At 45.3% G+C, this 106,186-nt stretch overlaps 2 protein-coding genes across 9 annotated transcripts; one reads left to right on the top strand and one right to left on the bottom strand.

Moving 5' to 3' along the window:
* Nucleotides 1-16,974: 16,974 nt before the first annotated feature.
* PRDX6 (peroxiredoxin 6) lies at nt 16,975-41,117 on the bottom strand. The gene is made up of 5 exons (XM_005312969.5): nt 40,789-41,117; nt 32,461-32,617; nt 21,576-21,722; nt 20,464-20,610; nt 16,975-17,965 (listed from the first exon to the last, which is right to left on the bottom strand). Exons 1-5 carry the CDS (start codon nt 40,965-40,967, stop codon nt 17,837-17,839), a joined length of 759 nt encoding a protein of 252 aa, XP_005313026.2. The 5' UTR covers nt 40,968-41,117; the 3' UTR covers nt 16,975-17,836.
* A 2,569-nt stretch (nt 41,118-43,686) lies between these two features.
* TADA1 (transcriptional adaptor 1) lies at nt 43,687-80,403 on the top strand. Of its 8 annotated transcripts, none has more exons than XR_010589801.1 (10): nt 43,687-43,900; nt 55,962-56,053; nt 56,495-56,559; nt 66,202-66,299; nt 66,655-66,802; nt 71,637-71,846; nt 72,412-72,616; nt 73,451-73,602; nt 76,789-76,951; nt 77,787-80,403. XR_010589801.1 is itself a non-coding variant. In XM_065554686.1 (10 exons), exons 4-10 carry the CDS (start codon nt 56,507-56,509, stop codon nt 77,937-77,939), a joined length of 978 nt encoding a protein of 325 aa, XP_065410758.1. In that variant the 5' UTR covers nt 43,770-43,900; nt 44,588-44,703; nt 55,962-56,053; nt 56,495-56,506; the 3' UTR covers nt 77,940-80,403. The 8 variants fall into 8 exon arrangements, 7 of the variants coding, with proteins under 7 accessions (XP_065410761.1, XP_065410755.1, XP_065410756.1 ...); XM_065554686.1 differs by lacking the exon at nt 72,412-72,616 and adding an exon at nt 44,588-44,703 and having other exon boundaries at nt 43,770-43,900; nt 56,495-56,557; nt 66,199-66,299; XM_065554689.1 differs by lacking the exon at nt 72,412-72,616 and having other exon boundaries at nt 43,687-43,705; nt 56,495-56,557; nt 66,199-66,299.
* The last annotated feature ends 25,783 nt before the right edge of the window (nt 80,404-106,186 follow it).

Raw genomic sequence — 106,186 nt, 5'->3', positions numbered from 1 at the left:
GAAAATGAACATGCATTGGTCTGCACCGCTTTGGATCGCTATTGAGCAGAACCTGTTATCAGCATGGACACATGTCCTCTGGAATGGTGGTTGAAGCATGAATGGACATATGAATCTTTAGCGCATCTGGCAGGTAAATATCTGGCTACAACAGTGACATGAGAATGCCTGTTCTCTCTTTCAGGTGACATTGTAAATAAGAAGTGGGCGGCATTATCTCCTGTAAATGTAAACAAACTTTTTTGAGTGATTGACTGAACAAGAAGTAGGACTGAGTGGACTTGTAGGCTCTAAAGTTTTACATTGTTCTATTTTTGAATGCAGTTATTTTTTGTACATAATTCTACATTTGTAAGTTCAACTTTCATGATAAAAAATTGCATTACAGTACTTGTATAAGATGAATTGAAAAATACTACAGGTCTGTCTCATCTTATGCTGGGGTTACGTTCCGCAGTCAGCACCTAAAGAGAAAATCACGTATAGTCAAAATTACATTGAGTGTAATGGCGGGCGGAATTGCCCGCACTACAGAAACAGTATTTAAATTGTTATTTTTCTCTTTTTTTTGTTTTGTTTTGTTTTGTTTTTGCCGACCGCATAAATCTGAAATTGCACATGTTAAATGCGCCTAAGATGTGACAGACCTGTATTTCTTTTGTTTTTTAAAGTGCAAATATTCGTAATCAAAAATAAATATAAAGTGATCACTGTACACTTTGTATTCTGTGTTGTAATTGAAATCAAAATATTTGAAAATGTAGAAAACATACAAAAATATTTAAATAAATGGTATTCTATTATTGTTTAACAGTGCGATTAATCATGTGATTACTCGCGATTAATGTTTTTTAATCGCTTGACAGCCCTAGTATTCACCATTGTGGGCAGGATCCACACCAGACCACGGGCAATGGGGAGTTCTTATCTCTAATGACTGTGCTGTGACCACGTAATAGTTACGCTAAGGAGGGTGCCTGCATTGGGAAACCAGTCTGGCCAAGTTGATCTGCTGGGCTTTAGGGGAGTGGAAATTCCCCAAGCAGGACAAAGAGAGAGGGGTGACTAAGCTGGGGGTTATAAATAGACTCCTGGGGGTGGTCGGAGAGGCACACGTAGGGACTTTGGACAGCAGAGGGGAAGGGGATGGGTCAGCCCTAGGGGATGAGCTGGAGGAGAGATGGATCCATGTTTCAGAACCCAAGCCACACCCTGCAGCAGAAGGAGGCTGGAGGAGCCCAGACCACCCTGAGCCCAGCCCAGAGCACCCTCTGGAGAGCCGAGGGAACCAAGTGGGGACATGCAAGCCAGATTTCAGAGTTTGGTAGAGAACGGTGTATTTTGCATGCTGGTAAGTAAGGAGCAGTGCTGCATTTGAGTCCTGCACCGAGTGCGTGTGTGTTATGGGCTCCCCCTGCTCACAGGCCCTCCCGAGAGAGGTCAGCTCACACCTTCAGTGGGATCCTGGGAGAGGGTGTGTTTAAGTTCTAGGGCAGCCTGAGGGGTCAGCACAGGTTCTAGGGCAGAGGTCCCCAAATTGCGGGGCGCACCCCTCTAGGGGGGCATGGAGGAACGTTTGGGGAGGTGCAGCGGGCCAGGCAAGCCCCCTTCGGGGGGCAGGAGGGAGCGCCACCCAGCCCTGACCGCTCCACCCCCAGCTCTACTCCGGCCCCGCCCCCAACCGCAGACCCAGCTCCCAGCCCTGCACTGCACCTAACCCTGTCCCCAGCCTTGGCCCCTGGCTCCGGACCCAGACCCAGCCCTATCCCCAGCTGCAGCCCCAGCCCTCTTACACTTGTCTGCATCCGTTTCTCTCCCCACCCCCCTCCCCCAAAGCCTTGGCCACGCTCCTGGCTTCTGGTGGGGGCACGAACACAGAGACGGAGGGCATGACTGTCAAATGTTTGGGGACCACTGTTCTAGGGGCTGGGCAAGGGACTGCATGGTCAGAGCTCTCAGGTTGAGGTGCTGAATAGAGGCTATGTGCCCCAAGCGTGTGGCCAGGGATTGCAGTGTCTGAGCTCTGTTCAGACTCTGCAAGCTCAAAAGACCTGGCACAGCAGTCTAGGGAGAGGCCGTGAGGGGCGGGAGGTGGGTGCTTGTGTGACCAGCCCCACAGATGGATGCGCTGCCAGGAGATGGAACTGATTGCAGATCAAACTTCTCCCGCCTCACCCTCTGCCAATGCCCCTCACCAGCCTGCCCTAGGGGACCTGCTCCGGGCAGAGAGGGGAAGGCCTGACTGTGCCGCTCTGCTGAGGCTGCCAAGGATGGGCGATTAGCACAGGTGGGGTTGGAGCTTTTGAGATGGGGACCCCTGTCCGGCAGGAGCTGGGCTGGGACCCACCCAGTGGGACCAACTCCTGGCTTCTCCAAGGGCGGTGACAGCACCATTTGCTCCCCTGCCTAAGATGACACCCCGCTCATTAAACTCCTCTAGGTGGTGCTGTGTCCCCGCTGCCCCAACCCAGGGTCTAACAGCAACTTGGGCTCAGTCTCGCTCTCTCTGCAGGTTTCCAGGAGCTGGACCAGGCCCAGAAGCTCTGCAGCATCGCCCAGGTGGCTGCAGGACAGGGTGGGATGGGGTGGGTGTGTTCTGCTCTGTGCTCTCCCCTGTTGGCAGAAGCAGGACAGGAGAGCTAGAAACAAGGTGTCAGCTCAGGGGCAGCAGGTGCTCTTTGCCCAGGAAGGTGAAGGTGTCTGGCCTAGTACTGCTCAGAGCAGGATAATCTTTCTTTGCATAGGAACCTGCAGGATCGCCACACCTGGATGAGACGCAGCCAACTTGGGGAGGGAGGGCAACAGCCAGTAAGTGCATGTGGTACATCTTTGGGGAACAGGAGATTGAGCCAATGCCACCATGGGAAACACTGTAGTCCTACAAACTCATCCCCCCAGGGCTGGATTACCCAATAGGCAGACTAAGTACGTGCTTAGGGCACCAGCAAAGCAGGGGGCACCAAAAAAATTAGATTTTTTTGGAAAAAAATTAATATTTGATATTTTAAAAAAAGCATCAAAGTAGTCACCATGGAAAAAATCAGAACTTTGTTAGACTTCTTTACACTCCACTACACACTCTTCCCCCATTTTTCTGTTCTCTTTTTATTACTTATCCCCACTTAAACCAGGGGGGTGTCATACTAATGTAGATCGAAATAATGCGAGGAAATCAGAGACTGTAACTGATCATCCTACTCCTGGTGGTAAAACAGACATTGTTCTAGAAGATGTGGATGTCAGAGACTGAACCTGCTCATGCTGTAAATAATAGGAGAAAAGATCCTGGTATGTGTGTTGATTTCAGTACTGATGATGTAGCTTACTGGATTGATTGTGGACCAAATGACTGTCAGCACCACCCTGGTCCATTTGAGAAATCATGTTGGACTTTTACCAATGGCAAACAAACAAGATATTGTCCACAAAAAATATTTTTCGGCATGAATGGTGAGAAACACACTCGAGAATGGCTACTGTATTCACCATCAACAGGATCTGTGTACTGTTTTGTTTACAAACTTTTTGCATATAAACCTTCAAAATCCCAGTTTGCTGCAGATGGATTTAGTTACTGGCGGAATACTGTTTTAATTGAACAACATGAAAATACCACTACTCACAGAGATTCAATGTTGACATATTTAAATCGAAGACAGGGCTTTGGATTGACACAAAAATTGGAAGAACAAATTAAAGGGGAGCGTGAATACTGGCAACATGTCTTGAAGCATATTATAGCTGTTATTCAAACATTAGCTGAACATGGTCTGCCTTTCCGGGGATCAAATGACACATTTGGATCATTGCAGAATGGAAATTTCTTGGGATTGTTGGAGCTTGTGGCTCAGTTTGACCCATTTTTAGCAGGCCATATCTCAAAATATGGGAATGCTGGCAAAGGTAACCCATCATACTTATTCAAGACAATATATGATGAACTCATTGGTCTAATGAGTGACAAAGTTCGTTCAGCTATTGTGGATGAAATAAGTACTGCTGGGTACTTCAGTTTATCTGTTGACTCTACACCTGATCTTTCACATATTGATCAATTGAGTATTGTACTAAGATATGTGTCTCCCACAGATGGAAAACCAGTTGAACGATTGGTAACATTCCTCAATTTGAAAAGCCACACTGGTGAAGAAATGGCAAATCAAGTACTGCATTATCTGTGCCAAGTTTGCAAAATAGATTTCTCAAAGTGCAGAGGTCAATCTTATGACAATGCTGCCAACATGTCAGGGCGTTATCAAGGAATAAGAAGAAGCTTTTAGAACAGAATAAATATGCCATATTCATACCATGCGCTGCACACTCTCTCAATCTTGTTGGCCGCAGTGCTGTTGATTGTTGTCCGGTGGCAGTAAGGTTTTTCTCAACAGTCCAGTTACTTTATACATTTTTCTCTGCCTCAACATACTGATGGGCAGTTCTTAAAACATATTTGGGCATATGGATGCATTAGAAAGTATAGCTGAAGACCAATCAGAAAAGGGAGAAACTATACGAGAGGCAGAAAACACTGCAAACAAGATGCAAGAATCAGAGTTTGTATTCATGTTGACCATGTGGAATGAAATTTTACAACCCTTTTACCACACAAGTCAAGCTCTCCAAGAAAAAGAATTGGATTTGAAAACATGTGCAGACCTCTGTCAATCATTAGCAGACCACTTACACACTTTGAGGAATGATTTCGAAAGATGTGAAGACATGTCAAAAGATATCTTGCCTGATACTAACTACAAAGAAGCCCAGTCCCCAAGCGCATCAGGAAAAAACAAGCAAATGATAGCAGTGCAACAGAAACAGCATTGAATCCTAGAGACAAATTTCACGTATCTACTTACTATGCTATAATTGATACACTTGAAGCTCATATGAAGAGGAGAGGTGAAGTGTACAAAGAAGTATCAAGTAGATTTTCTTTTCTAAACAATATGGACTTATCTAATGAACAATATTCACAAGGTTCCCAAAAGCTAGTTGACTCATACCCTGTTGACTTGAACATGAATCTCTGTGGAGAAGTACGGCAGTTCTACTGTTATATGCGTGCAAAGTTTAATGAAATAGGAAAAATGAAATTCAGTCACATTGATCTCCATGACACAAAATTGAAAGACGGAATACAATGTGTATTTCCAAATGTAGAAATTGCACTACGTATTTTTCTAACATTGATGATTACTAACTGCTCCGGAGAATGCTCTTTTTCTCAGCTGAAAAGAATAAAAAAACCCCAGAGAACAACAATGTGTCAGGACAGACTTGATTCACTTTCCCTATTGTGTATGGAAGCGGACATGCTTCCGCGAGTCAGCTTCGATGAACTTATCCAGAATTTTGCAATCAGAAAATCTAAAAAGAAGCTATTTTAATTTCAGCATACATGTAAGTTTTGTGTCATTTCGAAGAATAAAATTTTATTTTACGGTATAGTATTGTTTTTATTTTGAATTACATATGGGGGGGGCACCATAATCTTTTCAGTGTTTAGGGCCTCTAAAGGTCTTAATCCAGCCCTGCATCCCCCATAGGAAGCAGATGCCAACCCTGGTTTGTAAGGAGCATGTCTGCCTAGGGAAGGGATTGGGCTAATTGTGCCCAAAGGGCTGAGTGTCTCTTTCTGTGTTTCTGAATCTCCTTCCCCCGGTCACAGATATTAACAGGCCAAATTAATACTGACTCCACTTGACAGCATTTCTCTGTTGCTTTGCCAGCCTGGATGGAACTGTGACGAAGCGAGGATTTTCTGGAATATTTTTATGACTCCAATGTATGCCTCAGTTTCCCACTGTACTTTCCCCCAGCGGGGGGAGAAGGGTTACGTTTGCTTTGGGCTGGCGCAGGAGACACGAGGTGTGGGGGCTACCTAGCAGTCTGGGGCAGAATGGATCGGCCGCTAAGGAACTGGCTGGAACCTGCTGAAAGCGACTTCGTATCAGCATCCCAGAACATTCACACCCAGCAACCAGCCACGGGGAGGAAGGAGGTTTCCCTTCCTGCCACCTCTCAGCAGGGAAGCTGCGCAGAGACTCCAGCAAGAGTGAATGTCTGGAGAGGCTGGCTGCTCCCACCTGGGACTGTCAGAGAGGGACACAGCCTAAAGATGGAGCTGCTCCCGCTTGGCTGTGGCCTGCTGTGGCTTGGCCAGCTGGAGGATACTTTAAGCGTCATTTCTCCAGGCTAAGCTCAGGACTCCCCGTGCTTGGTTCCAGCAGCCCTTCGATCAATCGGTGAGCGGTCTCTGCGTGGTGCCGGTGAACGGTACCGGGATCGAGAACGGTGCCGATATGCATGTCGGTACCGGGATCCGGATCTGGATCTGGACGACGAAGACCGTCTGTAACATCGGTGCCGGGAGCGGCCTCAGGAATGGGAGCGGCGCTCATACTGGTGCCGAGAGCTGCGCCTTGACTCCGACCGGTACCGATGCTCGGGTTGGTGCCGAGAAGAAGACCGGTGCCAGGAGGTAGATCTGTGCCGCGAGTACGACCGGCGCCGAGATGGAGATCGGTGCCGGGACTGCAAGCGGCGTCGAGACCTGCTCCAAGATCGGGAGCGGTGCCGCGAGTCCACGCCCGGAGATGGCGGCCGTATCAGGGTAGGCTTGCCCCTGGACTGTACCGTACGAAGGGCATGCGGTGCCGTGGGTTGAGAAGGCGCCGGATCCATGAGGGCGATGAGGTCTCTCATCGTGGCAAATGTCTCCGGTGTAGAAGGGAGACAGGGCTCCACCACCTGACGAGGCAGTGAGCCAGTCTGCACCGGACTCAATGGCTCTACACCCAGCGCCGGAGTTAACGGTGCTGATGATACTTGCACCCTCTGATGTTCGGAAGCTGGGCGCGGCTCTACCACCGGTGTGGGGGGAGCCGGTGCCTGTTGGACGGCAGCGTCCTGAGTCTTACGGGGCCTTTTATGTCCCGGAGACAGGGACCGGTGCCGAGGGGCTTGCGGCGGACGCGGTGCGAAGGGAGGACGGTGCCGTGGCGCCTTTTCCGTGTCTGCCCGCAGTGCAGTACCGGAAGGAGCTGCTGGGGCACTACGCACCGAGGCACTCGGTGCCGGAACCTGGCGCGCTGAAGGAGGATCCGGGCTAAGTGTCGCTTCCATGAGGAGCTGCTTAAGCCTGAAGTCCCGCTCCTTTTTCGTCCTTGGCCTGAAAGCCTTGCAAATCTTGCACTTGTTCGTTTGGTGAGATTCCCCTAAGCACTTCAGACAAGAGTCATGGGGGTCTCCCGTTGGCATAGGCCTAGCACATGTCGTGCACAGCTTAAAGACGGGAGCCTTGGGCATGAGCCCGGCTGTGCGCCGGGGGGGAAAAGGGGGGAATAAAGGCCTCCTTAACCCCCGCTAACTACGAAAAACTATTTATAACTATTAACAACAACTACTAATCTAAAAAACACAATTAACAACTATCTACAAGAAGCAACGGGTAAAGCTAGGGAGAGTGGAGAACAGCTATGCCGCGCTCCACAGTTCCAACAACCATCACGGGCAGTAAGAAGGAACTGAGGGAGCGCTGGCTTGGCTGGGTATATATCCAGCGCCATGAAGGCGCCACTCCAGGGGGCTCCACAGCCAACCCACCGGGTGTTGCTAGGGTAGAAAATTTCTCCGACGATCGTGCATGCGGCGCGCAAACACCTAATTGGAATCGATATGAGCAAGCACTCGAAGAAGAACTGGCAGTGCCCGGGGCTTGGAAATGTATCGATTCCAGCTGCAGCATGACGGGGGCGGATCCTATGGCATTGCCTATCTGCCATTAAATGTGGCAGCTGGGAAGCACTGCCAGGCCCTGGAACTCTTCAGTGGCTGTGCAAGGCATGGTGTGGGTTATAATGAAAGAATAAGATGCCACCTGTTTCCCACCCACACTCTAAAAATGCCAGGATGGTAATAGGTCAATCCGGGGGCTGCCTGCAAATGCCCAGCGCTTCAATCAGGGGTGAGCAGAGAAGGGTTCAGCTCATCCACACCCTGCCATTACAGCCAGTGTTCTCAAGCTGGGGGTCAAGAAGAGGCGTCGGGGTTGGGATCACTCCACCATTCCCAAAGGGCCACGTGGGGAGTGACTAGACCCCAGCTGGATAGCAGGAGGGCCTCCCGGGATGTGTGTTGGTATGGATATGCTGGGAGCCCCGGCTGCACAGAAATGGGGACAGCATGAGCAACCAGCTGCTGACCATGAAAGCTCGTGTCAATCTTGAGACAGTCTTGTTCAAAAGTAAATGAACCCAAAAGCACAGGCAGGGGCAAGGGCTTGGAGAGTAGCACGGATCCCTTTGGGCAGAGTGGGGTAAGGGGACTAATGTCCAGCACCGGAGACAGCTCCTCAATGAGGCCTGGACTTGCCAGAACTTAGGACAGCTACCTGGGTTCTAGGCCTGCACCCTTGCAGGCCATGCTTTCGGGTCCCCAGGCCCTCCTGCTAGCTTTCCTAATGCAGCCTCTGCATTGCAACCAGAAACAGGGTCACATTACCCCTGGTCTTAAGCTGTTAGTCACACGAGTGCGGGCGGGTCTTGCAACATACGTGAACAAAACCAAGAAGAGCCCTACGTGGGGAAAGGCTTCATCTTCATTGGGTGCAAGCCCAGGGAGTCATCTGTGACATGACATCTAATGTCACCAGAGCCTGAGCGATGGGGCTGAACAGATACCAAATAGACAGTGTTCTCAGTAATGTAAAGAGCAGCTTGGGGTCTAAGTGCAGTGCCTCCTGCTGGGCCCACTGGGATATTGCACAGCTCATCCAAGCATCCTAGCAATGAGAGATGGAAAAGACCTGCTGGGTCAGAGCTCATGCCTGTGATGACAGAAGGTCCAGCAAGCTGGAAAAATTATGCAAATCTCTTAATATCCTGATTTGCATATGGATGAATATGCATTATATGTCTGGCTTTTCAAATGCCTCCCCACCACTCACTTTCAGAGTCAACTGCCAAACCCATCATTCTTCCTTGTCTGCCCTTCGCTCATGCACTATTGCTCCCATGTTCCCTGCTGTGCTCCAGGCCCTGAATCCAGGCCACTCTCCTTTCAGCAAGTGGCTCATTGACTCCTGGAACCAACATCTTGACCTCCCCAGAAAAGAGCTTGTTTTGGCCTCTGAGATCTGCTGTTGGCCTGACTAGGGAGAGGCAGGGAGGAAATGATTCACTTCTAGTGACGTGTAATGTTAGTCTGCAATAAACCAGGCAAGGCAATGAAATACACGAGAGACTGAAACAGCCCAAGGAGCTGTGTACAAATGGGAGAATGGTTCCTAGTAGGAAGCAGCTGGGATTACCCCACCTAGTTTTTCTACCAGAACTAACCCAAGCTACTTGTCCATCCACTCGGACTTAGATCTTAGATATCTGTGTCTCTCTGGCCCTTTAGATCTACCCCTGCTTGACATAATCTCTCACTTGGAGGAGGCTCATCCTGTAAAGAAGGCTGGTCTCGTGGGTGAGATGGTAACCTGGGGCTTGGTTCAATTGCGATGATGATGGATGGATCTGCTGTATTTGTCATTTCTTCCAAGCACTTGTCTGCAATGCAAATACAAACATGTCTTTCCTGGTTAATATGTCATGCCTGCTTCTCAAATGCTCTTCAATGAGAGAGCAGTGAACATGTGTCTTGTGCTGACTGTGCTTTGGGGATGTGCGACCTCTGTATATCACTTTGGCCGCTGGTCAGTTTCAGAGAGGATGCCTCATGGCTGTTTACAAATTACTTTCCATGGGAAATCGAAGGGCGTTCAACATCAGATCTTTTGATGCAGGGAGATGCATGTAGACGAGGGCTTTAGCAGTTTGCTGGCTCTTTTTCCTGACAAACATCAGTTTGGATGTGCAAAGGAAAGGTGTCTTTCAAATTCCATTTGCATCCTCTGTGATTTCTAGGTACCTTTCAATGCTACCCACACGAAACCCCAAAATGTCATGCTGGTCTCATGACATTTTATGCTTTGAATTTGAGTTCCTGCATTGCCGTGCCCACCCAGCACTCCAGTTGCTTGTGAAAACAAAGGTCTTGCACACTCTGAAATAACCCCCTGGTGTGTGATTCACAATTCCTTTCTGATGGGGGAGGGGAAGAAGCAGTATGGCCCTGGGACGAATGGCCTGAATTTCTGGATTTGGGCATAAGAGGTTCTAGGCAGTGGTTGTGACTGTTTTTGCATTGTTGCAGTTCTGAGATAATTGTCCACGTCTAACTGACAAACCCCTGGCCAGGAGACAGAAAAGGTCAACAGTTCAGGCACAAAATAACCTTGAAGCCTGCCTTGTGGTGAAAACATGGAGAGGGGGTGGGAAGAATATGAGCGACACCCTTGTGTCTTTCCTCTAATAATCTGGGACAAAAACAAAGTAATTTTCATAATCAGAAATGTATGGTTATTGCATGGTGTCACTACAGGACACAGTTAAGACTATTGGGTCCTAACTTCATTTCTAGTAGAGCTAGTTGGGATAAAACACTTTTTCTTCAGAAAAATGCAGATTATTCAAAACCAAAACAGTTCACAGGAACAGGTCAGTTTTATTGGCACTCTAGATTTGATAAGTGAGGGTGGAAGCTTAGATATGTTAAATTATCCTAGTTTAGCACTTTTCAAACTAAAATACGAAAACATTTTGAAATTTTAGTTACTTTAAGTATAAATTAACCATTCCTTCCCCGCCCCACAAAAGGTCAAAATAAAGCCAAAACATCTCAAAATTACCAAAACAAAATGTTTCAATTGACCCCCATCCAAATTTGGTTTGGGCTTATCAGTTTGCAAAAATTTGAGATGGTGACTTTATGACCCAATTCGGGATGGATACATTTTTCAAAATCTCAAATTCTGAAACTGCTCCCTGCCCGACTTTAAATTCCAGACCTTCACATGTTTGGATTTCTTTTAAGTGTAATCTTAATTCTGAATGTTCTGGGTTTGTAATGCTGTGGTTTTGTGGTAATTGCAGCACTCCTGTCATTTTTTATCTTTATGTAACTGCTGTGTTCTCTGAACTGTATTCCATCTAAACATGGTCTTTTTATGGGATTTGATCAGTGTTTTGGAACAGGAGTTGGTAAAGGGAGTGCAATTCCAGAGCAGACTGTGAGAAACTCTGCAGCCAGGGACTGGGCAGCATGATGGGAGATGGAATTTGACTTGAGTAAGTGCTAGGCGATGCCCACTGTCAGGACTAGGCTAACTTCCTGAGCTTGTGGGCTACTTTAAAGATTCCATTTCGAAGCTAGGCCCAAAGGGTTGACTTTACAGGCCCTATTCCCAGCTGAAAGGGCTCTCAGGGGGCCAGTAATACACTTCAAATGGGCACCTATTCTGTACTGGGCCTTTAAGTGATGGTGTAGGTGTGTTCCCACTATGGGGAGGAATGGAACTGGGAGCTCAGCCAGCAGAAAGGGCCTGTTATGGAACCTGCTTGGCTCACTCACCCCCTGAGACTGATCTTCTGCTTGCCAGACTCCCCGCTGGACCTACCCAGAGGTTTTGGTCTCCCCCTAGTGGAACTCTGAGAACCTGCAGGAGTGCGGGAGGATGAGCAGTGCCTTAGAACCGGGGATTGTGGATACAGAATTTGGGTTCTGATCCCACTGCTGGCACTGATGTGGCTAGGGAACACACCTAATATCTGTGTCTCAGATGGAGGGGGACATCAGGGCATGTGATTAACCCCCCCAGCACAGACTCACTGCCCCCTACCACAAATAAATGACCTTTTCCCTCTCCCCCACACCTAACCCACCGGCATTCCCCATTTCCCCCGTGGCAGCCCCTAGTGATGACCCTTTACTTCTCCAGCTAAAGGGCCTGCATGTTCTTCTAGCCTGGTCTTGGGCTCAATTCCTGCCACAGACCATTTAGCCATGAGAATACTCTGACTAACTATGCTTTGATTTAATTTTTTCTTTGCCGCTATTTCTCTAGTGGCCTTTCAAAGCTCTAACCCAGGGGTGGCCAACCTGAGCCAGAGAAGGAGCCAGAATTTACCAATGTACATTGCCAAAGAGCCACAGTAATACATCAGCAGCCCCCCACCAGCTCCCTGCTCCCAGCGCCTCCCACCCACCAGCTGCCCCTCCTCATCAGCTATTTCATGGTGTGCAGGAGGCGCTGCGGGGGAGAGGTGGGGGAGCAAGGGCACTGCAGGCTCAGGGGAGGGGGCGGGAAGGGGTGGAGTGGGGGCAGGGCCTGTGACAGAGCCAGGGGTTGAGCAGTGGAAAGTTGGCACCTGTAGCTCCAGCCCCGGAGTCGCTGCCTATACAAGGAGCCACATATTAACTTCTGAAGAGCTGCATGTGGCTCCAGAGCCACAGGTTGGCCACCCCTGCTCTAACCAGTTAACACCAAGAAGCAAGATCCTCCCCCACCCTTTTGCCACTAGAAGTGACTCTCCTTTATCTTTCCTCTGCTCCCCTCCTTTATGGCACATATACAGTCCATTTAACTTTATATTGACTGGAAGCAAAAATTTGTAAGCAGCCCAGCTTCATCCCACTAAGATATATCCTCTCCGACTGCAGGTGCCCTTGAAAATAAATGTGAAATCTTCTACACCTAGTTTTGAAGCAGTTCTCTTGCTCTGGAATTTTCTGGTGGGCAGATAACTCTGAATTCTGGGGAATTTTAACATAGTCTCTGTTTGCTTGCATTGCACTGAAAAAGTCACCTAGAAAACCTAGATCACTCAGATATCAAAGGCTGGATCCTCAGCTGCTGTAAATTGGCAGGGCTCCACTGCAATCCATTAAGGTATGGTGGCTAACACCGGCTTTGAATCTGGGCCATAGGTCTCTTGATTTCAAAGGGCAAGGTGCCTCTCAAGTTTGATCCAGAAAAGAAATTACACCGTAAAAATTGTAGGCCTCAGTCCGGAAACAGATTTACACAAGTAGCTTTAAGTACATGAGTTTTTCAGTCACAGTCAATGGGACTCACTGCTCATGGGCTTCAAGTGAAGCATGTACATATCCTGCATTTTGGCAGAGGGTTAGACTAGATAACCCTTGTGGTCCCTTCTAACCCTCTGGTTCTATGATTCTGTGTATGTTCCGGTTAGTTGGTTTTCCTCACTGTTCTGCAAATGTCACAGCGAGGCATGAAAGGAACTTAAAACACTGCAAAGGAGCCTTTCCAAAAGGATTGAAGCAACCTTTGTGTTTTATTAAGGGCTTGGCTAAAAAGGACAATCAACTGGTTCAAAATGGTCCACCCTTTATGGACCAGTGCTTTGAACTACGTATCCTAGGCCTGTCACACAAATGTTTGTAATAGGTCTGAGTTCCCCTTCCCCCAAAAATCTTTCTCTACTCTGGCGCAAGGATCAGGGTCTTGCAGCTATTTCTCTGTAACTGGGAAATGGATCTACCAAAGCCAGATCTGAAGGATTTACATCTCATAGCATATGGACATATAAAGAGAGAATTCAAGTTCAGATACTGTAGTTGGATTAAACAGTGGCCCAACCCTGATGAACACCAAGAAATTATTGTTGTATTATTTTTTGTAATACAAACTCCATTTAAAAATAGGTGGAACATCATAACAGGCAAATGTTAGCAATACACAAGAGGAAAAGGAGGAACTCTGAAATGCTTTTTAGCTAAGTAGGGGAACACGGTAAAAGCAACAGAATTTTAAAAGCAATCTAGTCCCACCTCCCAACTAAACCTGGCCTAGGCAGCATCTGTGCTACGCTGGTGCCATCGCCTGGATACTGCCGGGAATGCAGTGTAGGAGTTTGAGACCTGAAGCTGTTCCCCTGATAAATGGGTAATACCGCCGGGACAGCAGCAGCTGCCTTTGGGATACAGCTCTGAAAAGCCCAAGGAGCCCCCAGAATGATGCTTTCCAGAATATTGCCTGGCCGGCATATTCAAATTTAGGTGGTGTTGATCCAATATAAGGTTAAGGGAGGCAGTGTGGCCTAGCGGAAAGAGCCCTGAACCCTCACGATCCATACGTTCTAGTTCCAGCTCTGCCCCTGGTCTGCTGGGTGACTTTGGGCAAGTCACTTCCCTGCTCTGTGCCTCAGTTTCCCCACTGGTGAAACACTCACCTCCTTTTTAAGGCAGCAATGAAGAGAACCAGATAAGTTCATTATTATCCAGCTTGGGCCAATTCTCTTTATTCCCTGATGAGACTCCAACCTTGCTACCCCTAGGCAGTTCAAGGGAGTTGCAGGCTCAGGCTCTGTCTTGTAGGTGAACTAATTTAGTTTTCTTGTTTTCCTCTGATGATCTGAAGATAGAAGTGCTCCGGGCCAGCTCTAAAGATGAGAGGCAGCTCAGCAAGAGCCTTCCCCCACCTCATCTCTAACCTGGTCAGCAAGGGCCAAACACCAGTCCTTGGAGAGAGAGGGCTGGGCCCGCTGGCAGCAGGACTGCCCCGGGAGGGCAGATAGGGAGCCAGGCTGTAGGGGACGGCCACAATGCTTAATGAGTGTGTATCTCCTTTCGTCAGACACCTGGGGCCAGATCCTGGCACAAAAGCTTTAAGCTGCTCTGGCGGCACAAAGGGGGACTTACATGGGCCTGAAAAGGGCAGCTGGAGATGCTCTGGTGCAGGAGTCCCTGGGTCTGTACCACCCCTTCTCACACAGGGGCACGGCTAGAACATGCTGCATGGCCTGGTGAGCCTGGCTGGTTTGACAGCCCCTTGCAAGCAGAGGCCAGGCTGGAACCCCATTTTCAATCAGTAATAAATGGGTCATTTTTTTAAAACACTGGAAAAGGTGTCAAAAATTGACATCAACAATTATGGTAAAAAAAATCTCATTTTTGGGGGGAAATAACTTGAAAAAGTTTCAATCAGCTCTTGGAATAGCTCCCTCATAATACTGCTAGGGATGCCCTAGAGGACACTTGGGAGCAGGCAGTGGCTTTGGAGCTGTGTTGGTCCCATATGAGACAGGCAAGGGGGAGTGAGGTAATAAGATAGCCCCTCACGCACCGTCTCACTTTCTAGCCAGGCCTTGCTAAACTTGCTCAAGAGCTGTTAAGCTACACACTAGACCTGCCCGCCTCCGGGTGAGCTGTAGAGGGCAGGTGGCCTGGCCTGGAGAAACGGGCTGCATTCAACAGCCCTGGCCTACTCTCCGGGGAGAGTCAAAGTACTGTTCTAAAGCAGGGGCCAGGATGACAAAGTTAGAGTATTACCCATTCTCCACAGCACATTTCCCACTGCTGATAGGAGCTCTGCCCGAAGAGGAGGGGAGATTGTGGCCTCCACATAGCAAAGCAACGTCTGGTTAGTAATGTTAGTTGCATTCAGCATCCTGCAGTGAGGACAGAGGCAGGACATGTAGACCCAGTGCTATTTCTGCCCTCTGTGCATGCACAATTACTGGATAGCAATTGGGCCACAAATTTACCCTAATTGTGAGCTTAACTGCAGGGAAAGTGGAGCCAGGTTACCAGTGTTCCAATCACATGATAAACATGGATGGGAAAGGTAACAAGGCAAACGCAGCCTGTTCTATAAAATGGTGTAAAAGTGAAGAATAGACTGAGTTCCTCTCCTCACAAGGGGCTCTGTCATACAACTCAAAGATTGCGTTGAGCAATCAAAAAATGTGGGCCTGGAAGTTAACAGACCGAACTCAGCATGTCAGCAGTTAGGCCTAATTGGTAAGAAAAAAAGAGGCTGGACTATTCTGCCCATCACCCCTTTAGTGGGGCCCTCTAAAAGAGGCTTTAGGGGGGCAATTCAACCAACTAAGGGATGCCTGGAAGAGGGGAAAGGCCATCAGGCTCCCACACCAGGACTCTTGTCCTTTGCCCAGGGATGCCGAGTCATTGCATCATGATGCACCCGTACTGTGATCTGAGCTACCTGACCATCATGGCCACATGAATGGAAACTCCTGCTGGAGACCCCAGATCCAACTTCATCTTCCCGACCCTCGTGGGTCCCTGTCTGCCCCTCTGTTTTCCCTCCTATCCTCTCTCTGCTTTCCATGTGATCCTAAGTTTAGATCCTGGCATTAGCATAGTGTGATATCATGAGATAGCGTATCCAGCTTTGCCCCAGCTTGAGACCAGTAGAAAGGGACCAGACCAGCCAGATGTCCCAGACCAGAAGATGAGCCAGGGTAACTGCTGTCATGACTGACCTGCCAGACCAGAGCATCTGGCTGTAGCTGACCTGCTGCCTGAAGCCCTGGGAACATCAACAAAGCTGTATTTCCTGCATCTTTACTACCCTGCCTCTCCCCTTTGTGCCTCTCTCTCTGTCAATTAGGAAAGGTGACCATTCTTAACATCTTGCAACTGAGCAACAAAACAAGCCCGTCCCCCCTCTCTCCCTGCCCTCAAGAAGGGATGTCTGATTAAATAAGACTACCTGGTATCATCTCTCTTTAAATGGGAATTTGATAACCAAAACCTAACTTTCTTTTTCAGACTCTTTTCCAGGTAAGTGCCTTATGACTTGTTTTAGCTTCTTTTCTCTTGTGTATCCCAGTCAACGACTCTCCAGGCTTTAGCATTTGTTTCTATTGTTTGCCATTCCGCAGGCTGAAGTCTCTGGTTTCCAAACCCTGCCCCCTCTGTTTAAAACTTATTAATGTTTGTCAGCTTCAGGGTCATGTTAACAACTTTGGCTCTTTGGGCTCATATACTCCATGGAAAGGAATACAACACCTCTCCAGGGCAAACAAGAGGGTGGGTTCAGCCAGATTCAGAAAGTAAGGGTACAAAGGTACAATGTGTAAAGATAATCCTATTAGTTGCTTTTGTTGAGTCTCCTGTATTTTGAGATAATTGCTTCATTTACTAAGTGATTAGGATGGCAAATACTACCATGCTGGCCTGAATCCAGAGCTCTGGTTACCTGTGTAAGTCTCCATTGCACAACTCCACCATGCAAGGCCATGTTACAAATCTATTTTGAGCCTAATGGTGCATGTTGGAATGCTGAGGTAAGGGGGAGATAAAACACACTACACACACTTCTGATAAATGCGGCTTTATTTGTTGAATTCCCCCCTCCAAGAAAGCAAAAATTAGGCAACTATCTAAGCAAAAAAAAACCCATGAAAAATACAGATCTGTAATAAAGCCATGTAACTACAGAGGAGCCTACAGCTCCTCTAATGCAGCATCGGCTTTGGTAACAAACTTATCAAAGTAAGTAAGTTAGAGTAATTTTAGTTCTAAAGGCACATGGCAGCTTGGACAATTCATGACCTACCACCCCTTCCAATTTTGGCTGCTTATTCAGCAATTCTCACAGTCCAGCTGCAGCTACTTTGATAATCTTTGTCACATTGTGAATCATTACTTGCAGGGGTGCATCTCATTGTAGGATGGGATCTTCCTTTTGAAGCCTGAAGTGTTTCCACCCTACCCCAGCACCAATATTAAACAGGAGAGACCCAAGAGAACAAGCATTCAGCACTATTACAAATCCATCATCCTCTTCCACATGTTTAGCAGTTCCCAGTGGAGTAGACACATTTCAGTTTTCTAGCTAAAGGTATGTGGGGTGAGTACCAAATGAATGAATGATCAAGAATTTCATATTGTACTGCTGCAGCCCAGCTGGTTTCAAGCAGACAATACGAGGCTGCTGATCACATGGCTTATCAGAACCAGCATCTGCCATGACACTAATCAACTCTGAGTCAGCCCCAGGAAGGCTCCCTGAGAAGCTAACACCAGGCACAGCAGCTGTCAGTTTAACTGTTCTGACAACTACTCCCTGGAGCAGCCTCTGTCTGTGTTCCCCATCCCACCCAGGCCACCGCAAGGCGAATGGCTCTGCTAAAACCACATGATCAGCAGTCTAGTATCTCTGCGGCAGCGACGTGCTCTAAGGCTGCGGGGTGTAGCGGAGATACTTCTTGCCCGACGGGAGTTCCTTGGTGAAGATTCCTTCAGGAAACAGCTTTTTGGCCTCATCATCTGGCATGCTGGGAATAACCATGACACGGTCTCCACGCTGGTAAGAAACGGGGAATATTTTAGTGAAGCAGAGAAATCGAGGGACTCTACAAGGTGTCTGCGCTAAGAAGCGAGACTTTAACCACCCCCCCTTTTTTATTAAGGCCGTAGTCACTGTATACACTGATGTGCACATGCCACCCTCAACACCAGTGTTAAACTTCACCAGCTACAAAAGAGGTGTTACCCCCACCGAGGCAGAAGTGGAAAATGAATCTACTCTTGAGCCCACTGTGCCATATTCAGATGTGCAACAAGACATCCGGCTGCCATTAAGCCTCTGGGACATATTCAGCAGTGACTTGAATGGAGATGGGGTATGTGCGAGACAGGCATCAGTAATGTAACTTGGACCAATTCGGCAGTCAGGACAAGTAACACTGCAGCAGCAAAGGAGGGAGGTGCAGCCAGATAAGTAACTTACAGAAGGGTGTAAAGGGAAAATAGGGGGGCTTCATTTTTACACCTTTGCCTGCCACCAGTCTTCCAACCAGGGAACACGTTACACCGGCTTGCTGATCAGTTCCTATGCAACAATACAACTCACGTGGTCATCACCACTGATCTGCTCACAAGGAGGAAGCTGACCCCTGGGCTAGAAGAGTGGAGCTGCAGCGATGCAGTTGCGCCACTGTAAGCTCTCTAATGCAACCTCTCCAAGCAGATGGGAGGGAGCTCTGTCGACTTAACTACTCCACCCCCGTGAGCGTGGCAGCTGGGTTAGCAGGAGAAGCTCTCCCACAGACACTGCGCTGCCCACACGGGTGCTTAGGTCCATGTTACTTATGTTGCTCAAGGGGGTGACTTTTTCACACCCAAGTGACATAGTTATACTGCAGTGAGTGCCTGTGTAGACATCACCTAAATCTCCCCAAAGAGGGTAGAATTTCCATTAAGCCCCCCAGCTTTTGTGAATTCCCTTCTTAAAATAAAACTTTCACAAATCCACACACACCTCAGGCCCAGAGAAGCAGCAAAGAAAACCTTTGCCTTTGGTCCTTTATGGACACCCCAGCAATAGGAGCAGTATAAAAACATGCGCTTTGCATGAATACACAGGGAACTCCTGCATCACCAATGCAAAGCTGAAGAGTCGGGAGATGGAAGCTCAGTCAAAGTCATGAGTCCTTTTTGGAAGCTTAGCTGATGCTGTAACACCATGTAACAAACCCAGTGTCTACTGAGACTTTTACCACACTCCCCAGCTACAGGGCATTTCAGAGCAGCTGTGAGGACTGAAGCAGGAGGATCAGAGTCCTAAGACGTCAGCCTCTATTAAAGCTAAAAGTAACACTCCATGAGCAGTACAGCTCTGTTACCCTTAAGCAGTCCCGAGTCCAAGGCCAGTGATGAACTCTAGCTAGTTCATTAAGATGGTAACAAGTCAGAAGGATGCCCACAGCCAGACAGTGGATTTTACCTGCACCAGAAGATCTCACTTTAATAAGGCAGCAGTTACCCAGCTGAGTACCATTATAGGTTTTAAAGAGTGCTTCATAATTAGGATAAAAAAAAAAAAAAAAAAAAAGAGTCTTCCCAGTGTTATGCAGATCAGGAGAGAGCTGTTTAGTTTAATCATGAAAAGCTATGAAGACTTTTCCATTAGGTAAAGTGACCTAGATGGGTCTATAAGATACCATGGATCAAACGAGACTTCTCTTTGATGCAGATAACATAAGCAAGCATCAGAAAGGTCTACTTCTTTAGGACAACATGGGTCTCCCTCCTCAGATTAAGAAAGACAAAACCCCTTCGTGGGGTGTCACAGTGATGGGCTCTGGAGGATTCCAGATGGTTTGTTTGCAAGAGAGGTTTTTCTGAAACCAGGGCAGCACTGGGCTCTGCAACTGGCAGAACAATTCTGCTTATCATGCACAAGCAGGAGCAGAATCCAGCTCACTCTGCCCTTGCCTTGCAAAGCCCACACTGATAACAGGGGGAGAGACAGTCATTTATTATCTCTAAACCAGCCACATGCAACTCTTAACAAGCGCAATGCGGGCAGTGCTGTTGTTACCGTTATTTTTCCACTGTTACTACACCTCTCAGCGGTGCTGTGTGGAGAAAGATAATTCTGTTTCATGGAGGATTGTGCTATTTTGAGATCTGTTTTGCTCTGGTTAGGAATTAAAACTCAAGTTTTCCACCCCAGGGAATGGAGTCCCAGCCCTGGGGCAATCTGCATGCCTGGATTCCATTGCAACGTCGATGAAATTGGACTGTTGCAACAAAAGTCTGATTTTGCCAAATCAGCAAATTCCGATGAAACACTCGTCCGAATTCTCCCAGCCAGCTTCTTCTCAGCCTCATGGTGTGCTCTCAGCATGTCCCAGGATTGCAGGGATTCTCACGATCCATGTCTCTTAGCACATCCTCTGTGTGATAACTACCTAACTTCACCTTGTCCTGAGAATGGGCACACAGGCTCTAGGAACTGTCCTTCTCTACACCCGGAGCTGCCCTACAGCACTGGGTTGTAGCTCTACAGATATTTACCTTCCAGTCCACTGGGGTAGCAACCTTGTTCTTTGCAGTCAGCTGCAGGGAATCCACTACTCTTAGGATCTCATCAAAATTTCTGCCAGTGGTTGCTGGGTAGAGGATTGACAGTTTCAGCTTCTTATCTGGGCCGAAAACAAACACCTGAACAGCAGAGACACATAAGGAGACACTCTGGGAATCTGAATAGAAGAGTAACCTGAATTTACATCAGCTACAAGCATTTAACAGTGTCAGGTAAGCCACATTTCAGTGAGACAGGTACTCTAGTACTGATAGTCTCCCTCATCCATCAATGACCCCACTGCCTCCTTCAAAGCAATCCCAGCTCCATCCTTCCTACCCATAATCCCCATGCTCTCCCTCTTCTGAAAGGCAGTCCTGGGTCCTGTCCGTTTTAGACTAAGCATTTAGGGCAGAACAAGTGCTATTTACATTGATGACACTAGGTTTATTATAAAACAGTCTCATCTCTTTTAGAGGAAAGATGCAGCCACATACAAAGGAAGTAGCCATCTGCTCTTATGCAGTATCTAATATTTCAGGTGTGTGGTTTATTTTACTGTGTGGAACATTACTGCCACCTCCCTCTGCGGGTCCCTACCTTGAAAGGGGACAATAACAGTCTTTTAATACTAGTGCTGGAGGGGAGAAGGAACATCACAAAACTGTTTAGTTCTACTCCTTGCCCATTTGAGATCCCAGACAAGGAGTGTTACCGATCTCGTCATGCTCTCAGCAGGACAAAGCAGTGCAGGATCAGCAAGCTAACATGCTTCTGCCTCCCAGCTACAACTGGCTCTGGACCAGCATCATGGCTGGGCTCCAACGGAGGGTAGCTGCAGCTAGGAGAGGGATCACCCACCCAACCCCCCACTGGCAAACCTCAGCAGGACAGGAGTCACTGAACTGCTTTGACGATCTGCCCCATTCTCCAGCCAGGCAGTTACTCTAGTCACTAGTATGCAATGGACCAGTTATTTAGACTGCTGCACCGGGGTAGTGTGCTAGTACAGACAAGGCACCAGGGGCTTAGGCACAGTGTTGACCAACCTTATTCATGCCCACACCTGGTCTACACTAGTGCCCCACATGCAGCCTGTACTCACCACACGCGCTGTCAGCGGCATGCCCTCCTTGTCCCGCTCGTCTGGGTCCAACATGCCCAACTGGATTGAAAGTTCCCGCTTTGCATCAGCAATTATGGGAAAGGGGAGCTTCTCTGTGGGCTCATCACCGTTGTAAGCATTGATGTCCTGTAGCAGGAGGGGAGAGAAAGCACAGGCATGATTAGCGCTTTCTGAAGACTCAGATGAAGGGGGGAGGGGGGGAAAAATCCCATCCAATTTTACTAGCAACCCCTCCAGATTTCAATGTACGGATTAATGTGCTACACCTGGGCAGAGGCAATGAGGATTCTTGGCTCAGGCTACCTTAGATTTCTGGAATGGGGGATTATTTTCTAAACAAGATTTTGAATTTGAGTCCCATTGCTATGGTTACCCATTGGGAGTGACATTAGCAGAGAACGAGGGCAGATGTGTGGAGGAACAGGGCTACAGTGTAGAGAGAAAACTTCTCTTTAACTTTTACAGTTACAGGTATTTGCTCCCTCTCCCATCACTCGCCACCACCTACAAGTCCACTCAGTCCTACTTCTTATTCTGCCAATCGCTAAGACAAACAAGTTTGTTTACACTGATGGGAGATAATGCTGCCTGCTTCTTGTTTACAATGTCACCTGAAAGTGAGAACGGGTGTTTGAATGGCACTGTTGTAGCTGGCATTGCAAGGCATTTACATGCCACATATGCTAAACATTTGTATGCCCCTTCATGCTTCAGCCACCATTCCAGAAGACATGCTTCCATGCTGATGATGCTCATTAAAATAAATAAATAAATAAAATAATGCGTCAATTAAATTTGTGACTGTACTCCTTGGGAGGAGACTTGTATGTCTCCTGCTTTGTTTTACCTGCATTCTGCATGTATTTCATGTTATAGCAGTCTTGGATGATGACCTAGCACATGTTCATTTTAAGAACACTTTCACAGCAGATTTGACAAAACGCAAAGAAGGTACCAATGTGAGATTTCTAAAAATAGCTACAGCACTCGACCGAAGACTTAAGAATCTGAAGTTGCTGTCCAAAATCTGAGAGGGTGGAGCATGCTTTTAGAAGTCTTAAAAGAGCAACACTGATGCAGAAACTACAGAACCCAAACCACCGAAAAAGAAAATCAACCTTCTGCTGGTGGCATCTGACTCAGATGATGAAAATGAACATGCGTCAGTCAGCACTGCTTTGGATCATTATCAAACAGAACCCGTCATCAGCATAGGAATGGTGGTTGAAGCATGAAGGGGCATACAAATGTTTAGCACATGTGGCATGTAAATGCCTTGCAATACCAGCTACAAAAGTGCCACTCAAACACCTGTTCTCACTTTCAGGTGACACTGTATACAAGAAGCAGGCAGCATTATCTCCTGCAAATTGTAACCAACCTGGTTTGTCTGAGCGATTGGCCGAATAAGTAGTAGGACTTAGTGGACTTGTCGGCGCTAAAGTTTTACATTGTTTTATTTTTGAATGCAGGGGGTTTTTTTGTACATAATTCTACATTTGTAAGTTCAACTTTCATAGTAAAGAGATTGCACCACAGTACTTGAAGGAGGTGAATTGAACATTTGTTTTTGTTTTTTACAGTGCAAATATTTCTAATCAAAACTAAATATAAAGTGAAGACTGTGTTGTAACTGAAAATATATTTGAAAGTGTAGTAAACATCCAATTTAAAAAAAAAAAAGGTATTCTACTATTGTTTAACAGCATGACTCATCTTTTTAATCGCTTGACAGCCCTAGTTTTAAGTAGTACAATGCAATATTAATCACTTACAATATGTGCTGAAAGAGCCCATATTTGGGGCAGAGTTTTTGTACTGGAGCTCAGATAAAGGAGGCTCACTGATTATGGATGTGAATCATTCTGTACATGTGATTCCCTGGGCCTCACCTCTGATAATTAAAAAGGCCCCATTACACACAGCTAGAGTCAAATTTAGACCTGGGGTAAGCAGGTACAACATATGCCGACGTCAGTAACAGTTGCACCACTTAGATCAAAGGTATGTTCGGCCCCTGTTCTTTAGTGGGTGGAACTTTGCTCTCTAGCCAAGGTCTAGATTCAGCAATGAGACCCAGAACAAGTTACCTGACTATCCTCAATACTGGCTGGCTAGGGTAAAAACCACCAAAGAGAGTACAGGCTATGTCAGATTCAAATGAAAAATGCAATGCACATTTACTGGGGAAAAATTTACACCGTATCCACCCCACCCAGCATTAACCAAGTGGTCTACCCCATCACACTGGCAGAGAAACACACAATTTGATATGCTGTGGTTTTGGAACAGTGAAGAGATTATCTACAACCAGAAACGGTGAGATTGCACCACAACTGTCCAGTACTAATGTAGGACAAACCGGTTCCATGCCCTAATCCAAACCTGGCCTAGTTAAAGAGTCTGTTTTCTGAGCAGAAACACATTTTCTCAAGGGTTGAGTTTGGATCTGACCAGACTGTTAGTCTGTCAAGTCCTTTCCAAGTCCAATTTAAAAATGTATTTATACAGTTTGTGGTGACTTGCTTAGTATTTACACAGTATAGTAAGAGCAGAGCCACTGTACCAATTAGAGTTTGTAGAACTGCAAAAAGTCTGAGGCAAACAGACCAGGTTTTCCCAGAACAGCAGCTCTCTTGCTACCAGCACTGAACTACTTCTCCTGTTGACATAGGAGTCTCCCACACAATATCATGATGTACCATCAGCATAGCAGGCCATTTATACCCTAGTCTTTCTGCCCTGCCGCTTACTAAGGGCAGGACAGTCTGGCTTGGGAGGAACAGGAAGGGGTGAGATGCCACTTGTTAATAGTAGTGACTGCTGGGCAAAGCTTTTCTAGTGAAGTAGGCATTTGTTTCTCAGTGGCCAGTGCACTGGTCCCTATGTGAACGCTGATCCTTTGGTTATGTGTCACAGCCAACTCTTTATAGCCATAAACCTAATGTGGTGATAATTTCTCAAGGATACTTTAAATTTGTTTGTTGTTACCACTCAACTCCTAATGTGTCAAAGAAAGTCTCTGTATAGTCTCTTTATGCTACTCTCTAAGACTTCTACAATTCCCATAGCATGCCAAAATATTTTATACCAGATATTGGCAACCTTTGGCACGCGGTCCGCCAGGGTAAGCACGCTGGCGGGCCGGGCCGGTTTGTTTACCTGCTACATCCGCAGGTTCGGCCAATTGTGGCTCCCATTGGCCGCGGTTCGCCACTCCAGGCCAATGGGGGCTGCAGGAAGTGGCGCCAGCCAAGGGATGTGCTGGCCGGCGCTTCCCGCCAGCCCCATTGGCCTGGAGTGGCGAACCACGGCCAGTGGGAGCCACGATCAGCCGAACCTGTGGATGCTGCAGGTAAACAAACCAGCCCGGCCCGCCAGGGTGCTTACGATTAGACAGATGTCTTGTTACTACTATTTATATCTTGTATAGAACTAAGCTGTGAGCTTTTGGGGGCTGAAATAGTCTTTATCTCCCCTCCAGCCTCCTTGCTAGAGCTGTGTGAATAAATTGGGTTTGGGTTTTTTTGGTTTGGTGGCCCAACAAGGTGGAGAACTGTTTTGGTTTCACCCAAAACAAAATACAAGTTAAAAAAAATCAAGTTTGACCAGAATCTAACATTTTGTTTCACACACACTGTTCCATTTGACATTTTTATTTTTAAATATAAACTAAAATTAAAACAAACAAACAAAAACACAACAACTTTTCCCTCCAACAGAAACAACTCAGCAAATTAAACACCAATTTGTGAAATGTTTCTGTTGACCTGAATCTGTGTTTTTTGTCTGAAGGATTTCACCCAGCTCTACTCCTAGCACATTTCTGTTTTACTGCACCCACAACAACTGTTCAGTGGTCCTTACCTAAAAGGTCTGCATAGGCTCAGTTTCAGTTTACCCTGAACTCCTCCTGCTGCATATCGATGGAGATGATCGGAGCACCAAGGTGACTAACCCAGCTGACTTGCTTGTTGGGTGTAAGATCCGTTTTGATAGCCAGGCAGGAGGCGAGAGTGCAACCCAGGAGCCCACACCGCCTTCCTGGAGATTTCAGGAGGTGGTGCAGGGCACAGCATTGGGAGTCTGAGACCTGGGCTCTATTCCCAGGTCTCACACAAGTCACTTAACCTCTCTGGGCTTCAGTTTCCCCAGGTATGAAATAGGTATGTTTGCCCAACACTCCACAGCTTGAGAGCTATTGGTGAAGTAGGTGGTCTACACTAACACCAGTTTCATAGAGGGTGAGTGCACGGTCTCTGCTCAGGGCTAATCTCCAGCCAAAACCTTTCAGATAAACTCATGAGGAATGACTGAGCTGTTTTCTAGGCTGAGGCAGTGATGTATGCCACAGTCCATGGCTGGCTCTTTGAACTCCACCACTGGTGTGCATCTACTGAATGGGATTTGTGATTTATACCCATGACATTTCAGTGAGGTTCCTGCCTGTCACCGGGCTCCAACAGATTAAGATATAAGCAGGTCATAAGATTTCCTTATGATCTCTAGCAAGTCAGAGCTCAGAATACGAAAGCAGCCAACATGCTAGGTTTCTGAATCCACACTAAGGGCTGTATGAGCCTCCGGATGTTAGAAGAAGTTAGTCTTTGTAAATAAACCTGGATGTATTTGGCAGCTCACAGTCATCCTGTGATTAACAATGTGATGCGGCTATAAAAAAGGCTAATGCAGTCCTAGGATGCATCAGGCGAGCTATTTCCACTAGAGACAGGGAAATGTTAGTATCATTATACAAAGCACTGTTAATACCTCATCTGGAATACTGTGTGTAGTTCTGGTCTCCCATGTTTAAGAAAGATGAATTCAAACTTGAACAGGTGCAGAGAAGTACTACTAACATGATCTGAGGAATGGAAAACCTATCTTGTGAGAGGAGACTCAAAGAGCTTGGCTTATTCAGCCTAACCAAACAAAGGGTGAGGGGAGATACGATTGCTCTCTATAAATACATCAGAGGGATAAATACCAGGGAGGGAGAGGAGTTATTTAAGTTAAGCACCAATGTGGACACAAGAACAGATGGACATAAATGATCTTTCAAAAAGTTAAAGGCTTGAATCAGACAAAGGTTTCTAACCATCAGAGAAGGGAAGTTCTAGAAGAGCCTTCCAAGGGAAGCAGTGGGGGCAGAAAACCTTTAGTCTTTTCTTTGATAAGCAAAGTAGATTGAACTTCAAAGCTCATTAAAAAGCACGTTTTCCAGACCTGAAATCACTCCTGGCTCTTTTCTAAACCCTGTCCAATATTTCCACATCTTTTTTGAAGTGTTGATACTGGCACTGTGCACAATATTCCAGTAATGGTCTCACTATAGTCCAATACAGACTTAATACCACATCCCTACTTACACGCTTTTTCCAACTTGCACAGCTAAGGATAATGTCAGCTTTCTTGACCAGGCACCACATTGGGAGTGCACGTTCAGGTAGTTATCAAGTCACCTGGTTGAGACAGTCTACAATGGCATGTGGCCCATCTGCAGCTGCTAGTAGCAAATATCCCCAACAGCCAGTGATGGGACACTAGATGGAGAGAGCTCTGAGTTACTACGGAGAATTCTTTCCTAGGTGGCTGGCTGGTGCCCACATGCTCAGGGTCTAACAAATTGCCATATTTGGGGTCAGAAAGGAATTTCCCCCAGGTCAGATTGGCAGAGATCCTGGGGTTTTTTCGCCTTCCTCTGCAGCATGGGGCACAGGTCACTTGCAGGTTTAAACTAGAGTAAATTGTGGATTCTTTGTAACTTGAAGTCTTTAAACCATGATTTGAGAACTTCAGTAACTCAGCCAGAGATTAGGGGTCTGTTACAGGAGTGGGTGAGGTGCTGTGGCCTGCAATGTGCAGGAGGTCAGATTAGATGATCATGATGATCCCTTCTGACCTTCAAGCCTATCAGTCTAATCAGAGTGCTGCTCTATAAAGGGATCTAGAAAGCTCACTGAACAGACTGTTCAATCCAGAGCAAGAGTCTCTGGATTTGGAGACTGGCTGGGTGCCTAAACCAAGTCCTAACTTTCCTCTTTCATACCCACTCATCACGAGAGTCATCAGGAAGGTACTGGCTGTGCTAGTCCCTGTTTGGTGTTGTGCTGTCAGTCACTTTTAGGACTGGATTATTCTCTTTTAATTAAAGGATTGTGCTTTTCTGAACCATTGTAAATCCCCAGCCACCTCATGAAATTCTGTACGAAAAAGTGAACTGGCTCCATGGGAAGTCTCGAGGGTAAAGTGCACAACTGCCAGTTTCTCCAGTTTATTTTTAGCAGCAAAGTCCTGAGATCCAAGGAGACTCCATAGCACGGTGTCATGTGCAGTGAGCAGTTTAGTGGATAAAGACATGGCTGTCTGGACTTTCATCTAAGTCTACAAGGCACTTGTCAGGAGTCCAGAAAAAGCTTCAAGAAAATGATTTGATGGCTGCAGTCCAGTCTAGCAGGGGCAACCTCCTGCATTACAACTTTCACTGTGTTAGTCATTCAGAGAGCAAGGGCTAATTTGACAATAAATGCACCGGCTCGCCTGGAAAGACGTCTCTCCCATTTCTAGATCTGGGCAGCCCATCACTAACGTAGTGAACCAATAAAGGAAGCTGCTAGATGGATTCATAGGCATGCAGCATTATCCTGCATCATTCCACAAAGCTTCAAAGCACAATAGTCTCTCCATCAAAACTAAAAACCAAAATTAAACTCCACTACAGCCATCTCTACCCTTTTGATATAGGTAAATATTCTTGTTTCTATTACAGCCCCTGAAATGCATCCTGTTTAGAGCTGCTGACATTTCCCAGAAATAATTCTACTGTGATATTTTCCTTTCCTCACCTGTTTATTGAAAAAGATTATTAGCATGATGATTTGTTTTGAGAGATCTGCTCCAGAAGGAGTCAGTCTTTTTCATGCAAATACCCCTAAATGAGAGTAAAACAAACAGGAAAAGCAGCACAGAAGCAGCAATATCCAAGTCAGAACCATCTCTAAACAGTTCACAGAGGTTCCAAATTCTTTTAAGTGACCCATGAGATACATAACTCTGGATCAACCATGTATCTTCATTCAGAAAAGCTGGGCCCAGAGGAAGAATCCACAGGATTTAGTTATGACTTCTGAGAAGTCAAGTCATTCCAGTCTCTCCCCTACTTCCACAGAGCTTCATAAAAAGTAACTGCAATCTGCACCCTTCAATGCAGTGCAACAATCCAAGACTCTTTCAGCTCCCCTATAAACTGGTATTTCCCTGTGTCCAAGTTAAAATAAGCAGGTGTCACTGAAGTGACTGGCAGTAGGCTTTTCTCACCTGAAGAATCTGAGGATAGTTAGGCTGAGACAGCAATGAAAAAGACCATAGATGCCTGCTAAGGTAATAGTAGCATCAGATGTTGGTGATCACTGCAGTGATCATTTAGCTTGGGGAGTCGGGGGGGGGGGGGGGGGGAGAGAAATGAAGATCTCACTTTCTGAAAGCTATTTGTCACTTGCTTATATCAGCAGAATATTAAATACTGAAATTTTCCTTCTGATCTCTTAATTGAAAGACGAAAATATTTTTTCACTCTGACTGCATATAAAGATTACAGCAGCTTGTGAGGAGGCAGGCAAGTTATAACGTGACTGATGCCACTGACATTATAATACTAGCAGAACTAGCTCCGTTGGTACAAGAGGGAAACTTCACTTCTGCATATATAAAAAAAGGACACTTCCTGTATAGCAATTTGAACCATAATTTGTATACCTTCAGCGCCTCTTCTCCAGTTATCACAAAGCTCTTCATAAGCATTAATGAATTCACATGGGGCTGGACAGGACCTCGAAAAGTCATCAAGTCCAGCCCTGTGTGCTGTGGCAAGACCAAGTAAACCTAGACCATCCCTGATAGGTGTTTGTCCAACCAGTTCTTAAAAGCCTCCAATGATGGGGATTCCACTGCCTCCCTTGGAAGCCTATTTCAGAGCTTAACTTAAGGGCTGTTATAAAGAGGATGGTGAGCAATTGTCCTCCAAATCCACTGAAGGTAGGACAAGCAGTAATGGGCTTAATCTGCAGCAAGGGAGATTTCGGTCAGATATCAGGAAACACTTCCTAACTCTAAGGATAACTCAGTATTGGAACAGGTTACCAAGGGAGGTTGTGGAATCCCCATCGATGGAGGTTCTTAAGAACAGGTTGGACAAACACCTGTCAGGGAGTCTCTAGGTTTACTTGGTCCTGCCTCAGTGCAGGGGGGCTGGAATAAATGACTTCTTGAGGCCCCATGCAGCCCGACATGTCTATGGTTAATCCAAAGAGAAGTTTGCTGGACAACAGTGGCAAAGATTGAGAAAATTTACTCTTTAGAAAAGTTATGCTCCTTCTCTAATCCCCTTTTTGTTTGATCCAGTTATGAAAGAAGCTGCAATTTAAAGGGCAATCCTTACTTCATAGGCCTCAGTCTAGGATTTCATGCAGAATGCCTTTGTCCAGATGGACAATGACCAGCTTGCATCCGCACATCAGGGTTTGCTATCTCTTGCCATTAAAGCTCTCTGCTGTGTTCAACAACTGAGCAGGGGGTCTCTTGGGGCTTTGCTCCTGGCTTGTTGCTTACAGAAGAGTTTAATTGTGATCACCCCAGTTCAGTGCTCTGGGTCTCCAGCATTACCCTAATCACTTCTCTAGTTCTCCTGGGATCTATCCTGGCATTTCAACAGTTTAATGACTAGAGGGACATAGACCTGTGGATTGTCTCCAGTATCAAATGTACAAAGATGATTCCAAAACAATCAATCAGTTGTCTTTGCTTCTGGTAAGAACAGCCTTCCATACTTTGTACGTTAGATGCTGATAAAGAGCTGTAACGCACTGATAAAACACCACTGGGGTGTTCCATCATCTCTCCCTCTCTAATACTGCAGCAGGATTCTCTTCAACTTGCTTCAAAAGCTCACAGTCCCAGTGTGACCCTGTACTCTCAAACTCATATTAACTAACTGGTGAAGGTGTCATGCCATTGTCAGAGTCAGCTGCTGTTTATGATTCACACCATCCCTACCAGGATGCTGAGACTGAGCAGTCGGATTCAAATCCTAGTTCATTTTCCTTTTAGGAACCATTTTGAAGCCTAATCTCTAGTTTCCAGTGGAAACTTGTGCACATTAAACAGACATTTCAAAGTTTTCTATAATGCTGTACGCCTATAGGGCACTTCAACAGTGAGACTATCTCCCAGTTCACGACAATTGGCAATGTTTGCTAGAGCCACCCATGAATAGAACAGCAGTAATTGCTGGAGACCAATATTCAGTTGTATTGGTAGAACTCTGTGGGGACAGAGGACTGGAAGAGCTGGGGTTATTGCAAGTCAGGATTGAAATGCATTCACAAGAGCTCAGAGGAGAAGTTATTCATAGATTTTAAGGCAAGGATTATGATCTTAGTCTGACCCTCCTGCATAACAGGCCATAGACTTTCACATAGTAATTCCTGCCTCAGGCATGTAACTTCTGATTGAACTAGAACAGATCTCTCAGAAAGGAGACATCCAATCTTGATTTAAGATTTCAAGTGATACAGAAGCTACCACATCCCTCGGTAAGTTGTTCCAATAGTTCACTAGCCTCACTCAAACATTTGCACTTTATTTCTAGTCTGAACTTGTCTGGCTTCCCACTTCCAGATACAGAATTGTGTTCTGCCTTGTCTTGTGGATTAGAGTCCTCTCTTATATAAACCTTCTCTGCTTGTAGGGACTTCCAGAAGATGACCAAAGCACCTTTAGTCTTCTCTTTGATAAGCTAAGTAGATTGAACTTCAAAGCTCACTAAAAAGCACGTTTTCCAGACCTGAAATCACTCCTGGCTCTTTTCTAAACCCTGTCCAATATTTCCACATCTTTTTTGAAGTGTTGATACTAGCACTGTGCACAATATTCCAGTAATGGTCTCACTATAGTCCAATACAGACTTAATACCACATCCCTACTCACACTCATTTTCCAACTTGCACAGCTAAGGATAATGTCAGCTCTCTTGACCAGGCACCACATTGGGAGTGCATGGTCGTGGTTGATAACCACCTGAACCTTTTCTCAGTCTATCCCGCAGGTCTCAGTGATTGCCGACTGCTCTCTGAGGGCATTATTTGGTTCCCATATACATTAGGAAACTCCCTCCTGTCTAACTCCTAGTTTGAAGTAATTTTATGCCGTAAGAATGATTAGGATGCCATGAATACTGGACTATGCCAAGACTGATTAAGGCAGCATTAAGGAAGTGACTAATATAAAGCCATACTCCAGACTCATTTCCATATGGTGGAGGCAGAGCCTTGGCTTCAAAGTATAACAATCAACCATTTGAAGAACGAAAAGAAAACGTGAGGGATAGACAGGGCAGAGCTGAGCCAGCCGTGTCATATCCGCTAATAAAATTACAAATATCTGCACTCAGATCAAAATACTGAGCCCACTGATCAGGTGTGGGAGAGAGTCAAAACCAACCAACCAAACAAAAAACTACAAGCAGCAAAGATTTCTGAGACCCAGAACCTGGGGTGGAGATAGAGTAGTGATGAAAAGGTGTAGCCTGGCCAATTGTTTAACTACACTGACAGTTTGTTCTTAATGTTCAAGAGACCAAATTTAGCCACATTTATTGTATTGTATACACATACCTATTAATGTGGTGTATACTACACCTACCATATGTATTGGCGAACGAGAGTATGTCTGTCAGTCAATGGCTTTATTCCATTAGTGTGCTTATGTTACAAAGCAAGACCAAACCTTCTGCATGCTAATAATACAAGCAGTTATCTGGAGCTCCCTCACAGAGTTCCCTGTTGCCACCTCTTCATCCCCAGCATACCTTACTCCAGGCGAGATGGTCACTGACATCATCAATAGAGAGGGCTATCATTTTAACATTGCGCTTTCTGAACTCAGGGGCCAGCTTTGCTGCTCGACCCAGCTCAGTGGTGCAGACTGGAGTGAAGTCACGGGGATGAGAGAAGAGGATGCCCCATCTGAAAGGGAACAGAATGGAAGACAACAACAGAATGAGCCCAGATTCTGATTAGGAATCTGTTATACGCACAGAGAAATACCCAGCTGCAGATGGTATTTTAAGCTTGCTAGCCTCAGGAATTAAATGCGCTGTTCATCTCCTCATCAAATGAGCACGGAATTCTTTTAAGAGATCCTCCTTGTGTCTCCGTCATTGTAAGAGGCTGAGGTGAAGCAAATCTTGCAGAATGAGCCTTCAGGCTTTTAGAACTCTTCTCCCCAATCCTCACTATTCATTCTCATCTCCCTGTTTTGCCTCTCCGCATTACCTTAATGATGCCCACAGTTCACATGTCACCGTATCAAAAGATAATACGGTAACTAAAAAACTTTAAAGTGATTTGTCTCCAGTGGCTGCCACCTCCGCTCCCATCCTCCAGGACAAATACTGCTGCATTTCTTTGTCAATTAGAATCACCATAGAGTTAATGCCAGTGTATACAGTATATACTAGCCCTTTTTAGTGCCACTGGAACAAGACTCTGCTACTAAGTCATCTGAATTAACATCCTGAAAGGGTCACTGATATTTTACAACCTCAATTACCACCTTATATGCAGTTTTCATCTAGGTCATCACCTCTAGATGGGGACACCCCTTCAAAATAAGGTGATGGGTCTTGTCCTGGCCTGCCCTGGTTTGTTATATTGAACCTCAGAATATTAGTAGTTAGCAGCTGATGTGCTGTAATAGCTCTAGGTTCTGGTGTGATAAATAATACCTAGCTCTTATATAGTGCTTTTTATCAATAGATATTAAAGTGCTTTATAAAGGTTGTCAGTATTCCTGAACCTCTTTTATAGATGGGTAAACTGAGACATGAAGAGGGGACAGGTGAGCATGGACAAGTCATATCAGGTCAGTGGCAGAGTTGGAGGGGAGTGGGGAATCTCCTGCATCACAGTCCAGTGCTCTATCCACCAGGCCATATCACCTCTCCATTGATGAGCTGGGGAAGGACCATTTTAAAAAAATGGGGAAACAGCCCACATAAGCACAATTACAAAGAGTCTTCACAGATGAAGAAATTTCTATAAGTATGACTCAATACTTAAAAACGAAGAAGTGAACATTTCTTAGAACACTTTTAGCTAGGTAACTGGTATCTCAATAACAGCTAAAAGTGACAGGAGCTCATGCCGTGAGCTCATTAGTAATCCCAACACCAAGTATATCTCAGAAAAATCCTGACCCAAAATACGTACAGTACTTGCCACACAGCCTTTTTTTTTTTTTTTTACTTGACCCACAGTAGACATGAAACATATTAGTCCACACTAGCCTGTGCAGCCTCCATCTTATTTGATCTGCAACAGCAGTGTTTACCGAGGGACAAAACAAGTTACAATTTAGCTCATGTAGATCTGAATTAGTGTATTTAACATGGTTGTTAATGGGTTGGCACCTTTTTATTACAGTATATTATCTAGTGAAAACTATGCAGCTAACTTGTAACACCACTGAAATATAAAAACTCAAACTGTTGAGTAGAGATCAGGCAGAACATCTGCCAAGTTTGGCTACTATAGACTTGTCAATTTTCAAAATACACCATGGGGAGCAACATAAAATTGGAAGGTTTCAGAGTAGCAGCCGTGTTAGTCTGTATCCGCAAAAAGAACAGGAGTACTTGTGGCACCTTAGAGACTAACAAATTTGTTATAAAATTTATAAAATTGGAAGTAACTCCCAATTGCACTTCTTTTTAGGGCTGTCTCATGATTAATCACACTGTTAAACAATCATAGAATACCATCTATCACTATTTTTGGATGTTTTCTATATTTTCAAATATGTTGATTTCAATTACAACACAGAATACAAAGTGTACAGTGCTCACTTTATATTTATTTTTGATTAAAAGTATTTGCACTGTAAAAAAAATAGTATTTTTCAATTCACCTAATACAAGTACTGTAGTGCAATAACTTTATCATGAAAGTGCAACTTACAAATGTAGAATTATGTACAAAAAACTGCACTCAAACAATGTAAAATTTTAGAGCCTACAAGTCCACTCAGTCCTACTTCTTTTTCAGCCAATCACTCAGACAAACAAGTTTGTTTACATTTGCAGGAGATAATGCTGCCTGCTTCTTATTTACGTCACTTGAAAGTGAGAATAGGTGTACTCATGGTACTGTTGTAGCCAGCGTTGCAAGATATTTACGTGCCAGATGCGCTAAAGATTCATATGTCCCTTCATGCTTCAACCACAATTCCAGGTGACATGCGTCCATGCAGATGAGGGGTTCTGCTCAATAACAATCCAGAGCAATGCTGACTGACGCATGTTCATTTTCATCATCATGAGTCAGATGCCACTAGCAGAAGGTTGATTTTCTTTTTTGGTGGTTTGGGTTCTGTAGTTTCCGCATCAGAGTGTTTCTCTTTTAAGACTTCTGAAAGCATGTTCCACGCCTCGTCCCTCTCAGATTCTTAAATCTTGGGTTGAGTGCTGTAGCTATCTTTAGAAATTTCACATTGCTACTTTCTTTGTGTTTTGTCAAATCTGCAGTGAAAGTGTTCTTAAAATGAACACCATGTGCTGGGTCATCATCCGAGACTACTATAACATGAAATATATGGCAGAATGCAGGTAAAACACAGAACAGGGGACACTGAACTCCTTGGGGGAGAATTGTGTTATAAATTTAATTAATACATTTTTTTAAGGAGCATCATCAGCATGGAAGCATGTCCTCTGGAATGGTGGCCAAAGCATGAAGGGACATACAAATGTTTAGCCTATTTGGCACGTAAATATCTTGCAATGCCAGCTACAAAAGTGCCATTCAAATGCCTGTTCTCACTTTCTGGTGACACTGTAAATAAGGAGAGGGGCAGCATTATCTTCTGTAAATGTAAACAAACTTGTTTATCTTAGCAATTGTCTGAACAAGAAGTAAGACTGAGTGGACTTGTAGGCTCTGAAGTTTTACATTGTTTTGTTTTTGAGTTTTTATGTAACAAAAATAAATCTACATTTGTAAGTTGCACTTTCATGACAAAGATTGCACTACAGTTCCTGTATGAGGTGAACTGAAAAATACTATTTCTTGTTTATCATTTTACAGTGCAAATATTTATAATAAAAATATATACATTTTGATTTCAATTACAACACAGAATACAATATACATGAAAATGTAGAAAAACAGCCAAATTAATTTTTGAGTTAATCGCGTGAGTTAACTGCAATTAATCGACAGCCCTACTTCCTTTGCTTATTTAGCTGACTGAGTGGTGCAGAGTGAACTACGCTCAAATAGTTTGTAGTTCAGTACAGATACTTGCAAAGGTCAAATGCTGAACTGGGTGTACAGAGCGTAACAGGCTGAGGATTATGAAAATCCATGCCTGTGCCTAGAAACCTAGCAATGGATTTTGAAGAGTGGTGCACTTACAGGAATCTGATTTTATGGGCATTCCCTTCTCTGGCACACACACAGACAAGCTGGGGCTCCTGGCCAGTGTCTTGACCCTCAATAACTAATTTTTTTTTTTTAAATAGAGGGATTTTTAGATTCAACTGCATCCAAAAGTCACCATCCTAAACAGCCAGATGAGGCCAGTATACTTATTGCTTCTGCTGCCACAGCAAACCTCAGTCTGTTCCATCCCCAAGTTCAGACAAAGGCCAGGTAAATTATTCTGATATGTAAATGTGAACCCTAGTCCCAGAGTGATCTGGATTTTTTTAAATTAACTCCCCCCACTACTTTGTGCATAAACTTTGTGTGCTTCATTTCCACCAGCACCGCCTACCTATAACATGGGATAATGGTCTTATCCCTCCCTTGTAGAGTGCTTTGAAATATACTAAGCATTGCTAAGATAAGTATAATTTATAGATTGGGCTTGGAATGGAATCAATTCACTCCACCATTGCTAATCTTGGCATAAAAACTGCAACCCGAGTTTACAGAAACTTTGCACCTCAACGATGCCTTCCATGCAAGGATCTCAAAGCGCTTGTCTACACTTGAAATGCTACATCAATACAGCTGTGCTGCTGTAGCACTTCAGTGTAGACACTACCTCTGTAGACGTAGGTAATCCACCTCCCCAAGAGGCAGTAGCTAGGTCAACAGAAGAATTCTTTCAACAACCTAGTGCTGTCTACCTGGGGATTTCGGTCGGTGTAACACCACCGCTCAGGGGTGTAGATTTCTCACACTGTTGACCGATGTAGTTAAACCAACCTAATATTCTAGTGTAGACTAGGCCAAAATACTGCAAATACAATAATGAACTGAGATCATATCGCTAAGAGGGAGCACCCATGTCACAGATAAGGAAACTGAGGCTCTGGGAAGTCAAGTCACAGGAAGGGTACGATAGAAGAGAACCCAGTTTGATTCCCAGTATCCTGTTATGAGTGCTAGAGCAGTGGTGCCTAGTCTGTGACCCTGTAGGGCAACTGTGATAAGCAGAACGTGTGTTTAATTATGAATGGAAAGCAAATACCCTTAGCTGTGCCCTGAGGCCTCTGCAACATCAGTCCTGCTGCTACCTGAGGGAAATAGGTGCAGGAGCAGTGCCAGGAATATTCCCATAATCCTGTCCCTCCCCTTGGCTGTCTGCTGCCCTTTTGAAATAATATATTTGGCCCTCAGGTGGCAAGCTTTGGGCACTATGGTGACAGACTGTTTCCTCATGGCATACATGAACACAGACCATTTCAAAACCATCCCCTTCTGCAGGGCTTAGTTTTGTGCTGCCATCAGACTCCACTAAGGGCCCAGCAGCAGTCCAGTGACACTCATGACCACAGTGGCTTCTCCAGCTCAAATCAAGTCACGTAATGGTGGCACTGCCCCAGCATGGAGATTTCAGCTTTTTACTATCCTTACTTCCTTCACTACCAAATCTAACACGTTTCCTTCTATTCCCCCATTCAGTGCTCCTGACAGCCAGCACCATGTGAACTGCCTCCAGCAGCATACATCCTCTATTTATGCTCTTAAATCTTCCTTAATTTCATGCCACCAGATTATCTTAGAAAATTATTGCCTTTTAATGCCCTACGAGGAAACTGCTGTCATCCCAGACCTATAAAACGCATTTGAAATGACTGTTACTATAATTTCAGATGAACAAACATTGGACAATGGATATTGAACAAACTGGCACAGCAACTTTTTTTTTATTTCAGTCACATTGCTTTGGGGGCTGAGATTGTTCTATACATAGTGTGAAAGTTAATATTCTTTTATACTTCCCCCTTGGGGAAATAGGGTATAAAAATGCAGATTTGTTTCCAAGTTCCACTGTCTGATCTGTTTGCCTTTTTTGTTATTTAATGAGTAATCTGACATGAAATAATAGAGCTTGTTTACACAAGGTCAGAAATGACTCAGCTGTTTCAAAGCCTAAAGGGGATCCTGTTCTTTCCAAATCCCACTCTGGTTCATACCAGTAAGTGTTATCCTCGGGTACTGAGCGACTGGCCTGATAACACATATTCTGGCAATGTGGGCTGAGCACTTTGTATTTCACATTACAGCATGCTCCCTGTTAGTGTTACAGAAGATGTATGATCTTTAGATTGAATAGTAACTATTGTTATCTAAATCCTCAGTCCCCTTTTAACTACTGTGCTTGCTGTGTTGCATTGGTGAGCAACAGACAGTCTAGATCAGGGGTGGGCAAACTTTTTGGCCAGAGGGCCACATTGGGGTTGCAAAACTGTATGGAGGGCTGGGTAGGGAAGGCTGTGCCTCCCCAAACAGCCTGGCTCCCACCACTATCTGCCCCCTCCGACTTCCCGCCCCCTGACTGCCCCCCTCAGAACCGTCGACCTATCCAACCCCCCCCCGCTCCTTATCCCCTAACCACCCCCCAGGACCCCACCCACTATCCAATCCCTGACTGCCCCGACCCCTATCCAAACCCCCACCAAATTCCCCGGGACTCCCACACTTATGCAACCTCCGTTCCCCGCCCCCTGACCCATCCAACTGCCCCCTGCTCCCCTGACTGCCCTCTGGGACCCCCTGCCCCTTATCCAACCCCCCCCCCCGGCCCCCTTATCATGCCACTCAGAGCAGCATGTCTGGCAGCCACGTCCCCTGGCCGGAGCTAGACATGCTGCCGCTCTGCTCTGAAGGAGCACGCCACTCTGCTGCCCAGAGTGCTGCCCGCACAGCAGCGTGGCTGCAGAGGAGGGCGGACAGCAGGGGAAGGGCCGGGGGCTAGCCTCCCTAGCCGGGAGCTCAAGAGCCGGGCAGGACGGTCCCGCGGGCTGTAGTTTGCCCACCCCTGGTCTAGATCCTATGCAGACTTACCAGGACTGAAGCTGCTAGTCTCAGAATCTCTGCATTGCTGCTCACCTATATAATGTATGTAGCTTATCTCCAAAAGATGTGGTGAAGTCAGAGCATCACTCCAAAAACTGGGGTGAAACCCTGCCCCATTAAACTAAATGGTAAGATTCCCATTGACTTCAAGTGAAACACGAAGAAAAACCCAACATTGCTCTGAGTTGTTCAATGTAACAGTTATAGAGGAGAATCAGACTCATTTGTGACACTGGGGTGCAACAAATTTACCTACACCATGAACTCAAGGAGAAAAGCCTACACAGAAATAGAATGAAAAGCCAGGTCATGAGTCAAATGTTGCTCTCAGTGACCCTTCTTTAAATCTGGAATGACACCATTGAATCAGTTATTCTAGATCGGGGTAGGCAAACTACAGCCCAGGGATCTGGCCTGCAGGACTGCCACCCCTGTGGCGCCATGGGGCTAAGGCAGGCTCCCTGCCTGCCCTGGCCCTGTGCCACTCCCGGAAGCAGCTAGCACCACGTCCCCATGTCACCTAGGGGAGTGTGGGGGCAGAGGGCTCCACATGTTGCCCTTGCCTGCAGGCACTGCCCCCATTGGCCGGGAACAGGGGACCATGGCCAATGGGAGCTTTGGGGAAAGTACCTGCAGGTGAGGGCAGCGTACGGAGCCCCCTGCCTCCTCCCACCCCCAGGGGCCGCAGGGATGTTGTGCCAGCTGCTTCGGAGAGCAGCACAGGACCAGGGCAGGCAGGGAGCCTGCCTTGGTCCCGCGGCGCAGCGCTGCCACCCTGGAGCTGCTCAAGGTAAGTGGTGCCAGGCCAGAGCTCACACCCCATCCCCCGCCACACCCCTCCTGCACCCCAACTTTGAGCCCCCTCCTGCACCTCAACTCCCTGCCTTGAGCTCCCTCCCACACTCTGCACCCCTCCCTACACCCCAAGCCCCTGCTCTGAGCCCCTCTGCACTCCCTCCTGCACCCTAACCCCCTGCCCTGAGCCCCTTCATAAACCCCGCACCCCTCCTGTGTCCCAACACCTTGCCCTGAGCCTCTTCCTGCGCACCGCACCCCCTCCCACAGCCCTACTTTCATGGCCCTGCATGCGATTTTCCTACCCAGATGTGGTCCTTGGGCCAACAAGTTTGCCCACCCCTATTCTAGATCAACACTGGTATAAGCAAGAACAGAACTGGGCCCAAGGCATGTGGAATTTTGGTTGATACTTTAAAGGTTATGCCAGCAATAGCCCAACTGTAGACACAGGGACACTAGTATAAGCTATACTGGCATACTCCCCTTTCTGGTGTAGGCAAGGCCTGTGTGTGGGTGTGGGGAGACAACACTGCGAGGAATGCATGGGGGGGGGGGAGGGAGAGGGGAAGAGAGCTGGGCAAAGAGAGAACAGGTTTGGGGGATATGGAGTCAGCAATACAATTATTCCAAGTTTCTTAATGTGCCTGATATCATTTGTGCAGAGGACAAAACCCAGCCCTCCAGCTAACCCTACTGTCAGCCATTATCCCCTACCCTCCATTGAGGAAAAGAACCCAGCCACTTCTCCCCCCTCACTTCCTAGTCCTATAGCCCAACCGAGAGAAGGAACGAGGAATCCCCCAGTCCCCTTAACCCTATAGCTCCACCCAGAGAGAGAAGGAAGAGAATCCCCCACGCCTATAGCCCTCTGAGAGAAAGAAGAGAAGCCAGCCGCCCCCCGCGCCAAGAGCTGGCAACCCAGCCCTCCCCCGCAGACGCGAACTCCGCCCCCCAACGGTGGGGGTCCCTGTCCCCTACCCCGGGCCCGCGGGCGGGCAGGAGCCCGGGGTCCCCCAGCCTGCGCTACTCACGAGTCTCCTAGGAAATCGTGGAAGCGGATGCGGCCGTGCGTGGTGTCTGCCTCGAAGTTGGGGGCCTCGTCCCCCAGCAGCAGTCCCGGCATGGCTAATGGCCTGACTCCTCGCGGGCGACGTGCAGGAACGGCGGCGACAGCGACTGATACAACCTCCGCAGGGGGCGGGGCTGCCATGATTTGTGCCTGGCCAATCAGGAGAAAGGCACGGATAGCGCCCTGCAGGGTGCGCAGCTAGTGGCTAGAGCAGCGGCCTGGGAGCCAGGACGACTGGGTTCCAGTCCTGGCTTGGCCCCTGGCGTGACCTCAGCCAAGTCACTTCACTCTGTGTGTTTAGAGTGCAAGCCCTCGAAACAGGGGCTGTCTCTTGTCATGTGTTGGGGTAGCATCTAGCCCAGTGGTCCCCAACATTTTCTATCACGCCCCCCCACCATAATGGAACCTGTCCGCACCCCCCCACCCTGGAACCTCAACTGGGAGCTTGGAGCTGAGGCCGAGGGTTGGGAGAGAGCCACGGCTGGAGCCCAAGCTGCAGCTGGGAGGGGCAGGGCCGGGGGCAGAGTGGCACCCAGAGTGCTGGATAGCACTCCTTCCCGCCCTCCGTGGTGGCTGGTCTGGACCCTTCTGTGCGCCCCCCGATTTTCCTCCACACCTTCCAGTTTGGGAACCACTGAACTAGCCCTTGGTTAGAGCTTCTAGGTCACTACCCATAATACAAATAGGAATCACACCAATAACATGCAAACATCACTTCCATAACCCAGTTCTCACACATTAAGGAAATAATTTAACACTATTTTAAAGATAGAACAATTAATTATTGGAGAAAATAGCAACTAACCTTTATTAAGACAGTATGAGGATAAGCAAGCAACATAAAAAAGAATAATAAAAAAGCAGCATTTTATAAAAACGTACTCTGTTAATACAACTTTTTGTATCAGCTTCTCTGAGAAAAGTTCTTAGGACAGTATTATTGTCCAGAGGTGTGGCTGTCTGCACAAGGAAAAATGTTGCCCCTTAAACGTATAATGTACTGGTGGCTAGAAAAGTATTTGCAGGATCAGAGCCCAAGCATGTGTGTAATTTTACTCATATGAGCAGGCCATTGCAGAAAAGTGTGTAAAGTTATGTGTGTGTCTTTAGAACATAAGAATAGCCACAGGAGTGGATCAGACCAGTGAATAGCCCAGTATACAGTTGCTGATAGTGGCCAGTGCCAGATGCTTCAGAGGAAATGAAAAGAATAGTGCAATTTCAAGTGATACATCTCCTGTCATTCAGTCCCAGCTTCTGGTAGCTGGAAGTTTAGGGACCCCCAGAGGATAGAGTTATCTCCCTGACAATCTTGGATAACAGCCATTGATGGCCCTATCCTCCAGGAACTTATCTAATTCTTTTTTTGAATCCAGTTATACTTTTGGCCTTCACAACACCCCATGGCAATGAGTTCCACAGGTTGACTGTGCATTGTGTGAACTATTTCCTTTTATTTTAAACCTGCTGCCTATTGATTTCATTGAGTGACCCCTAGTTCTTGTGTTATGTAGGAGATAAATAACACTTCCTTATTCACTTTCTCCTCACCATTCATGATTTTATAGATTTCTCTCATATCCCCTCTTAGGTCTCTCTTGTAAACTGAACAGCCTGGTCTTTTTAATCTCTCCTCATATGGAAGCTCGTACATACCTCTAATCACTTTTGTTGCCCTTCTCTGTACCTTTCCCAATTCTAATATATCTTTTTTCAGCTGGGGTGACCAGAACTTCATGCACTATTCAACGTATGGCCATACCATGCATTTATATAGTGGCATAATGATATTTTCTGTTTTATTAGCTATCCCTTTCCTAATGGTTCTTAATACTGTTAGCTTTTTTAGCTGCTGCAGAACATTGAGCAGATGTTTGCAGAGAACTATCCACAATGACTCCCAAAATCTTTCTTGAGTGTTACAGCTAATTTAGACCCCATCCTATCATATATATAGTGAGGATTATTTGCAGGATTGGGGCCAAAATTTAGAAAAATACAGACTTTAGATTGAAGAGAATTTATGTAAAACGACAAAGGGCTAAATCTAGCCAGCTGCTGAGCACTGAAATCCGGATTTGGGCCCAAGACTGTTTAAGTATACCCTGGATCATTGTAACAATTGTCTTTTAAACCATATCTTGCATTCTGCAGCTTCTGAATCTGCACTGGGATTCAAATAAATACCTCATGTGGGCTAAATCCATCCTATGTGGTGGATGATTTACTCTGACCTAAAATGAAGATTTCTGGGAAGGACTATTTCACACACGGTGAATCCATGAGCCTACTCAGGGCACCCATGTGGGTGTCCAATAAGCCTGTAGTGCACACCAGCCGCACCTTCTGTGCCCATGAGGCTGTGCTGTGAGAGACCTCCTCAACCTTCTCTCCACAAGCAGTGCACATGGTCCCTCTCTCCCGAAGCACTGGGGTGTGTGTGTGTGTATAACCCTGACCCCTCAAATTTTCCCTTGTGATTTTATAGGGACAGTCCCGATATTTGAGGCTTTTTCTTATATAGGCACCTATTATCCCCCACCCCCATCCTGATTTTTCACACTTGCTATCTGATCACCCTACCCACCCCCTGGTTGCTGCTTCTTGACTCACACAAAGCTGATCCCCTGTGACCACCTCTATCTTGGCCTGCCAGGGCAAGCCCTGCATGATACTGATCCCCCTGGCCCACCCCGCAGCGCTGATTGCTGGCGCGCCCCCACCTCTCCCTCCTGGCGCCTGGGGAACGGAAGCACCTGACAGTGACACACTACTCCTCCCACTCGACCACCACTGGAGAGTGACGTCATGTGACCGGCCCTGGGCTCCACTAGAAGAAGCGGCGCGGCCGGGAGTTGTGAAACAAACAAGCAGCGGAGGTGGGCGGGGAAAAAAGAGACAAGACACGCACTAGTGCACAAGTTAGTTGATGCTGTGGTTGCCGCGTACGGCTGGGCGCGCAAACGGCGCGGGAGGGCGGCCAGGCGCCGGGAGGGAGCTATGGCGACGTACGTGAGCGAGCTGGAGGTGGCCAAGAAGAACCTGAGCGAGGCGCTGGGCGAGAACGTGAAGCAGTGAGTGCGCCCCGCACGCCCAGTCCGGCTAGGCCCGTCGAGCCCCGGCCTCGATTTCTGCCCGGTCCCGGGGCCTGCCGGCTGGTAGAGGCCGCTCCTGGGCCGAGGGGCTCAGCCAGGAGCGTGTCCCAGTCGCTGGGCGCCCCGTGGCCTCGACTTTCCCTAGGGCACCAGGCAGCGCCCGGCCCCCAGGGGCTGAGTTCCTGGCCTGGTGGGGACCCCTGGGGCTCGGCCTAGGCCGCGGGAGGAGGGAGCGGAGAGCCTGGTCAGGTAATGGGTGTCCGCGGCTCCCCGCGCGGCCTGTGGGCCGGCGTTTAAGGGGAGCGGCGCCTGACAGGAGAACTAACCACGGGAACCAGCGTCACGGGGCCTGGTGGCGTCTCCGTCGCGGGCCATTTTGAAATCCCGACTGGCCGTTCGGGCTGTCAGAGCTGCCTGGGCACTGGCGTGGGGACGCTCTGCGGCCTGCGCTGGCGGGGGCTCGGGCTGGGGGATCACAGCGCTGCCTCGCAGGCTATGACTCTATTTATCTAAGCAGCGTGTTTTCGTGCGTTGACAGGAAGCGTGAGCTTTGCAGGCCCAGCTTAATAACCGTTCGTGTCCGTTTCACCCCGTGCTCGGGCCACTGGGGGCAGTAAGAGATCTGGGGAAGTGATGAAGTAGCTGCCTGTGTCTCTTCTCCCACAGCCTATCCAATTAAAACTCCGGATTTAGCAAGAAGCTGGCAAATGTAGCCGGAAGGGACCTGCTGACTCCTGCTGCATTCTGGTTTACTTTATATGAGCTGGTCTTCATGCAGAGAGGCAAGCTTTTTTCACCCTCTAGGTTTGCACTAAAACATCCTGTTCCACCATGAGAAATTGTAGGCCCTCATTTTTAACACACATGGGGCTTAACTAGGTCATTTAAGGTCTGCCTGTTTAATTAACGATGCCTCCTTTCCCCTCTGCTTAAACTAAACAGCTAGTAAGCAAAATGAGAACTGGTTGTTCTCTCTTGGTCTTTTACTTACAGTAAATTTACAGATCTGCAAGGATTCTGTCTGAGTACAATGGACCAGTTAGTTCATGTGCCTTTGTCTATGCTAAACTTAGTTTTATATAATTGTTTCCCCATTCCCCTGTAATAAACTTAAATAACAAATTAGAGACTTCTGTTTATAAGCAGTATAATAGAAATTGAATTGGTCCAAATGGGTTCTCTCTCTGGTTCTTCCGCTGGGTTATTTTGACTCTGGTCAAGTCACTTCACATCTTTGTGCCTTTATTTTCCCATCACCAAAATGGTGAAAATGATATTTCCATCCCTTGTAAAGCACTCTGTGGGAGCTAGGTAGTAATGGCAGGCATAAACTCTGGATGTTAGTGCTGCAGTTTGCTTCTAACACATTTTTTATTAGATCACGGTGGTAGATAAGAATTTGTTGTAATAGTGCTTCAATGCTTTTACTACAGGGAAATACTGTCACTCAGAATGAATGACCATAATTACTAGTCTTCAGTTCAGTGACTTTCTGGTTCATGTTTGGTCTCAGAAGCTGGTGTTGCTTTAGTGCATGAAAGCTTGGACTATCAAAGGCGGAGCATATCGCAGATGAAGGACGTGTCTGATGGAGATTTTGGGAGAAAGTGTTAAACTTTCAAAGCTATAGTATGACCATTAACACCAGTATTAACCAGAAGCTGGCATGAGGTGTAGGTGTACCTGTATGATCTAGAGAGCACAGAAGCACAGTTCTCACCATCTATCTGCAGATGCTCCATATTCTGTGCTTCTTGGCATGTTTTAAACCCTAATGTCATACCTTCTGCCTTCTCTAGATGCTAGAAGGGGGAAGGTAGCTTTCATCCCATGTCACATGCACCTGACTTTGAAGGCAGGTGTCTGCTACTCTGAATCTCAGTTTTTGGGGGATCTTGCCTTATGGATCACTCCAGTGCTTGCCTCTGCTGTGAGTCAAACTGACCCAAGTCTTGTCAATTTCATTCTATTGCTGTTTTGGGATGCTATGAGCAGCATCACAGGTAGTAGACTGTCTGCAGACTCACTGTGACAACTTTCTATTATATATGTATATCTTCATAACCTCCACTTGTAAGAAGTGGGTTTCAGCCATCATGATTTTATTTTTAAGCATTTTATGACAGAGATCCGTATCATTAGCTCAATTTTACAGAGTGGGAAACTGGGCCCAGACAAGTGAAGTGACTTGCTCATTCACCCAGCAGACCATTGGGACAGCTGGGAATAGAACTAGATCTCCGGGGTCCCAGTCCAATGCACTGTGCCAATAAGCCACATTGTATCCCTTAGTTAGTGGAGCACAGCTGTTTCTCATGCCCTCTTGTCAGGGAAAGTTTCCTATTCACCAGGGTTTTTCAAATCCTGTTGGTCTAACACTGGCCAATTCATTTGAGTCGATTGTTTACCTAATTGGGAGCACTTTCCCTTTTCCCTCAAATGTGCTTTTAAAGTTTACATCATTCACCACAGTGTTTTAGTTTGAATTGAGTATGGGAAGTAGAAATATTAAAAAAATTATTTGATCAAACTGTGACTGGGAGATATGATTACCTTAAGGACTCCATGCTTTTTGGCCCACCTCTCTGCACATTTCCTGTCCACCACACTGCCTGGGATGAAACATGTGAAATGGGATGTACACTGCTCTGCAGTGTTTGCGCTGCAAAAAATCTATCAATTTAACAGAAGGATATAGGCAGAGAGTTGGGGGGGAAGGATCTGGAAACAGCCCCAGGAAGTGTTATGTCTCCCCTCTCCTATGTGGATTAAAAAAGATACGTTTGATTCAACAATATTTGAAAACGCAAATGTCTGCTTCCCCCCTCTCCCCTCCCAATTTATGGTTGCTGAAACAGCATTAATTATCCCAGCATTCTCTGTGCTCATCAGCAGAGTCACAAAGTATAATTGCTGTCGTGGTGACTGGTGGCAAGGTGGCATATCTGCTGAATCATTTAGGAACAGGAGTAGGGATCCATGAGGTTGTGGGAGGGTAAGTAAGGTGCTACAGATGCATGTTGTAATCTTGGTTGGAGGATGGAGGCCTACTCTCCTTCCCTCTGCATCTTTATCTGAGAGGAAAACAGAGGTTTGAAGCACCACTAGGACTCTAAAAAGTAAGTAAATGCCTATATTCCTCTGCTTTATATTTGGATAGAGCCAGCTGGTTTCCTCAGATTCTGTACTCCCTTCTTCCACCCCCTTCCTCCACTAACGAAATGTTTTGGCTCTCTCTTGGAATGTCTGAACAGCCCTTAAGACTAAGTTGATGTGACAGCAAGGTGGAAACCTTTCCTGGCCTTCAAAAACCATGCATTCATTGACACAACCAATGTGACCTATATGCCCTTCTTAATGGAATATTTTATTATCCTGAACAAATGTACCGTCTGCTATTAAATCCATTTGTTGTCCCTGCTGGAGTCAAATCTGCTGGCTGTGGTCCAGATTTATTACTAAGTTTCTGGCACCCAGCCAGATTTACAAACAGCAGGGCTGTAGATTTCTAAATTGCCTGAGTGTTTTCGACAAGTTTCAGCATTGAAGGTTAAAACCTGTATGTTGGGTAAAGTCTTGTGAATTTTAAATGCCTTCTCTTTTAAGAGAGCCACCATTCCAGTGACTGAGAAACTTTAAAGAAATATAGAAACTAGTGGAGGTATCTGTCAAGGAATGTGTATAAAGAATGCCCACAGATGTTAAGAGCTCTTGGTGCTATAGCTAAGTATTATTAAGATCCTAAGTAAAATATAAACTCTGATCCCAAATATGGGACAAATTGCCTTCCTAATGGCACGTGCTACTCTCACCTCCTAGTATTCTTGGACTACAGTTGTATGACTGTTATATTCAGCAGTAGCATGTTAATATATAGGAGTCTTTGTATTAATGTAAAAAGCAACAGAGTCCTGTGGCACCTTTAAGACTAACAGATGTATTGGAGCATAAGCTTTCTTGGGTGAATACCCACTTTCTCAGACGCACGAAAGCTTATGCTCCAATACATGTTAGTCTTAAAGGTGCCACAGGACTCAGTCTGGATCTGTAAAAAGCAACAAACATGGCTACCCCTCTGATACTTGTATTAATCTAGTGGTTTCCAAACTGGGGTTTGTGAAATGTTAGAGGGTTCTCGGGGGAGGGAAACTCCCTAACAGTGGAAAGAGCTGTCCCTGGGCAGCATGGGGCCAGCAGCCTGGAGCCCCTGTACTTCCAAGAGCTAAGCAGATCAAAGCAAGCACATCTGTCACACTGAGGAGATTGAAACTTCAAGACTCCTTATAAGGAATGGAAAGGGAGGTGGATATTTTTTGCTGTTTTTAAAATTAAATAGGCAGCTAGTATTGTTTTTAAAATTATTTTGAAGAACAAGTTTAAGTTTTGTTGTAATGTATGTTTGCCTGGACTGCTCAAGACCAGAATGCTTGTGTAGTAGGAACTCTTTGGATTGGCTTTTTAAATACCTTCATGCTGTTTCACATCTGATACTCCTTGATGAAACATGGGAGCCTTGTCTTATAACATGCTTATTCAAAGTGATACAAGCTACAAAAGTGAGATGGTGGAAGAGTGTTGCAGTTTTCATAATGTAATAAAAATACTGTAATGATAGATAATTAATACTAAATAGTGTGTAATAAGCATGTCATAAAAACAAATTTTATATTTCCAAGATCACTGCTTTTATAATTTATACTCAGGTAAAGGAGAAAATCCCTGGAAATATTCACTTTTTAGGAGGGGGTTTGAGAGTCTTGACATTTAGTGAAAGGGGTTCACAGGTTGTTGAAGTTTAGGAACCACTGTATTAATGTATTTGTGCTCCCTCTGCTGGCTTTGCTGCTGCATAACTACATCCAGAACTGACCTGTTAAATCATTGTGCTAATGAGTGATTAGCATTAGTACAAGTGTTTGTTGGCATGTATAAATGTTTGCAAAGGGGGAAAATGGATAATTTGAAGAAAACAGTTTTCCTACCTGCTTCTAAAAGTCTCTACCCCATTTTCCAGTCAGGATAAACTGGCCCTTAAATAGATTCAAATAACATAATCTTGAAACAATTTGACATTTATTTCTTAATGACAAAACAAAGAACCTGTAGTGTGGGTAGCTTTACAGGTATTTGGAAGCCAATCTCCTTCTAAAAAAAAAAGTATGTGGTTTGGGGAAGGGGGGGTGGGTTCAAGTTTTTCAGACAGATTTGAAGCCTGCAAGTGAAAAACATAGCTGAAACTCAACAAAGAGACCTTGGACTCATGGATAGTTGTAAGAAAACATTTTATAGCAACAAAAATGATTAGGGGTATGGAACAGCTTCCATATGGGGAGAGATTTAAGACTGGGACTGTTCATCTTACTCATCTCTTTTCCAAGGGGGGGGTGGGTGGAGGTATGATTGGTATGGAGAAAGTGAATAGGGGAGTCTTATTTACCCCTTGACATAACACAAGAAGTAGGGGTCACCCAATGAAATTAATAGGCAGTAGGTTTAAAACAAACATAAGGAAGCACTACTTCACAGAATGCATAGTCAACTGGTGAGGCTCATTGTCAGGTGATGTTGTGAAGGCCAAAATTATAATAGGGTTCAAAAAAGAATTAGAGAAGTTCCTGGAGGATAGGTCCATCAATGGCTATTAGCCAAGATAGTCCAAGATGCAATCCCGTGCTCTGGGTATCCCTAAACCTCTGACTGCCAGAAGCTGGGGCTGGAAGACAGGATGATTTACTTGATCGATTGCCCTATTCTGTTCATTCACTCTGAAGCATCTGGCACCAGCACTATCAGAAGATGGGGATCCTTGGCTAGATGGACCATTGACCTGACCCAGTATGGCCATTTGTATGTTCTTAACTCAACTACACCTAAATTTATAGACTTTAAGGCCAGAAGAGACCATCATGATAATCACATCATAGGCCACACAACCTCACCCATTCACTCTTGTAATAGGCCCATAACCTCTGGCTGAGTTACTGAAGTCCTCAAATCTTGATTTTAAAGGCTTCAAATTAGAGAATTCACCATTTTTTTCTAGTTCAAACCGACAGGAGACCCATACCCCACACTGCAGAGGAAGGTGAAAAAACCCCAAGGTCTCTGCCAATCTGACTGGGGGAAAATTGCTTCCCAACCCCAAATATGGTGACCAGTGAGACTCTAATCATGTGGGTGAGAAACACCTGGGAAAGAATTCTCTGTAGCAACTCAGTCCTCCCCATCTAATGTCCCATCTCTGGCCATTGGAGATGTTTGCTAAAAGCAGTTGTGGATGGGCCATATGCAGGTTTAGGAAACCTCATCACACCATCTGCTCCATAAACTTATCAAGCTGAGTCTTGAAACAAGTTGTGTTTTTTGTCCCCACTCCTCCTCTTGGAAGGCTAGTTAGAAAGCTTTGTCAAATTTCTAGCCTCATTTTATTGATGGCTGGTTTATAGCTATTTGATCTTGTGCCAACATTGGCACTTAACTTAAATAACTCCTCTCCTTCCCTGGGTGTTTATCCCGCAGATGTATTTATAGTAGGGCTGTCAATTAATTACCGTTAATTCATGTGATTTAACTCAAATTAATTGTGATTAATTGCCATTTTAATCATCATGTTAAACAATAGAATACCAATTGAAATTTATTACATATTTGTGGATGTTTTTCTACATTTTCAAATATATTGATTTCTGTTGCAACACAGAATACCAATTGTACAGTGATCACTTTATATTATTTTTATTACAAATATTTACACTGGATAAATGAAAGATAGTATTTTTCAATTCACCTCATACAAGTACTGGAGTGCAATCTCTTTATCATGGAAGTGCAACTTACAGATGTAGATTTTTATATATATACACTCAAAAATAAAACAGTCCACTCTGTCCTACAAGTCCACTCAGTCCTACTTCTTACTCAGCCAATTGCTAAGAGAAACAAGTTTGTTTACATTTACGAGAGATAATGCTGCTGGCTCCTTATTTACAATGTCACCTGAAAGTGAGAACAAGCATTTGCATAGCACTTTTGTAGCTGGAATTGCAAGGTATTTATATGCCAAATATGCTAAACATTCGTATGCATTAATTAAATTTGTAACACAATTCTCCCCCAAGGAGTTCAGTGTCCCCTGTTCTATGTTTTACCTGCATTCTGCCATATATTTCATGATATAGTAGTCTCAGATGATGACCCAGCACATGGTGTTCATTTTAAGAACACTATCACTGCAGATTTGACAAAACACAAAGAAGGTAGCAATGTGAGATTTCTAAAGATAGCTACAGCACTCAACCCAAGATTTAAGAATCTGAGAGGGACAAGGTATGGAGCATGCTTTCAGAAGTCTTAAGAGCAACACTGTGATGAGGAAACTACAGCATCAGAACCATCAAAAAAGAAAATCAAGCTTCTGCTGGTGGCATCTGACTCAGATGATGAAAGTGAACATACATCAGTCTGCACTGCTTTGGATCGTCATCAGCATGGATGCATGTTTTCTGGAATGGTGGTTGAAGATGAACGGACACATGAATCTTTAGCACATCTGGCACGTAAATCTCTTGCAACGCCAGCTACAACAGTGCCATGCAAACATGTGTTCTCACTTTCGGGTGACATTGTAAACAAGAAGCGGGCAGCATTATTTCCTGAAAATGTAAACAAACTTGTTTGTCTGAGCGATTGTCTGAGTAAGAAGTAGGACTGAGTGGACTTGTAGGCTCCAAACTTTTACATTTTTATTTTTGAATAGTTATTTTTTGAACAGAATTCTATATTTGTAAATTCAGTTTTCATGATAAAGAGGTTTCATTACAGTACTTGTATTAGTTGACTTGAAAAATACTAGTTTCAGCGCAAATATCTGAATTAAAAAAAGTGAGCACTGTACACTTTGTATTCTGTGTAACTGAAATCAATATATTTGAAAACATCAAAAATATTTAAATAAATGGTATTCTATTATTGTTTAATTTCTTTACAGCCCTAATTTATCGAGAGCAATCCTATCTCGCCCCCGGCTTTGTTTGCTTCTGTGAGACAATCCGTGGAATCATAGAAGATTAGGGTTGGAAGGGACCTCAGGAGGTCATCTAGTCCAATCCCCTGCTCAAAGCAGGACCAACACCAACTAAATAATCCCAGCCAGGGCTTTGTCAAGCTAGGCCTTAAACCTCTAAGGATGGAGATTCTACCACCTCCCTAGGTAACCCATTCCAGTGCTTCACCACCCTCCTACTGAAATAGTATTTCCTAATATCCAACCTAGACAGTCCCCACTGCAACTTGAGACCACTGCTCCTTGTTTTGTCATCTGCCACCACTGAGAACAGCCGAGCTCCATCCTCTTCGGAACCCCCCTTCTGGTAGTTGAAGACTGCTATCAAATCCCCCCTCACTGTTCTCTTCTGCAGACTAAATAAGCCCAGTTCCCTCAGCTTCTCTTCTTAAGCCATGTGCACCAGTCTCCTAATCATTTTTGTTGCCCTCTGCTGGACTCTCTCCAGAAAGGATGTGGACAGATTGTAGGTTGGGGGGGGCCTCAAAACTGGATGCAATGCTCCAGATGTGGACTCACCAGTGCTGAATAGAGGGGAATAATCACTTCCCTCAATCTGCTGGCAATGTTTCTACTAATGCAGCCCAATATGACACTTGCTGCCTTGGCAACAAGGGCACACAGTTGACTCATATCCAGCTTCTCATCCAATGTAATTCCCAGGTCCTTTTCTGCAGAACTGCTGCTTAGCCAGTCAGTCCCCAGCCTTTAGCAGTGCATGGGATTCTTCCGTCCTAAGTGCAGAACTCTGCACTTGTTCTGGCTGAACCTCATCAGATTTCTTTTGTCCCAATCATCCAATTTGTCTACGTCATGCTGGAGGGTAGGGATAGGGTCCAGAGTATCTACCTCTCCCCCTAGCGTAGTGTCATCCACAAACTTGCTGAGGGTGCAATCCATCCCATCATCCAGATAATGAAGATGTTGAACAAAACCGGCCCCAGGACTGACCCCTGGGGCACTCCGCTTGATACTGGCTGCCGACTAGACATCTAGCCATTGAGCCCAATGATCTAGCCAGCTTTCTAGCCACATTATAGTCCATTCAGCCAATCCATACCTCTTTAACTTGCTGGCAAGAATACTATGGAAGACCGTATGAAAAGCTTTGCTAAAGTCAAGATCTAACATGTCCACTGCTTTCCCCATGTCCACAGAGCCATTTATCTCATCATAGAAGGCAATCAGGTCCTTAAGCCTAGGTTGTTACCTTACGAGAAGAAACTTATGTTCTCTATTCCTCTAATAGTAGCCCTTCTCTGTACCTGTTCCAGTTTGAATTAATCTTTCTTAAACATGGGAGACAAAAATTGCACAAAGTACTCCAGGTGAGGTCTCACTGCTGCCTTGTATAATGGTAATAACACTACCCTATCTCTACTGGAAATAGCTTGCCTGATATATCCTAGGATTACATTAGCCTTTTTCACAGCTGCATCACATTGGCAGCTCATAATCCATCCTTTGATCAACCAGTACATCCAGGTCTTTCTCCTTCTCTGCATCCAACTGAAACGTCCCCAGCTTATATTAAACATTCTTATTGTTAAAAGAACAGGAGTACTTGTGGCACCTTAGATGCATCCAAAGAAGTGGGCTGTAGTCCACAAAAGCTTATGCTCTAATAAATTTGTTCGTCTCTAAGGTGCCACAAGTACTCCTGTTCTTTTTGCGGATACAGACTAACACGGCTGCTACTCTGAAACCTATTATTATTGTTATTCCCTAAATGCATGACTGACTGCAATTTGAATTATTAAAATTTATCCCCTAAAAACAGCCATATTGGGTCAAACCAAAGGTCCATCTAGCCCGGTATCTTGTCTGCCGACAATGGCCAATGCCAGGTGTTTTTAATGTAGCCTTGTAAAACTAGGCAAATATCTAGGTAAGTTGATATGCCCCTTGGAAGACCTCTACGTACCCCTGGTTGAGAACCACTGGTTTAGGTGTTAGGCCATGCCGAGATTATCTTTAATCTCCACTCCACTCCAAGTTTAGCGTTCCTACTTCTTCTTCTTTCCTTGTTTTCTTTTTATTTATATGGCTAAAGAACCTTTTACTGATGGTTTTAATTTCCTTTGCAAGGTCTAACTCTGCTTGGCTTTTGTCAGGTCTCACTTTTTCCCCTACACTTGCTGACCTCCAAGAGGTAGCTTTCCTTGCTGATCCATTCCTTGTAGGCTTTCGGTTATCTTTTAATAACATGTTTGAGATGCTTGTTCATCTAGTTTGGTCTGCAATCCTTCCCTATGAATTTTTTTCCTATTGTTTGGGATGCAGACTTTAGATAATTTCTGCAACTTTGATTTAACATAACTGCAAACCCCCGTCACGTTCAGATCCTGGAGTTCTTCAGTCCACTTCCCCAACTAATTCCTTTTAAGTTTTTGCCCTTTTTGAAATCAAGGACCCTAGTCGCTGATCTATTTTTGATAATTCAGTTTTAACTAAATGGAAGGATAAATTCACATTCACTCAAACAAAGGTTGTACGCTACTACCAATTCTTTTGAGGTCCTTGCTACTTACCAATACCAAATCTAAAATGGCATCACGTCTTGTAGGTTAGTAACTATATGGTGAATAACTCTGTCAGCTATCCCATCCAGGAATAGCTGGGGCCTACCATTATAAGTAGCATTTACCCCCCAATCTATATCTGGGCAATTAAAGTCTCCCATAATCACACAATTACTAGAAATATTTATTTAATTAAAAATATTAGAGGTCTCTATCCAAATCCGACCCTGGGGGTCTGTAGCAGACCAAGTCTAAATACAGTTGGAATACACAAGGGTGTAACTAGCTGATGCTGTGCAATTTAGAAGATGGACTGCTTCAAAAACAACTTGCCTAACCTTTAATAATCTAAGGTTGTGACAATAAAGCTAAACATTAATTATGTATTTCACTGAAATTATTGAAACAAGTGGAAACCGATTGGTCTAGTTTTGTCATCCCCCACTTTCTGATGATCAGTCACTAGCATAATGCTCTTTGGCTTACCAACACTGCAGGGAAATATTTTAATCTTCCTTCTTCACCGTGAAAGAAATCTTGGAGTCATTGTGGATAGTTCTCTGAAAACATCCACTCAATGTGCAGCGGCAGTCAAAAAAGCTAACAATGTTGGGAATCATTAAGAAAGGGATAGATAATAAGACAGAAAATATCATATTGCCTCTATAGAAATCCATGGTACGCCCACATCTTGAATACTGCATACAGATGTGGACGCCCCATCTCAAAAAAGATATATTGAAACTGGAAAAGGTTCAGAAAAGGGCAACAAAAATGATTAGGGGCATGGAATGGCCGCCATATAAGGCGAGATTAACAAGACTGGGACTTTTCAGCTTCGAAAAGAGACCACTAAGGGTGACGTCTATGATAGAGGTCTATAAAATCATGACTGGTGTGAAGATAGTAAATAAGGAAGTGTTATTTACTCCTCATAATACAAGAACTAGGGGTCACCAAATGGAATTAATAGGCAGTTGGTTTAAAACAGAAGTATTTTTCACACAACTCACAGTCAACCTGTGGAGCTCCTTGCCAGAGGACATTGAAGGCCAAGTCTATAACAGGGTTAAAAAAAAAAAACCTCCATGAACTTATCTAGGTTATGTCCATCAAGACTATTAGCAAGATGGTCAGGGATGGTGTCCCCTAGCCTCTGTTTGCCAGAAGCTGGGAATGGGCGACAGGGGATGGATCACTTGATGATGATTACCTGTTCTGTTCATTCCCTCTGGGGCACCTGGCATTGGCTACTGCCGGAAGACAGGATACTGGACTAGATGGACCTTTGGTCTGACCCAATATGGCTGTTCTTATGCAGTCCTCTGTTTTCACTGAAGTTGTATTAAAACGTTGCTTTTTTATTAGATTTTTCTAAAATGTATGGGAGAAAAGGAATAGATTTAGTAGGCAAAGCAATGTTTACAGTGCTCAATGTTTTCTCTCCCATGCACAGATACTGGGCGAACTTGAAACTTTGGTTCAAGCAAAAGATCAGTAAAGAAGAGTTTGATCTGGAAGCTCGCAGACTCCTCACCCAAGATAACGGTAAGAGACCGTCCCTAGGAGTGTCCCTTTTTCTGTCTTCCCACATTTCTCAAAATACCACATTCTGGGTTAGTTGCTGCTTGCTACACACCAATGCAACCACATGAAGTGTGACTACATAACTCCACTGCTCCTCTAGAACTTGCCTCTTCTCTTGGGCCACGTGATCTTACCACTGCTGAGATAAGAACCTTCTCCTTTGCAGCTCCTAATTTCATAGAGAGGCTAAAAACCTATGTAAAGGATATCAATTGGGAGGTGTATGCAGCTAGTGGAATGCATGGGAAAACATGGCTGTGGAAGGTGTAAACAAAATCACTTTATAAGGTAGCTTCAAGTGGCTGCCTTTGGACTTTGCCTGCCATGTTGCTAATGTGAATCTGTATTCAAGTAAAACTTTCTTCCCTGGTGTCTGTCTGAGTGAACTCTTTCTTTTCGCAGTCCATTCTCACAATGATTTCCTCCTGGCTATTCTCACTCGATGCCAAATCCTGGTTTCTGCACAGGTAAGAGAACAAACTAATAGTTTTTAAAAATAGATCATACAACACAATCCTGGGAAGTGTTTATGGTGAGCTTTGTTTTTAAGCTATATGCTTGACTTATTTAGTCTTAAATTGTATGTTGTCTCTTATATGAGCTAGGTGCCGTATGACACACTGGGGATCCTGACTGGGGCCTTTAGTTACTATTGCAATATAAATATGATCATCTGTATTCTAAAATAAGGATTTCACACACTTGGCTAAAGACTAGTGCTCTACATTGCCATGCAGGAGACCCAGGTTTGATTTCTAGTCTCATGCTTCTTTGGCTGTGAGTTCTGTAAGGTGGGTGTGCTCTGTGCCCCACCAACCTGCAGAGCCAAGTGAAGGGAGGATTTGCTCCATGTTTTCCAGCAATCTGCTTGGCATGATGTGAGAATGGTGTTGACAGCCTTGCGAAGATTGAAACTCTGAGTCATGGAGGGAGGCAGCACTAGGAGAGAGAGAGGGTTTTTTTGTTTGTTTTTTTTTGTTTGTTTTTTTTTTCCACCCTGTCCTGTCCTCAGAGTAGAGGGGAGGATGGGAAGCTTCTAGTTGTAATGTTTTAATTAAAATGTTGCCAATAAATTTAGTATCCTTCTGTTAAGCCCCTGCAGCTTTCACATTATGTCTGGTGTTATGCTGTTCTGTGGTGTCTAGTGAGTTTCAGTATTGCTGACACCAGAATGGATTTTGAAAGGATGGACCAAAAACTTAGCCACAAGACCCTTTGAGTGAAAGTGATTCAAACTGCAAATTAGAATACGAGTTTGAGACTGCTAGAAAGTTCATGGACCAGCATCTTAGGGTCTTGTGCTGAGCCTGCTGTATTGTTTATGCTGACTGCATAATACAATCGAACCTGGCTAACTGAACACTAAAAGTTCTCCATGTAACTTCTGCAGCTTCTTTCTTTCTTTCTTTCTTTCTTTCTTTCTTTCTTTCTTTCTTTCTTTCTTTCTTCTTTCTTCTTTCTTTCTTTCTTTCTTTCTTTTCTTTCTTTCTTTCTTTCTTTCTTTCTTTCTTTCTTTCTTTCTTTCTTTCTTTCTTTCTTTCTTTCTTTCTTTCTTCTTCTTTCTTTCTTTTCTTTCTTTCTTTCTTTCTTTCTTTCTTTCTTTCTTTCTTTCTTTCTTTCTTTCTTTCTTTCTTTCTTTCTTTCTTTCTTTCTTTCTTTCTTTCTTTCTTTCTTTCTTTCTTTCTTTCTTTCTTTCTTTCTTTCTTTCTTTCTTTCTTTCTTTCTTTCTTTCTTTCTTTCTTTCTTTCTTTCTTTCTTTCTTTCTTTCTTTCTTTCTTTCTTCTCTTTCTTTCTTTCTTTCTTTCTTTCTTTCTTTCTTTCTTTCTTTCTTTCTTTCTTTCTTTCTTTCTTTCTTTCTTTCTTTCTTTCTTTCTTTCTTTCTTTCTTTCTTTCTTTCTTTCTTTCTTTCTTTCTTTCTTTCTTTCTTTCTTTCTTTCTTTCTTTCTTTCTTTCTTTCTTTCTCAAATACGTTGCACTTGGTTTGTTTTATAATCTAAACCTTCTGAATAAAAACCAGACAGACTTAACCACAGCCTGACTATCCTTTCAAAAGGACAAGGCAGAGGACTGGGACTCTGCAGGTCTGGGTTCCATTTCCCAGGAGTGACACAGATGTTGTCATGTGTACCATTGGGCAGGTAGGGCTCAGGATCTGGTCCAGGGGGGATCTCTGCTCCTGTTTAGGCACCTAAATGAGTGGCCAGATTTTTTTAATAAGGGTTTGCACAGCACTTGACAGCTCTGTCTGAGAACAATAGGAGCTGCTTGGTGCTGAGCAAGTACACTTAGAAAATCTGGTCCATCATTTCTCAGTACCCCTTATCCCCACTTTACAGCTGGGAAAAACACTTCTCCACCTCAGAGGAGTGATGTGAGGATAAATCCATAAAAAGTTGGGAGGCACTTAGATACTACAGTGACAGGCGCTGTGTAAGTACCTAGACAGACAAAGCATCACATGAGTACTCTATATGGATAATAAGAATTACGGTAGAGCTGCTCACATTCTGTTCCAGATTGCCGATTTCAGGGAAGATTCTTGTTACACCCCTGAGGATACTTAGCTTGTGGAAATTGCCTCCGTCAGTGGTTTTTGTTCCTAGGAAGACTTTCAAGAACTGTTTTTGCTTTCACATGCTTGTGTTTTCTCCCCCAGGAAATCCTACTGAAATGTACATTCAGTTTATAGGGTCTCTGATGAGCATCTTGATGAGCAAAACAATTAGTTGGTTTTTAGCTAATCCTGGCTTCTATAGGGCCCCAATTTCTTTTTCAGTGATCTTGGCTGACAAAGACTTGGAGCTATAGTCATCTACACCTGAGACTGGATAACATTTTTTTGTTAATTATTCAGGGTTGGCAACACATTTTGGTTTAAGGGCCACCAAATCTGACACACAGGGATGGGTTGACCATGTCCCATTTGCCTCCAAAGAGAGGAGGAGAAGTGAAAAGAAGAAATGTGTGAGAAAGAAAGAAATGGGAATAAAGCGACAGCTGAAGACAGAAGAGAGTGATCAGAGTGATTCTCCTAACCATTTGTCTGTCTCTCTTCTGGCCAAGAAAATAAAATACTGAAAAACAAATAAATTAAAGAAATAAACAGTATGGGCAGGTTCTTTTCTATAACCGATATCCTTGGAGCTTCATCTCTGTTAGTATGTTTCTTTTTCTCTCTCTGCTCTTCCTGCTGTATAATGTGTGTTGGAAAAGTCGCAAATGCCACTGCCTTCCTTTTGCTGGGGTTTGACTGTACTCTGCTGCCCCTATGGAAAGCAGTGCAAGCCTGGAGCGAAGCAGCTTTGTCCTCTTTCTCAGCTTGTTGCCTTTGTTAACAAGGCTAGAAGCTGGCTAGGTCTGCAGTGGATCAGTTGTCAAAAACCCCCTGCTAATGTGAAGTTGGCAAGTCTTGAACTGAACAAGAGTAGCCATTAAAGCGCCTCATGTGCTAATACTGCTCCCTTCAATGTGTGCAATAAGTACAAGCTGTGCTCTAGAAATTAGTAAAATGAACACATGCTGTCACTTATGCTACTTCTAAGCACCTCTAGTTATGGAAAGAGATGCAGTTCCTTAATATTACACTAGATGACAGCTACAACATATGGCCTGGCTGTGTGGATTTGTGTGTGGTAACACACGTGCTCAAAGGAGCAGTTAATGGTGCTAGAGCCTCCTTGGCTCTGAATGTGCTGATATTGTTGCAACTTTAAAATATCCAGGCTTAACATTATATGAATCTGTTTGCATAAAACCTAATGAGGGAATAGTGGCAGAAGGGCTTAGTAGCAACACATGGAATCATATCTGTCTATGAAGGCAGTACAACTGCACTCGTCCTCTCTAAGTGCCTTGCGAATTCTAATGCATTTAATTTTAGAGAATTTCTGGCTTTCTCCTGATTCACTAATCATATATTTTTAAGATTGTTGGAAAAGGCAGGTTAGAGAGAGGTTTTATGCTTCAATCTGACAGCAGGGAGGTCTGGTATTGTTGATTGCTTCCAGGCTTGTGTGCCACACTTGAAATCAACCTGCTAAGCAAACTCTCTCTCTCTCTCTCACTTTTGAGGTTCCCAGTTGTAGTGGAATTCAGCTGTCATGACTGAAAAGAGTGAGAAAAGTCCCTCAGCATAGCTGGGGTTACTTATATAAAGGCTTTTTTGAGGATGAGAACTGAAATCTTGACCTTGCTGCTGTCTTCAAGTCTGAGCTAATGCAAAGAACTATGGCTCTGTATGATGTGCTCTTGGTAACCTATCTTGCTCAGTAAGAAGACTGCTGTGTTTTTGAACAGCTGTGCCTCTTTTCTTTTTCTTCACTACTGTTTTTCCTCATGGTATCCCATGCTCACTCCCTCTACCCACTCTCTTAATTTCTGACCTTCCCAAGACTTCCTTACTTTGCTTCTAAAGATTCGCAATGTTTACAGTTCAGTCTTATGCCTTCTACAAAAGAAGAATGTGTTACCTTCTAAATTGACTAGAATACTGGCTTATTCTACAAAATGAAGAGCACTTGCATTCTGTCTCTCATCCAAATGCTGACCTAGCCCTATAATGTACGGCTTGTGACCGGTCATCCGAGGCTATAGGTCAGAAGAATGCAAGCCAAGTGTATAGGTATAATAACAGACCTGGGGAAAGAATAAAGAAAAATGGCAAAGCCTGATGTGGTCTGTGCAGCACAAAGCAAGAGCATGCAGGAGGGAGTGGGTGACCAACAGAGTCTATCACACAGATGGGGTTCATTACTTCAGTGCCCTAATACTTGAAGCCTTTAATATGGACCTGATGATTAAGTGCTAGAATACTGTGTGTTAAAAGGTATTCTAAGGGCACGAGGCTCAAGAAAATTAAGAGGAAACTGGAAACAAAATATTAAGTTGTAGAGACGCACCCTCATAGTAGCAAAACACTAAGCAAGTGCTTAAATCCTTAATTTTAAGGCCCATCAGCTTCAACAGAATTTAAGCATGTACTTAAAGTTAAATAAGTGCTCAGCTGAATAGGGTTGGGATTGCTTGCCTACTTTTTGTTGAAGGGAACCTGTATGATCAAGAACACTTTTTAACCCAGAGACCTGCTTTGGGATTTTACACAATCAGAAGGTGACCTATAGTTCTCTGTAACTGCAAGGGAAAATAATCTTGGCAATGTGAAGCCCCAAGTTCCATAACTAAACATCCAACTGACAGTGGAGAAAACAGGACTGATGTGTTGAAAGGATAGGCCTTTAGCTAACGTTGCTGTAATTGTCTGGAAGCATTAGGAAATCAGATAGTGATCTCCAACTGGTTATGTTACTGCCACATAGATTCAGTCCTTTTGGAAAATACTATGGAGGTTCTTCAGGATCCTGATTTAGAATTCAGTCAGTAAATAGGATCATCAGGCACTTGAATATCTGTGATAATAATGAAATTCTTGTTTATCATATTCAGCTTCTTTTCCCTCTCTGCCCTGCTAACATTGAGCCAAGGGGGGGGGCTTGTAGGAATAAAACAGGTGGACTGCTACGGGTGAGAGAAGTAAAGAAAATGTCCTAGGAATACTATAGAAGCCAAACTATGACTAGCCTACATGCTAAGCAGGTAAAGAGTAACTGCTCTGAGATCCTTGATAAACTGTAAAAAATACTAGAGAAATGAGCACATCCTGAAATAAACAGCAGCACCCAGCAAACTCAGATTTAGCAATTAGCCATGATGCTCAATGAAAGAAATATAAATTTTAAAGTTCTCAAAATACAAAAAACCACATTCAACCTTTCTCCTAAATTGAACTGACATTTTAAAAATAGCTCATAAAACAACATGCAGAAACAAAATTAGAGGTGTTAGAAGCAAATTGATCTATTTACATCATAAAGAGCATTAATTTCACAGTCTGTTATTTTTACTGAGTGGGCAAATAGGACAACTGGCTGTATAACTGAAACAATACTGCTCTATAACACCCCTACTAATTCTTGAGTTAATGATGCAAAAGACTTCAGGGCCAAGATTGGAGATAGACCTTTTTCCCCCTCAAATGTTACATAATAGTACTGTATGTAATGTGGCAAATCTTCAACCTGGCCAGGCCCTCCTGGGCAAAAATGATTGTGCCCCTCATTGCCAGTGTACATACTTTCCAGATAACCAACTGCATTGTCTGAAAACAAAGAGCCATAAAGGCCCTCCTTAGCTGTTCAAAATTTCCAAATATTCTTGATTTATGGATGGTCTTTAGATAAGGGAGCCAAGGAGCCATTTGTTACATTAACATCTGCCTTATCTGGTATTTTACAAATATCTTCTTCTCTAAGCTTAATCAAAATTTTCATACATGTAAACCTCCCACCCCCCCCCTGAATTATTCCACACCACTCTCTCCTGTCATCCTACATTAGAAAGCCTTGGCATTTTTAGAGTTTGATTTCTGAGCGGAAATTGGAGTGAGTAGCGTATTAATCATGCGTATATGGTGCTGCAGTCAGGCTGTGACTTTCCCTTGTCCCTAGAACCATTATAAAAAACCAGTGCCAAAGCCCAGTTAGGGTTAGGATTTCTTAATTTTAAATCTGGAATACTTCCTCTTAAGACAGGTTGAGAGGTTGGGATATCTCACAAGAGGCTTCTCTCTAACCTTCTAAGGTGTGGGAGGGAATAGCAGGGGTGGATTGAGTATTGGCATTACCCTTCTTCTACATTCATGCTCTATATTCTGAGATGTGGAGCCGAGACTGAAACAGCCCAGCTCTTCTGAATCAGAAAAAATGCCAAATACCCTGTTTGGGCTATGAGATACAAATGGGGGGACTTCAGGGGTAAAACCTTTCAAAGATTTTTCCTAAGCTGCCAAATTCTCCCTAACATAACTTTGAAATTCAAAAAGCTTTGCTTGGTTTCTGACATATCATTAAACACTATTTCCAGTAACTTCCCTGTAGTCAAATAATGATCACAGTATTGTTAACCCCACCCTAGCGTCTGTGTGATATTGTCCAATTTTATATTGTCTGCTCTTTGACAAGCTAATAGTTGCGTAACTACATAATTTTATTAGCTATCCTGTGAAATGTGTGGTAAATCATCTACCTTTCTGTTTTTTTATTGTTTGTTTTCTTTAATAAAACAAAATGATCACAGCAGGATACTGAAAGCCTGAAGGAGGGGCAATGTTATTTCCCTGAACAGCATTGGGGGTGCAGATGTTTGCAGAGGAAACATAAAGGAGAGGTTTGGCTGGGTATTAGATTTATCATGAGAGAGCTGGGCAGCCCTTGCCTCCCAGGAAGCAATCCAGATCTTTGTCCATTAGTGGGAGCTGCACAGTCAACCAGAGAGCTCAAACTGGGGGCAGGGCAGGTGCCTTTTAGTACTACGAGTGAATGAAAAAATCCATCAGATCAACCCTCCCCCAAAAATAATGGCGTGGGAGCTGGTGCACAAGATTCTGTGAACATTTTAATAGGAGATACTGACTGAACTCTATAATCCCACATACCCTTGGCAATGGGAATCCTGTAAAGTCTATAATATTGGTCTGGCTAGCAGTGGCAATGGAAGTACAAGTAGCTAACTCCTGAGCAGTATCCAATTGGGCTGCTTGGTCAGACCTTCTGGTGTGATGTTGCATAACAACCATCCTTGCTGCAATTGGTTTCACTCGGTCCTTCCTCATCCTTCCCTCAGTTCCACACTGTTGCTAGCTCTCTGTCTGCTTCCTGGGTCTATTTCTTCTGCAACTTCTTTCATACTCCCCTGCCCTTTAAGGATGAATATGACCTTTGTTTATGAAGGGTCTGATCTAGTGCTTATTAAAGTCAATGGAAAGACTTACACTGACTTCAGTAAGACCCAATGAGCCAGACTTTGATACCCTCACCCATCCTGGATAGAACTTTACTCTACAAAGTTGTCCACCACTTGTGGCATCGGATACTGTTCAAGTGTGAGTAAGGGGATTGGTATCTGGCCCCAAGCATTGGACCAGTACATTGCTGCAAATTTACCTTTCAGCAAGTCTGCCCATAAACTTCAAATTGAACTTTGTTGTTGCCTTAATTGGAATTGAATACCTGCCAGGCACCGGATATTGAAAGGCTAATAGTACATGCTGTGTTAGGACATGACAATCTTTCTTACAAAACTCCAGAATGTCAAACAATCTCTTCAATAAAAGATATATCTATATTATGCTTAACAATCCCTCTCATTTCAAAATGACTTACAAACTATAGTCAAGGATGACTCTGTTAGTGAAATGTAGCATTTCTGGGGGTGACGTATGGCAACTGTCAAGTAGAACACAACAGTGCTACACAACTGAACATGAAGAGTACTTTTTTAGAACTGAAAATGTAGAGGGAATTTATTTAGGCTGTCCATAATTCCTAGAGTTGGAATATGGCCAGAATGCTGACACCAAGACCCCTACTCTTAAAAAGAATGTCATGGGATCTTTAAGGACCACATGTGATCCGGACCTTGTTTTAAGTCTCATCTGAAATATGCAAAGTACTTAGATTCTTTAAGGTGCTTTATCTTTAAACACATGAGATACAATGGGATTCTTCATGTGCTTAACTGCTTTGCTAGAGGAGGGCCTAGCAGCACAGTTCATCCCAGTGCTACTTTTAATGCTTAAACAATAACACATTTAAATACTTTAAGCACAGAGGGAGTGTCTGCTGAGCTGCATGTGTGTGGAGATGTGGGACGGGGTGCTAGTGAGAGGGCCTGAATGATACGCATCATCCTGCTTACCAAAACCTCTGCCTCTATGGCCCTGAGCAACTTCGTTCTATCTTCATAGCTTCCCTGCAATGCTGTACTCTTTCCCTCCCCTTCCACTAGAAGAGTTAAGGTTGCTCTGTTATGTTGCATAGAGAGAAACGTCTAGTCTGTGAGTGTACAACCCCAGCTTGGTTTAAGAATTCTATATTTAACTTTAGTTGGTGACTTCCTTTTGTCCAAAAACAATTTCTTTTTGGGTGAGGAAATATGAAATGATTTGGGTGTAGAAAATTGTTTTTAAAACACATTTTATTCTCTTATTAGTAATTCTTCCAAGTCAACACCATTGGTACGAGCTCCTTGGTGTCAGTAGTATAGGGACTACTGTGCCAAAAAATCCTTGTGTTTTTGAGGGTATATATGGAGCTCTTACTCCTTGGGGCAGCTATTTCTCTGGGGAAGTAAGAAAATATGAAATCCTAGGTATGTAAAGGATTCATTAACAAGCATTAACAGACAATGCAATATCTGGTATTTTTTCCATCCCCCAATATAATTTGAGTTCTGTAAGATGTTTCCCCACGTTGTCCTCTGAAAAGCTCTTTCTGGGTGTAGACATTTGTATGCCGCTACAGGATTAGAAAGGGAAATTCCAAGCACTGATTCCTTGGTCAGACTCATGTCATGTGAGATAGCTCTGTGAAATATGTTGAACAGTTTGGAGACTCTAGAACTTTCAAGGTAATTATCATCACTAAAACCCAGTGAACACATATCTAGCTTTTTTCTTTATATGATTTTGTAATTTGCATAATAGCACATACAGGTCATACCTGAACAATTAGGGCCCAATTCTGTGAGGGTCAGCTCAGTTCTTCTATAGGAGATGAGCATGCTTAACACCTCTCAGGAGTCACTTGGAACTCTGCAGGGTCTGACTTTAACTATGCTTCTCAAGTATCTTAATGTACTGCTTAATAACTATCTACAGAAGTCATCCACCAATACAGTGCCTGCCATGTCCTTTTAGGTAGCTGTACTATTGTCTTAGCCATTATATACATGTGCCTTTGTGATAGCCTCATGCATCTATTGCAGTTTAAAAATACGTTGCAAGAAAGGCACAATATAGTTCAGATAATTTCCCTCTGAAATATTAGAATTATTGCTCAGATACATGGTTTTAGTAGTCGAGAATTGTAACAAGCCAAATAGTGTAAAATAGAAATGGCACATGCACTTAAATTGGAAAGGATGGAAGTGCTCTTCAGAGGTGCCAGAACCTTGTGGGTTTTGTCTTGTTTTTAAATGTATGAACTAAATTATATTGGCTACAAATGGGAGTGACCTTCCCTTCCCCACTTGTTTTCCTTCTCTCCTATTTTCAGAGGGTCCTGGGCCTCTGCCGTGGACGGGTGGTTCTGCAACCAAACCTGGAAAACCCAAAGGAAAGAAAAAGTTTTCTTCGGTTCGGCAGAAGTTTGATGTAAGTTTATATTCTGCAAAGGGTCTTAGCTCTGCTAAACACTCTAGAAATGAAGAGCTAGCAACTTGTGAGCAGTAAATGGTCCCTTTGTTAGCCGGCATGGCTAAGATGCTTTACCTCATTCCAGCAGAAGTGTTTGTATTAAAGCAGTGGTTCCCAAACTTTAACAACCTGTGAACCCCTTTCACTAAAATGTCAAGTCTCACAAACCCTCTCCTAAAAATGAATATTTCCAGGGATTTTCTCCTTTACCTGAGTATAAATGATAAAAGCAGTGACCTTGGAAATATAAAATTTGTTTTTATGACATGCTTATTACACACTATTTATTATTAATTATTATTTATCATTACAGTATTTTTATTAGAATCAAACGAAAGGCAGAGACAAAATTTCTCGATACTTTAAATGACTGCTTATTGGAGCAGCTGGTACAGGAATCCACAAGGGGAGAGGCAACTCTCGATTTAGTCCTGAGTGGAGCACAGGATCTGGTCCAAGAGGTAACTATAACAGGACTGCTTGGAAATAGTGACCATAATATAATAACATTTAACATTTCTGTGGTGGGAAGAGCACCTCAACAGCCCAATACTGTGTTATTTAATTTCAGAAAGGGGAACTATGCAAAAATGAGGAGGTTAGTTAAAGAGAAATTAAAAGGTACAGTGACTAGAGTGAAATCCTTGCAAGCTGCATGGTCACTTTTCAAAGACACCATAATAGAGGCTCAACTTAAATGTCTATCCCAAATTAAAAAACACAGTAAAAGAACTAAAAAAGAGCCACCGTGGCTTAACAACCATGTAAAAGAAGCAGTGAAAGATAAAAAGGCATCTTTTAAAAAGTGGAAGTCAAATCCTAGTGAGGTAAATAGAAAGGAGTATAAACACTGCCAAATTAAGTGTAAAAATGCAATAAGAAAAGCCAAAAACGAGTTTGAAGAACAGCTAGCCAAAATACTCAAAGGGTAATAACAAAATGTTTTTAAGTACATCAGAAGCAGGAAGCCTGCTAAACAACCAGTGGGACCCCTGGACGATCGAGATACAAAAGGAGCACTTAAAGACGATAAAGTCATTGCGGAGAAACTAAATGAATTCTTTGCTTCAGTCTTCACGGCTGAGGATGTTAGGGAGATTCCCAAACCTGAGCCGGCTTTTGGAGGTGACCAATCTGAGGAATAGTCACAGATTTAAGTGTCACTAGAGGAGGTTTTGGAATTAATTGAGAAACTTAACTGTAACAAGTCACTGGGACCAGATGGCATTCACCCAAGAGTTCTGAAAGAACTCAAATGTGAAATTGCGGAACTATTAACTACGGTTTGTAACCTGTCATTTAAATCGGCTTCTGTACCCAATGACTGGAAGATAGCTAATGTAATGCCAATATTTAAAAAAGGCTCCAGAGGTGATCCTGACAATTACAGACCGGTAAGTCTAACGTCAGTACCTGGCAAATTAGTTGAAATAATAGTAAAGAATAAAATTGTCAGACACATAAAAGACCATAAATTGTTGGGCAAAAGTCAACATGGTTTCTGTAAAGGGAAATCATGTCTTACTAATCTATTAGAGTTCTTTGAAGGGGTCAACAAACATGTGTCTGTACTGTGTACTTCTCATCTCAAAAAAGATATACTGGCATTAGAAAAGGTTCAGAAAAGGGCAACTAAAATGATTAGGGGTTTGGAACGGATCCCATATGAGGAGAGATTAAAGAGGCTAGGACTTTTCAGCTTGGAAAAGAGGAGACTAAGGCGGGATATGATTGAGGTATATAAAATCATGAGTGTTGTGGAGAAAGGGAATAAGGAAAAGTTATGTAGTTGTTCCCATAATATAGTTAAGACCAAAGCAGACTGTGAAGAACTTCAAAAAGATCTCACAAAACTAAGTGATTGGGCAACAAAATGGCAAATGAAATTTAATGTGGATAAATGTAAGGTAATGCACATTAGAAAAAATAACCCCAACTATACATACAATATGATGGGGGCTAATTTAGCTACAACAAATCAGCAAAAAGAGTCACCGTGAATAGTTCTCTGAAGATGTCCACGCAGTGTGCAGAGGCGGTCAAAAAAGCAAACAGGATGTTAGGAATCATTAAAAAGGGGATAGAGAATAAGACGGAGAATATATTATTGCCCTTATATAAATCAATGGTACGCCCACAGCTTGAATACTGCGTACAGATGTGGTCTCCTCATCTCAAAAAAGATATACTGGCATTAGAAAAGGTTCAAAAAAGGGCAACTAAAATGATTAGGGGGTTGGAACGGGTCCCATATGAGGAGAGATTAAAGAGGCTAGGACTCTTCAGCTTGGAAAAGAGGAGACTAAGGGGGGGTATGATAGAGGTATATAAAATTGAGTGATGTGGAGAAAGTGGATAAGGAAAAGTTATTTACTTATTCCCATAATACAAGAACTAGGGGTCACCAAATGAAATTAATAGGCAGCAGGTTTAAAACCAATAAAAGGAAGTTCTTTTTCACGCAGCGCACAGTCAACTTGTGGAACTCCTTACCTGAGGAGGTTGTGAAGGCTAGGTCTATAACAGCGTTTAAAAGACAACTGGATAAATTCATGGAGGCTAAGTCCATTAATGGCTATTAGCCACGATGGGTAAGGAATGGTGTCCCTAGACTCTGTTTGTCAGAGGGTGGAGATGGATGGCAGGAGAGAGATCGCTTGATCATTACCTGTTAGGTTCACTCCTTCTGGGGCACCTGGCATTGGCCACTGTCGGTAGACAGGATACTGTGCTGGATGGACCTTTGGTCTGACCCAGTATTGCCATTCTTATGTTCTTATGTATTACATTATGAAAACGGCAACACTCTTCCACGATCTCACTTTTGTAGCTTGTATCACTTTGAATAAGCATGTTATAAGACAAGGCTCCTATGTTTCATCAAGGAGTATCAGATGTGAAACAGCATGAAGGTATTTAAGAAGCCAATTCAAAGAGTTCCTCCTACACAAGCATTCGGGGCTTGAGCAGTCCAGACAAACAATGCACGTTACAACAAAGCTTAAACTTGTTCTTCATAATAATTTTAAAAACAATACTAGCTGCCTATTTAATTTTAAGAACAGCAAAAAATATCCACCTCCCTTTCCATTTCTTATAAGGAGTCTTGAAGTTTCAATCTCCTCAGTGTAATAGATATGCTTGCTTTGATCTGCTTAGCTCTTGGAAGTCCAGGGGCTCTGGGCTGCTGGCCCCGTGCTGCCCAGGATCCCTAGGGACAGCTCTGTCCGGCATTAGGGATTTTTTTCCTGGGAACCCCCTGTAACATTTCGTGAACCCAAACCCCAGTTTGGGAACCACTGATTATTAAAGCAATAAGTATTCAAGTGTAATTACCAGACAAGTCTCTTTTAGTCCAGATATTTATAATTTCATGCTGCCCCGATCTCTTGTTGACTTCAAAAAGCTAAGTGCTTCATGAAGCAAAAGGTCATTGTTCCATATATTATAGTTACCATTGTGCTTCTCAAATTGACTTGCTGCGTGAGCCTGGTTGGGCCAACTCCATATTGCTTTGGGCCGTCTGGATGGGTGCAACACTTTCTTTTAAACAGACCACACTTAAAGGGCTCCAAGTTCTTAAGGGAAAATACTTCGGAGTGCCTCTTCTCTGCCTAGCCTTTTCCCTGTGGGGTGCGGGGAGAAACGCATAGGACCAGGTTCTTATTTACATTAATCCCCTTTTACATTACTCTGGCATTCTAAAGGGTCTGTAAAGTGGGCCCACTTGGAGGCTGCTTTGCACTGCCAGAGTGGTATAAAAGGCATTAGTGTGAATGAGAATTGGGCCCATAAACGCCGGAGACTAAATTTGACACTGGTATAATCAGGCACTGTAATACTCTTTACAAACAGCGGTTTTAAAGAATTGTGAACCCTGTGGAAGTAGAATTGTATTTAGAAATTGCCACAATGATTCAGACAATATTTCTTACTATTCATCCTGTTTTGGCTGAGACTGTAACAGCAATGCATATTCGGATAATCTGTAGTATCTTCATTTATAGAAATTCTCAGTAATCTCTTCGCACTAAGCAATTATGAGAATCTGATTAACTGAGTAATACATATGTTTGGTGATGCACGTAAAACTTGGTTTGTTTAAAAAATGTGAATGTGTATATATACTGTAGATGTGGACTTTTTTTCAGGAATGTATGATAGTGTAGTACTATATTAAGGTTTTATCAGGATGAATTTTGGTAGTGAAGTTAATAATCCCATTAGAGTTAAGATGTTCAGCTGACACCAAAATACTGCTGAGAGAGTTGATTTCTGTTAATGCTCCACTCGCTCTCTCAAAAGGACCACCTCTCTGCTGCAAGGAGGGAAGGGGAACGGAAGTCTCTTCTACTCTATCCCTTCCCCACCTTTCTTTTTTCTTTTTTTCCCCTGCCCCATGAATAACTTCTGTGCCTGACCCTGCTATTAGTATTCCTCACCAGCATGACATTGACACAATTTCATTGCTACCCAGAAAGGTCCCAGTAACAGCTGTGAAATTACCAGATTTCATGTTAATTCCACTTTGCTTCTGCTTTCCAAAGGCATATGTTCTCTGTTTGCAGAATCAGTTACATTTTGAAGGTTATATCTTTGCAACCAAATGAAAGCTGAAGTCCTCAAAATTAGCAGAACAACTTCCCACTCATTAGTGGTAATATTTTTTCCATCAGATTTAAATAAATGTTGGTTAGATATATGGTTATTCTTTGTAGTTTTGTATAAAGCTTTTATAACCCCCTCTATCCGAGGATGTCTTTACAAACATCAACTAATTAAGCATTTGATATTTTGGGATCACATCTGATATTTTGGGATGACTGAAAAACAGCTGCTTCTGAGGGGGAACACCCAGCTGTTTAGCAGCACGCAGCAATGTTAAGTTGAAAAGGTAAGGTAAATTGAAGTGTAGTTGTAGCCGTGTCGGTTCCACGATATTAGAGAGACAAGGTGGGTAAGGACATATCTTTTATTGGACCAACTTCTGTTGATGAGAGAGACAAACTTTTGAGTTCTGTATGGCTTGAAAGTTTCTCTCTCACCAACAGAAGTGGGTCCCATAAAAGATATTACCTCACTCACCTTGTCTCAGATAAATTTAAGACAGGCAGAATATAATAACCGAAGTTGGAACCCAACTAGACTGCTATGCTTAAAATCCCTATTTTCTTATGAAAAGTGCCTTGTTTAATAACCATATAAATTCAGGACCTCAATTCCACATCTCCCCTGAAAGCTGTATTCAGTGCTGGAATTAGTAGTTTTTAAATGAAAAGTGTGTTTGTCTGACAGCACCGATTCCAGCCTCAGAATCCATTGTCTGGCGCCCAGCAGTTTGTGGCAAAGGATCCTCAAGAAGATGATGATTTGAAGCTGTGTTCCCATACAATGATGCTTCCCACGCGGGGCCAGCTAGAAGGAAGGATGATAGTCACTGCATATGAGCACGGGCTGGACAATGTCACCGAAGAGGCAGTGACGGCTATTGTCTATGCTGTGCAGGTTAGAAAAGACAAACCAATGATGTGGTTTTGATTATGCTACTAAAAAAAGGCTTGGTATATGGTGGGGCACTACAGTGTGTGAGAGGAAAATAGCTTCACTATATTTACAGGTGACTTATGAGAATCCACGCCATGTGTTTCAAAGGGGCCTCCCAAACTGGCGCTGAAAGTTATTCTTGCAGCTCTTCAGATCAGAGTCTTGGCACACACAAAGGATCTTGGATTCGTGCATCCAAAAATACAATTTGCAGAAGCTCAGAGTGAAAAATTGTAGGCATAATTTTAGAAGCTGAGTTTGAAAAGTTGGACCTTCAGCTTTTAAACTAAAAGATTTCTTTAACTATGATGGATTTTTAAAATGTATATTCCATTGCTAGCAGCGGTTTATACTCCAATTTTATATCCAGAGGCAATAGAATTAGTTTTGAACAGTCCCTTTTTAGGCACATCAAGCTGTTGTAAAACTTGTCTGCTATTGAAGCTCAAGCAAGGTAGATAAATCATATAGTGCCCAAACCTAAAGTGCTGATTACATACAATTCTCATTGTCTTCCCATTGGGAGTTATGGCGATTAGCATCTCTCAAGACCAGGTCCAAGCACTGCAAGCAGCTACTTAGGACTTGTGCTTCTGGGGGCTTACACAGCAGACTCGGGACTCCAGAGGCCAGTCTGATCTCCCGATTCATCAATAGGACCAGATGCGGGAGCAACTTTCTGCTTGTTCTTTCAACCCCTTCACACCCTCTCCAGCAGTTTCACCTCAGAAGTAAGGCCAGCCCTTTAATAAAAATATAGTGTGGCTTTCAGAATAGCTTTAAGTGCAGTATTCCCATGCACTGTCTGATGCTGATTATGAAACCCTTTCTTGTCCTCTACCACAGTCTGCTAGTTAATGGTGGGAATTTCCTGACATTTAAAAGACATTTTTAAGGTTGGTACCAGGAGAGCTCAAATTAGAGCTGTAAGTTTCAGTTCACAGGCAAGTGCACACAGTGCTCTGTTTACTGTGCTTGTTCTGCTTTGTGTACAAATAGGGTAATGAAATTTACCCCAATCCTGCTGTCTGAAGGCAAGCTCCCCTGAAGTTTGGTACCCTACTGATTTGCAGAAATAAATCAGGAAGAGAAACACGTGAACATGTGATAGCAAGTAAATCAGCATGCTGGCTTTGTTTTGATTGGGTTGCCCTCCTGAGGAACTAGGATTTTTATTTGGGTTGGAAATCTGTTTTTTTTTTTCCCCAGGGCTATCTTGATTGATTGATTTTTCAGATTCAGTACAAAACTATAAAATACATCCTTTTCCAGATATGTGATGCAGGGGGATGCTATTTGTATCATCCTCTACTGAATGCACTTCCTTTAAAATAACATTGCCAGATTGTGCCTCTAATAATGGAAGCTATCCATATAACAGAATCCACCTGTTAATAGACTAAAATGAATAGGTATGAAACTGTCTCTATATATGACCAATGGCTTTTGTGATATACTGATTGCAGCAGTATCTAGGTGGAAGGGATAAACAGGCCTATGTGACACTATTGTAAAGTTTTGAGAGCATGCTCCACAAATGGTAAAGGTAAGGTTTGTCATTACAGAATCACCTTAAGGATATCCTGGCATCTGTAGTATCCAGGAGGAAAGCCTATCGCCTGAGAGATGGTCATTTCAAATACGCCTTCGGAAGCAATGTTAACCCACAGCCTTACCTGAAGAACAGTGTTGTTGCCTATAATAATCTAATTGAATGGTAAGCGAGCTCTCATGGAGCTACCTTGTTCTAAACATAGTCATTGAGTAGTTGGTGTAGGAGACTGAGCACATTGATCCATTTTTTAAAATCCCTGGAGAAAACTTGGTGGTAATATTTAATAGTCAGAAACTGCAGATGTGCCAGAGGACTATCCCTACTGGGCAGAGGGGAAGGACTTGGGGTTTAGCATAAAGTGCCCTGGCAAGAAGTCTGTGCCCCTTACCACTGTAATCACCTGCTAGGAAGATACTGGAATTCCTGCTTGGGTGTTCTCTCTAGATCCAGTCTGAGGACTCAATTTTTCATATAAGCCTCTGGTTAGTAGGCGAGTGTTTGATTTGAAGCACACAGACTCTTACTCCCCGCTTTCCAACTATCTCTGGCTGCTGGAAGGGAGAAGCAGCTTTCACCTGGGAATAGCGAAGGGGTTGGGCCACTATTTTTCCCTTCCCCGCTCTCCTGGCTCTACCACTTCCCCAGCCTCTCTTTGGGTCCTACTCCCATGTGGATAACTCCAGTGTCTACCTTTGTTGCTTTCCCAGACAGCCACAGTATGGAATTGACAAAGATACTGGCTCATGGCTACTGTGCAGAACTCTTTCGGTCAGCAGTAAAATTATCAGCAATGATGTTGATTTCAGTCTCCTGCTGCAGCCTCTTGGGAAGGTTATGAGCAGCAGTAATCTTGCATCTGTCTGCAGACTCAGGAAGACTGTACAATTCATATCTGGAAGGTTATCTTCTCAGCATAAGGAGTGGGTTTTTTTTTGCATGAAAGAGTAAATTCTGCAGAAGATTATGCTTCTCCACTATCCCCTCTCCACAGAGAAAATTGCCTGCTCCCTACTGGCAAATGGATTTTTCAAGCTCTGGTAATGCTATGCACATCTGAAGTACCTTTCATCCAGGGATCTCAAAGCCCTTTCTGTACGTTAACTGCCAAGGGAAGGGAGGAAAGCCCATTACTGGAGACATTTAAATTGGATTGGCTAATATATTGAATTGTATTTTTGGACTAATTATACACTGGTCCCAGGGTACAGGCTTGATGATCTATAACTAAGGCTATGTTTTAGTCACAGATATTTTTAGTAAAAGTCATGGACAGGTCATGGGCAGTAAACAAAAATTCACAGCCCGTGACCTGTCCATGAGTTGTACTATATACCCCAAACTAAAACTTGGGCCCAGGACCTCTGCTGGTGCTGGGGGCGAGGCAGGCAGCATGCAGCCCAGGACCCCTGCTAGTGCAGGGTGAGGGAGGGTTGGCGGGGCTGGCAGGCTCCCTACCCAGCTCCACGTATTCCTGCAGCTCCTAGGGTGAGGGAAGGCCAGTGGGCTCCCTGCACTGCCCCGAGCTCCGACTCCACAGCTCCCATTGGCTGGGAACCGCAGCCAATGGCAGTTGCGGGTGCGGCGCCTGTGAGTGTGGGTCGTGCACAGAGCCCCCAGCCCCTCCAGCTAGGAGTTGCAGGGACATGCCAGTGTTGGAATGTGTTTATATATTCAGTGTGTTTTAGCAATGTTCGCAGTACCTGTGCCAAGTTCATGTACCGGACACTGAACTTACAGGCATTTACTTCAGTACATCGCCTGACTTTGGTTCACAACGTCTGGCTCAGGCCTCAGGTCTTGCACCAGGCCTAATGCTCTAGGCTCTCTCTACTACAGTAAATAGAGCATGCAGCTTGTGATGAGAGAGAGATTGGAATTGCCAGAGGTGCAAGCCATGGATGGTAACCCACAGAATCCTCAATCAGTTTGTGCTACCCTCCTGGAGTGGGGGCAGTCCAGTAGTTTAGAAAGCAGAAACTTGGAATTCTGATTAATTGGTTAGTTATTCCTTCCTTAGGAAGCATTAGTAAGAAACCAGAGCTGGCCCTTGGGGTGGACTCAGCATCCAGTGTTTTGTTTGTATTCCATTCCAATCTTATATCTCCCTCATCACTGTGCTATCTGAGCACCTTCCAGGAGTGCACAAAGTAACATGACTAGCATCTGTCACATATGGGACTCCCTTTTTTTCTCCTCCAAGGGAAAATTATGTTAAGGTCTTTTAAATAATTTATATTTGTTTTCTCTCTGCTGTGCTCTGTGTGCTTTTCGCTGAAGGCGAGGTCAGAAAATTGCACCCACACTTTGAGCATAAGCTGGTGAGAGTCAAGGCAATTCTTAGATTCTGTAAAAATTTGTTCCATAGTCTCAGGCTGGCCCCCAGTAAAGCTCAGTCTCTGCACAGGAAAACACAACCCTCGTGGTGGACAGCGCCAGTGTATCTTGGGAGCAGGGGCAGTTCCAGGGGTGGGTGAGCCGGGCAGTTGTCTGGGGCATTGAACTGCTGTGCCACTCTGCTTTGTTTTGCTTTGCTTCTGATCAGTCGGCTGTTTGGTTTAGTTTGGTTTGTTTTTTGGTTTGAGTTTTGCACATGTAAATTCTTTCAACTTCAGGGTAGTAGGGGGCCAAAAATAGGACTAGGACTGCTCCGGCTTGGGAGCAGAGAGGTCAGCCACGGTCCCAGAGCTTCAGGTGAACTTTTAGGTTTTACCTTCAGCACCTTGCCGATAAAGACTTTGTTTGTTCCTGCCTTGTCTCTGCCAGACACATGGGCCAGAGTGGGCTCCTTTATGTTTTCAGTCCTGAGATATTAAGGTCTTTTAAATAGCTAATCTCCAGAACACATCTTGTCTCTTGTAATCTCTGAAATCCAAACAGCGGTGCACTATACAGCGTGTTGTTTATGCTTAGAAGTAAGCATGCTGTTTCTGGCTGCTGGGGAGCAGTGGGATTTTGCCATTTGAAGAGTTGCAACTGATGCATAGTTTAACCAATACGTATTTGTTTTTAGTTTGCGCAACTCTTTACTTAGTGTAGACACAGCCTTGGGATCTGTTCTGGCTGGAGATTAGTCATGTAAGAATGCCAGCAGCCTGTCTGCAATAAAGTGACCAAGTTAAAAGTAACGTAAACCAGTTTAAGTGTGGCCACACGGCTTTGCGCCATTTTAACTCAGTCCCTTTTAAAAGCTGATTTTTAGTGAAACCAGTGCAACGTTGGTATCCAGACAAGGCCTGAGCCAGCTCTGAGTGAAGAATAAAGTTCAGGAGCTAAGCTACTGCCCTGATATTTCCCAAGGTGAGTGCTTCTTTATTGACTGGAATGTCTTTAATGTCCCTCTCTTTACAGTCCTCCTACCTGCGTGGCACCTTCTGCGGGTCAGAATCTAGCCTCCCACCCCGCTCCTGACGATGCTGAGCAGCAGGCGGCTCTCCTCTTAGCATGTTCCGGGAATACTTTACCAGCTACTCTCCCTCCCGTGAACATGTATGACCTTTTTGAGGCATTACAGGTAACCATTCACGTTCCATTGCAGCATGACTTGGGGATATGCTTTCCTGAGCAGAGACTGCTAGTCAGAGCTGATTGTGTCTGCTCTGTATTATGTACTTGGAGACTGACCTGATTTCACGCCCTCCCCACTGCCTGTTTAAACAAACAGGCTGTTTCCTTGTTTTCTTCTTAAATCTGTGGCTATACATGGAGCTGCACAGAGTATTAGGCAGGGACTCTGGATTGGCCCCGCCAGTTGTGTAAATGTTGCCAGGTAGATGCAAGCACATTATGCGCTAGATCATAGGTTCTCACCTTGGGATTATGCACTATGTGCTATGGGGTTACAGGTGGTCACAGCCCCCCTCTCTGCATTTGATTGATGGAGATTCTGGCAGAAATACAGCACACTGAGTTGCCATATAAATCCCTCTTTTCTCTGTGTTCCATGCAGGTATTTATTACCAGCTGGACTGCCCGAGCTGTCCGTCCCTGGGTTTGCATGGCTTGGGGCTGGTGAGACCAAGCATTCTCAGCAGGAGGACTCCTGACTCTGGAATTAGCTTCCTGAATTTGACCCTTCGAGCATGTTGCAAGCACTATCTATTTTCCTATGCTTATCCTGAGCGGCCGCCTTCAGTGCAGGTGGCCTCTTCTGGGTGTATGTAAATATTGGCAAGCTAGAAACAAAGCAACAAGCCTAAGTCCTCAGGTTGCCCCTGAGAACCCCCTCATCAGCTTATTATATAGTTATAATAAATGCACTAGATGCATCTTATTTTAGAAACGGGGGGCGTGAGCGTGATAGCATCTGGCTAGCAATGTTTTCTAACGTGTAACCCCCGCCCCTGCAGGTGCACAGAGAAGTTGTTCCAGCACACACCGTCTACGCTCTAAACATTGAGAGAATAATCATGAAACTTTGGCATCCAAACCACGAGGAGCTGCAGCAAGACAAAATCCATCGCCAGCGCTTGGCAGCAAAGGAAGGGCTGCTGCTATGCTAAAGTGAGGATGGCCGGCATTGAGGCGGGCTGTCATTTTGTGAACTCGGTAGTGGGGTCTCCTCAGCTTTGCCGTTATGAAAACAGTGTCGAATCTTGCATCATCGTGTCAGCATTTCAAGGCAGAAATGTGTAATATGTGTAACCTTTTCCTATGGAAACGTGACCCAAGGGTAGTACATCTTGTTTGCTATTGTGAAGCCGTAGAGTCAACCCAACTCTGGATTACTCTGACTGCTTGGGGCTGCACTGCTCCAACTGCATTTGAAAAGGAATGGAAGTTAGACTGTGTCCTGTGTAGGGAAAAATGTGAGTGGCAGGGGGAGAAGGAACTATTTAGTTTTAACTATTTAGTTTTGTTTAGTAGGTGTGATGGATCTGTGCTGGCAAACAGCCTACTGCCATAAAGGGCCTGACAGAGTCCATGACTATTTATCACGCTTGCCAGTGACTGTCCGGGTTGCAGCCTGAACCACTGTGCTTAAAATCCAGGTGAAGAAACATGCCTGTGGCAAAGTACCTTTCCTTTGGTGTAACTAGGACTTCCCTGTGAAGGGGAGAGGTCTGCTCCTCACTGCCAGAATGGTTGTCATGCATTCTCCCTCTCTGCGCCCCGTCAGTGTCACCAGGGAGAACCCAGATCCTGCCATTGTCCAGTGGCGGGGGAGGCTCAGACCACAGAAAGAGTTGGAAGGAGTATGGGATGTTGCACTTGTCAAAGGGGCAGATCCAAAGCCCATTGATCTCCCTGGGCTTTGGGGCAGGCCCAAAGTGCAAGTGCCCTGCTGTGGCAGGTATTCGTATTGGAAAAGGCTGTGTTCTGAGAGTGCCTGTGGTGTAATCACACTAGTATATAGCTTACCAAAGTATGTTCAGAGCATGTATGAAGTTGGAAAAGCAGTGTCTCTTAGTACCCAGGGCTTGATCCAGCTCTCCATGAGCTCAGTGCGAGTCTTTCTCCTGATTTCATTGGGAGCTGGATTGGAGTTCTGGGGAGTCAAGACACCCAAGTGAAGATGAGTATAGTGCCCACGTGGACCCTCCATTTATACCCTGGCAACCTCCACTTCTGGATCTGGACTATGAGATTGTGACACACAAATTAAAGGGCCTATGATTTCTATGCTGAGAGAGGAAAGCTGTTTAAAACACACTGAAATATAGAGCCAATCTTTCAAACTGGTGGTTAGACTGGACAGTGTTTGGGGCTGTAGCCCAGTATACCCAAATCAGTGCTGTTTTACCTATTCAGAAAACTGGACTATGGCAGCTTCCTGTAATGCAGTGCTAGGAGGGGAGACTGAGGGGATGTCTACACTGGAACTCGGTGTCATTTCTAGCTAGAGGAAACATCCCTGCACCAATGCACTAAAAACAGAAGTCACACCGCCCCAAGTATGTACCTAGCATTTCCGGTGGGATTGTACTCAGGGTGGCTAGCCACTTATACTGCGGCGGCTACACTTCTGTGTCTAGTGTGCTAACTCTGAGCTAGAGCAGGTATGTCTGCTCAAACTGGAAATGACACCTCCAGCTCCCCTGTAGACATACCTTAAAGGGCTCCCTGTACCCACTCCTTTCCCCCTCCTCAGAATATGATTGTACTGGGGCAGCTATAATTAAAAAAAAAAAAAATTGTTTCACTAGAGTACTCAAAACACAGAGCCAGTCTCCGTCTCTCCTCTGGCTGCCTTCCCTATAATTGGTGAGGGGCTCAGATCCCTCACACCCAATCCCTGACCTATTAGTTTGCCTATGCTCCAGGGAATCCCCTTAACAAACAATAGGTTCTGGTTCTGGAGGATTACTAATGTAACAAGATGGCTCCCCGTTGGTTGGTACTTCCTGTTTTTCTGAAGCTTCCCGGGGGAAGGGGGCGTGGAAGTGTACTACGTACCATGGTGTGAGGGGTAGCAAGGGTGGAGACTGCAGTTTATATCCAGTGGCTCAGGATGAGAAGGACCCTAGTGAGTTATGAAGCCAATTCCAGGAGATGGTGGTGGAGGAAGAAGCAGCATGAGGGACCTGGTAAAGGACGTGGTCACTAGTAGCAAGGACCTTGCAGTAGCAGCTCCCAGCCTCCTAAAGCTTAGCTGTTTCTGAGCATATTTGGAATCTGGGAGAGGACACAGATTCTCCCTCCCCCCCCTCTTCCCAACACCCATTTTTTCTTACTTCAGGTTTATGTAGCAGAATGAGCCTTAAACCCCTCCAGTTTGAAATCCACTAGTTTTAGAAGGCAATTCTTAAAACCAAGACTGAACTATAAAACTTACAATATATACTAGTGAGATCAGCAGGGCACCTGAAGTACTACTGGCTTTGGGGTGGGGGTGGGGGATTTCCCAGCTAGTCATAATGCTTTGATATGGAATGAAAACATTAAGTGTGTTTGCTAGAAATTTAAATAAGCAGCCTCTAAAGTGTCATACATTTTTAAATAAAATGCCTTCGTGCTGAAATGAAATATGCATTTGTGTGTGTTTGTATGAAGAGCACGCCATGTATATGCTGTGCAGAACCTTTTATTCTCCAGTGCTGTGTAATCTATTCAATGTAAAAGAAAAGGAGTTAAAGGAAACCTGCCTCACAGGGCTGTATTAAGGAAATGCCTCCATTTTCCCCATCTGTAAAATGGGGGTGATGGTACTGACCACCTTTTTGTAAGAGGATTTTAAATCTACTGATGAAAAGCGCTATAGTACAACTACGTGGTATTATTTTATTACAGTACCTGTGGCACATCCCCATAGCCCTGCCTCCATACTGGCCCTCCTTCCCCCTGTGGCCCCTCCCCTCCTTGGTTTGGTTGTGACAGGGGTCACCCACAAGGGCATTCTCTTGGAAAGTGTTGGGGTGAGTAGCTAGTGCCATTAACTGACAGTAGTCTATCATTTGGGTGGACTTGGCTGTCAGCACTGGCACATTCATTCACCATCAGCAATTGCCTGGCTACTATCCAATAAATGGAACTGGTGACCTTGAGCGGTAGTTTTTCCAAATTGGAAGTTGTGTTCTCAGTGTGACCACCTTTGGAAGAAGTAAACTATCATGTCTGGGAACTGTTAGTGGTAACTTTTATTGTGACTCATGTCAGTTGTCAAATTTGGGGTTATTTCTCTCATCAGCAACCCATAATAAAGGAATTTCCCAAATTTCAAGAATGTGGCTCAAAAAGGCACTTTGTGGAATCCAATGGTCTTTTGGCTACCTCTGAGGGAAGGCCCAAAGGTCAAATTTGTTTCTTTGCCCACCACTTCTTGTACTGAATGTCATTCAGTCACCTCTTCACACAGGTCTCTAGTATATCAGTATGCTGCTGTGTTGCTGTAATAAATGCAAAGTCCTTTTCATAGATTCATCTGCATCATGGTGTGTTTAAAGGTTAGAATGTACAAGACGCGAAGAGGGAAGTTTTAAGCATGAGGTTTAATTTATAAGCGGAGAGGGAAGCCAGAGACTTGTGGGAGGAAAGTGGGGCCTAACACTGGAGAGCAGGTACTCTTGGAAGAAGGTAGCTCCTGTGCCTTGGAGCTATTCTGAGGAAGACCATTTGCTCTGCACCATTTAGAAACAGCCACTTGCTGCCCATAGCACCATTTGGCTTCCTCCACTGCCTCCTGCCTTGTGCCCATCTCCTGATATTCTGTGCTGTCCCAATCCCCATCCCCCAAGCAGTGAGATTCCATCCCAACCCCTAGATTGCACAGCCAGCTTCTTCAGGAAGGTTGGGGGAAGAGGCTGTTTCTTTGTCCATAGTTTAGGCTGTTCTGGGGATGTGTGTTCACGCCCACACTGCCTGTCTCATTGCAGGAGCTGGGAAATGCCACATGTAACAGGTAACGCTAACTTTAAAAGAAGACTGTCAGCAATTTACTACAGAAAGGAAAATCCTAAATCAAATGGCAGCCAAAAGTGGGATTCAAACTGCTGCTTCCAGATTTCTTTGCCCTGATCAATTCTCTCACTTCTACTAGATGGCAGAGACCAGCAAAGATTCAAGGAGCCGCTTCTCTCTCCCATGGCTAACGGAGACTGGGACCAACCCACATGCCAGCAGGGCCTACGGATGCAGATGCTGCTGCTTTCTTGACAGAATACCTAAATCTAGCACTTTGCAACCCTTCCCTGAAGGCGGAGGGAGAGCTGATGCTCACAATGCCGTAACAGTCATCACATGACTATGCAGGCCTTTAGAGCACCTATTCAAGATTCCCCAGCAAAGAAAGGAATACGTGGGACTGAGATCTCATGTAAAAAAAAAATTCCCTTGGGTTTTTTTCTTTTTCAGTATGAGTCTTACTCATACCTTAACCTATCTGCAGTAATGCTCAAAGAGAGCCAAAGCCCGGGCCGAGAGGAAGCCAGTTGTCCAGCAAAGTCGAATTTTTATCAGTTTTGATTTGAACTTCTACAAGGCGCCCATGATGCGGGGGGAGGGTGAACTATGATTCAGCCATGCTGCTTAAAAGAAAATTTCTCAACAAAATGATATTGAGCTTGATTCTCCTTCCGGTTGTGAGGAGTCTTACCGCAAAGTCAAATGCACACCAGCTTTTTCACAGGGGCCACGAGCAGTGATGTTAGCCACCTTTTTAAGCAAGTATGACAGACTGAAGAGTCCTGCTAGTTCAAATCCCATGAATAACTCTGAAGAGAGCGAGGAATGCTCATACTTAGCCCCAACAGCACTTTCCACAGTGTTATCCCCCTGTTACCGGTGGTGGAGAATGGGGCACAAAAAGGTTAAGTGACTTGTCCCAGGTCACACAGTGACTCAGTGGTGAAGGCTGGATAAAGGTCCCTCCGGGTTTAGTGGCTCTCATCTCTGTGCTAACTACACTATTCACTTCCCAAAAGCTTTGCTAAGGCTGCTGCTGAATCGCCGGAATTTGAACATTAGAAAGTAATGAAACCTTCAGGAAGGCTTTCCCTTTGTATCCCTAAGAAGAATGTTAGCATTACCAGAAGCCAAACCACAAACTTATGTAATGCAGGAAACACACACTTAAAGTAATACCTCCCACACAACGCACCCAGACACCCTTACGGAGAGATGTCTTGAAGAACAGGCAAAGACAGAGTACTTCTGTGTCCCACACACTGACCCCTTGTGCAGCAGGACTCTGATTTGCACCGCTCCAAGTCCCTCCAGGCTGAATTTTTGTTGCTACTCCACAATTGAGCTTCCTGTCTGACTTGCTTTCAGTTTTGAAATTGAGTTTGCAATCAAAAAGTCTAATAACGTGGTTAATTTTCTAATGGGTCCTTGTTTGTCGTTGCTCCAGGCATATCAACTCTCACTGGGAGAGAAAAGGTGGGGGCCGTAATATCTTTTTATTGGACCAACTTTGGTGAGAGAGACACGGTTTTGAGCTCTCCAGAGCGCTTCTTCAGATGTGTGGAGCTAGAAGGCTTGTCTTTCACCAACCAAAGTTGGCCTAAGAAGATATAACCCCACCCACTTTGTGTCTCTCATATCCTGGCACCAACACTACAAACAAATCACTTGGGCGGAGGAGGAGTTAACAACAGAGGTCAAAGTAGTAGATGTCATAACCTTCTCCAGATCTCCTACTCTTTCACAATAGAGTATGCAACATTATACAAAGTATGAGCAGCCTTGCCTTGTGCCTACAGTCCTTAATCACTTTCCATAGCAGAGGTCAGAGTCTTGTGGGATCAAGGCATGGTGGTTACCACAGAGAGCAGAATTAAGGTTCTCAGGGTATAATGAAGCATTACCATAACTGCATTGTGTAAGTCTGTAATTAATTTTTTGTAACACTAAATAAGGCAGATGAGACCATTCTGATCATCTAGTCTGATCTCTTGCATAACACAGGCCAGAGAATGTCACTTAGTAATTTCTGCCAAAAAGGGAATTATTCTGTCACACAGTACAGGAACCTGATAACTTCTGGTTGAGCGAGACATGTATCTTTTTGAAAGATATCCAATCTTGGTTTGAAAAACTCCAAGTAACAGTGCCTTTATATACCACATCCCATCAGAATATCTTCTAATGGCTAACTACCTTTGTGGTGAATGTTTCTAAGTTTCAATTTGAATTTTTCTAACTTCAGCTTCCAGCCATGGAGTTTTGTTATGCCTTTGCCTGCTAGACTAAAAAGATGCCTAAAATCAGATATCTTGTTGTAGATGGTAATACAGCCATCTCTTAACCTCCTCTTTGGTATAACAGATTGAGCTCCTTCAGTCTCTGCTGAAAGGCTTGTTTTCCAGACCCCAAATCATCCTTGTAGCTCTTCTCTAAACCCTGTCCAATTTTTCCTTTGTGGGGCATAGACATGATGCTCTAATCAGTGCTGTATTCAAAGGAATATCATCTCCCTATTCCCCTGCTTATACAGCCAGTGATCAGACTAGTAATTTTTTCCCACAGCCTCAAACTAGGAGATCATTATTATTTATCTGCAGAGCGGGGTGGTACCTAGGCACCCTCTCCATAGAGCTGGATCCCATTGTGCTAGACACTGGACAGATGTATAATGAAAACATTGTAATCTCATCAGGGCAATGTTTGTTTGCCTACTATGGCCCATAAGTCTTTTTCAGAGTCACTGATACAATCCCCTCTCCTGAAAGTATGGCTGATTGAATAGGCTCCAAGGGTAACAGTAGAAGCTCTATGTGGGACATTTAAAATCAGACTGGATAATACTAGTGGTGATAACAGTGGAAATCTTATATTGGACTGAATGGATAGACAAGCACCTGTCAGGGATAGACTAGGTATACTTAGTCCTGCCACAGTGCAGGGGGATCAGGGTTTCTCAACCTGAGGCTTAGGACCCCAATGTTTCAAAGGGTCACGTGGCAGCTCCTGTGGCTCCTTGTCCCACAAGGCTGGCTGGGCTCACTCCTGGCTCCAGGCACTGCAACCTCTGGGGTCCCAGCATCACTCAGTTTTGGCCCAGGGTCATGACAACGGGAGTCCAGGTATGCCGGATTTGAGTGAGTGGCCCTGCAACTCCACAAGCCAGGTCACAATTCCACTCACACAAATTTGGTCCAGTCAAGGGGGTGGGGCCAAACCTGAGCAGTGCTGTAACCCTGGAGGTTGCACCACCTGGAGCGGAGAGCCAAGCCCAGCCAGCCCCACAGCTCAGGCCCTGAGGTCAGTAAAATCACTTTAGTTGAGTGGAAGACTGAGTAGTTCAGCAGAGATGGGAGAGGCCTGAGAATCAAAGGGAAGCTGTGTCAAGCATATGCTGTAGGGAAGCAGTAAAGGAGGCTTAGAGGTAGGAAGCAGCCAGGAAAAGAGCAGCATGTCTGAAGAAGCAGACTTAGCTCCATAGTACATGGTTCCTGGGTCAGAACCCAGAATAGCATGTGGGCCTAGGTTCTCCTGCCAGCCCCCGAGGAAAAGCACTCCCAAGGAGCTATGGAAGAATTATCATTTGGATGTTTAACTTGGACTTGCAGTTGGATCGCTTGTTCCCCTGGAAGGGGACTGAACTTTGTCTTGGCTGGAGGGCCGACCCACAGAAGACCTGGCAAAAAGCAGATGGCCATCAGGAGGCACTGGAGAGGAGCATCACACCCTGACCCAAGAGGGCTCTATGGGTGGTGAGTACACCACTTACAGGACCATTAGATCATCTGGTCTAATCTTCTGTCTATCATGGGCCATTCATTACACTTCCCCCAGATACCCCTACATTGAGATCAAAGACTTTAGTCCTCAGGAGACTAAACTGTTGTGGCTGCAGGCAGAAAACAGGAGAGACTGGGTGCTCCAAGGCCCCTGCAAGGGCAGGGCATTGATTAGGTGAGATATGGCCAGGGAACCCAGCAGGTGACCCATGCCGCAGAGCAAGGTAAAAAATTGCCAAGGTTCCTGCCAATCTGAGCTGGCAGAAATTGCTTCAGATCTGACAGTCAGTGTGAGCATGATACAACTTTCAGGACAGGACAGCAAGATGCCCCCCGTGTGTCCCACCCTCACTCTTTACTGTGTCAAACTTGACAAAAAGAAGCCCAAATGGCTCTTTCTTCCAGGTCTCTCATGCTGTGCTCTCCATGTAGTGGCTACAAATGGCCAACAGCTGGCGCCAGAGCACATGTTATAAATTGTAATAACTTCTAGGAATTAGCTCTGGGACTTCCCTCCTCTTGCATTCCTGTGGGCTGGGGTGTGAAGGTATCGTTGTGTTTTGGTTTCAAAACCTGGATTGTAAAATGTTGAGAATGAGCTAGAATACAGGGCCTGCTTGTTAATGGTAGGGCAGCAGAAGCATAGACTGGTTCTTTCTCTGGTCAGTTCATTGAGGAGTACTGAAATATTAACTGGAACAATTTACTAGCGATGCAGCGAGTGTTCCATCATTTGGAGCCTTTACATCAGGACTGGACATCTTCCTAAAAAATGTGCTGTAGCTCAGCCAGAAGCTATGGGGCTTGTTGCAGGAATCCCTGGGTTAAATCCTATGTCCTGTGTTAAGGTCAAGACTAAGTGATCATAATGAGCACTTCTGGCCTTCAACTATGAAATGTGTGTCACGGAACTCAAAATGTGACCATTTCTGCTGTTTGTTGTCAAGTCAAAGCTGGCTTTGTTTTTCTGAATATTTCAGGCTAAAATAGGGCCATGTTTGGTGAGCTGGTTTTCAAGCCAAGTTAGTTCACTGTGAAAACAGATTAAAAATTATGATTGTGAAGCCAAAATGTTATGTTTTGGGGGTGGAAACTGCTGAGATGAAATTGCAGAAAGTGTTCCCCATTTCACCTGCCCTTTGTGCAGGGGAACTGCAAAAACCCTCTTGTGAACACAACTGACCTTTAGGGTAACGTGAAAGCAAATCTCTACTTAACTTCTTATTTTAATTGAGTCTCTCGCCCTTTGCCTTGCAAACGGACCTCTAGGGCTGAAAGCAGCACGCAGCTGAGTTCCACCTCTACCTCCCAGAGGAGAGAGGGAAACATCAAGTTTCCTGCTTCTACCATGATGCCAGCAGGAAATCAGCTGGCAAATAACAGTTGAGGGGTAGGTATGGAGAGCTGGCTTATCATATATTTGCAATTATTAGGGAAAAATTGCAAATATCTCTCTTCCCTTAGGTTGCACATCATCTTAGTTTATAAAGGTATTTGGGGTGGGTGGGGACTGGATCTCCCTATATAGTAGGTATTTCTATGGTTCACATTATCATAATGTCTGTGCACCTCACAATCTTTAATGTATTTACTCTCACAACACCCATGGGAGGCAGGGAAGGGTTATTATTCACAATGTGCTTGGGCTCCTAACTACCATGGACATCAAAATACCTGGGACATGACTAGCTTTGAAATCAAGGGGGAGTGAAGCCCCTCTGAAAATCCCACCAGGTGCTAAAGTACCTTTCTAAATCCAGCCCAGGGTGATTTGCCCAAAGTCACCCAGAAAGCAGGGAATTGAAGTGGGGCCTCTAGAGCCCCAGGCTAGCACCCAAAACTGGACCACCCCCCTCTCTGTAGTCATACAGTGCTTAGCACAATGGGTTGTCTCTGCAGATTAAGGCCCTCTCAGAGCTACCGTAATATACAGAGTTACACTTAAACAGTCAGACAAGCCTCACCCTCCCCCCCCCCCCCAGGTCATGGTAATCCATAGACACAGCTCCCTCATACCCTCCAGCTGGGCCCATGCACAGTGGGGTGGTGATAGTGGTGAAGAATTTGGCAGGAGAAGAGGAGCAGAAAATTGCTTTGGGAGGCTGCCCTGAAAAGGCTGTGGCTGGTTCTGCTCATTAAACTCCTGTTTTCTTGAAGGCTCTCTCTTCACTGCTTAAAAAAAAAGTTGTTTTTTTTAATCTGTGGGATAATTAACATGCAAGTGGTTTTTGGGGTACCCAGGACCAGTGTTTCCTTTAATTTTTCCCACACAGGTGCAGAATGAATTTTGTTATGTGCACATTTTTGTTATGTGAAGATGTGTCATATTGGTCATATCTGTCATATTGGTGCACATAAAATTCATATGGCGGGGGTGGGGTTTGGAGTCTGGGAGTGGGCTCAGTGCTCGGGCAGAGGGTTGGGGTGGAGGGGTGTGAGGGCTCTGGGGTAGGGCCAGGAATAAGGGGTTCAAGACAGAGGGTTAGTTTGTGGGGGTGCGGACTCCAGCTGGGGGTGCGGGCTCTGGGGTGGGGCCAGGGATGAGGGGCTCAGGGCTGGGGCAGAGGGTTGAAGTGTGGGGTTGTGAGGGGATGAGGGGCTCTGGCTGAGTTAGAGGGTTGGGGTGCAGGGGGTGAGGGCTCGGGCTGGGGGATTTGGGGTGCAGGAGGGTGCTCCGAGGCTATAGCAGGGAGAACTTTTCCCCAAAGAAGCACCTGGGCTTTGGGGGAGAGGCACCTCTTCCTGCCGTGGCAGCTCTGGGGCTGGGGCCGCGGGATAGGTGCCCCTCTCCTGTCCGTGGCAGGGCTGGGTTGGGGCCAGGGGAGGGGTGCCCCAGTCGTGGCAAGGCACCCCAACCACGGCAGGGCCTCGGAAGAGGTACCCTAGCCGTGGCAGGTCCAGGCCAGGGCTGAATTCGGGCTGGTTGGGTTCCCTGAGCACCTGCATGGCGCTAAATAGGCTGCTGCACAGCACGCAGCTTACAGGGAACTTAGCCCAGTACTGTGAGTTGCCCTGTTACCCCCTGTTCCAGCATGAGGGAGACTTGCCTGTGCTGGCTGGGTGTTCGTTCCCCACCACCACCACCCTCCTTTCAGCTACTCAAGCGCTCTCCTCTGGGATATGCCAGACTAGTCTTTGCCTTGCAAGTTAGCAATAGGTGCACTCCAGACCCAGAGTCCCTTTGAATCGTTCTCCTGCGATATCCAGGCCCAGACACTGGCTACTCACAGACATGCCAAATCCTCCATCCCCAAAGGAGTAGTGTACCTCAGTTTACCATTTTTACCTCAGCCATCACTCTTGTATAGCACGCAGCACTTGTGAGCACTTACTGTAAAAGAAAAGGTAGTTTATTCAAGAAAAAATAGTTAACTAGAAATGAGAGAGTTGTGGAAACAAATGGTTACAATGCAAACCAGAATCACAAAATGCAAAATAGGATGTACACTCATTAATAGTTCCCTTTCCTATCTAAGAAATTGTTTCTCCCCAGCTACCCCCTCAAAATCCAGTCTTTTGCAGAGCTGGCTGGCTTACCAGGATCCAAACTTTCATGAGAATATCCTCGCACCCCCTCCCCACCAATGTCTCCTCAGTGAAAGGATACAGTGTGCTTTCCCTACCCTCAGTTACACTGAACATCTGTATTTATTCAGAGGCAGGGTGATTCTACCTGTTGTAATGTTCTTTTCATCTCCAAGTGGTTTTGATTGCAACTGTCTGATGGTTTTCCACTGAAAGTCTCGGGATGGAGCAATGCTATATCACGGAGTCTTGCACTCCATCACAGTGGGGTGACAGCTCCCTCCTGCCTGCTTGGGCCATCACCAAGACACATTATCATCTGGTGACTGCTTTATGGACTTGGAATAAAACGTATACTGTCCCTATAAATACATTATTCCTTAAATTATACCCATACATACATCTCTCTCATTTACAAACCTTGACAAGTTACAAGCTTTCTGTAGATGTTTTGCATATTCTTAATGGATGAAAAGCCCATAAAACGTGTGTGACGGGTTGGGTCACAAACCCCCTTGGGACTGCCACCTGATGTGCTGAGGCTACCTCTGAGCCAGTTTTCCCTTAGCAGCTTGGGATTTCACTACTCTATCATGTTGAGCCAGACACGCTAGCCTGCTACAAATATGGACCCAGGTCTGAACCATGTCCCCCAAAAGCTGCAGACTTAACTGAAAACGGCTTAGAAAGTGCTCTTGTCTCTAGCACCCAGATACCCAGCTCCCAATGGGATGCAAACCCCAAATAAATCCGCTTTACTCTGTGTAAAGCTTATACAGGGTAAACTCAAATTGTTGGCCCTCTATAACATTGATAGAGAGATATTCACAGCTGTTTGTGTAATACCCCAGGTATTATGTACTCTGGATCAATTAATAAGCAAAAAGTGATTTTATTAAATATAAAAAGTAGGATTTATGTGGTTCCAAGTAATAAGACAGAACAAAGTGAATTACCAAGCAAAATAAAACAAAAACATGCAAGTCTAAGCCTAATACAGTAGGAAACTAAATGCAGGTAAATCTCACCCTCAGAGATATTCCAATAAGCTTCTTTGACAGACTAGACTCCTTCCTAGTCTGGGTCCAGCAATCACTCACACCCCCGTAGTTACTGTCCTTTGATCCAGTTTCTTTCAGTCTTCTCTTTGGGGTAGAGAGGCTATCTCCTGAGCCAGCTGAAGACAAAATGGAGGGGGTTCCAGGGCCTCTTATATTCTCTCTTGTGCCACTTCACAGCCACAAGATGGGATCTCTAGCCACCTAGGCAAGTCACATGTCTATGAATGATTCAGCTTTTTGCAGGCAGACGCCATTGTTTAAGTTAGTTTGAACGTTCCTAGGAAAGCTCAGATGTGGATTGGCGTCTCCCAAAGTCCATTGTTAGTTAATTATTCCCAATTACTTGAATAAACCCTTCACGCTATGTGGACAAAATCTGTTTTATGTGCTTCCTACAGCAAATGGTTTAAATACAAGCATAGAGCCAACGCTCATAACTTCAGATATAAAAATGATACATGTCTACAAATAGGATGAATATATTCAGTAGATCATAGAATCATAGAATATCAGAGTTGGAAGGGACCTCAAGAGGTCATCTAGTCCAACCCCCTGCTCAAAGCAGGACCAATTCCCAGCTAAATCATCCCAGCCAGGGCTTTGTCAAGCCGGGCCTTAAAAACCTCCAAGGAAGGAGACTCCACCACCTCCCTAGGTAACGCATTCCAGTGTTTCACCACCCTCCTAGTGAAACAGTTTTTCCTGATATCCAACCTGGACCTCCCCCACTGCAACTTGAGACCATTGCTCCTTGTTCTGTCATCTGCCACCACTGAGAACAGCCGAGCTCCATCCTCTTTGGAACCCCCCTTCAGGTAGTTGAAGGCTGCTATCAAATCCCCCCTCATTCTTCTCTTCTGGAGACTAAACAATCCCAGTTCCCTCAGCCTCTCCTCATAAGTCATGTGCTCCAGACCCCTAATCATTTTTGTTGCCCTCCGCTGGACTCTTTACAAGAAGGATGTGGAAAAATTGGAGTGTGGGGCCCAAAACTGGACACAGTATTCCAGATGAGGCCTCACCAATGTCGAATAAAGGGGAACGATCACGTTCCTCGATCTGCTGGCAATGCCCCTACTTATACAGCCCAAAATGCCGTTAGCCTTCTTGGCAACAAGAGCACACTGTTGACTCATATCCAGCTTCTCGTCCACTGTGACCCCTAGGTCCTTTTCTGCAGAACTGCTACCTAGCCATTCGGTCCCTAGTCTGTAGCAGTGCATGGGATTCTTCCGTCCTAAGTGCAGGACTCTGCACTTGTCCTTGTTGAACCTCATCAGGTTTTTTTCGGCCCAATCCTCTAATTTGTCTAGGTCCCTCTGTATCCGATCCCTACCCTCTAGTGTATCTACCACGCCTCCTAGTTTAGTGTCATCTGCAAACTTGCTGAGAGTGCAGTCCACACCATCCTCCAGATCATTAATAAAGATATTAAACAAAACCGGCCCCAGGACCGACCCTTGGGGCACTCTGCTTGAAACCGGCTGCCAACTAGACATGGAGCCATTGATCACTACCCATTGAGCCCGACGATCTAGCCAGCTTTCTATCCACCTTACAGTCCATTCATCCAGCCCATACTTCTTTAACTTGGCGGCAAGAATACTGTGGGAGACCGTATCAAAAACTTTGCTAAAGTCAAGGAATAACACATCCACTGCTTTCCCCTCATCCACAGAGCCAGTTATCTCATCATAGAAGGCAATTAGGTTAGTCAGGCACGACTTCCCCTTCGTGAATCCATGCTGACTGTTCCTGATCACTTTCCTCTCCTCTAAATGTTTCATAATTGATTCCTTGAGGACCTGCTCCATGATTTTTCCAGGGACTGAGGTGAGGTTGACTGGCCTGTAGTTCCCCGGATCCTCCTTCTTCCCTTTTTTAAAGATGGGCACTACATTAGCCTTTTTCCAGTCATCTGGGACCTCCCCCGATCGCCATGAGTTTTCAAAAATAATGGCTAATGGCTCTGCAATCTCACCCGCCAACTCCTTTAGCACCCTCGGATGCAGCGCATCCGGCCCCATGGACTTGTGCACGTCCAGTTTTTCTAAATAGTCCCGAACCACTTCTTTCTCCACAGAGGGTTGGTCACCTTCTCCCCATGCTGTACTGCCCAGTGCAGCAATCTGGGAGCTGACCTTGTGCGTGAAGACAGAGGCGAAAAAATCATTGATTACATTAGCTTTTTCCACATCCTCGGTCACTAGGTTGCCTCCCTCATTCAGTAAGGGGCCCACACTTTCCTTGATTTTCTTCTTGTTGCTAACATACCTGAAGAAACCCTTCTTGTTACTCTTAACATCTCTTGCTAACTGCAACTCCAAGTGTGATTTGGCCTTCCTGATTTCACTCCTGCATGCCTGAGCAATATTTTTATACTCCTCCCTGGTCATTTGTCCAATCTTCCACTTCTTGTAAGCTTCTTTTTTGTGTTTAAGATCAGCAAGGATTTCACTGTTTAGCCAAGCTGGTCGCCTGCCATATTTACTATTCTTTCTACACATCGGGATGGTTTGTTCCTGCAACCTCAAAGATCATAACCTTTGCAGAGATATATTACATGGCATATCTAGCATAAGACAGTTATGTCATATTTACACTCATAAGCATATTTCTATAAAGCAGTATGGGATAAAATGTTATAACATGGGGTTGGTATAGTGCATTTGTCAGGTCTGAGATGAGTTGTTTGCAAAGAACAAGGGACCCTTGGCCAAGGGGTCTCTGTCTGTTAGCCATCCTGCTGTAAAAGCCCAATGGGAACAAGGCAGTGTAGTTTTATTCTATGGCCAACCGGAGGTGGGCAATTAACAGTGCTGATCTCCCCTAGCTACTTTGCTGTAAAAACTGCAGGTGCCTTGTCTCCACTAGGGTTTTACATCAAGAGAACTATTGCTTCAGCTACCTCGCTGTAAACCCCGCCACCACCTTTCTGGCAATGGGGACGTGGTCGAAGCCAGGGGCTGAACTTGCTGCAACTCACTCGGGGAGCTGCCCTGCTGTGGGTGGGCCTGCAGTTTCCATGGCAGCTGCCTCAGAGGGAATTCATCTCGTGCGTGTCTCTCTGGGAGGGTGTCATTTTGTTCCCACGCACTTTCCTGGCATCTCTCCCGGTCAGTGCCTACGTGCGCAGACTAGAGTCCTAAGAGCTTTAGTGGGGGAGAGCCTGGGGCTCCATTTCCTGAGCTCCCACAGAACTAGGAAAGCCCTGGCTGTCCCTTTCCCCCCACCCATTATGGGGACACCACCACCAAATCCAAGGGGGGCGGGAATCGGCTTTTCAGCCAGCTGCCCAGTTAGTCCATGAGCCAGAGGGGAACTGCTCCCTACCCCTCCAACAACATACCACAGGCTGACCTGCCTGCTAGCACCAGTGCTGGAAATGGCCTCAGTAGTACCTCTGCTGGCAGAGGGGTTGTCCTATCTGAGCAATTGAGGGAAGACTCCGTGAGGTGCTGGGGTGGAGAGAAGAGAGGCTGGGCTTAGGGCTGGCATGGGGGCAGGGCCAGCTCTGGCTTTTTTGCTGCCCCAAGCAAAAAATGCCCGGCCGGAGCTGCAAGGGGGGGGAGGGGCGGGAAACAAACCTGCCCCCGGCCAGGGCGGGGGGGAGGGGGGGTGAGAAGAGAACAAACCGCCAGCTGGAGCAGCAAAGGGTGGGGACAAACCCGGAGCAGCAAAGTGGGGGGGAACAAACTGGCCGGCCTACCGGAGCGGCGAAGGAAAGAAAAAAAACAAACAAACAAAAAACCTGCGGGGCGGTGGGAGCGTGGGTGCAGTGGGACTCCAAGCCCTGCAGACCACGGGCAGCGGAGTGTGCACCCCGGCTAGCGGGGGAGGGGAGAAGAGAGAAGGGGGGTGGCCAGGGCTTCCTTAAGCGGGGTGCTTGCCATGCGGCTGCTCCTGCTGTGCCGCCTGCCAGGAGGGCTCCGCGCCGCTCCGGTCAGCAGGCAGGGAAGGACGCGGGCTGCACCTACAGGGTGCCGAGAGCAGCAAACCAAAAAGAAAAAACCTGCAGGGGCAGCCAAAGCGGTGAAGCGCAAAAAAAAAGGATTAGATGGAATGCCGCCCCTTGGAATCCGCCGCCCCAAGCACGAGCTTGCTCGGCTGGTGCCTGGAGCCGGCCCTGAGTGGGGGAGACAGGTGCTATGGGCAGTGTCCCCCACGGACACTGATGGGGAGTCAGTGAAAAGGAAATACAGTCTCAGGCTGAGCCCCACTGTACTGTCATTTCAGGAGGGTTGTGCAGGCCAATATCGCACGGGGGTGGGGGCAGAAGGCAGGAAAGCAGATAAACAGCGTATGGGAGCTGAACCCAAATCCTTTCCATGGAGAGGGGTTGGCGCCACCAGTCCGGTACTCCTATATAGCGTTGCCAAGGAACTATTCATGCATTGCTGCGGGAATGCTCCCATCTGTAAGGTAGGGCAGCACAGCACTGGGAGAAATGTTGACAAAGGTCAGAGGTGAACACCTACCTCTTTATCAAAAGGTCAAGGGGTTTTCAAGCCCATGGAAAACCTGGGTTTCAGGTTTGCCTGAAAAATCTCCCCACAGTAAATACCATGGATCTGACTACAATCATGTCACAGCAAAATTAGTTAGGCCCAGCCAGGGTTTGATCTGGTGGGTCCAGGGAGGGGAAGCCTTGGAGTACTGAGCCATCCTTGTCAAGCTGTCCTGTAGTGACTCCAGAGCATGGATGCCAACCTCAGGGCAGACTGTCAGGAAACAGGGCACAATCCCCAATAGGCCGGGAGCTCTATACTTAGATTTAACCACCCCATGATCAAGTCTGATCTCCTCAGGCACTATAACATCCTTAACATGGAGTCACAGGCAGCTCTTTGAGTCATTCTGATCTGTCCTGTCACCTAGGCTGGCTTGCATTTGTGATAGACGGTCCCATACACCAAGAATCACAATATTCAAAGGACCAGCCACTTACCCCAGGTCAATTGCACCTTAGGTCTCCCACTAAAGCCAATGCTTATAGCCAATCCTGTAATAAATTATCTAAAGGTTTATTAACTAGGAAAAGGAAATAATTGTTTACAAGGTTCAAGCAGGTAAACAGACACAAATAGTTACAATCTTAAATTTCAAAAAGTAATAGAAGCTTCTATAATCAGCAAGCTCAATGTGTCCTTTAGGCCGGGCTAACCCCGGCTAAGCACTGGGGATCTTTTGCTTAAGGTGAGGGCAACAAGTTTGGGACTCACCACCCAGTTTCTTCTGCTGGTTGTCTCCAGGAATTAGCTCAGTCCAGTAGAGCGCCCTCTCCTGGTGGTGTGCCACCCATTGTCTAGCCCTTGGTTGGCGTCTGAGTCCGCGTCGCTCACGGCATCCTCTTCTGGACCACTGCCCCTTAGTCCATTCACACCCCCTTCTGGGGGGTGGGAAGGATCAGCAGTCTCTCTGCACCCCAGCCACCATGTCCAACCACGCACCCCAAAGTCTAATCCCTTCTGTCAGGGATCTGGCGTGGTCTGTGATGGCCGCTCCCCACGGCCGATGGCTGGGCATACTGCAAGGGGGAAAAGGGGGGAACCCAGGTCTGCCTTCTACTCTGGGTCCCGGCCCAGGGACCCTCTGGCAGCAGCCTCGCTGTCTTCCTTCTCTCCCCTCATCTGTCTACTTCCCTGGGCCGCTTCCCCTATGGCCCCTTTGCACTTGCTAGGCCCTTCCCTTCAGGGCCTGCAGCCTGACTACAGCTCCCCTCTGCTCCCCAAGCCTGGCCAGCACTGCGCTGTCCAGGTACTAGTCTCCTAGCTCTGGAGACAGACTTTCCCCTATCAAAGGCCTGGGACAGACTAACTCTTCACTCCCTGAGCAACCTTTTTATAGGGCTGAGCCTGGCCCTGATTGGCTGTCTCTAATCAGGACCCTGATTGGCTCCCAATAAGCCCTTCTCTAATTGGCTGCCTGTCTGTGCAGTCACACTCTCAGGGGGTGGGGCAGCGGCCCCACTACAGTGAGTAATCCTCACCCCTCGGAGTTCAAGCAGCATGAAGATGCAGTTTTCCCAGGGCTTGTCTACAGTACCGCGCGGGGTCGATCTAAGATACCTGGTGGAGTACCGGAGTCGACGGGAGAGCGCTCAGCAGTTGATTTATTGCGTCATCAACCCCTGCTGGATCGATTGCAGCCCGTGGATCCGGCTGGTAGTGTAGAAAAGCCCTCATTGTCAGGGATTTTTATTCCCTTTCCCCTTTGTGTGAGCTGCCAGTTCATCTGATAGGAGGAATTCACTTAAATGTCTCCTCTTCAGTGGAGGAGAGGGGAAAGAAAGCAATCAACCAAGTGTTCTGTCCTCTTTGATGTTTCACAATAGCTGGTCGGGTGTTGATGGGCCTTGTCTGTGGGGGCAGGATTTAATACCTTTTGTTGTAGGCCAGCATTTCACACTAATGTCTCTCTCCTCTCTAGTGACTTCCACTGCTATGGAGGCTTACAATGCAAACACTTAAATAGTACCTTATCACACAGGCTACCGATGTTCTGAGTGAGATTAATGCAGGCAGCAATTTGCAAGCATTCAATGAAGTCTATAACATTAAGCACATTTTCATAACTCTAATAGGTATTTTAGCAATGCTAACACACAAGTGAGCCAGACTCATTCCAGCCATGTATTTGTCAGTGTTCAGTTCAGACATGGGGAGCCTTGGCATGAGCTGGAACCTAGTTTGCCAGCATCACATCCCCAGTGCAAAAATGGTGTATGAAGGGGTGTCACCGACATTCCTGAATATGCCTCAGGATTTCCCTCTTCTTGACACTACCTTTTCTTCCCCCTTGATATGGATTATTTCCATGTCATACTTTTGCAGAGCTAGCCTCCAGGATAATAATTTGGAATTGATGCCTTTACCTTGGTGCAGCCATATCAGTGGGGAATGGTTGTCAGAATGTTAAATTGATTGTACAGCTAAGGTTTAAATTGCTTAACAGCCCATACTATGGCATAACATTGTTCTGTTCACTGGGGGCCAGTCTTTTACTCAAGAAGGCATGTCCTTGAAGCCATTCTCGCAGGCTGGAGTCCATACCACCCTGTCTGGCTTCCCTTCCCTTTTTTTTTGGTAAGGTCTGTTATGGGGGCCACAATGTCACTAAATCCCTTTATAAATGTTGGGTAAGAACTGGCCAGACCAATAAAGGGTTGTTGAACCTGCTTGTTGGTTTGTGGGGCAGGCCAATTTCAAATGGCTTCTACTTTTAAAGGCTCCAGGCGAACCAACCCACTGCCCATGCTGGACCCAAATAAGCTTCCTCAGCTCTCCGCCTCCTCCCCCTCTTGCATTTGGTCACTTTGGCAATGAGGTTGGCTTCTCTAAGGCCTTGGCTACACTTGCACGTTATACCGCAATAAAGCCTCTCAGAGCGCTCTACCTTACTCCCAGTCCACACTGGCAAGATACGTAGAGCGCTCTGACTCCCTGGCTGGAGTGCTCCTGGTACTCCACCTCCCCGAGAGGATTAACAGCGTTGCATATTGGGTGAGACGCTTCAGTGTCAGTATAAACGAGAAGTAACGTTACAACGCTCTAATTGACCTCCGGAAACGTCCCATAATTCCCTTAACTGAAGTGGCCTCTTTTGTCTTTGTTGTAAACTCGGGATGCGGAAGTGCCCTTTCAAAGCTCCGTTTCGGAGTGCCGGCTGCTTATCTGGTCTGAGAAAAAAAACAAACAGCTAATGTTTGCTTTGAGTGAGTGAGAGAGAGGCGGGGGAGGGAGGGGTGTCTGAACTTACAAGACAGCATGCTGACACACTCTCAGCACCCCAAAACACACTCTCTCTCCCCCCACATACACACAACACACTCCCTGTCACACTCCACCCCCATTTGAAAAGCACGTTGCAGCCACTTGAACACTGGGATAGCTGCCCATAATGCAACGCTCCCAATGCAGCTGCAAGTGCTGCAAATGTGACCATGCCAGTGCGCTTTAAGCTCTCAGTGTGGACAGACTGGAGTGCTTTCCCTAGTGCGCTCTCCGAAGGCTGGTTTAACTTAAAGCGCTCTACAGCTGCAAGTGTAGCCAAGCCCTAAGCCTCTGCAATTAGATTGCCATGTGGTTCAGGTGGTCTTGCCAGAAGTTGCTAGAGATAGTAGAGTTGTCTATGCCGGGGCCTGCATAGGTCTGTAAACCCTGCAGCATTTCACTGACAAGCCTCTGACAGGTAGCCCCTACATTAACTAATCCAAAAGGCATAACATTAAACTCATATAGGCCAGATTCAGCTAGGCAAGCTGACTTTTCCTGGGCATCCAAATCTAAGGGAATTTGCCAATCCTGCAAGTCAAATATCGAGTACTTATGAATTTTTCATCCCCTGACAGATCCAGTACATTCTCTAGCCAGGGTGTGGGGTCAGGTTGGGTGATGGTTTTTACCCTTCTAATATCTATCTCGTGGTTTTATCCATTTTAGGTATCATCACGACAGGAGATGCCATGGGGCTTTTCGCAAGCACCCCCATATCTATCATGCTTTCCACCTCCTCCTGAATCTGTCTTTGCATTTCTCCTTTGGCACGGTATGCTCTGCTAGCAGCAGGGCATAGCTCTGTAGTTTCAGTGCAATGGTCTGTTTTGTTAGTTAAGCCCAGAGGGCTGGAAAATACCTGCCTCTGGTATTTCAAGGGGGTCAACATCTCCTGCTTTTGGGTTCGGGTCAAACTCTCCCAAATCTCAGTGCACTCCAGGGGAGTCTCTTCCTTCCCTTCCCTCACCAAATCAACTAAAGGGGCAATAAATGTTCCCTCATTAGCAGCACCAATCAATGTTCCCTCATTAGCAGCACCAATCACATTCACCACTGTCTCTCTTTCCTGGTAAGCTTTCAATCTATTGACATGTACTGTTTGCACAGCTTCCCTGTCATGAAGCATCCATACATCATAAGTGACCTTATTCACTCTCTCCATCTCGAAAGGTCCCTCCCAACAATCTTGCATTGTGTTCTTCCTCACTGGAATCAACTCTAATGCCAAGTCCTACATCAAAAGATCCTTCTCCAGCATGCCTGTCACACCAAGCTTTCCGAGACCCCAACTCCTTTCAAGGTTCTGATGCACTAAGTTCATCATAGCCTTTAAATACTCTTTAAAACAGTGGTTCCCAAACTGGGGTTACAGGGGGTTCTCGGGGAAAAAAATCCCTAATGGTGGACAGAGCTGTCCATAGGACCCCATAGGGCCAGCATCCCAGAGCCCCTGGACTTCTAAGAGCTAAGCAGATCAAAGCAAGCATATCTATCACACTGAGATTTAAACTTCAAGACTCCTTATAAGAAATGGAAAGGGAAGTGGATATTTTTTGCTGTTTTTAAAATTAAATAGGCAGCTAGTTTTCTTCATAATAATTTTAAAAACAATAAGTTTAAGCTTTGTTGTAACATGCGTTGTTTGCCTGGACTGCTCAAGACCTGAATGCTTGTGTAGGAGGAACTCTTCAAGTTGCCTTCTTAAATACCTTCATGTTGTTTCAAATCTGATACTCCTTGATGACACATAGGAGCCTTGTCTTATAACAGGCTTATTCAAAGTGATACAAGCTACGAAAGGGAGATCTTGGAAGAGTGTTGCTGTTTTCATAATGTAATAAAATACTGTAATGATGAATAATAATTAATAATAAATAGTGTGTAATAAGCATGTTATAAAAACAAATTGTATATTTCCAAGATCACTGCTTTTATAATTTATACTCCGGTAAAGGAGAAAATCCCTGGATATATTCATTTTTAGGAGGGGGGTTCGCGAGACTTGACATTTTAGTGAAAGGGGTTCACAGGTTGTTAAAGTTTGGGAACCACTGCTTTAAAACAACGTATCAGAGGGGTAGCCGTGTTAGTCTGAATCTGTAAAAAGCAACAGAGGGTCCTGTGGCACCTTTAAGACTAACAGAAGTATTGGGAGCATAAGCCACAACAACCAGTATGTATTTCTTTCCATTTCAGGGAAGTCTGAGTAGGGGCCCTGCAATATCTACAGACACTCTGGCAAACACCTCCTTAATGATGAGCAATGGCTGCAAAGGTGCCTTGCCAGGTCCCTTTAACCTCTTACACTTAATATAATAATAATATATGGAGATATACCTACCTCATAGAACTGGAAGGGACCCTGAAAGGTCATTGAGTCTAGCCACCTGCCTTCACTAGCAGAACCAAGTACTGATTTTGCCCCAGGTCCCCCTCAAGGATTAAACTCATAACCCTGGGTTTAGCAGGCCAATGCTCAAACCACTGAACTATCCCTCCAAAACACAACTCTTGCTGTAAGTTTACATTTGTCTCAAATGTGTGATGCCAATAGAAATTCTGTCTGAGGCTGTCCACAGGTTCTCTCCACTCCCAAGTGTCCAGCAAAGAGGAACCATGAGCTACCAGCAGCAGCTCTGTCCTGTACTTATCAGGCATGAGCAGCTGCTTGCACACCTCACCAGTGAGCCTCTTTTTCCCTACAGGAGGCTCCCTGTACAACAGACCTCCTTCTAGGAAAAAAAAATCTACCCTTTCCTTCCCCGGCCAGGGTGTTATTCTGAGCTGCATTGCTATCCTTGTCCAGGGAAATATCGGCTTGTTGAGCCTCAACAAACTCCTTTTGAGTTGCACTTAAGAGCAGACTCTGGCAAAGACATGGACTCTCCAAACCCCTCCTCTGGGGACACACTATTACTCTGTTACTCTCAGCTGACAAAGCCCTCCCTGACATCCACAGACAAACCAGATGAGATAGATCCATGCTCTTTCTGGCTGTGAGTTATGATATTAATCAGCTTAGACATGACTAAAATATAATTGCTTATTAAAACAACGGCAGGAAGCAGATTCCTAATGCCCACAATAGTATCTCCTTTAAAATACTCAAACTTGAGGTAAACCTTGGCCAAAGGTACAGTTAGAGGGAATTTGACCAAAGCCAATATATATAAACTCAATATATCTATCAACTCAGTGTTGATAAATGCAAAGTAATACACATTGGAAAACATAAGCCCAACTATACATACAAAATGATAGGGTCTAAATTAGCTGTTACCACCCAAGAAAGAGATCTTGGGAGTCATTGTGGATAGTTCTCTGAAAACATCCACTCAATCTGCAGCGGCAGTCAAAAAAGCTAACAGAATGTTGGGAATCATTAAGAAAGGGATAGATAATGAGAAAGAAAATATCATATTGCCTCTATATAAATCCATGGTATGCCCACATCTTGAATATTGTGTGCAGATATGGTCACCTGTCTCAAAAAAGATATACCGGAATTGGAAAAGGTTCAGAAAAGGGCAACAAAAATGATTAGGGGTATGGAATGGCTGCCGTATGAAGAGAGATTAATAAGACTGGGACTTTTCAGCTTGGAAAAGAGACAACTAAGAGAGAATATGATCAAGGTCTATACGATCATGACTGGTGTGGAGAAAGTAAATGAGGAAGTGTTAATTACTCCTCCTCATAACACAAGAACTAGGGGTCACCAAATGAAATTAATAGGCAGCAAGTTTAAAACAAACAAAAGGAAATATTTTTTCACACAACGCAAGTCAACCTGTGGAACTCCTTGCCGGAGGATCTTGTGAAGGCCAAGACTATAACAGGGTTCAAAAAAGAACTAGATAAGTTCATGGAGGATAGGTTCATTAATGGCTATTAGCCAGGATGGCAGGGATGGTGTCCCTAGCCTCTATTTGCCAGAAGCTGGGAATGGGTGATGGATCACTTGATGATTTCCTGTTCTGTTCATTCCCTCTGAAACACCTGGCATTGGCTACTGGGCTAGATGAACCTTTGGTCTGACCCAATATGGCTGCTCTTATGTTTCTTTTACCAGGATGTCTGTTTTCCTCCCCCACCAAACTTTCCTTAACCAAAGTGACTTGGATGCTATTTCATAGAATCTCAGGGTTGGAAGGGACCTCAGGAGGTCATCTAGTCCAACCCCCTGCTCAAAGCAGGACCAATCCCCAGACAGATTTTTACCCCAGTTCCCTAAATAGTCCCCTCAAGGATTGAACTCACAATGCTGGGTTTAAGCAAGCCAATGCTCAAACCACTGATCTAGCCCTCCCCCCCTTTCCCTCTAGCCTTGCACACTAGGCCATTTACCTCAGGCTTTCTCCATAAATTCTTCACTACCCTCCTAAAGCTCAGTTTTGCTAGGATTTCCACCTGCCCTCCTGTTGCCTCTGGGGCAATGTTCATGGCATTCCCTGTGGCAGTGGGGTGTGGATCGTGGGGTTACCTTAAATTTTAGCCAGTTTTGCTTTTATATGCCTGGGAGCCCCACAGCAATGGCAGACTACCTATCTTCCTTTTTGGAGGGGGTTTTAAACCCTGGGCTCCCTGAGCACACCAGACATCTTGAGATTAGGGACTTTGTCTTATATACACAGCTATGCCCCCCCCCCCCCCAGAAAAATGTATTCCAATTTTTCACACTTGCTGTCTGGTCACCCTAATCCCACATAGTCTCTCAAAGGTGGACAGGAACTCTTCTATTACAGTCAGTTTCTCTTATAAACTAGGCAGACCGTCTCCCATTCCCTTGTGTAGTGCATGTGGGTGGGGGTGTATTCACTGCATGGGGAAGCCCCTTTGGCTGTGCCAGTAGTCTGACCTGCAATGTCTGAGCTTCCATCAGCCTCCGGTGCGTCCTCTCCTCCACTTCCCCCTTGGCTCTGACTGCAGCTAGTTGTTCCTTGCGTCTTTAGTGTGTGCTTTCCTCCGCCTCCTCGCTGGTCTTGACTGTGGCCTGGGCTGCCTCAGTCTCCATGATCTGCAATTCCGCTGTCAGTCTCTGATGCTTGCATTCTTCCAGGGCTCTCAGGGACTGCAATTGGGCCACTTCCACTGCAGTGGTCACCTCTGCCATGCCTGGGGCAGGAGGGGCCTTGGGCACCTGGTCAAAACTTACAAGCAAAGCTCTCAGCTCCTGACCTGGGTTTTTCCTATTAAAGGCTATTCCACCTCTCCAAATGTTCAAGGTCTTTTGTCTCAAGACCATCGTATGACTGTACTTCACTCGTGTCTATTCTTTAGCCTTTAAAATGTTCAATAGCAAGTTTAAGCTTTTAACAGCATCCTGGTTATGATCTATAACCTTAATTGACCTGTGATATGTGAATCCTGCCATGACTGCAAGGTAGGAGAGCTTGGGTTCCATCCCAAGTCTGGAAGTCTGCACAGCTTGGCTGGATCCTATTGGTTCCTGCTTTTGAATCAATGGAAGGTTGCCAAAACCCACTTGGCATAAATTGGATGGTCCTGTGGCCAAGACACAGATTAGGGTTTGGGAGATTTGAGATGAATTTTTGGCTCTGTCCATGTTCATACAACATGTCTGTGGCAAGTCACAGCTCTCTAGGCCTCAGTTTCCCATCTGTAAGATGGGGATAGTGCTATTCCTGTTCCCCAGTACTTAGTCTTGTCTATATAGATTGCATGCTCTTTGGGACAGGATCTCTCTCACTGTGTATATGTACAGTGTCTGGCACTTGGCCGAGACCTGGAATATAAATAATTACATCCAAAAATATCCATATTAAAACAATGTTAAGATTGCAGTATGGAGCTCTGAGAAGTTAGGAAATGCCAGAATTGAGGTGGCTTGTGCATGAAGCACTGAATGAGGCAGGGATCCTGTGGAAAAAATGACGGTGTAATTAAAGACTATATTATAATGTAAATACACAAAGACACTCAATTTGTTGTAGGTAAGAGTGGTTGGAGCGTGCTCAGAAAAGATGGAATCTCTGGAGAAATTAGTTGTCAAACTCTAACAAGTCTCTACTGAACATGTGTGAACTGGGATTTTTTCCAGAAGGTTTATAACTTGGTCAGATTTGAACGTATTTTCACAGGAGCAGCAAAAGCAGATCCCTGACACCCCTGCTAAATTTCCTACTCCAAAGCGTGGCAGGGCTATGTAAGCCTTGTGGCCTGATGCCCTACAGGGTTGGGAGCTTGCTATTGACACCTGCAGGGGAACAGGGCAAAGAACAGCCCAGAGCTGCTTGAGAACTCCAGACCGGCATTGGGTTTGGGGAGGGAGCTTCCTGCTGCCATCTGTTGGCAAGCAAGCAGAAATAACTGAACCAGGGCTGGCTTTACCATCAGGCGAACTGAGGCGGCCACCTCAGGTGACAGACTGTGAGGGGGTGGGGGCGCCACTAGGACCCAGCGTGTAGAAAATTGTGTCTGCTGCTGGTGCATATGTATTCTCTCTGCTCTAGAGGCACAGAGATGGTGGAGTGCTGTGCTGGAGGAAGGAGGGCACAAGAGACTAGGGTTACCATTCGTCCGGAATTACCCGGACATGTCCTCCTTTTTGTGCTAAAAATAGCGTCCGGGGGGAAATTTGTAAAGCACTCAAAATGTCCGGGATTTCCCCCCTCCCCCGGCAGAGCAGAGCGAGCAGCTGGGAGGGCTGCAGGAAAGTCCCGGGCTGGACTCCAGAGCAGCTGTAGAGGAGCCGGATCCGCCCTGCATTCTGAGCCGGCAGCTCTCCCCTGCAGCCCGGTCCAGCAGCACTGTGCAGGGCCAGGGACCGGGTTTTGTTGTGCTGGGGAGCGCAGCCACGTGTCCGGCTCGGCTCGCACAGAGCCCAACACCCTGTTCTGAGCAGCAGGGTAAGGGGGCCAGGGGGCAGGAGAAGGGGCAGGGAGGTTCTGGAGGGGGCAGTCAAGAAATGGGGGGGGGGCTTTTGGGGGGGAGTGGAGAAAGTTTTGGGCAGTCAGGGTACAGGTAGGGGGTAGGGTCCTGGGGGGCAGTTGGGGGGGTCTTAGGAGGGGGCAGTTAGGGGACAAGGAACAGGGAGTCTTAGGTAGGGGGTGGGGTTCTGGAGGGCAGTTAGGAGCAGGGGTCCCAGGAGGGGGCAGTCAGGGGACAAGGAGCGGGGGGTGGGGGGCTGGGAGTTCTGGGGGGGAGCTGTCAGGGGGCAGGAGTGGGGAGAGGGATCGGAGCAGTCAGGGGACAGGGAGCAGAGGGGTTTAGATGGGTTGGGAGTTCTGAGAGGGCTGTCAGGGGGCAGGAGTGCGGAGAGGGATCGGAGCAGTCAGGGGACAGGGAGCAGAGGGGTTTAGATGGATTGGGAGTTCTGGGGGGGGCTGTCAGGGGGTGGGGAGTGGTTGGATGGGGCGTGGGAGTCCCAGGGGTCTGTCTGGGGGTGGGGGTGTGGATAAGGGTTGGGGCAGTCAGGGGACAAGAGGCAGGGAGGCTTAGATAGGGAGTGGAGTCCTGGGGGGCAGTTAGGGGCAGGGGTCCCAGGAGGGGGCAGTCAGGGGACAAGGAACGGGGGGAGGGTTGGGGGTTCTGGGGGAGCGGGAAGTGGGAGGGGCAGGGGCGGGGCTAGGGCGGGGCTCCTCCCGTCCTCTTTTTTGCTTGCTGAAATATGGTAACCCTACAAGAGACATAACAGGCAAGCAGAAGAAAAGGTGAGAGGGAATAACAGAAAGCAGCAGGAGCTGCAGGGACAGAGAGGAAGAGGAGCCTTTTATGTACCTTTCTAGCACTCCCAGGAACCTGGACTGAATAACACCAGCTTCTCAGAGAGCTTCCTGTTTCCTGCTGCTTCCCTGAATCCACTTGAGGAGAACAGGCAGTCAACTGAAGTAGTAGGAGCCAGTTAGGCCCTTAAGACACTGATATCTTCCCTCACTCAGGCCCTGCTACCAGTCTGCTTATTTGTCCCCTTCAATTGAGCGTTGAGAGCCACTATAGCTGGCACAGAACAGCAGTCATGAGTGAAAGAAGAAAACGCCCTTCTGGGGCAGCATTCAGAAAAAGAAAGCAAGCAAAGGAAGCTTTTCTATCTAAGCAGGAAGGAGCTCTCCTGAGATACATAGACACAAATGTTCACGGTGAGCCTTCCGGCCCCAGTGAGGATGTGAGTGGTGAGGAGATGCCTGATCTTCCACTTAGTCAGAGTGCAGGTGACCTGGCAGCTACTGCAGCATCCATATCTCCAGCTCAAATGGATGTAACCAAGAAAGTTCCTGAAGAAAAGTGTAGCCCAGAGAAGAGTGTGGTG

The sequence above is a fragment of the Chrysemys picta genome, chromosome 8 (assembly GCF_011386835.1).
Source record: "Chrysemys picta bellii isolate R12L10 chromosome 8, ASM1138683v2, whole genome shotgun sequence".
NCBI classification, from domain to species: domain Eukaryota; kingdom Metazoa; phylum Chordata; order Testudines; family Emydidae; genus Chrysemys; species Chrysemys picta.
This window is presented reverse-complemented; position numbering and strand designations above follow the sequence as displayed.

Coding starts and splice junctions, on each gene's coding strand:
- TADA1 (XM_065554683.1), top strand. CDS start 43,827: ATGGCGACGTACGTGAGCGAGCTGGAGGTGGCCAAGAAGAACCTGAGC. Junction 71,847..73,450: donor CTATTGTCTATGCTGTGCAG/GTTAGAAAAGAC, acceptor TTGTCATTACAG/AATCACCTTAAGGATATCCT. Junction 76,952..77,786: donor ACCTTTTTGAGGCATTACAG/GTAACCATTCAC, acceptor CCGCCCCTGCAG/GTGCACAGAGAAGTTGTTCC.
- PRDX6 (XM_005312969.5), bottom strand. CDS start 40,967: ATGGCAGCCCCGCCCCCTGCGGAGGTTGTATCAGTCGCTGTCGCCGCC. Junction 21,723..32,460: donor ACCATCTCGCCTGGAGTAAG/GTATGCTGGGGA, acceptor CTCCTGCTACAG/GACATCAATGCTTACAACGG. Junction 20,611..21,575: donor TGCCGCTGACAGCGCGTGTG/GTGAGTACAGGC, acceptor TCTGCTGTTCAG/GTGTTTGTTTTCGGCCCAGA.